At 39.1% G+C, this 144179-nt stretch overlaps 1 protein-coding gene across 1 annotated transcript; it reads right to left on the minus strand.

Moving 5' to 3' along the window:
- Positions 1-17428: 17428 nt before the first annotated feature.
- Positions 17429-116344, minus strand: LOC308661530 (heparan sulfate glucosamine 3-O-sulfotransferase 3A1-like; the record flags this gene model as incomplete). Its single annotated transcript, XM_081316486.1, has 2 exons — positions 17429-18047; positions 115947-116344. 2 exons carry the CDS (start codon positions 116342-116344, stop codon positions 17429-17431), a joined length of 1017 nt encoding a protein of 338 aa, XP_081172612.1.
- Between the last annotated feature and the right edge of the window lie 27835 nt (positions 116345-144179).

Below are 144179 nucleotides of genomic sequence, written 5' to 3' on the forward strand. Positions count from 1 at the left end.
CCAGGAGCCAACAGGATGAATTAAATGGGAAACGATCAATGGACCAAGAAGGAGATGTGGTGGTGGTGGTGGTGGGGTGAAAGCCAATTACTTTGTTTCCTTGTAAGCAGTGAGAGTGTCTCCTTTCAGGGCCCTGACTGAACTCCCAAGCCATCAAGGCCACTGCAAGTGCATTTCCATGTCATGCCCAGTGTAATGGGAAATGACAACTGATGAAAGCTTTTCTTCATGGCCTTCTGACACTGCTGTTTTGTGTCGGCACATGTCAGGGTGAAGTGAGTCTAAACAGAGAGAACAGCAAGCCTGGAGAATGTTTCACTGTCATTGGAATGAGTTGGGAGTGGCGGATGCCATGCCCCCATTTTTCCAAGGGAGTTGGAATGATTGGGTATCCAACTGGCTTGAAAGGGACAATGAAGGCCTTTATATTCCTTCCACAAAAATTGTGTGTGTTCCATGTGAGTACACAGACCTCAGCTTTGCAGCAAACCCAACTTCCCAGTTACCACAATATCTTGTTTGCATTACACTGAAGATCAGTCACTGGAAATTTGTTTGTCATGGAGGGTTTGAAGTGGTGAACATTTCCCACATGAGTTTAGCTGTGATTTATTTTCCTCAACACTTTGCCCAGCTAGTGGCTTGAAACTGTAATCTATCATTAAATAGAATAGAGTGAGCCATATAAATCAAATAAATAACAGGAGGATCAGTTCTCTTCAACACTTCAGGATGTTACATGGATGTTCAGAACTGACACTTGGTCAATTGACACTCAGTCTCAACTGCACAATTTTGATTATTCGAGGGGTGATAATTCATTACCAACCTTAAACTAAGTACTGACACAATACCTATTTGAATGTCTTCGTCCTCTAGAAGTCCAATGAAACACAATACCTCTGTGTTCTACTTCACAAAATGGCAGATATATATTTGTATTTTAAACTGAGTCTCATTTATCTTTGACAAACCTATTCTTCTAACTCCAATATATTATTTAATAATAATCCTGCATTGCTCTAATTTTGCATATTTGTGGGTATATGCTGTAACAACTCCACAAGAGTTGTACAGCTGCTCTTGCTAAGGCCTCCTTGGATGCCTTCCTCAAGTCTGAACAGATGATGATGATAACATTCTTATTTGGTAAACTGCAGGTAACTAGACCACCAAAAAATACCCTAGATGCACAATTAACACAGTGGTAACCTGCAGTGGAGAGATGAACATGGTGTAACAAAAAAGAAAGCATTTTATGTCCCTTTCTAGTCTGATGAATTTACATTCTGCTCTGGTTTCCAATTTATTCTAAGTAGTCTTTCTTTAGGAATAAAATTCATGTCCCATCCTAACTATTCTTCTATACTTCAACTTGAGGACACACTCTCCTGTCATTTGTTTCCTTCATTCAGTTTATTGCAACACCTCCTCTCTATCACAGTTTGACTCACAATTACAGGGTAAAGAAAGGTGACCTATGGTTAGTGTTAGTGTTTGGTTTTGGGTTACAACATAGCAACAGCGTTACTTATACCACCAGGTCGTGCTATACCGGGTCTGATGCGGATTGGGCTATTTTTCGGCGGGAATACCAGGTTCAAATGGATTGGCCAAATGAATTCCTGGCCAAGTATATATAAGGACTCAGGTAACCCCAAATCCCCAGTTCAGTTCCACCCACAATAAAGAGCTGCTATGCTGTACCCTGTGGCCTGGCGTCTTCCATGTGGTCTAGAACCCACTACACAATAGTGGAGACGAGGATGGGATTCTGCTTCTCTCAGAGCTGAAGTCACAAGGGTCGGAGAAAGAGGCATCTTTTCCCAACTCCTTCACCGAAGCAGATTCCACAGGACCGGACACACCATGGCACAGTTCGGCCAAATTCCGGCATTTGACATTCACCATCCCAAGAGATGGGTTTCACACCTGAGCCAGGTCGAGGGGTTCCTACAGGCCAACCGAATCACTGACGACAATCAAGAAGCAGCAGTCCTGACCTGCATGAGCAGGCCAGCGATCCATGATCTGGCCGTCAGCCTGTTCGCGCCAGAAGCGATCGAGACTGTAATATATAAGGACCTCGCAGAGAAGCTAAATGCACATTTCAAACCACGAAAGTCGGAGCTGGCTTGGCGAGGCCAGTTCATACAGCGTTTTCAACAGCCGGGGGAGTCAGCCACTGAATTCATTGCAGCCCTGAGAGAGGCCACTCGCCTGTGCAAATTCAGCAACTTAGAAGAACGTTTTCGTGATCGCCTGGTGTGTGGTCTCTGAGACAAAAAACTACAACAACACCTATACGCCAGACCCAACATCACTCTCCAAGATGCTCAAGATGAGATCTTGGCTAATGAGGCCGCTGCAGGAGCAGTTCACACGACCCATCATTCCCGACCCAGCAGCCCAGGAAGAGCTGTCCATTGCGAGGAATCTGCAAACGGCAAGAGTGGTGAAGCAAGGGAGGAGGCAGAGATTGATGCTGTACATCAAAGACAACTGCGGCGCGACAATCAAGGAAATCAGCGGAACCTAACAACAGCCAGCAAATGCAACAAATGTATTGGCTGCAGTTGCAGAGATTCCGCCCCAAAATGTGCTGGCTGCGGGGGGAATCATGCGAGGGCGGTGTGCAAATTCCAAGCTGCGAAATGTCGGGAATGCAGCAAGATGGGACACATCATAGCCGTTTGCCGGAATCGCTCCCGGGACAGCCTGCATGAACTGTAAACGATGGTCATGTCACTGACAAATATTAAGGCCCCCCAGCACAGCAACACCAATTTTTTTCAGACCAAGAGGGCCGTTTTCCACATGGGAATCAACTGGCTAATCACCCCCAAAATTAAACTAGAGGTCCGTTTGAAAGGTGTACCTTGCAAGATGGAACTTGACTCTGGCTCTGCTGTCTCAATAATTTCTTATGAGACGTTTAAAACTGTTTGCAGCCAGAGCAAGCGGTGGCCTCGACTGAGACCTACCAGTTTAAAGTTAACCGATTTTCAACATGCCCCAGTAAAAATTAGGGGGGAGACTACTCTTTCGGTGGGTTTTAGAGACTTCTCTGGGCACTTGGATGTTGTCGTGGCCGAGGGCCAGAGGACTAGTTTAGTGGGGTTAGATTGGTTTGAGGCTCTGGGCATAGGGATCTCAGGAATCCATAGCACCCAGACCAGAAGCCTCGAATCCGTCTGCAAAACGTTTGCAGACATATTCGATGGAAAATAAGACAGGTACAATGCCCCCCCATTAAATTTAAATTGAACCCAAATGTGCTACCCATGAGAATTAAACCCCGGAGAGTTCCCTTTGCCCTCAAGCACAAGATTGAGAGCGAATTGGATAAGTTAGTAGAGCAGGGGGTGTTAGAACCAGTAGAAGGGGGAGAGTGGGAGACCCCCATTGTCACCCCACTGAAAGCTAATGGGGAAGTGAGAATTTGTGCGGATTATAAGGCTTCGGTAAACCGGGCCCTCAATCTGCACGGTTACCCAGTTCCGACGATCAGCCACATCCTCTCCTCCTTACAGGGCGGCACCATTTTTGTGAAGCTAGACCTCGTGCAGGCGTACCAGCAACTCCCGGTTACCAGGAAGACAGCTGATGCTCACGGTTAACTCTGAAAGCTCCTCTGTGAGTTAACCGTTTACAGTTCGGTGTCTCTGTAGCTCCAGGAATTTTTCAGGGGGTGATGGAGAGGACTCTGAAGGGCATTCTGGGGGTATGCCCTTACTTTGATGATGTCCTCATCACTGGGGATTCAGAAGAAGTACTGGCTGAAAGGTTACAGGCAGTTTTAATTAGGTTTCGTGCTGCAGGACTCAAACTTAAGAAGGACAAATGTCAAATTGGGGTTGCATCCACAGAATTTTTGGGGTTCAGGATCGATGCCAAGGGAATCCATCCCACTGACTCCAAGGTAAGGGCAATAAAAATGGCCCCCACACCAAAGAACAAAGCAGAGTTGCAAGCTTTTCTGGGCTTGCTGAATTTCGATCATGCATTCTTGCCACACAAAGCACCCATTGCTGAGCCTTTACACAGACTATTAGACAAGAAAGCTATTTGGACCTGGACCAGGGTTCATGAAGAGAGTTTTCAAGCTCTTAAAGAACTACTATCCAGTAATTCCACTGTCACTCACTTCATAGAGAAAAAGCCCATCTGCATTGTGTGTGACGCTTCTCTCTATGGAGTGGGTGCAGTTTTGAGTCATTTAGAAGAGAATGGAGAACAAAAACCCATTGCCTATTATTCCAGGACACTGTCAGTGGCTGAGAGGAATTACGCACAAATCAATAAGGAAGCCTTGGCAATAGTGACTGGAGTTAAAAAAATTCCATGATTACTTGTATGGCAGACAATTCACCATATTCACAGACCACAAGCCCTTGTTAGGGTTGTTTATGACAGACAAGCAAACCCCCCAAATCCTATCTCCTAGAATGCTCAGGTGGTCCATATTCCTATCCACATACAACTGTAAACTAGTGCATAAACCAGGAAAGGATATGGGTCACGCTGATGAACTATGTAGGCTACCTCTAACACATGCTGAACCTGATCCAGCGCCTGCAGAACAAATACTGGCTATCCAGGACTTATCCGAATGCCCTTTACACGCAAAGGAAATTGCCACAGAAACAACAGCTGACAGGGTCCTGAGCAGAGTCCTGGCATGCGTGGTCACTGGGTGGCAAGAGAAGAGCCCAGGTCCAGAATTTCAGGCATATTTTATTCAGAGGCATGAGTTGTCTGCCCATAAGGGATGCCTTTTGTGGGGTAGCAGGGTCATCGTTCCTGAGAAACTAAGGGACAGGGTCTTAGATTCATTACATGAAGGGCACCCGGGTATAGTGAGGATGAAGGTATTAGCTAGGAGTTACCTGTGGTGGCCAGGCCTAGACAAGGCCATAGAGGAACAGGTGCACAGTTGCTATGTATGCCAAAGGTCCAGGACTGAACCGCCACGTGCGCCTGTCCACAAATGGGAGGCAACACACACTCCATGGTCCAGGATCCACATTGATTATGCTGGTCCATTCTAGGGTCAACTATTCCTAGTGGTGGTAGATAGCCATTCCAAATGGTTGGAGGTAGTACTAGTCACTAGCATGACCTTGGCCAGGACGATCCAAGTGCTCAGGGGTCTCTTTGCCACACATGGCCTTCCTGATGTGTTGGTCTCAGATAACAGCCCACAATTCACCTCTGTTGAATTCCAGGATTTCATGAAGGCCAACTTGATTAGGCACGTCACATCCGCGCCCTTTCACCTGTTGACCAATGGATTGGCAGAACGCATGGTGAGAACAACAAAAGACGCTTTGAAGTTCATCAGCAGCAGGGACTGGCATCATAGGTTGGCTCAGTTCCTAGTGGCTCAACATTCCACACCTTGCACAGCAACAGGGAAGAGCCCAGCAGAACTGCGTTGGGGCAGATGGCTCATCACCAAGCTGGACAGGCTACACCCCGACAGGGTGGCTGCAGAGACAGTGCAACCAAACCCAACTAGGGAACTAAACACAGGTGAACTGGTCTGGGCCAGGAACTATGGGCCGGGACATGCGTGGATTCTTGGTGTGGTGGTTGACAGAACAGGGCCCTTGTCCTACATTGTAGGGGTGGAGGGGAACCATCAGATCCGACAACACATAGACCAAGTTAGGAGACGGATTCCTGAAAGGCCACTGGAAAAAAATCAACAGGAGGGCCATTCCTCGCAACCAACAGACCAACATGAAAGAACCTGAACTGGCGGAGGACTTCAGGGACCCAGAACTGTTCCTGGAGAGACTGGGTCAGCACAGACAACAACCGCCTCAGGATGTTCAGGACAATCCAGCCGCAGGGTCTGACCAGGGGACGAGTCAACATGAGAAGCCCAACCAAGCCATATCCACTGACCCTGTTGTCCAAGTCAAAGGGGAAACCCTAAGGCGGTCATCATGGGCAAATAGGCCTCCAGCCTATCTGGCTGACTATGTTAGGTCATGAGGGGGCGGAAGGGCACGGTAGAATTGACGTGTAATGGTTAAGTTACTCAATGTATTTTAGTGTGTAGTTGTTGTATGAATCATTATTGTTTGTTCTTAAAAGGGAAGGGGTGTTGTGTATGGTTTTGGGTTACAACATAGCAACAGTGTTACTTATACCACCAGGTGGCACTGTACCGGGACTGATGCAGATTGGGCTATTTTTCGGCAAGAATACCAGGTTCAAATGGATTGGCCAGGTGGCCAAGTATATATAAGGACTTAGGTAACCCCAAATCCCCAGTTCAGTTCCACCCACAATAAAGAGCTGCTATGCTGCTATGCTGTACCCTGTGGCCTGGTGTCTTCCATGCGGTCTAGAACCCACTACACAATAGTGTTAGTGTGGAAACATGTTGCCTAATCTTGTTCAGAATTTGTATTTGGGATCAGTGTAACAGGAAACCTTTGACAGTAGATGGTGAACATCTTTCTTTACAATTTATTATTTGATTAATTATAAAAAAGTTCATGGGTTGATATGTCTTAGGTGTGAGGTTCAGCCTGGCAGGCTCCACTCAATTTGATAGAGTGGCCATTGGTGAGCCATATATTGTCCTTCCTTTTTCTAAACTTTAGGCTGTCATGATCTTTGAAGTAAATACAATTTCAGGACCAAATAAGATGGAAGCAATTGCTGAGACTCAAACAAAAGAAAAAAAGAAAAAAGGCACAAATATACCATTTCACCTTTTTTTTTCTTGTCCTCTCCATTTCTTCCTCTTCCTTTCTTTTACCTTGCTCTCTCTCACTTCAGTTTTCCATCCCCATTTTTTCTTTCTCTTTTATGTAGGCACAGCACACAAACGAAATATTTATACAACAAAACACAGCAAGCATATACTTTAAAATATGCATATAGTGCCTATCAAACAATATATCTTGAAGCAAGGAAAACAAAGTAATAAAGTAATATCAATAAACAATGGAGAGGTTAAGCATGCATTCATGAGCTTTTAAATGCAATTTTCAACATGTGCCTAGAAGGTAGTACCAAATGTAATGTAGGCTTTATTTCTAGAGGAATAATATTTCAAAGAATGGGTGCTGCAAAGAAAATTAACATTTGATTTTTCCCCATTCATGCTTCATCTCCATCTTTTCTTCTTTTTCCTTCTCCTTTTATCTTTCTTCTCTTGCCTGCTTTTCTGGTATAATATTTTCCTCTTCCTCCCATTTCTTCTTGAGCCATTTCCTTAGCTCTTCATTTTATCTCCACCTCATAAAAATCAAAGCCTTGAAATAAGCTTGCATTGTGTATGGTGAATTAACCTTTCTCTTCCACTACTCGGCCCTTTCTCAAACCCTTGCTCAGCAATTACAACTTAGAAAACATTCATGATTAAGCTTAGTTTAAGGCCAAATGATACATTTGGCATGTTGACAATGGTGATGCACAGAGTGTTTTGAAACTGAAACTTTTTCAGCTAAGATACTCCATTTGAAGTTTGAAATGCTCCATTTTGAGTTCAGGCCCTTTTGGATATATTCCAATAGTTCCATTTCACATTCAAAACACCTACTTCTGACCTGATGAGGGAGCTCAAAATATTCTCAGAATGAACAGAACTCAAAAAACATTCTGTGCTCAAAATGCTTTGCATTCAAAATTTGGCATACCTCTGGTTTATAACCTATCATTGATGTTTTTAAAAAGTGGGGACCATGATGGGAACAGCACATAAAAGCAAGCTACATATTCATTTTGACTCAAACTGATAAAGTTGGTCTTGGTTGAGCCAAACCATCCATCCACAAAGCCTTCTCTACACAAAAGAATTGGGAGTTTGTCTAAGCCTGACCAGTATGTTCTGAATACTGAATGGGGCCAAAGAGTCAGAGAAGAAAGAACAGGAATTCTTTTTTAAAAAGATATTACTGAGAAGAGGGAATGAATAGAGAAGGTTAAGGGAGTAGGCAAGATGGTAGGATATGCTGTGGTGAAAGGAGGGGGGGGAGCAAGATTGAAGGCAGAGGAGAGTGTAATATGGATCATCTTTGCTCCACTCACCTCATAAAAAAAATTCCAAGATCCCCTTTGGCTGAGGTTTGGCCCAAACCTGGAGGGAAAAAAAAAATCCAGGATTTGTTTCTTCCAAACCGCGGCCATCCAGAATGGGTTTGGCAGAGCTTTGGGAATATGACATGTTTGCTCTGAGTTAATAAAAAGCAAAACATGTTTTCTACTTCATTCAGACCCATATCTCTTCAGATCCCTTTGGCTTTCCAGGATGCTTTATATCACCCAGCTTAACTTTGGCTTTTCTTCCCCCTGAGCAAAGAGACACAGTTCCAAGGCAATGCACTCCCCATTTTTATTTTTTAAGAATGCTTACATGGCTCAGTTTGGAAAGAAAGGTAATGTGAGAGGTTGGCACTTTATTTGGTGGCAAGCAAATATCACATTATTATTTTATTTGAAAAAAATTATGTGAGGAAATTTTAAAAATCAGATGAGGCTCCCTAAGGAAATTACCAACCTGCCCATTGCTTTTGTTTCTTTGACTAATTGATTGTTTGATTGGTTTGTTTGTTGCCCATCTTTCTTTGATCTGCTAGCTCAGTTCTTTCAGGGTTTACTACCTAGATAGCATACAAGTTGCTTACTTCCAGGGTTTTGTCAAATAAAGAGATGGCTAAAAAAACAAACAAACAGAAAAGGGATGGATAGTTGGTGAATTGTTATGGGCAAGGGCAGAGGAGATCTAAGTTAAGATAGTGCATTAAATGTGATGATGTGCTGGACCACTAACTTTCTCTCAACCCGTATTCTCCTAGGAAAAATGGAGTGCTATTTATAATGTTTTGAACTCCTGGAGGAAAGACAATATGTAAATCTAATGCACTGAAAACAAATAGAAAAGAGAAAAGAGAAAAATGGAGAGAGCTATGCAGTTAATTCTTTTTTCTCAATTGTGCAAACTGCACTGTATTTTATAGACTACCCAATACAAAGAATTTTGCACACAGAACTCTGTCACAAATTTTATGATGCAGAAGTCATTGAAAAACTGCTTGGCCCAGTAGTCTTGTCTGAAGCCCTCTAGCTTGCATATGCATCAAACAGCAAACCCTAAAAGTGTCACAAAACACTTTGTCTACAGATAGCAACTCCACATGCTAGGCAATTTCTCCAACTATTTTTATGGACCTCATTAAACATTGTGTCCATACTCTTTCTCCAAAACAATCTTTACTGTGCTCCCATTTTCTTTCTCCTTTAAGAGCCTGGCTTTCAAGCCAGGAGCTACAGGCATCATCACAACTCTGCACTTTTATGGCGCAAGGGAACTGCCAAGGGAAACAGAAGGGGCTTTATGATAGAAAAATTGCAAAGAAATAAAAAGGTAGAAGGGCGATTCAGGGATTACAAAGCACATAATTTTTGTAAGGTCATTTGGGATTGTTGTACATCTTTTCTCCCTTTAAAAATAATAAAAAAGGTAGAGAATTGTTCCATTTCATTAAACTGATACACTGCCAGTGTTGAAAAACATGAAGTCTTTTGTTAAAAAAAATGGTAATGCCTTCCTTCCTTCCTTCCTTCCTTCCTTCCTTCCTTCCTTCCTTCCTTCCTTCCTTCCTTCCTTCCTTCCTTCCTGTTTTTTTATTCTTGATATCTGCCTGGACTAGTCTTTCCAGTTTCCTTGGCAAGATTTTTTGGAGTAGTTTGCTCTTCCTAGGGCAGAAGGAGAGGGAGAGGGAGGTCCAAAGTTACCCAGACCAGCTTTGTGCATAAGGTGAGATAGATGCCATGGCCTTCCGCTTTCTACTTTGGTGCCTCAACCACTACATCAAGCTGTCTGGCTTTGACCAGGACTAATATAACACTTCTAGAATCATGGTGCAATGGTTAGACTGCCGACTGCCAGGAGTTTGATCCTGACTGGCTCAAGTTGACTCAACCTTTCAGCCTTCCAAAGTCAATAAAATGAAACCCAGATTATTGGGGGCAATATGCTGACTCTATAAGACCACTCAGAAGTGCTGCAAAGCACTGTGATGCAGTATATAAGTTTAAGTGCTATTGCTATTGTCTATGGAGATTCTATTGCTATTGCTATTTTACACACTGGGACCCCTGTCGATACCATCCATTGGATTGTACCAGATCCCAATGATCAAACTGTTAGTCTCCTTAGCAGGCTGAAAATGCAAATGGTAGTGATATTTTCCTGCACCAACAATTTCACTTACAATTCTTACATTTCCATAGTAAGTCAGACTCCAGCTTTATGCCACAGAATGTAGACTAGGATAGGAGCAGCAGTCTGAGAACTGTTGCCCCTCTATGGTATCTGCTTGCAGATCCTAGCTTCTTAGAATGATATGAGGACTTTGTGACATTTAGTCTCACCACTACCTCTTCCTCCCTGTTTGTCCACTTGGAAAAGCATGATGGGTTCCAGCTTCTATAAGAGCTCGTAGGGTAACTTAGCAAATGGCAACTGACCTTTGAGTTTGGAAGTAAGTTAGGATTGGACCCAATTAGTACATAGGTGGGAGAAAATTCACATATTTGAATCCCACCACTGGATACGGACATGCACATCCCTGGAAACCAATATTCTATGTCAAAATAGAAAGCACATCCACTTGCTTTAACTGCTTAAAAGGTATCTGTCTTCAGATGCATAAGCAAATGGGCATCTCTTTTCCATATGAGGATATGTATTTGTGTATACATATATGTAATGTGTATACATTAGCTCTACTGTATATGTCACTGAAAACAAAGAGTTGGGTTTTAAATATGTGACTTTGATATGGATTTTAATGGCAAATGTAGCCAATATGCTTTCTGCCATGGAAGTGTGGAAGCAAGGAAGGAAGGGAGGGAGGGAGGAAGGAAAGAAGGAAGGAAGGAAGGAAGGAAGGAAGGAAGGAAGGAAGGAAGGAAGGAAGGAAGGAAGGAAGGAAGGAAGGAAGGAAGGTTAACCAAGAAAGTAAGAAAGAATAGACTCTGCAAATGATTCATTCTGATAAATCAAGAAATATGGAGGGTGATTTCACTTCAGTCCTTCTTATGGCTCTTAGATCTGGGCTACAAAAATCCAGATGACCATGAGAAGGCAGAAAAGAGATTTAGAAAACTCTCTTTGTAGCAGTACTATAGAAAAGAAGGGAAGAGGGGAGGGAGTAGGAGGGCTGCATTGTAAATGGCTTAATAATATATTTGATTAATAAAGAGTAAGAAACAGTGAATCATGTGATTATCAACATATCTGGCATCTGGAATAACTCAAATAGGTGTACTGTAGCTGCTATCTTTATTTTTCCTTTTCATTTTTGTGTATAACATTTATTCCATTTCAACTTTTTTAGACACCCACAAAGTATTGGTTTTCTCCTCAGGGAGTCCAAAGTGACCATAGTCCAAACATGTATTTGTTTGTTTGTTTAATTATTCTATAGTTTTTCAAGAAACTGAAATGCAAAGCAAAATGTGTAGTCACATTCCTTCCTCTATTATAAAAAGTGTTTACCTCTTTTTGGAAAATTTTAATCAGGGAACATACACTTCCAGCAGTGATAAAACATATATGCTGTCTGGAGAAGGAAGTACCCAATTATTATTATTTTTTAATTCTTCCATGCCTCAAAATAAGTTTTTTTCCATCTCTTCACTGGACTCCATAGCATAAAAAATATGTCTGCAAATTTCATTCAGCTGTGTTTTTTAAAAAAGGTGCCTGACAATTTAAAATGTATTTTGTATAAATGGAATATAGTGTAAAATCTGTCAGTTAGAATCTGGTCATGTATTATCTAGGAGGAATGCAGCGCTTGCGTAATTAACTCTGGGTAGCATTAAAAAAAATCACTTGATCTAGGAATAAATGTAAAAATTCTATTTAAATGATACAATTTTAACATCATACTTGGAGATCCAGGAGTATATTTTCCTAGAATTTAATCCCTGTGTATATGCATACAAATAAATAAATAGACATCTTGTTTTATTTGACTGCACAGAGAACTGGACATCCTGCTGCCAAGTCACTCAGTGGGATTATTGGAACATTTTTGAAGGATGATCATCTGCTTTCCTGGAGCAACAAGGACTGTGGTTCCTAGAAGAGGATATGCTTTGCAAGCAGAAAGTTTTATATAAGACACACACACCCCACACACCAAGAGCTCCTGCTAGTCACAACTGATAATATTAAGGTAAAAGGGCCTGGCTGGATATTCTGACACAATAGAGAGCTTCCTGGTGTGGGAAGTCACCCCGCCCCAGAGAAGGAAATATTAAAAGGGCAGAGTATTATACTTCCTCAAAGGATCTTAAAGAGGCAGAAAAGCATGCCCAGTTTTTCTTAATAGCCCCAAGTCTCCCTCCCCCAAACAGAAACCAGCTCTGTAGAAATGCAGATGTAATAATCCATTCAGGAAGGTTGGAGGACTCCAGCTAGAAGCCTAGGAAGACACCTAAAATCTACATACCCCACCCAAACTCTAAGACAGGACATAATGGGATTAACCCACAGATGCCAAAGGGGCACACTCAGACTCAGGTCAAAGTACATGACACAGGAAATACAAAGCCTCAAACAGGAACAGGAAACAACTCCAAAAAAAAAAGCCCACTCTCTACTACATGTGCTCACTCTCTTTTCTTCCAGAGCCATCTTTCTCTCTGGCTCTCCTCTTCAATAAACTGCAACCTTCTTTCTAAAGCAGTCGCCATGTGGTTTATTCCCAGCTTGGACTGGACCCTGATGAAGACTTTTACCTCAACACTGGGTTTCACTAGATTTGTTATTTATTCCTAGACATATTCACTCTGCATCCTAGACACCAATTGACACACGAGCCTAGGACACATCATCTTTATGGCACAATTAGACAAGACTGCAACAGGACATTTTTTTGAAGGTTTTAACTAATATATATATATGCACAACACTACGGAAGGAAATGTTATTAGGTCGCTTTTTTAAAAAAAGTTATTAAGAACTATAGCTGTGTGATTAACTCAGTCTTTGGAGTTCAAAATGTTTCTTTTTTTTCCAGTTCCTGAATGAGAATGGAAAAGTCTATGATCAGAAAAGCTGTCTATGTTAAACAAATATTAAATTCCTTATTTCTAATATTGCCTTTTTCTAATACTCCTCTTTATAGGAGCTAGAGGCAATTTTAGAAATTAAGGTGATGTTTCAAACTGCTGTTGGTTCTGCATCATGATAACTTCCCATTTATCTCTTTTTGCAAATTATACTGAAAGGTTCTGGAACAAAGGGAAATTGTTCAGTCTAATTGTTGCTTTCTTGCTTTTTGTAATCAGCTTTTGCACCAGAGAAATCTCATACAAGAGTGGGAAACATGTACATGGATGGGATGTACTGAAGGAGGGAATAAGGGAGTGTACAGGAATGATTGATGTCTTCCTTATGATGTAATGACTCTGTTGTCTGATTTACATTGGCTAACTAAGTTTATAAAGCAATGCTACCAACTGTTTAAGGTGTGGCACTTCTGGACGTAACTCTGCCAGCATTCCAGATTTTTGGTCAACCAGCTGCTTAATTTGATCAAACAAAGTGCTGCTTGAACAAGAAGTCTCCGCTTGGGTTATCTGATTAAACTGATATGATATCTCAAGTTCAAGTAAGGGACTGGGACCTTACAATACTAATCTTCAAACATTAAAATAAGGTTGGGTATAGAATGGATTGGCCATCAGATCATTGTTCTGAACCCATTGGTACTCATGGACTCATGGGCTCAGGCTTCTTCTTTTTAAAATTCATATATATAAAAAGACAGAGGCAGAAAAAATGATTTAAACTATAGCTTATATGAAATAGTTCTGATGTGCACCAGGTTTCTTCCTACCTCTTTGCTTCTATGCCACAAAGACGGCAACATTTCTTTGTACCCATAAACTTTATTAAAATGTGCTTCTTCGGCCTTAAATTAGATTTAAAAAGTATTTTGACTCTTACAGAAATAGCATCAAAGTGAGGAAATGAGAGGATTACAATGCAGAGAAATAAAATAAAGTAGCACATACAAAGGAAAGAAATTCCCCCTGCCCCATCAATTAAAAAAAGGCATGGATCTCTCTTTTGGCAGGCTTTAGATAGTTTACCCTATAATGCTGGAAAGAAAAGAAAAAGCAATTATTATCTAAAATAAATAAACTGCATATGATATGTTCTTGAAAAGGAGCTGTAAAATGATACTGCATCTATTTGCATTTATTGTATTGGTTATTCTGAAGAGTATGGAGTTCATTCAGCAGGCCTCTTGACAACCTGACTTGGAATTTTATTTAGTAACGAACTTGTGAGTATATGCTGTATCCTGCTATGGTAAAAAGTAATAGTTTTGGAGTAATGTTCAAAAGCTGCATCCTTTAGCTTTTCTTACATTCAGAAAAAAAGACATTGCAATATCCAGTGGAACAAAGCCCTGATTTAGCCACTACAGAAAAAGCAACAATATAGTTTTGCCATTTACAAATCATTTCTTATCTTTAAGTTGTCTTATGATATAGTTTTAGATAAAGATGACCCTTCAGGCATAAATGTTGGTGAGTGAATGAATGTATTAGCTTTGAGAACATCTTCTAATTCTCTTGCTGCTCCAACAGCTGAATATAATAACTTTATAAAATATATCTTCCATTTTAGAACATTTCAGTTCGATGTCATCTAAGGAGACAAGAACATTGCTCCAAGAAAAAAATATATGTTTTCATCTGGAAATCTTGAGCTAAATCTCAGGAGATTAGAGAGAGGAAATAAACTCACAAGATTTATTCAGATATTACAAAACTGCTCTGCCCCAGCATCTAAAAGGAGAACGGGGATTCATTTGCAATTACAATTTCTGACTCTTACATAGTGAAGTCCTGTGTTTCATCATGACATTAAATTGTTTTGTTGGGATATACTATGCAAGCATGAGAGCTACACATGCTCACTTGATACACATCATTTTTTTAACAAAAGTGAGACACACTTGAAAAAGACAAATTAAGGCTAAGCTAGATGAAGTGGAATATCTGTCGGTCATTTGCTTTCAGAATGTGGTATATGTTCCTTCAGTAATCAAATAAACAAATAGACTAATCTGTGTTTTACTTTGCTGCAAGTTATTTCCATCAACCTTTAAGCTTTTTTAGTTCCAACTATGAGGTGAAAGAAAACAGTCTGGAGCAATAGATTGGTGAGGAATAAGGTGTTGGAGATAGGAATATTTAGCATTTTTCTTCAGCATTTACTTTAGCAGTAAAGTGACAGAAATGGAATAAGATATGTATCAGCCACTGTCACTTCTAGTTTGGCTTTACAAGTGCAACTATGAACCTGACAGAAATATCAAAATATGCATCATTCTATGTGGAAAGGTACAATGGTACAAATAATCACAGAGACAATGAGACAATTAATTATTCTAGATCTGTAATTACTGAAGATTGTCATGTCAGCAAACAATTGTCTAGGATTTGGTATAGAAGTGCCAGACCAATTGCTAATTCGTGGTATTACTTTTGTGGGGTAAATTTTAATTGAGAATAATTTTATTGCTCCAGTTCTTGGGGGGTGAGGGTGGAAGAAGGGAACAGTGGGATGAACCATATTTTAAACAAGTGCTTGTGGTGTGGTGCTTGTAGTGTGGCATACATTCTACGGGACTTGAAAGTTTGAGCCCAGAATAAGCAACATAATAGAGGTTTTGTACACATTGCTGCTGCTAGTGTTTTGTCTTTGTTCCAGTAGGTGATAACTATATTTGGGATGAATCATGATCTCAGAAATACCTAAGACATAAAAGTTGGAGATGCAACAAAATATTCTCCCTTCTTTGTTGGGGCAGCTATAAAATATTTACTCAAGTGTCCTATGGTACAATTTCAGAAAAAGATGAGAGTTGGGCACTCTGAGCTGAGAGAGAAAGCTATCCTGGCTGGTTGGAGGTAGTGACTGATGACCCAATGACCTCTTGAGCTTAAGTGGGAGAGATGACAGGGAAAATGACTTGGCTTTCTTTTTTCCCCTACTGTTGACTCATCAACTCAGCCCATCTGTCACTGAACTGTGGGCAGGGAAATCTGAACCAATATAAGGCTTTATGGAGACAACAGGTGGGTGAGTCGGGGGTGGATGAATAATGCTTTGAAATGCCTTTCAAACTATAATGAAGATATTTTATCTTAATTAGTTTGGATATTGGATCTTCTTTGAGAAAACATCTAGATTTGGGGGGGGGGGGTCACATGTTTGGAAAAGGCCTCACATCACTCTTCAGTAACTGCCTAATGACCCAATCACAAGGGTGTATATTAGCTTTAGTAATACAAACAGAAAACCATCCTTAGTTAGTAGGAAATTAGAATGTTTCAGCAGACCTAAAATGTTATCTGCTGTTTCTGCAGCTTTGAATAAAATCTGGTTTCGTGACAGTCAGAGGCTGCTGTTCTAATGTCCTTATTAAGTCAAATGAGGATCCAGTGCATAAATAATTTTGTAATGTTTACAAAGAATTGAAATGTTTAGGGACTTTTTTTTACCCTGAAACTCATTGAAAACCTCTTTTCACCACTTTAGCAATGCAGAAGTCTAAATCATATGAATTGACCAAGTAGAATAGATCAAATTGGAAAAAATATCTTTCAATCCTGATTATTTGGTTACCAACATGACCAACTAAAGCTATTTTAAAAACAAAAAACAAAACAAACCATCTGGGTACTGATACTAGAATCCACAGACTGAGGCATCAAATTAGTTTATAAAAACTCCAAAAATAACATATTGAAAATAAAAGTCTCTGTCTCTGTGAGGTTTCATAGTCAACAGTTCTATCCATAAGTTAAGTGGCAGTCTTCTGGATTTGTGGAACTGGATATCATAAATCTTGAATAACAAAAGAAGTAAATATATGTTTGCATTAAAACAAAAATATTAATTGGAATCACTAGACTTTAGGACAAATATTAGGTTTCCATCTCTATTGATATGTACAAAAATATATTTTTCCCTTTTAATATGATTAAATTACTATTTTTCCAGCCTTAAGGTAAAGGTAAAGGTTCCCCCGCACATGCGTGCTAGTCGTTTCCGACTCTAGGGGCCGGTGCTCATCTCCGTTTCAAAGCCGAAGAGCCAGCGTTTGTCCGAGGACGTCTCCGTGGTCATGTGGCCGGCATGACTAGACGCCAAAGGCGCACGGAACGCTGTTACCTTCCCACCGTAGTGGTCCCTATTTTTCTACTTGCATTTTTACGTGCTTTCGAACTGCTAGGTGGGCAGAAGCTGGGACGAGTAACAGGCGCTCACTCTGTTACGCGGCACTCGGGATTCGACCCGCCAAACTGCCGACCTTCTGATCGACAAGCTCAGCGTCCTAACCCACTGAGCCACCGCGTTCCAGCCTTAATCCCAGCCAAAGTCATGGCCAGTCATCTGGTAGAACTTCATGTTGAACGGCCGATAGAATTCTCGCAGCCTTTGTACTACTTTCTGGTCAATATTGGGGTGGGTCCGTCCTTTCGTCTTGCCCAGGCAGTGGGGCTTGCTGCTGCCTTCCGCCTTTTTCAAGCACGGGAACCCCTTGGTTTTGTTGAAGTAGAAATGTTTGTCTGTGACGATCCTCTTGAGGCCCAGAAAGTCCTGGACACGGCCTAACTCGCCTGCTGGATCACTGATCAGTCTCTCCCCACTGACAAAAAGGATTTGCCCAAGCGGGAAGTACAGGAGCCAATTTTCCAGATGCTTTGCATAAATGCCAATCTGGATGGCACTCCAGGAGGTATCGATCAAACCCGTAGTCCTGTTTTTGAAGGTCAGGCTCTCAAAGGATGGGATGTCTGGCTTCTTGGAAAGGGTTTGTGTGTAGTCAGAAATGGCTCGGGTGACCGGGTCCCTCACCACCACAATGAGCTTGGTGTCCTTTGACATAGAGGAGATCCGAGCTGGTGCTTCCTTAGTGACAAAGTAGCTGGGCGTCTTCTCCATGGTGATCTGGCCATCGAGTGTTCTTGGCATCAATTCCCTAATGAAAAACAGAAGAGAGAATTTGCAGAGCTGCATATTTGTACTTGCCTATCTTCAGCTCAATCATAGAAAATAATGGAACTCATATATGGGATTTCAGTTATGGGGAAAAATTCTAAACATTTGAGCACCAGGGTTTTTTATTTTTAATGAATAAGATGTCTTTTGTGTTGAGATCAACTCTTAAAGTTGTACATTCGGATGGTCTCTAAGGTTTGATTCCACTTAGATTTTTGAGATCAAGCAAAGTTAGTGAGTGATACAATATCTTATCAACAAATATTGTATCAGACCAAATAATTCATGGAAAGTTGGAACTCCATTTATTAGAATTCCCATTTGTTCTGTAACATGGAAATATTGGTAAATGGCAGACCAATTGGCATCTACGTAGATTAGGCCAGGATCAGAAACACTGAATGACTTCTCTAATTGAATGGGAAATTGAGAATTACATACAAATTCAGCACTCTAGTCATTTCTACATCACATTGGCTAGTTTAAAAATTTGGGAGACCAGGAGGAAGGAGTTTTAAAACATTTAAATGATCTTTGGAGAAAAGTGCATATGAAAATTATTCTAGCTCAAGAGTCTTGTGAGCTATTATTTTCCTATATTTACCACTCAGTTATATAGCACTTTATCAAAAGGTCCCAGCACATTTCAAAACTACTTCAATCTAATATATAATTATGTAGACAATGCCTTTATCTCATCAAACCAGCTTTGATTTCCTAAGTCATGAGGCTAAGCATTGGCAGGACCATTTGTTTAAGAGAAAGATCTACAACTGTCACCTATTAAAAATAAAGCTCACCAAAAAAAAAGTCCACGATAATTTAGTTCCTCCAAATTAGATTTCCCCAGAAAAATTGACAGTAAGATCAGATACAGGCACGTCGAACATTATGTACTCTTATGAATAACAACCATTTACCAAGTAATGCCAAAGTATGGTTATGTTCATGAGTGGATTTACTTGGAAAATTGAACCTTCGAGCTGGTATTTTGGCAGCACAATGACCTTTTCCAGTTTGAATATTCAGTTTGTTGGCAGACTGAAACCACTGATTGTATATTTTTGGGAGCCACTAGGAGTGTTGTGCCACAACCCTGGAGAGATTGACTAATGACCTAGGCATCTTTCATAAACATAAGACTGCATGGACTAGTGGCATCTGGATTTAACTGGGGGAAAAATGCCACTGCAAACTATCAGGGCTACAGAAATATTTTGGCCAGAGCAATTTTGAAATGCCATTTGCCCAAATAAATGGACGTTTGTTGTTATAATGTTTGTAGGCCAGTGGAGGATGCATTGGCTTAATTACTTATTTAAGGAAGACAACTCCTCTAAAGAGGTGTACCTTTTTGGCTGTATCCATTAATTTAGTATTCAGCGTTAAAATCCATGTTCACTTGGCTGTTTTAAGAGTCAACTTAGAATATTAACGCTTGCAATTGAAAACTAGACCAATGTTTCCCATACTGAAAATCATCCCCTATTTGACAAAAGTCTGTCCTACAGGTGCTACTTTCAAGCAATGTAGTGAAATACTTGTATGATGAATGGATTTATACTTAATTACATTATATACAGCTTTCACTATATAATATAATTGTATAAACTTTGACCGTGAATTAAGCACTAAGTGTTCTTTAAATAGTTAGATGTGAGGCCAGCAGGCATCTGAAGCTTCTACATGAGTGTGTGGGAAGCCATGGAGATGACCTTGGAAACACTATCTAGAATCCATTAAACAGGTGCATAAGCATGCTTTGGGCTGAAAACACAGAGAAAGTATTAGAAACAGACTCAAGCTAGCTATCCTCCTGAGTCCCTAGGGTAAAAGAGGAAAGGAGCAGGAAATACAATCACCTGTAAAATTTTGTTACCATGGCCTTCTCAATAAAGTATAGTACTAATTTTCTTGTGAAATCTATTCCCTGATCTGAATGACTTTATAGGGCTGAAAGAGAATCAGTAAAAGCCTTGAGTTGGTCCATCAGTCACATCCAAAGAGCTTGTGGCACTGACACTGGCACTAAAAGATATTGATGATGACTTGATCATCTTCATTCTACAAGGATGGACTTCACGGAAATAGCAAATTTATGTATCTTCCCTATTGATTATGGATTTGTTATCCAGGGCATACAGTATGTATAGTTTAGTTCTGGAATGGGTATTACCCAAGGACCTGCATTCAGCAAGATAGCTATAGCATATACACACAGCTGCATACAATATGGTACCTCCTCTTAACCTAACACCTTTATCATGCTGGGGAGATTTTATTTGTTGTTTTGCAGTGGCTGATGGTGATTTACTGAATGGAAAATTATAGACTTTTTCAGTTTATGAAGAAAAGAGCAGCAGTAGGCAAGCTTGTAAACAGCACAGATTTAGCTTTCCTGTTGATACCCTTGGGCACACTGAACAAAGAGTGCCATATCATAGCATACTGGTGCAGCAGACCCATTTCTGAATGCACTCACAAATGGACATAAAGTGGTTGTTTATTCTGATCTTTAGTTGCCTTAATCTTAACCTAGCCATAATTCTCAGAGGTTGGTTTTTTGCCATTAAGTATGTGCCAGAGTAAACTCCAACACACACACACACAGGCACAGGCACAGGCACAGACACAGACACACCGACACAGACACAGACACACACACACCCACACACACACACACAGAGTCTGGTAGAAGTTGCAGCCTACAGAATGAAACTCAGTTCTCTGTTCAAGTTGCCAAGTTCCAAGAGCTGAGATCTCATTTGTAGAAGCAAAATAAACAGCATGTATAAACCATACTTTCAGATATTAATTTCTACAGTTTTGTTGATTAAAAAGATGTTACTTATGGACTACCTGCAGATGGCCTGTCACTATCAATCCAAAGACATTCTATAGTGACTCATATCCAGATAGGAAATAGGAGCAGAGAAAGTGTATAAATTCACATTTCAAGAAGCACTTTCAGTCACAGCCAATACATGAACTGGAACACAATGATTCTTCAGTTTTCACATTTCTCTGGAAGTCAATAATAATGGGCTCATCTGGTATCCACCACATCATACTGAAGATTGTGGCCTGGATTATTATAAGAATAAGTTAGAAAGTCAAGAAATTAATGAAAGAAAAATAAATAAGTTGTGGGGGAATCAGGCAATAGATCTGAATGAAGGTGGCTTGGCCATGAGGGATGGAGGAATGCATTCAGGGAAATTAAGCTGTAGGTTTCCTTATGAAGGAAAGAGCTATGTAAGAAAGTATGTAAAAAAGGACGAATTGATGTCAACTAGGTTGCTGTAGGTGCATTGAAAAGTAGAAATCCATAACATGTAGGTGATAGCTACATGTTAAGCTGCAGTAAATGTTGGTAATGAGGGAGATGAGTGGGGGCCAAATATCTATTAATGTGGAAAGACGAGGTTTAAAAAAAAACCCTAAAATTTAAACTCTAGAGTTCTGATGCAAATTTATATACATAATTGTTTAATTGTTTGAACTTTGAATTTTAAAAGCTTAAATATATCACTCAAAATATGTAGCAGTCTTTGAATGACTCTTATTTTAGTAATTTTGGTTCTTTCCAGTTTCTTCCGCAAAGTTTCATAAGTATTTTAACTATCTTTTAATATTTATATTAATCTGGTAGACAATTTGAAATATTTACCTCAATAAGTTTGTAAACATTTTTCATAATAATTATTTCCAGGTACTCTAAGGAACTAAAGCAAAATACAAAATCCTAAACTCTGCAAATGTTCTTGGGTAGCTTGGCACTTATAAAAATATGTCAGATTTTTTTTGAATGCATTTATTAATTTACTTCAAAAAAGTCTATTAAAAGAAGTTAAGCAAATTCATTCATCCAATTTTAGAATCTAATTAAGAACAGGTATACCTTCAGATCACAATATGGGTAACACCTGGCATCCTGGGGCTGTCATAGCTCTTCACACTTCAAAAATAAACTTTTTGCAGAAGACAACTGTGTCTTTTTGTATTTCTTATAACCACCCTCTAGAGAAAAGACAGCTAGTCAGTGACAGAATAAGGATTTGTTTTATTTCTTTTATGTGTCAGGTCATGCTCTGGATTTGCTTTTGTCCACTGGAAAGGAGGATGGCATTCCGAAAGTGAGAAAGTTTAGATCTGTTCTCTTGTCATACCAGTTTCACTGCGATTTAGACTTGCAGTGACTATTGTTCTTTGTAGTCCATCTTAAAAGGTTCCAGGGATTTGGGGGGCTAGTATGGCTGGCTTTGGTTGTCCTATGGAATGCAAAAAGGAGCAGGGCATCCACAAGGCAGAGAGAGTTCATTTCCAGAGTATACATCTCACTGGAGGACAATGAAGTAAGATTCTTCCACAGCCCCTTTTTTCTTGACATATATAGTTCAGTCAGCTACAGCTTTATAGAATCAAGGCAACAATTTAATGGTATGGTTATTAGGCTGAGTTATGACATGTGTGACATTATTCCTTGGTATTCTTTGACTAAAAAAATATTTTTGGTTCTTCCAGCTCCCATTTTCTGCCAGGAAACAGAACAGAACACAACAGAACTCTACAGAAAGCAACAAAGCCAGACATCATGTAGTTAGTTAGATGTGGTTTATCAGGAGATGTTTTGCTGTTCAGATGACAGTGTGTTAAATACGAAAGCTGTTTGTTAATCAGAGTTATCAGGGTTGTGGGTTTGTTTTTTGTTTTTTACATATGTGGGCAGGAGGAAATAAAATGAAAACATGTTCCCACCAACAGTGTGAGTCCACAACACTCTAAAAAGGAAGAAAAAGGGGGCGGAGGTGGGCAGGTCTGATGAAAGCAACAATTCACCTTGGATCATGGTTTCCTGGTGCCTTTGTGATTACTTTACAGGCTTTGCTGCCTCCAGAATTTGTTCATTTGTGAGTATTGTACATTTCAAGTAACACACACCAATGCCAAGTTTATACTGTCTATTTAGGAGAAGAAATCAAAGGAATTTTCAGTTGCTAAATAGATAGACAGATGGCTGTCTGGGCAAATATCTGAAGATGACTCCCACAATATTATGATGGCTGGTTGCATATAAACTAAGCATTAGAGAATTCTACATTTCTCTGTGCATGTGTGTGTGTGTGCATTTCCATAGACATGCAGACAAAACCACATAGAACCACAGACATATATAATTGCAGTGCAATTCTATCCTTGTTTAAACATAAACAAATGTCACAGATGTCACATTATTTCATTCAGTGATCTCATTTGAAACTGTATTCTCATTTCAACTTCATGGATAAGGAAAAAAAATCTACGAACTGATCAGATTGGGGCTCTGCACAGTCAAGGTAGAAGAAGGGGAGATCTTCTCATTGATGTCCACCTCACTGAGCTTCTCCTCCACCTTTACAAATTATTTCTACCTAAGTAAACTCTTTATTTTGATGATGATGATGATGATAATAATAATAATAATAATAATAATAATAATAATAATAATAATAATAATAATAATAATAATAATAATAATAATAATAATAAAGTTGGAAGGGACCTAGGAGGCCATCTAGTCCAACCCCCTGCTCAGGCAGGAAACCCTATACCAGGGGTGTCAAACCGCTGGCCCATAGGCCAAAACCATGCCCACCCCATTGCCAGCAATGGGAAAAAAGTCATGACACATCACATGATGTCGCAAGTTTGACACCCATGCCTATACTATTTCAGACAAATGGCTATCCAGTGTCCTTTTAAAAACTTCCAGGGCTGGAACATTCATAGCTTCTGGAGACAGGTTGTTCCACTGGTTAATTGTTCTGTCAGGAAATTTATCCTTAGTTCTAGGTTGCTTCTGTTTTTGATTAGTTTCCATCCGTTGCTTCTTGTCCTGCTTTGGAGAATAGCTTGACTCCCTCTTCTTCATGGCAACCCCTGAGATATTATTATTTTATTTATTTATTTTTTAATCCCATTTATATCCCGCCCTTCTCCGAAGACTCAGGGCGGCTTGCAATCTAAGCACAAATCAATGTGCTTAGCAATAGCCTTCATTCTATGTATATGCCTGCTTATTAGGGCTTTTGCCCCCCCCCAAGCAGCATTATTACAAAGTCAGCTTATTGCCCCCAACAATCTGGGTCCTCATTTTACCTACCTCGGAAGGATGGAAGGCTGAGTCAACCTTGAGCCTGGTGGGATGCGAACCTGCACTAATTGCAGGCAGCTGGTGTTACTTAGGGAGGCATTAGCCCACTGCTCCACCAAGGCTCTTTAGAACACTTCTATCATGTTGCCCCTTGTCCTTCTCTTCATTAAACTAGACATACCCAATTCCAGCAACTGTTCTTTATATGTTTTAGCCTCCAGTCCCTAATCATCTTTGTTACTCTTCTCTGTACTCTTTCTAGAGTCTCAACATCCTTTTTACATTGTGGTGACCAAAACTGGATGCAATATTCCAAGTGCGGCCTTACCAAGGCCACACTTGTATTCCTATTACCTCCCTTTTGGAAGGGGCTAATGGTGCAACAACATCATTAAGGAAAACCCAGGAAAATCAGAAGATAAATCATGCAACCTGGATAGTCTTGCATGCCTTGCATACTACTTATTCCATGCATTGAATTGACTGTAACAAGGCAAATGAAACAAGATTTGAGGTCTCAGGGAAGCAGGGATGTTTAAAGTGTATGATTAAAAAAGAAAGTCAAGTTCACAAATGCATTGGTGAAATGAAAGTTCTATCTGTTTTTTCATGTGCCACACAAACACACACAGATGAAAAAGACTACTGAAGCTTCTATTAAACCATTGCAGTCTCCATCTTGCTTTTTACTGTACTCTACAGACATTTGGGTGGAAAACCTTTGAAACTAAGAAATCCATATTGGGTCAGCCTACAGTTATTATGGTCACTACGACTTATGACATCATTAAGAAAAAAGGGAAGGGCTCTCAGACTACCTATAAGGACATGGTGAGCTAGATACCCATAAAAAAGCAGGGACATTATTATAGGGGAGAACACTGACCAGAGGACAGATCCTGGATGTCAAAATCTCTCCAGACAAAGGAGAGATTGTGGGATTGCCCACAGGTATTCCAAACAGCTCTCCTCATGAACAGACTACAAGAATTGACAGTTTTATGGTTGGCTGGTAAATTGGGTGGCTGGGGCTGAGGAATTTCATGTATGCTCAGAATAGTAATGTGGGTTGTGTGGACATAAAGGGTGGCTAGGCCTCATTTCTTAATTACTTTTTGAATGACTTTTTTATTGGTTTTAAACATTAGCAACCTTTGGAATGACAAGGCTGATGGCATTCACTGGGTGAGTCTCCTTCAATCCTTAACAAAAGAATTTTTAAGTGTAACTTAAAGGATATAGCAAAGTTGGGTAATAAACGACAAAAAGGGTAATTAGTGTGTTATTTTTTGAAAAGTTATAAATGTACTAAGGATGTAGATTGACTTGAAATGGGATTTTCAAATTAATGGAATAAATTCTTCCCATGGGAAAATGGCTGTGTTTTTATTTTTAAGGAAAAAAAAAGAGATGGGATTTTAAAGGTGGACAAGAGGGAGATAAAAGGGAGTAAAGATTAGAATTAAAGAAAAAGAGCACCTATTTGACTTGTTAAATTGACTTGGAGCAAACTATCTTAACATCAAATGTACTAAATTGTGTATTTGTGTATAAGTATAAACAATGACCTCAGATGTTAATTTCAAGAATATCTCCCATCATAGAATGACTCTGTGTAAATGATATTGCAGGAGAGGAACAGGTTCTAATGGATAAGATGGAAAAAGATTTAGACCTGGGTTTAAAATGATAGGCTACAAGAATAATCTGGGAAAATAAATGAAATACTGGATATACAAATGAAACAGGCTGATATTTTAATAATTAAAAGGAAGTGACTTGGATAATTTTCCTATAATGGTAAACAAAGGACATCTGTTAAAGTTTTGAAAGACTTGGTGAAAAGAATAGACATAAAGATTTAGGATATTATTTGAATAGATTAAAGATCAAAATTGTAAAAACAAAAAGAGGGAATATAAAGTGGGTTTATTTGATCAGGGTTAAAATAGTTAACTTTATTCTACAATCATGAAATTGACATTTTCTTTATCATTCCAGACTGAGTGATATGGGTTTAAGGATCTGAGAATTCCTTTTGAGATGAAGGGGTAATATTTATTTTTTGTTATATTGTAATCTTTTCTGTTCTTCTCTATTCTTTCATTTACATTGTTCTTTTTCTTTCTTTTTTCTATTCTGCACTATATTTTTTCTTTCTATTTTATATTTGTTGTAGCTTGTACTACATTTGATCTGTACAACTGTAACATTTAATAAAACTAATTGGAAAAAAATCAGGAAGGCAATGCCAAGGCAATGGTATCCTAGCATTGGTCTTATTAGCAAGCAAGGATCCTCTTCAGATGAATCCCAAATCATTGTTTTAAAGGATCATTTTAAAAAAGGCACTTTCCCTCCACAGGGAAATTTCTGAATCAAAGTAAACAAACCTAAGTTATGGAATTTACAATTATAACCCTGATCCAGAGTTTCCTGAGTATGCCAACTAATATTAGGAAACATTGCAACTACAATCTGTTACTTACTGCATATTTGCTCTATTAATCATAATTAGTAATATTGGTATTAATTTGTTATTAAGTATTAGTATTCATGTATTCATCAACCTTTTTCCAACACTGGCAGCTGGTAAGTTGATTGACAGTAAAAGCAAAATAAAAATATTCACAAATAAAAATGAGAAGGAAAAAAGGAAATACTTTGAGAGGGATTTAGATGAAGCCTAGAATAACCAGCCAATTGTTCTTTTTGAAAGGCACCATTTGCTTTCCAGAATAAACTTGAACCAAATCCGTATCTCTACTCAAACAATTTATGAAAGAAAAAATGTTTCCATTCCATAAGATTTGGGATTAATTGGGAGCGGTGCGAAAGTCCTTTTCTGTATAATAAATTTTGCAGCCTTTTCACCTCTGGTATTTAATGACATTGTGTCTTCCTGTTTGAAAATTTCATACAAACAGTCTACTGTGCATTAAGACAACCATCATTCTATTTGGGAAAAGAAACAGAACTTGATATGATAATTTTTGGCTAGGCTGGGGCAAATGTGGCAATTGCTATGATGAATCCCAAAATGCACAGCAAGGATCTGGACCAAAGTCAAAGTTCCAAAAGCAATAAGACCTAAATCAGGAAATTGTCTCCAGGAAAAGGTTTCTTATGACAACATAGTTTGCTTTTAAGTCTCACTAAAGTCAGTTTGCCACCCTGTAGGAACTGACCACATCTGTTGTCTATGGCCACAATCCACTATGACATTCTAAGCACATTTTGCTGAAAGTTCCGGAAGAAATATAATGGGAGTGTGTGCATAGGAACAGTGCCTTAAAATGATGACTGGGGGAAATTAGTGCCCAATCTTAATCTATTCAAGACTTCAAGAAGCAGTATGGAAACCAACCATTAAAAACAGAGGTTGGTGATCCCAATAAATCTCTCTGGGGGGTGGGGGATTGAGTGAGGTAGTGAATGAACTGTTTTGAAATTGTTTTGATGCAATCAACTGTCGCACGCTGAACAAGTAAAATTAAATATCACTGCTTCTTTGGAAAACCGAATCTCTGCTTTGCGAAGCATTGATTTCAAAAGTCATATCCAATTTTGCAAACAGGGCTGTAAAAAGAAAGCATTTATATCTGGAGTTGCCCCATGTTTACCCTGAAAGAAAATGGCAGAAATAAAATGGAAGGGTGTACACAAGAACACTGCCTTAATGCAGAAATGACTCCCTCTGACCTCTTTGCTCATATATCTCCTCCCCTATTAAGGTCAATGTGGATGTCTTTGCTGGAGCATCCAACAAGCAAGAAGTCACTCCAGTGTTTTTCCATCCCCTGGAAGAAGTTGCAGGTCATGAATTCTGCCTGTTTCTTTAGGCTTCCTCGCAACTCCACAAAATGCCTGTGGTTTTTTAGTCAGGGAGGTTTGAGCGACTTTGTAATCCATTTAGATCTCTCACTTGCTGGGTACTGTTCAACAGTAGTTCTTTAACAGCATTTTTCCCCCCTCAGGTCAGAGTAAAATGCAAACAAGGGCTTGAATTTACATTTGTATTTGCAAACTGGTCCCTGTGTTAGTTCCAGTGACTGGCATGGATTCAGTTGGTATTCCATTAGAGTTCTTCCAGGGGGCACTGAATAACAAAACAACAACAACAACAACAACAAAAAGATGCAGGGGTAAAGGTGTGCAGAGGGACTCCTATTATTCAAAATAGTTTGTCAAAGATCAGAATAAAGAATTGATTTGATCTAATTATTCAGAATGATTGCTAGAAGTGCAAAAAGGACCATGGGTAGACATCATTTAATATAGTCTTCTCCAACCTGGCTACACTTCTGTGCATGGATTTCAACTTCTAAAATTTCCTAGCCAATATGGCTATTGCAGAAAAATGGGGAGTTGGTCTATATTTTGAAATGTGTGCAGGTTGGGAGAGATTTTGACATTCTTTGTATAATTCTCCCCTTTCCCCAATAATCTTTGCTGTGGGATAGAGAGTCCAGTATCCTTGGGGAAGGAGGAGCTTGATCTAAAACTTCTGGAAGCCACCATGATGCTTGCCTCATCTTACACCAACTACATAAACTAATGAATGATACTAAGAAATGGGCTCATACAAGAAATTGTGTAAAGTGAAACAGATGATGGCATCTGTCCTAAGCTACAGGAAGATGTTGTTTATTTGAAAGGCTGCTCTAGGACATTCTCCTAAACAAACAAAAAAAAATCCTATTTGTCCCATTCAACTCTGACTTAAATTTAAAGAACCATAAAAAGAAAAATGCAAGTCTTGGCCCCATTTTTTTAAAGAAATGAATAAACTGCCACCTTATGTACTTGCCTCTTTTATGCAAGGCATCTTATAAGATTTACCTATTGTCAGCAAGTCTTTAGCTCAATCTTTTATTTATTATCAGCAATAAAACTGCGCAGCGTAAGGAATCTGTGCTTGAAGTCTGAAACTGGCTCCGAAGCTCCCTTGATCACATAAAGCCTAGTAGTTTTCTTCGCTCCACTAAGATTTATTTGAGCAATGCCAATACTGCAGTTCTGTGGAACCTGAGGTCAATCTGAATTCCAACTAATGAGAGTGTTTTCCTCACCCCAGCTCCTAAGCTGAAGTCAACCTACCTTCTGAGCTTCAGTGTCCTATTTATTTATTTTATTTTATTTTAATTCCATTTATATCCCGCCCTTCTCCGAAGACTCAGGGCGGCTTACAAGCTTAGCAGTAGCCTTCATTCTATGTATATGCCTGCTTATTAGGGCTTTCACACCCCTCCCAAGCGGCATTATTACAAAGTCAGCTTAATTGCCCCCAACAATCTGGGTCCTCATTTTACCTACCTCGGAAGGATGGAAGGCTGAGTCAACCTTGAGCCTGGTGGGATGCGAACCTGCACTAATTGCAGGCAGCTGGTGTTACTTAAGGAGGCATTAGCCCACTGCTCCACCAAGGCTCATTTGTATGGAATGTATCTCTCTTTTCTCCTAAGCGCCTCCCAATTGTTGCAAGATGCAGCCATGCTTGCAGATACTGAGAAAAGTGCCAAGTTGCAAACATGTCAACACGTGGTCCTATCGTTGTTCTCTGGGACAGGTAAATGCAATCTTGGAGTCCTAGTAGACAATCACTTCAATATGAGCCAGCAGTGTGCTGCAGCTGCCAAAAAAGCCAACACAGTGCTAGGCTGCATTAACAGAGGGATAGAATCAAGATCAAGTGAAGTACTAATACCACTTTACAATGCTTTGGTAAGGCCACACCTGGAATACTGCACCCAGTTTTGGTCACCACGGTGTTAAAAGATGTTGAGACTCTAGAAAGGGTACAGAGAAGAGCAACAAAGATGACTGGGGGACTGGAGGCTAAAACATATAGGGAACGGTTGCTGGAATTGGGTATGTCTAGTTTAATGAAGAGAAGGACTAGTGGTGACATGATAGCAGTGTTCCAATATCTCAGGGGCTGCCACAAAGAAGAGGGAGTCAAGCTATTCTCCAAAGCACCTGAAAGCAGGACAAGAAGCAATGGATGGAAACTAGTCATATTATTATTATTATTATTATTATTATTATTATTATTATTATTATTATTATTATTATTATTATTATTATTATTATTATTATTATTATTAAATGTGTCTTTGCAGTTTCAGGACTCTCACCTTGAGGAGTTGCTCAGTCTCAGTTCCTGTGATTTGGTGGCTTGTTATTAGAATGCAATCAGAAAAAATGACCACAACATAGGTTTAGGTTTAGTCTGGATGAGTCTGGGTGTTAGCAATTTTTTGTTTCTTTCCATTTTGTGCGGAGTAGAAGTGAGACAATGAGTTTGCCAGGCTGACACCTCAAGCTATTCTCCAAAGCACCTGAAAGCAGGACAAGAAGCAATGGATGGAAACTAGTCATATTATTATTATTATTATTATTATTATTATTATTATTATTATTATTATTATTATTATTATTATTATTATTATTATTATTATTATTATTATTATTATTATTATTATTATTATTATTATTATTATTAATGTGTCTTTGCAGTTTCAGGACTCTCACCTTGAGGAGTTGCTCAGTCTCAGTTCCTGTGATTTGGTGGCTTGTTATTAGAATGCAATCAGAAAAAATGACCACAACATAGGTTTAGGTTTAGTCTGGATGAGTCTGGGTGTTAGCAATTTTTTGTTTCTTTCCATTTTGTGCGGAGTAGAAGTGAGACAATGAGTTTGCCAGGCTGACACCTCTGATACTCAGGGGAGAGGGCACTGATTGAATGCCATTCCTTGTGTCTCCAATTTATTAGCTGAAAGAAACATTGATTGGTTCATGATGACCTTGGCATGTTTTCAGTAATCTGAGTTTGGCAAAAGTGAGGATGCTTATGGGTTGGCTTCAAATGTCTTGGGACAGTTTGATGAGCGATCATGGTAGCTTGTTAGCTTAAATGGGAAGAAAGAGTGATAATCAAATCCAGCTTTATCTCTCTCATCTCTATTTTGCCAATAAAACATCTATTTGAGGGCATCGAGTGAATTTAAGAATAGTGCAAAATGTTGGGAAGAAAGCAATTTAAGTTGTTTTTTTCTGAATGAAAAACATAATTGCAGTGAAGTGCCCAATTTATTCTTGACATATCAGTGAGTAATGCTTTCCCCTCTTTTCTAATGAAACCATCTTTGTGTTTGTTCAAGGTTTTGAGCACACATGCTTAGCTGAATCAGAATCAGTCTTTACGTCACATCAACTATGCCTGTCAGAAAAATAATGTCCTTGCTATTATTTAAAAATGGAAGGGTTTGCCTGAACCGACTGCTCAATGTTCTGCCAAAAAGAATAAAAATCAGGCAACAAGAAGAAATGTTTTACAGATAGCTACATTGAACTGTATTCTAACAGTAGTAATCCATCTACTTCTCTACTCAGAAATATGCACTGCCTAATTCAATAGAACTTACTCCTAATTAATTAACTTATTTTATTTATTTAAAATATTGATACAGCTGTCCAGAGGTGATTAGAGGATAGGTGGCTATATAAATATTTTAAATAAATAAAATAAATACTTTACTCCGGGGTAAACATGAGTAGTGTTACCTTAGGAATCATCATTGCTTTTTGGTGCTGTGTTAGCCTTTAGTTCTGAGGAAACTCCTCCATCATATTAAAGTACCTTCTTGTAGTATTTAGACAAATTCTACTTTAGTAGAAAGAGTAAAATTTTCTTCCGAAAGTGGAACAATAGGGTGGCATCAAATATCTGAATGGTCACTTCAGAAGGAAATTTTTATTTTCCTTAGAAATCTGCTGTTGAAAGGCAAATGGTTCAGCCTAGCCCTAAATGCCCAAGGAAGACAGTTATGTGCGGCCACATTACCCTGTTTCAGAAAATAGCAATGAAGCCCTATATGGAAGTGGGCTTCCCACCCTCAATATTCAGTGGGGATCTGCCTTTTTGCAACTTCCCATTATTCCATGACTTGCAGAAATGTGAACATGCTTACTAACACATGAAAATCTTATTTGAACAAACAGTAGTCAAATATTCTAACAAAACTTAAGACAAATAAGAAGTGTGACTCTAGTCTTCTCTCCTGTGGACAGCTAGCTGGAGTCCAATTCAGATCTTTTTTTTACATCACACAGGTTTTTTTGGCTGGCAATCTGAAGAAAATGAGAAATAAGACATTTGGAGGTGTTATTTTCCAACCTTGGCGCCCATTATAGTGACACAGCTCCTGGAGCCATGTGGTTAATATTCTTTTGGTAAAGATGTAACAGAGAAAGGAAGATATTTTTGTTTCCCTTGAGAGACATCAGAGGGAGCATAGGGTGGACTGCCTGTATAGCTTCATCGTGATTTTCTGTTCGGTCACACAGACTTGAATGAGTATCTCAAATACTTGTTCTGGAAAATAAAACTTGACTGATTAAAATCCCTAAGCAAAACATCTTTTTCAGATTCTAAAATCAAACAGATCTAACCACTGATGCTGAAAATCCACTGATGTGGTTGAGGCTGTAGCAGATATTTTTATGGGAGAGGATGCCTCCATTTATTTAAGCAGGTCTCAATATTTATATATCCCATTACATCTGTAGCTTGTGGCATCTGTTTCTATGCTCTGTCTGTCAAGCTGCATCTTATCACAGAAGCACTCCCTTTTTCTACTCTGCGATCTTGCTTCTCCTTTTACCTCACCAATAAGTAACCTGATGCTTATTCTAAGCCCTTTTTAAATTACAAAATAAGGTAGAGGCAAAGCTAGGCAGGCAGGCTGGAAAAGGAAGAAGAAAGGGTGCTATGAGCTGCTAGAGATCTCTGATTAGCATACTCAGTGCAACAGAAGCAAACCTGTTGCACAATACTGGAATGTAAGGACAGTTTTGCCCATTGCCTAGAACAGCAGAAATTCTTATTCATGTGCAGAAAGATACCAATCTTTGGAATGCACAGTCTCTACAATTCTAGAATATCACCTGTAGTGAAGCAAAAGGAAAAGTTTTCCTAATGCATCTTCCCTTCACAAAGAAAGTTCAGAAGGATGGATTGGACGCCTAGGATGGCAAGCAAGGAAATTATGCAGTAAGGCTATCACAAGACACAAGTTCTCAACATTAAAAAGGTAAAGGTAAAGGTTCCCCCGCACATGCGTGCTAGTCGTTTCCGACTCTAGGGGCCGGTGCTCATCTCCGTTTCAAAGCCGAAGAGCCAGCGCTTGTCCAAGGACGTCTCCGTGGTCATGTGGCCGGCATGACTAGACACCAAAGGCTCATGGAACACTGTTACCTTCCCACCGTAGTGGTCCCTATTTTTATTTATCTGTAAATGTTTCTCTGGGTTATCTGCATCTGTCCCCTCAATCTCTGAAGAAAGAGAGTCAAGAATGGGTAAAATAATCCCTCTCTTCTGGAGAAGGTACAAAAGTCATGATCAAAGATAGAAACTGAGCCCAATGTTCTAGCGTATCAAGGTGATGGAATAGTATGTAACCAAAAACATGGAATAGCATGTAACGAAAAACCACCTCTCCTTACTTACTCACCCTTGAGCAGACTTGACATCCATAGACTCATAAGACCCACTTTGCAAATGGATCTCTGGAATATGAGGAGGACAGCAGAATTGAGCTACACTACATTCCTGAGACTCCACCTACTGGGGGTTTAACATCAGGAGACAGCTGCTGCAGCAGTGACTCCCTTCATGCTTTATTATGAAAAACATTATAAAAACACATAAAGGTTGATGAAGCTTTTAAAATACTGTTTTGAAGACAAGGCAGTGTTAGCGCCCAAGAATACTAAGTACCCTGCTAGTTCCTCTTTAGGTCAACGACATTGCCACACTTGTACTGAGAGGGTGAAATCTGAAAGCCAAGCATAATGTGATTTTTTCCCCATTAACTTTAATAAAGCAGGAATACTGTGCTGTAGCTTAGTTGTGCTGCTTTGAAACTCAACCAGCTGCTATTATTCCAAAGGTGACCTTTCTAGTGAAGAAGTGCATCACAATCAGGATGTTCACAGCAAATAAACAATTTTGAACTGCAAACAAATTTCTGGGCTTCCCCCTAGCTAGCATTACAGAGTCTATCAGCTTGGCCTTTACTTTCTAAACAAAAGAAACCAAAGAATCACTGTGTCAATTTTAGAAAGTTGAGATGCTCCAAATGCTGATATTTTCATGTGAAAATGTCATAAATCTATCCTAATAAAGAGCAGTATATACAGCATTATTTAAAAAAATCAGCAGATATAAAACAGAAGTTCCACAGATGTGTATGGTGTTTGCCTGAATGCACCAGGGCTTAAAACCATAAAAAAATATTAAGAGTGTCCTGGTTGAGATTAAGTAGAGTTTATGGACAGTTACAAAAATTTTACTGGTGCCCCAGAAGAAACCTTTTGTGGAATAGCAAGCTCTGGGATTGATTGCTCATGTTCTTATGCCCACACTTTTGGTTTACTGCAAAGAGATCTACTTGGGGCTGCTTCTGAAGAAAATTTGAAAGTTGCAGGAGGTGCAAATTCAGCTGGCTGCTGAAGGGAACTGCTGCAGAATTACAACTGTTTGCAGGGGCTACATTGGTTCTTAGCAGGCTTTCTTATACCACTCAAAGTGTTGGGGATTTTGTGACTTCACCTTTGGAACTGTCTTCTGCAAGCAGAGTCTGCTCATCCTGTACATTTCATCTGGAAGGAATGTTTCTGATCCACTTTCCTCTGGAGATTAGGTGGATGAAGACTAGGAAGAAGACTATGGGAATAGCTTCCAAGTTAGGACATTAGCATTCCCTTCCAAGGTTACGATGTTAATATTTTCTAAGCAGGTATGACCCATGTACTGTAACATTTACCAAATATTTGTAAACATAACCAGAACCACTTATTTTAAAACCTCCTATTATTGCCTTCCTGGTGATTTTATTCATTCAAAGCTCATTCTCAGTTTTTTCATCATGAGTTACAAGAATGTTTTATTTTTTTAATTTTATTTAAATCTTTTAAAATACATTTTTCTCCAGATGTTAGTTATATTTTGTCCATCATAACTTGTATTCTGTGGGACATTCCAGTAAATTTAATCTGGCCAAGAGGCCACTAGCACTGTATAGGAACACTTATGCAGTAGTGTTAGGCACCAGGCTAAGCAATATTATTGTACTATACACTTTTTTGTTATAATCTCTGTGAACTGTGAATATTTACAGCCCCCTCCCTTAGAGATGGGTTGAGCTGAAAGATGCTCCCCAACTTCACTCAGTTTTTTTTTAGAAGTTATTTGAACTATTGTTGTATGATCTAATGAATTTTAAGCAGTAGCACTTAGGTCACACTTGGGCTCAAGCAAAGATTATTCCTCTTGTGAACATCCTCCATGAAGTAGCAAGTCTATATCTCATCTCTTGATGCCTACTCATGAATTGAAACCTCTTCTCTTTTGCATATCGAATAGGGAAACATTTAAGAGAATTCAACCTTGGATATCCCTGGATGTTTAGCATCTTATCCTGAAACCTTCATTTTAAATTCAGGACAACACAATTAGCTATCCCAATGTACAATCTATCAGCCTATTTATTATTAGCACTCTTTTCAACAGACAAATAAATCACTGGAGAGTCAAAGTGACCATCACAAATCAATTTTCCCATATGCCTTTATGAATCACTTTCTATCCTTCCTTGCTCTGGAAAGCACACCAACATCACAAAAGAATTCATCAAGGTATGTTTCATTTAATCTATTTCCCTATTTCCTTAAAACATTTCCTTCCTTCCTTCCTCAAAACAGCAATGTGACTATCACAGACTCATCTAAACACCCTTCTTTCTGGCTTACCCTCTCCAGGTCAGCTATCATGATCTCCAGGAAACTAGTTTCTTTTCTGAGAGCCAGAAGTTCATTGTATCCACATTCCCTCTCCAGATTTCTGCCCCTTCCCATCAGCAGATGTGATTATATTCCATGCAATATAGAGGATAGCTCCCATGCCTATGTATTTCCTGTAATTCAATCACAGGAAAACTTTATTTAGAATAAAATCGACAAGGCTATAAGAGAGTAATTGCTCAAGGGCAGAACTAGAAGCTCAATTGCTTTGATCTGTTAATAACCGACTGTTTAGTTTCTTGCACTAGTCAACATCCGTTTTTCTAACAAACCTTCCAAATTAGGTTGTAGTTATGCCATCAGCAAATTGATTCCCCACCCACCCATCTTGGCACCGGTGATTATAAATGGCTGATTATGCTCCTACAGTGTTATTTGCAGGTCATTCACAATGGTCTTCTTTGTCACCATTACCTCCTGGCTCCTGACCCTTTAAGAAATCTTACTGACTCTTCTGCAGCTACTTTATTTGGGAGAAACAGTCTTTCACTCTCAGTTTTGAATTTTAATATTGAACTAAAACTGCAAAGCATCTGGGGGAAAGCCAATAAACTCCTCAAATTTCCTATTACCAGTCCACCATCCCAAAGTCATCCTCCCAACTTTGCCACATGAGCCAACTAATACAAGCTGGATTGTGTCAACTAAAGTTTTATGTTTTATATGGAAAAGAAAATACAGATAGATATAAAACTATGACACACTCAATGTTTCACTAAGATTTGAAATTATTTGTCTAGCACTATGATTTTCACAGGTAAAATTTATAAATATGGTAGTATACAAATCTGACAGGTAAGAAAACAAAACACTCAAGTTTATTAACTGGAGCGGTTTGCAAAACCAATGAAGCTACAACTTTCTCTTAAAACGGAGGTATAGATTAGTATGCAGAATAAAGGAGCTCTGTTGCTTCTTAATGTTATTAGCTTATCAGTATGCATAACAACTGATTAATGACCCAATCCCTACCCCTAAATAAAGAGCTGGAAAGATAGATATATTTCTCAATCACAGGGTATCCAAAAATAAATCTGCATGGGGCTTCCGGTTTGCGCATGCGGTGCTTCCGGAGTGCAGGAAGGGTCCACTCCCTGCCATCCATTTTCTTTTTTGGAGGACCCTGAAAAGGGTCAAAAATTACCCTGGAGGGGCGAATACCACGATAAGGCCTTCCCTGTGATAGCAGAAGGGCAGCAGCCCTCTGCTTGAATCTGGGACAGCTCCTTTGGCCCAAAGAAGAGACCGGCCATAAAATGGCTGATCATTAGCCGTTCCCTGCCAAAAGCCAAAAGCACTACCTAGCACTAAGAAGCAATCTGGAGGACCTGGGTGAGACTTTATCTTTCTTATTCCCTTAACCATTTTTCTGTGGGACTTTTCTGAAAATTGCCTTCCCCATTCTTTGAAAAAATGGTGAATATTTACTTCGGGAACAAATTTTAAAGCCTTAAAGCCTTAAAAGAAAATTAAATAATTCAGCAAAGAAATTAAGCAATTTTATCTGTATTTACTAAAAAGCTCCTATTTTTAGTGGGGATCTACTACCCTTTTTTCTCTCTAAGCTGTGTATTAAGGGGAAAAAATTGGACTAATGCTACAAAAGTTTTATATTAATTTGGAAAAAAAGTAAAATTTTACATTGCATTCTATATGTTATTGATGACATCTTGTGGCAAAACATGGTACAGCAAGTAAATCTTTTTCCTGTTGTGAGAGCTGACTGAATAACAGAGCTGTACTTGACATTACTTTTAAAGATAAGTGTGGGAACACCTGGCACCAAAAACAACTCTTTTGGAGGTGGATAATCTTTGACTCTTATTAAAATAGCCTCCATGGAAGATTTAGCTGCAAACAACGACGAAATGGATGAATATATCCCACCACTTGATAAACTGATACTGGACATGATCTTGGCAATGACAGAGCAAATTAAAGCCAAACTGCAAGAAAAATCTGACAACTTAAAGCCACCAAATCAAATTCTGACCTTAAATGATGAAATAACAATCCAAAAGCAAATAGAAGAAGTGGAAACTAACACTAAAATAGGAGATTTCAAAGAACAACAAATGCAACCTACAGAGAACCTTAAAGTCCAAATTTCAATGTCAACAACAAAACTTACAACTCAAAAAGCAATAGCACCTGAAGAAAGCAATATTAAGAGTGAAGACACTAAAGGCCTTCAAATATACTATATTGAGAATTCAACTAATCAAATGACAACCATAACACCAGCTACTACTTTCTACGTAATCCAGATGGAATTGGAAGAAGAAAAAGACTCAACTGATTTAATGACAACTATATTTCTTCAATCATCAAAAACTGAATTATTAAAGCAAAACTTCAATGGTTACAAAGGGAACACTTTTTTTTGCAAAACTGACATTTGGATACTCTCCCTGGATTCAAATAAGGGGTATAGGAAGAAAGGGAGATACATTTGAGAATTTAAAGATGCTAAAAGGGAAGCCTGATTGGCACAAAAGGAAGGTAAAAGTTAGATTTTAAAAACTGAACTTTTTTTTTTATTCCTAAAGATAGAGTATAAAAATACCTTTTAATGGATTAAGGGAAATCTCTTAAAAATATAACTGATTTTACATTTAGGTTTTAGATCTGTAAGGGAAAACAAAATTAAGCTTTTAGAATATAATTTTGAACTATATTATAGAATTTGGAATGATATATCAAAAGATAGTATGTTAACAATTGGTGTATGGTTAAGATGACTTATAGAATATATTAGTTGTAATGATATAGATGGAAACTCATCTTATATTTAATTTTTAAAAGAAAGTTATTAGAATTGATATATATCATAGAATTTGGAAAGATATAATATAAGATATTTTGATATAAGTGGTAAATTGTTAATAAATAGATTATATTGGTAAAAATAAGAATGTTTTGAAATGAATAATGTAAGTTTTGTAGACAGGATAATTACTTTTTGTTGAAAGAGGGAAATGTGGTTCACCCAAAACTAAGCTTTCTCTCATTTAGTATAGGCTACTTTAGATTACTTCATTGCATTTAGGTAAAACCTAAAAAACAGGATATTGATATGTATTAGTGAAAATATATTGAAAATTCTTTTAATGACTAGGTCACAATTAGAAACGTATTAATTTGATTAATTTGACTCTGTTATAATTAAAGGGAAGTGGAGAGGGAATTTTTGTTGATGTAACCTGAACTATGTACAAATAACCTATTATTTGATATTGTTCACTTTTGATTACCCAACCTCCGTATTGCTTCACAAATATTTGAATGTAAATAGTATAAAATTAATAAAACTTATAATAAATAAATAAATAAATCTGCATGGAGCCTCCATATGGCTTTACATGGGGATACCCTTGAAAACTATCTGGAAGCTTCAGCTGGTACAGAATGAGGCCACATGGGCAATTCTGGGTGCTAAAAGAATGGTGTATGTGACACCTCAGCTGCACTCGGTACTAGTCTGCTTCCAGGTCCAGTTCAAGGTGTTAGTTATGACCTTTAAGGCCATACATGGCATGGGGCCAGGTTACCTATAGAACCGTCTTCATACCTTTACATCAGCCCTTCCCACCTGATCAGGCAAGGAACATATGCTGAAGACCCTTGTCAGCTAAAGAACTCGGACTGGTGGGGTGTAGGAAGAGAGCCTTCTCTGCCATTGCCCCTGCCCTATGGAAGATTCCTCTCTCCCAGATGTGAGGCAGACCCTCAGTGGCCTTCTGGAAAGGAGTAAAAACATGGCTCAGTTGCCTTGTGTCAGGTGAAGAGAAGAGCACACATTCATGGGCCTGGCTACTGCCTTAAAAATCCTCCTCCCACCATCTTTTAACTTTTTTAAAAAACATTGCTTGCCTCTTTGAAAGTTTATATAGTGTTTTTATGTTTTTCCTATTTTACTGCATAGAATCCATCTGTGAGGGAGATGGCTGGCTTTAAATTTTGATAGATAATAAATAAATCTTGATTCCAATGAAGTTCAGGATAGTTTGCTGGCTTCAGTATAAGATAATAATAATGTCTTAGCGGTCATTGTGTTTTATGAATTTCTGACTTTTACCAGAGATGATAAGGATGGGAAGGAAATTTCTTCCAGAACCTGAAAACTTTAGATTTTTGCACTGGAAAAGGTGGAGGAAACTGGGGTAATATTTATGTCATTATTATCAAGCCATCACTATTTTATTTATCATCAGACCAATTTATCATCACCTATACCACAATTAGGTATGGTTTAGTATTTAATTTAGGTGATTTACAGATTTGGACAATTCTCCAGTAATAGGAGAATGTTCCTCCACTGCTGGAGAAATGCTGCAGATTTCATTAGCCTCATTTCTGCTGGAAATATTATTAGTCCTTGCATACTTTAAAGTTCATCTCCACAAAGAAGTTAGTTGCTCAAATTGCCCATCCTTTAGGTAGATGCAGCCTACTCAATCACTGGAAACAATTGGCACTGTTTGTAAATCATAATATTATCACAATATATCAAAGCAAATTTTATCTCATCTGAAAAAGTATATGATTTAGTAAATGAATTGTGCAGAAACAGCTAAGTTGTCTACTATTCGTTGCAAAAAAAGCTGCAGAGGAAGGAAATTACCAAGGGAAATTATATATACAACTTTTTGGCAGGACATTAAGATTGCTACATTAGGGAAAGTGGGAATATAGTTTGTGATGGTTGCTAATGCAAATTTAGGAGTCGATAGCTTTGTGAAAATACTTCAATCTTGAAAATTTCTTTAACAAATGGCTATGACATAGTCCTTTCCCTAGCACTACTGCTTGTCTTGCGATATAAATGTGTATGCCACAATTAACATGAAGTATATCTCTTTTATAACTGAGTAACAAAACCTAGCGCTAATATAAAACCTAGGCCTATATTTTTTTATACAATAGCTATACCTTATTTTCTCGGTACACATTGTTTTGGTGTATAATATCCTTTTATTCTATGTGCCTTCTATATGCATTCTTCTATTTGGCTACACAAATGGCTCAAAAGGGAGACATTAAAAGACCGAGGAATGTGGATTACAAGCAACAGATGACACTTCTTAGAATCCACTAGCTGGCTAAAAATCATGATTTCTGTCAAGACCAGAAAAAAAGCCTTTTTTCCCCCTCAATGAGCAAGTTACATACCAAAACAAGATGAAAAGGTATAAGGCCAGAAGGAAGCATAAAAATCCAAGCCTTATTGTTAGAATCAGCACAGATACTATGCATAATATAAAATATGGTGATCAAATGTTGAGATTCTCTTTAGAACCTCCCAACTTTATTTTATCTATGTGGCCTGGATTAGTGTAATAGCAATAGCCCACAAACACACAGCCACACTCCACCAGGATTTATACAGAACCAAGATACCAAAGGATTAAAGAAACAATGTAATCTACAAAATCAACTGTAACAATTGCAACCAATTTTATGTGGAACAAACAACATGCCAATTAAAAACCAGAATCCAAAAACACCAGCTGGTAATCAAATGCCACGATCCCAAATCCTTAATCTCTACACACAACGACACCAAACAGCACCAGTTTAATTGGAGCAACCCTAAAATCATCGGCCACGCTACCCACTGCCACGTTCGTGAGTTCATTGAAGCCTGGCACTCCACAACCAATTCTTTCAACAGACACATTTACCTACAACCAGCCTACAATCCTCTCAGAATCCAAATCAAGCACACAGCCAGCCAGAGATAGCCCTGACTCTCAACCAACCCACACAAGCCCCCACAACCAGCACTTCACCTCTCAATGATCCTGACCTGATGTAACCTTCCCATCACAAGACCCATCACTAGACTCTCACTGATGACTCACACTTCACCCATCACAAGACTCATTATAAGACCCTCACTTGACACACCCACACCTGATCCTTCACAAGACCTACTGACTACATGAAGCCCTTATAAACAGAAGAACATTGACAATGACATCCTCTAAACTCCCCTGAAGATATTACCTAGCCTAGAAATGAAACTTTCGGAAATTAACCTACAAGCTCTGAGTAAAGCAGTTCTGTTTTCTCCCTACTGCCTGTTACGTCCTTGCCATCTTCTCTCTTTAGTGGATCAGTTGTTTCCTTGACCTTTGTTGATGTTGTTGTTGTTGTTATATGTTGAAAGAAACTTTTTATTATTATTATCTCTGGCTTTTGTTGCAAGTCTTTCTTCATTCTGAGCCTTTGCTTTCCCGACTTCATCTTTGCAGATTCTGGCTATCTGCTGATAATCAGCCTTAGTTATATGTCCCTCTTTCCATTTTTGGTATTTATCCTTTTTGTCTTTTAGTTTATCAAAGTGATCTTTGTGCAACCATGCTGGTTTCTTCTTGGATTTCTTGTTTTTCTTTTTCAGTGGTATTGTGTTGGACTTCTTGAGTTGTTTTCCCCTTTTGGATTTTTATCCAGGGAATTTTTCATAGACTCTCTCAGGTTTGTTAAAATCAACTCTTTTAAAGTTTAAGATAAGACACTGGTTGGATTATATTCTATTGCTTGTGTTTGCATTATATTGAATTCCAATATGAGATTGTCACTCTCACCCAAAGTTCCGGCAACTTCAACTCCCTCTATCACTTCTCAATCAGTAAGAATTAGGTCCAGTATAGCTTTTTCTCCAGTTCCCTTCTGTAACTTTTGGATGACAAAGTTGTCAGCTAAGTTGGTTAGGAATCTGTTTGATTTCCCCTTTGTTGCAGAGTTTGTCTCCCAGTTGATATCAGGGTAGTTAAAGTCTCTAATTACTACTGTGGTATGTTTCCTACACACATTTGTTAATTGATTAGAAAAAGAGTTCATTTATTTCTTCTGCTTGATTGGATGGCTTATAGTATATACCTATAGCAGGGTCATTCTTCTTTTTTTTCCTTTTATATTAACCCATATGGATTCTAGGAGGTTTTCATCTTTGGTTTTGTGTATTTCTGTAGAGATGTAGTGATCTTTTATATATAATGCAACTCTACCTCCTCTTTTGTTAGATATGTTTCTTTTGAATAGTTTGTATCCTTCCATCAGTACATTCCAGTCATGAATTTCATCCCACCAAGTTTCAGTAATGGCAACTACATCATATCTGCCTTCATGTTCACCCTGTTTGTTCCCTCAACTTTGAGCATTAGAGTATAGGCATTTGAATCCTTCATGGGTTTGGGATATGTTTCTTATATCTCCTATTTTGTAACTGGGATTTCCATCCTTCCCATCACTCTATACTTCATTATGTTTTTTCTTTTATATTTCTTCTTTCTCTTTACTCCCTACCTCCTTATCTGATTGGTTATATAGTCATTTTTGCTTGGAATTAGGTTCTAAAGGTCATGAAAATTGGCCCCGCTTTCCCCTCAATTTTAGTTTAAAGCCCTTTTGATAAGATGAGCCAGTTGTTTTTGGACTATATTCTGTCTAGTTCTTGTGAAGTACAGTCCATCCCTTGGCAGTAGCCCTTCATGTAGGTAAGTGCAAACCATGGTCTAGGAAGATAAAGTTCTGTTGATGACATCAATTTTTTTAAGCCAGTAGTTTGTTTCTAAAATCCTTTGCTCCCTCATTGGATATTGGAAGTATAGATGAAAACATCACTTGTGCTCCTAATTCTTTAACTTTCTTCCCTAGCTGTTCATAATGTCTTGTTATTGTTTTCAGATTCATTGTTGTGTCATTGGTCCCCATGTGTAGGAGAAGAAAGGGGTAGTAATCTGTGGGGTTGATTATTTCAGTAAGGTACTCAGTTACATCTTTGATTTTTGCTTCAGGGAGACAATACACCTCCCTTAGATTGATTGTCTGGTCTGCAGACTATAGTTTCTGTTCCCCTAAGAACTGAATCTGCTATCATCAATATTCACCCTTTTTTTCTTAGGGAAGTCTGGTATATTTTCTTCCTATTTCAGGAATGCTAGATTGTGCCTCTTTTTTTTATAAACTGTTGATGAATACTCTTTTGTGGGTGTCTTCCAAGGGGAGGCTATGAAAGCGATTGTTCAGTTTCAGAGGGGCTTCATTGGGGTGGGCTAGGGTAGATAGTAGGGACTTTGCTCTGGGTTGTTGTTTTCTTCTAAACGTGACACAATTTCATTGGTCTTTCTCTTTAGATACATACGTAGACTCATTTTGTATGGAAGCTGTTTGTTCCCTATTGTGTTCAATTTGAGTATATTGGTAATATGTTACCAGACACTGAAGTAAGGGATAAAGATGAAGTTTGTCTTTTTGATATGTGCTTCTATAAAATAGCTTGGTCAGTCTGGTCACTGACTGGGCATGTACAGGATAAAAAAGGTAAAGGTTCCCCTGCACATGCGTGCTAGTCGTTTCCGACTCTAGGGGCCGGTGCTCATCTCCGTTTCAAAGCCAAAGAGCCAGCACTTGTCCGAGGACGTCTCCGTGGTCATGTGGCCGGCATGACTAGACGCCAAAGGCGCACGGAACGCTGTTACCTTCCCACCATAGTGGTCCCTATTTTTCTACTTGCATTTTTACGTGCTTTCGAACTGCTAGGTTGGTCAAAGCTGGGACGAGTAACAGGCACTCACTCTGTTACGCGGCACTCGGGATTTGACCCGCCAAACTGCCGACCTTCTGATCGACAAGCTCAGCGTCCTAACCCACTGAGCCACCGTGTCCCTTATGTACAGGATCGTTAGTGATTGTAGAGCAGCAAGCTCACATTTGAACAGGGTATGTTACTGAAGTTGTCATGATTTGAAAACCAGTATGAATTTGCTCAGCTCAAGTTATTTGATTGTCTTACAAACAGAGCATCATTTCCCCCAAAAAATTCCATTCTTGTTTAGAAAGTAAAGCAGATGTACAGGATACTGCTTTACTTTCTAAACAAGAATGGAATTTTTTGGGGGAAATGATGATCTGTTTGTAAGACAATCAAATAACTTGAGCTGAGCAAATTCATACTGGTTTTCAAATCATGACAACATCAGTAACATACCCTGTTCAAATGTGAGCTTGCTGCTCTACAATCACTAACGATATTGTGTATAAGGGTATCAAAAATAAAGCTAGATATGACTATCTGCTTTTCCTTGCCTATTAACCTGGCATCAATTCCAATATATTTCTGAGTAAATCAGAACTCCTTCTATCTTTTCTTTGCACAAAATTATGTCACCTGTCTATATAAGCTGAAAGCAACTGATACTTTATGATATGAATAGGGAAGAAGAAGAAGAAGAAGAAGAAGAAGAAGAAGAAGAAGAAGAAGAAGAAGAAGAAGAAGAAGAAGAAGAAGAAGAAGAAGAAGAAGAAGAAGAAGAAGAAGAAGAAGAAGAAGAAGAAGAAGAAGAAGAAGAAGAAGAAGAAGAAGAAGAATGAGGAGGAGGAGGAGGAGGAGGAAGGAGAAGAAGGAGAAGGAGAAGAAGGAGGAGAAGAAGGAGGAGGAGGAGGAAGAGGAAGAAGAAGAAGGAGGAGGAGGAGGAGGAGGAGAAGGAGAAGAATGAGGAGGAGGAGGAAGAAGAAGAAGGAGAAGGAGAAGAAGGAGGAGAAGAAGGAGGAGGAGGAGGAGGAGGAAGAGGAAGAAGAAGGAGGAGGAGGAGGAGGAGGAGGAGGAGGACGAGGACGAGGAGGACGAGGAGGAGAAGAAGAATGAGGAGGAGGAGGAGGAGGAGGAGGAAGAAGGAGAAGAAGGAGAAGAAGAAGGAGGAGGAGGAGGAAGAAAAAGAAGAAGGAGGAGGAGGAGGAGGAGGAGAAGAAGAAGAAGAAGAAGAAGAAGAAGAAGAAGAAGAAGAAGAAGAAGAAGAAGAAGAAGAATGAGGAGGAGGAGGAGGAGGAAGAAGAAGAAGGAGAAGGAGAAGAAGGAGGAGAAGAAGGAGGAGGAGGAGGAGGAAGAGGAAGAAGAAGAAGAAGGAGGAGGAGGAGGAGGAGGAGAAGAAGAAGAATGAGGAGGAGGAGGAGGAAGAGGAGGAAGAAGGAGAAGAAGGAGAAGAAGAAGGAGGAGGAGGAGGAGGAAGAAAAAGAAGAAGAAGGAGGAGGAGGAGGAGGAGGAGAAGAAGAAGAAGAAGAAGAAGAAGAAGAAGAAGAAGAAGAAGAAGAAGAAGAAGAAGAAGAAGAAGAAGAAGAAGAAGAAGAAGGCCTTCCTTTGCTGTTTCTTGTTTAATAAATGTGATGTTTTTAGCTTCTGAAATGCTGCCAGTTGGCCTTCGGAGGTGTTGAGTCAAAAGGACCAGCTGGACCATAGGGCAAAGGGTGAAATCAACACAGATCACAGCTAATTGCAAAATGCAAGCCTTCTCCCAATTGTCCTGATAAATTATCAATGCAAGAAGACATTTATTTGTAGGGGACCATGTGAGATGAGAGCTCCAGGCCTAAGAAGGTCTATATTAGAAGGCCTTATCTAATCCTTTTTTTTTGGGGGGAAAGGTGTAATTAGGGAATTAACTCTGGTTAGGGAAGAAGCAAAGTAGCAAAATCCTTCTATAGAATGTCCTACCTATGAATATCTCATATGGAAGAGATTCCGAAAAGCACATCTGCAACTCTCCTGGAGGCTGTCAGTTTCTTAAGTGTTATTGACAAGAGGGATCCCTTTGATGCTATTAGCTGTGCACCTCATTGATTTTCTTTTTTTAAAAAAAACAAGGAAATCATTACAGTTTATACAATCTGAATACTCAAAAGTCTTTAACTCTTTCTAATTTCTATTTCTGCAGTCAGTATTGTGCACTTAGCTTGCAGGACACTAACCTTCCTCCTGAATAATTTTCTGCTCTGAGCTAATCCCTAATAGAAATAAATATTAACAAGAGCAAGACGGTTGCTGCAATAACTTTATACTGGCCTTTCACATACTCAAAAGTAGAGGGGAGCTGGGCTCCCTCTAAGCCATACAACTCCACCCCTTTGTCTGCATAGACATTAGCAGTTTAGGAACTTTACTTCACTATATAGTTCTGTAAGGCCCAAAGCAGATACTGGTTCTTTACTTCTAATGATTTGAGGTATGTTGCCCAAAAGGCGGCTTGTAGTTACTTTAAAACAGCTACTGCTTTTGGATCCTATCTCCAAATGCTTTAGAATACTACTCATCTGGCTCAACTGAAGAACTTAACCAGATTATCTCAACTATCCAGGAGGACAGAACGTAGAATAACAGGGTTAGAAGGAATCTTGGAGGTCTTCTAGTTCAATCTTCTGCTCAAACAGGAGACCTTATACTATTCCTTTATGTATCAGAATATAATAAAGTTGGAAGAGGGGTGTAGGTCATCTAGTCCAACCTCCTGCCCAAGCAGGAGACCCTGCACCATTTCTGACAGATGGCAGTCCAGTCTCTTCTTGAAAGCTTCCAGTGATGAAACTCCTACAACATTTGAAGGCAAACTGTTCCTGGCTGATTGTTCTCACTGTCAGAAATTTCTCCTTATTTCTAGGTTGAATCTCTCCTTGAACAGTTTCTGCCCATCAATCCTTGTCTGGCCTACAAGTGCTTTGGAAAACAGCTGATCCCCTTCTCTCTGTGACAGCCCCTCAAATATTGGAAGACTGCTATCATGTCTTCCCTGGTCCTTCTCTTCACTACACTAGCCATGCCCAGTTTCTGTAGCAGTTCTTCATATGTTTTAGCCTCCAGTCCCCTAATCATCTTTGTTGCTCTTCTCTGCACTTTTTTTTCTAGAGTCTCAATCTTTTTTATAGTGTGCAGACCAAAACTGGTTGCAGTATTCTAGATGTGGTCTTACTAAGGCTTTATAGAGTGGTATTAGTACCTCACATGATCTTGTTTGAATCCCTCTGTTAATGCAATTTAGGTTGCATTGTCTTTTTTGGCTGCCACAGCACATTGTTGGCTCATATTTAATTGAATGTCCACTGCAAGATCCCTCTCACAGTTACTGATATTAAGTTTGGTTTCACCCAGTCTATATGTGTACTTTCGGTTTTTCTTGCCTAAGAAGATAGAATAGAATAGAATAGAATAGAATAGAATAGAATAGAATAGAATAGAATAGAATAGAATAGAATAGAATAGAATAGAATAGAATAGAATAGAATAGAATAGAATAGAATAGAATAGAATCTGGAAGGGACCTTGGAGGTCTTCTAGTCCAGCCCCCTGCTTAGGCAGCAGAACCTATACCATCTCAGACAAGTGACTGTCTAGTCTCTTCTTAAAAATGTCCAGTGATGGAGGCAAGCTGTTATACTGGTTAATTGTCCTCACTGTCAGGAAGTTTCTCCTTAATTCCAGGTTGCTTCTCTCTTTGATCAGTTTCCAACCATTGTTTCTCATCTTTCCGTCTGGTGCTTTGGAGAATAGTTTGACCTCCTCTTCTTTGTGGTAGCCCCTCAAATACTGGAATATTGCTATCATGTCTCCCCTATTTCTTCTTTTCATTAGACTAGCCAAACCCAAGTGCCGCAGCCATTCTTCGTTATGTTTTAGTTTCCAGGCCTTTGATCATCTTAGTTGCTCTTCTCTGAATTTTTTCCAAGCTTTCAACATCTTTTTTGTGATTGGATTAATTTGACACAAGAGAGATTATTAAATCTTGAGGGCCATGACTTGTTATTTGGCTGGCATGCATATTTGTTGTATGATAAGAAGGTAGATAATGTGTTTAAAGTGCATATTTTAAGACAGGCATTGTTGAGAGTTTGGAAGAAGTACAGACATAAGTTAGATTTCAAGATGCCATTGTGGGCAATTCCAAAACACGCAATAGAAAACATAAATGTTGGCTTTAAACATGATGTGACTACGTATAAGGAGATTTTAAGCTTGGAAGGAAACGTCTGGTGTTTAAAGCCGTATAACCTCTTGCGAGATGAGAAGATTGTTCAAACTTGGTTTCAATATATTCAATTACGGGCCAGGTGGAAAGAAGATCAGAAAATTGGCTTTTCAATGACCGATGAAAATTTGATAAAGCAAATTAGAAACCAGGGTCCAGCACATATCAAACGGATATATCTTGCATTGATAGAAATTGACTCAGAAACAGAACTTGTTAAAGATTGTATGATAAAATGGGCCCAGAATATTCGAGAAGTTATTACAATGGACACTTGGGAAAAGATCTGGGTGAGGAACGTAAAATTTACACAAGCTCAAAACCTAAGAGAGAACTTTTATAAAATGTTTTATAGATGGCATTTAGATCCTAAAAAGCTTGCAAGTATGTATCCGAATTATCAGCCAAAATGTTGGAGGTGTGGTAGCGAAGATGCAACATATTTTCATATATGGTGGACCTGCAAAAAGGTTAAGGCTTTTTGGATAAAAATTTGGTGGAATATGCAGAAGATCTTCAAGCAAAGGATAAAGTTTTGTCCGCAATTGTTTTTGTTGGGAATAATTACAGATGCTACTGTTGTGGACACTAAGTTGATGTTGAATTTAATTACAGCAGCAAGACTTTTAATAGGTCAATATTGGAAGAAGGAGGAACTGCCGACTATAGAGGAATGGACACTAAAGGTTTCTGACCTGGCGGAAATGGCAAAGATCTCGGCCTATTTGAAAGATCATTCGCAAGAACGTTATATTATGGAGTGGAAAAAATGGATTGATTATATCCAGAACAAATACGGGACTAAAAAGTTTCATTTAGCATTTGAATAAGTCTTCCTTTCTTTTTTGTTTTTTCCTTCTTTTTATATGTAATATTAGTATTGCTTGTAGTTATCTTATATGAGCCAGAGAGCGATAGATTTAAGAGTTTATTGTTGTTAGCATATGGATGTTTATGATTGTCCTTTGTTTTTATACCTTGTACTTAGCTCTGGGAAGTCGGGGGGGGAGGGGGAAATGGGGGGGAGGGGTAGGGAGGGACAGGTAGGGGTGGGGGGAGGGGGGATTGTCAAAGATAAAATGTATTTTAAAACTTTTCAATAAAAAAAAACCATCTTTTTTGTGATATGGTGACCAAAATTGGCTGCAGTATTCCAGGCGTGGTCTTACTAAGGTTTTATAAAGCAGTACTAATATTTTGTGTGATCTTGATTTTATGCTTCTGTTTATACAAACCAGGACTGTATTAGCTTTTTTGGTGGCTGCTGCACACTGCTGGTTCATAGACAAGTGATTGTCCACTAGGACTCCAAGGTCCCTCTCACAGTTGCTGTTTGTAAGCCAGGTCTTGCTCAATCTGTACTTGTACCTTTGATTTTTCCTGCCTAAATGTAAAACTTTGCTTTTCTGCACATTGAAACTCATTTTGTTTGATAGGGCCCATTGTTCAAGTTTGTCAATTCCAGACAAATGATTGCTAACCTCTTCTTGAAAACCTCCAGTGAAACCTCATTCTGGGCTGTAAATTGCCAGAATCAGGTCAAGTCTCTGATATGCCCTACATGCTTCTATAATGAGCAAGAACTGTCTTCCTTGGCAATGATTTTAGATTATCTTTATACTCAGTGAGGAGGAAGATAAATTTTGAATTGGTGACAACACCACAAATGGACCTTTCTAGAACATTTTGCTATTCTAAGCAAACTTTACAAATAGTCACAATTTGTATAGGTCATTATATACTTCATTCAAAAAGAAGAAGTCAGATAAGGTAGCAAAATATGTAGAAATATGATGGGACAGTCTGAACATAGTGGTTGGCATCTGGTGTTTTTTGCTTATTTGTTATTTTGTTTCTTACCTTATCTGTTTTTTTGGGGGGTGTTGTTTTTTGAATTGTACTGTGGTTGTTGTTGTTTTTTTTTGGGGGGGGGAGTGTTAGACTATGAGCCCCTCAGAGTCATTTACTGCTAAGCTTGTAAGCCACCCTGAGTCTTCGGAGAAGGGCGGGATATAAATGTAATAAAAATAAAATAAAATAAAAATAAATAAGCATCTAAACTGAATAAATTAAATGGAATTCCCCAGCCTAGATTAATCCTAAACATTCACTAAAAATCTGCTTAGACTAACTTCAGTGCTTAAGATGCCACAATCTGATAGGTACTCAAGATTACCTTGCTCATCCCTGGTGGTGATGGAAAGTTCTTGTAAATAAAGCAGTGGCCATCACAGAATGCTTACTTAGTGCTGCCCTTGCAGCTCCCAAATTAGAAGAGATTTCTCAATTCCCAGGTGAGCCCTACTTAAATTAATCTAAGTTGGGCTCTTCTCCCCTCAACTCTGACTCTTCTTAATGAAAATTGACACACAACAACCTTTCGTTCCGAAACATCTCTAGGGACTGTCCACTCTGTTTGTTTCAGTCAGGACTTGATTGCAAAGAAAGCGCTTCCCGCTGCCAGAAGTATTAGCTCCTGTGCTAGGCAGTTTTTCCTGCAGTCTTCTCTTTGTTCCTGTGCTGAGGAGGTGCAACAAGAAAACAAAATGGGACAAAAGTGCTGCCTCATTGTTTGTCCTACAACTTTAATGAGCTCCTGTTTTAGGCTAGCAAATTACCTGACCTTACAACATTGTGGCTGTATGCTTTGTGTGTTTGTGTGTGTGTGTGTGTGTGTGTGGCGGGGGTCGGAGTGGTAAAAGGGAGGTGCAAGGGAGTAGCTAACAAGTACATCTGGTCATGTTTCTTTTACAGGAAGGGTCAGAGATTTTGGCCTTTCTTATTTGTCTAGAACTATAAGAAGCAGTTCACTGAGTTTGAGAATTTTTTTTAAGTTTGCACTAGCTTTTTAATGTATTTTTGGCACTTATTTATTTATTTATGATCGTATGCTGCTTCCCGCTTGACTAACTCTAAGCCGCTTATCCTCCCAACTACAGTAACAAAGCCAAGCCAATGTTAACCAATAGTCTTACTGAAGGAGGGAACTCAAGTCATATTGGCCTGCCAAAGACTTGGAAAAGCCAAGTTTTAATGGCTTTCTTGAATCTTAATAGGGTAGTGACAGTCTAAGTTTGAGAGGAATGCCATTTGAAAGCAGGGAGGGCAGAGAAAGCACAGAACCATCCTTGTGGACAAAGTGTGGATTTAAAGAACTGCCTTCTGCCAGAACAGGGATTCAAAGGGAGCCCTTCATTCTAAATCTAACTGGATGATTCATTTTTCTTGCCATGCACACCTATACATAACCTGAAGTAGACTGTTGTCTACTATATGTGGGTATGTGCATAACTCTGCATTTATTTATTTTTGTCATCTTTATGTAGTGTATATTGGAGGTGGTGACCCTTTGAGAGCTGTATGCAATGAAATTTCATTTTAATTTCATTTTTAATGTATGCCGATAAGTATACATTCAAAGTAACAATAAATATATTCTATTCTATTATTCTATTCTATTCTATGAGCAGCAATCACTGGTGAAAAGCAGGCCCCAAGAAATCCAGCTGGGTATCTCCAAAGACAGGAAAAATTGCAAGAAAAACATGCATTATTATACACAGGTTTTGCAAAAAAATATATATAGTCATAACGCCTTCTTGGAAATTACAATGAAAACAATAACAAAGATGTGAGATGGGTCCTCTATGATGACAACATACAAGGAAGTGAATGAGCTGAAGAAAACAGTCATATAGACCAATTCATTTACTGAAGATATTCACAACAATATTAGATGAAGAAATGAGGACGTTTGTGCCCTAAATTATACACATAAATCAGACTGGTGATATTCCATAAATAAACCACAGTTTTATTATAAATCCACAAGAATCCATCATTATTAAGAAAATGGAAAGTAGATGTAAATCTTCCTGGAAGTGGAAAAAGCTTTTGATAATTTGGAATGGATTTTTCTTACAGCCAGTCTTAAACAAAATTAATCCTAGAGAAAAATAAAAAAACTGGGTGGAGAATAGATACCAAGGGCAAAGAGCAAAGAGTATGGAATACTCTCTGCAATTCAATAAGCAAAGGGAAAAGACAAGGTCCCTACTCTGTTATTTATTGTTTGTTATTCCCCTAAATATTTTGACCCAGTAAGGTCCAAAATGAAAACAACAAATCAAGCTGATAATTAGGATCAAAATTCAAAGAGAGGAACACAATCTGAAATGCTATGCAGACAATGTAGCACTAACAATTATGAACCACAAACCGTTCATTTCAGTTAATGAAAGTAATCAAGGGTTTTGGTTGCTTTTCTGGGTACAAAATCAACATAAGGGAAACACAGACAAGCCAAAATAATTTGGGTTTTGAAAAAAAAAAGAGGAATTGCTTAATACATAATAATGAAAATTACTCAAATAGAAATGAGCAATAATCAAAGAAGTTTCAAGCAGAATATAAAAATGTTTAAGTAATAGTTACTGGTTGGAGGAAAAAAGAAGAGGAAAAAAGGGAAAGAATAAAAAGAGATGAGGCTACTTGAATGCTATTTTGTTGTAACATCTTTTATGTGACTATATAAATAATATTAACAAAAAAATTGATAAAAACATAGATGCTTTCATGAGTTTGTCTTAACACTAGGCATTTTTTTCCTGATGCTTTTGGAGACTGATCAAAACATGGCAGTTGGACAAGTCTGATATTTTGGTTTTAGAGAAGCTGTTTAGGATTTTCTTTGTTTGTTTTTGGTGGGGGGAGAGATTTTAAGGCTAATTAACTTCCTAATTTATTCTTGTTTCTTGGCTATGCTCATGTTTACTTATTTGATGGGCTTTCCATACTTGGGAGAAGTTTAATTATGAGGATTTTTGGAAATGTTAACTGTGTATACTTTTTTGAAGAATTAGAGGTGATTGGCATGGATACGGTGCTTCCCACTTCCTCGCATAAATTCATTTTATTTGATGGGTATGTTGGTGACCCTGCATTTAAAGGAAAAGAGGAAGATCAGCAATATATTTCCACTGGCAGAAATATTCCCATGAGTAATGTGTTGGGAAGAGATTCTCTGTGCTTTTTCAAGTCTTCCCCTGTGCTATCCAAATATGCTCTGGATAAACCCCCTTTGGAGAGGATTTTAGGAGTTTGTTGGGAAAGGAAGTGCAAATCCAATTATGCAAGCAAACATCCTCTTGTACAATGTAGAAAATCACTCCATCTGTTCCTTTGGGTGAACAGATGCACCTGTTCTGGTATCAGTACAACGCCTAGACCAACAAACATTTTGCAATGTTTCTCACCTCTCTCTAAGAATAAGATGATCATGCATAAGCCATTTTTTTAAATTTTTAGATACATTTAAAAAATGAAAATAAAACATAAATAAAACAAGGGATTAGATCCAATGATTGAGCCAGCTAATGGCTGGATTCCAAGTTGAAAGCAGTTTATTTGGAAATAAATATGAGGATCAATGTATAAGATACACTATATAAAAAAGTGAAATATAGACTTTTAGAAATTATGAAAAATTAGCCCTTGATTTCTGCTGGAAAATTTGGTGAGAAAAAAAGTTTGGGGTAATGATATGCCTAGTGTAGCTTAAAAAGAAAAGTGGAGTTTAGTTCTTAAGATGTTTTATCTGTAAATGATTTTGTGAAGATTTTGTTGGTTACACAAAGCTTCCTACAAATAGTAAACCTTACTTTGCCCTATAAGGCTTCTGATCCAGCAAAGGAACCCTGTCAAAATGAAAAGTGTGTGTGTGTATGTGTGTGTGTGTGCATGTGTGTGTGTGCATGCATGCCTGTGTGTGTTCCTTCTTGTGCAATCCTCTTTGTCTTTAAGGAAACTTCAACACAATGTTGTAGATCCTTCCAGAAGAAAAGGTCCTGGGGATCATAAAGGTAGAAGAAACTGGCAAAGATCACATCTGGTGCCCTCACTGGCAAAATAAAACCTGGATCCAACTTGCTGAATTGAAAGCACAAATTACTTCTAATAAATAATAATACAGAATGTCAAAACATTCCTCTATGTCCTTGTATTATTATTTTTTAAAAACTAAAACAGAACAAGACAAAGGAAGAACAGACTGAACTACCCGACAGATATTACAAGGGGAAAGCATTGTCAACACCAACAAATCTCAGTTTGGAAGTTTTCATTAAACCTCAGGAACATTTGGGGACTGAACTGCTTCTAAAGTGCACAAGGAGAGAGCAATAAGGGAACAATACACTGTGGTATCAAATATGATTGGTGCCATTTTCCTTCTAGGGTTGATGGATTGAAACTTTTATTCTTGAGAAAATAATACTTTTAAAAAAATAACTGTCCTGGAGATGATAAAAGCAACATCATCGTGCCATTGTTTATTTGGCAATGTAATAAAAAATGCATGTCCGAATATAGATTAAGCAAATTATTATTATTATTATAAAACTTTTATTCATAAAACATGAAACTCAGTCAACTGAACACTCAAATTATTGTTATTGTTATTGTTATTGTTATTGTTGTTGTTGTTGTTGTTGTTGTTGTTATTATTATTATTATTATTATTATTATTATTATTATTATTATTATTAATATTATTGAAGGTTCAAATACTGTTTATTATGTGAAATGCCTTTGTCTTGGCTCAATTTCTGATAAATTACTTCCAGCTTCATTACTTTATAATATATCTCCCATGACATTTAATTATACTTACTCCAAACACATTAAACCAATCAGTTTGAACAGGCTCTTATTAATATGCAAATTTTAGCTTCTGAAAACCCATGAATTTGTGAAAAAAATCTCCTTAGGTTTTAATTATGTCCATTCAGGAAGTTGGTCTGTTCAATCAGACAGTTTCCTATTCAACAAGCTTTAGGAATCAGCACTTGAGTAACTGTTTCTGTGATCGGATGTGTCAGGAGCATTCGCATTACAAAGTTGGGGCTGCAAAGAACAGGACAGATGGGCATCTATGGAGGAGAAAGGAAGACAAGTGTTGAAAAAGGCATGATGGCTTGATTACCCAAATGCCACAACTTATATTTTTAGGTAAGACTTCCAGACAAAAAGACAAAATGCTGGATTTATACCATGTCACCAAATACGTAGTTTTTGCTGTAAATGCTGTGGAGGGAAGGGAGGGGGAAAGAGGAGAGGAGTGGAGAGGAGAGGAGAGGAGAGGAGAGGAGAGGAGAGGAGAGGAGAGGAGAGGAGAGGAGAGGAGAGGAGAGGAGAGGAGGAGCAAATAAAAAATGACTTGGAATAAAAGTCATATACAGATGTCCTCAATTTATGACCACAATTGAGCCCCAAATTTCTGTTGCTAAGTGAGACAGCTGTTAAGTGAGTTTTGCCCCATTTTATGACTTTTCTTGCCACCGTTATTAAATGAATTGTGTGGTTGTTAAGTTAGTAACATGGTGGTTAAGTGAATCTTGAACCCCATTGACTTTACTTGTCAGAAGGTTGCAAAAGGTGATGACATGAGTGCAGGATAACGCAACCATCAAAAATATGAGTCAGCTATCAAGCATCTGAATTTTGATTGCGTGACTGTGGGGATGGTGCAACTGTCCTAAGTGTGAAAAACCAGTCATAACTCACTTTTTTCAAACCATTGTAACTTTGAAAGGTCACTAAACAAACTAATTATAAGAAGAGGACTACTTTGCTACAGAAACTGACCAAGATGACAGAGGAGGGGAGAGGAGAGGAGAGGAGGATTAAATAAAAAATGGCTTGGAATAAAAGTCATATACAGCCTTGCTACTTCTCTTGGTTTAGGAAACACATTACTGGCATTCAGCCATATTTATTTTCTTTTAGTTAAAACAAAACTAGTTAGGTACTGTCTCTCTCTTTTCTTCTTTTCTTTTCTTTTCTTTTCTTATTTATTTATTTTATTATTTTATTTTATTTATTATTTATTTATTTTATTTTATTCTTTTATTTTATTCTTTTATTTAGTTTATATTTTTGGTTCCTTTGAGTCAACGTTGATTTCTGGCGATAAACATCTGCAGTTCTTTTGATAAGATTTTCTAAAATGGTATCTTAACTGCTACATGAAACTGGTTCTCTAATGATGAATTGTAGTCCAGTAGCTCCACTCTATATAATAATAATAATAATAATAATAATAATAATAATAATAATAATAATAATAATAATAATAATAATAATAATAATAATAATAGGTTGGAAGGAACCTTGGAGGTCATCTAGTCCAAACCCCTGCTAAGGCAGGAAACCCTATACCATTTCAGACAAATGACTGTCCAGTCTCTTCTTAAAAACTTCCAGTGTTGGAGCATTCACCACTTCTGGAGGCAGGTTGTTCCACTGATTAATTGTTCTAACTGTCAGGAAATTTCTCCTTAGTTCTAGGTTGCTTCTCTCCTTGACTAGTTTCCATCCATTGCTTCTTGTCCTGCTCTCAGGTGCTCTGGAGAACAGCCTGGCTCCCTCTTCTTTGTGGCAGCCCCTGAGATATTGGAACACTGCTATCATGTCACCCCTCACCCTTCTCTTCATTAAACTACACATACCCAATTCCAGCAACCGTTCCCTATATGTTTTAGCCTCCAGTCCCCCAATCATCTTTGTTACTCTTCTCTGTACCCTTTCTAGAGTCTCAACATCTTTTTTACATCGTGGTAACCAAAACTGGATGCAGTATTCCAGGTGTGGCCTTACCAAGGGATTGTAAAGTGGTATTAGTACTTCACGTGATCTTGATTCTATCCCTCTGTTAATGCAGCCTAGCACTGTGTTGGCTTTTTTGGCAGCTGCAGCACACTGCTGGCTCATATTTAAGTGATTGTCCACTAGGACTCCGAGATCCCTCTCACAGTTACTACTATCGAGCAAGGTACCACCTATACTATACCTGTGCATTTGATTTTTCCTGCCTAAATGCAGAATCTTCCTTTTTGACAATTGAATTTCATTTTGTTAGATAGTGCCCAGTGTTCGAGTCTGTCCAGATCCTCCTGTATCTTAAGCCTATCTTCTGGAGTATTGGCTATTCCTGCCAGCTTGGTGTCATCTGCAAATTTCATGAGTTCCCCATCTATCCCCTCATCCAAATCGTTGATGAAGATGTTGAAGAGCACTGGGCCCAGAACAGAGCCCTAGGGCACCCCACTACACACTTCCTTCCATGTAGATGCAGTTCCATAGAGGACCACACGCTGAGTACGGCCTGTCAGCCAGCTATGAATCCATCTGGTGGTGATGCTATCTAACCCACATTTTTCTATCTTATCAAGTAGTAGGTTGTGATCTACTTTATCAAATGCCTTACTGAAATCCAAGTAAATTATATCTACAGCATTCTTCTGGTCCACTAGTTTTGTCACTTGGTCAAAGAATACAATAAGGTTTGTCTGGCACGATCTGTTTTTGACAAACCCATGTTGGCTTTTAGTGATAACTTTGTTGGCATCAAGGTGTTCACTGATTTGTTGTTTGATTATCTTTTCCAGAATCTTCCCAGGTATTGAGGTCAGGCTGATAGGTCTGTAGTTTTCTGGATCTATTTTTTTCCATTTTTTGAATATGGGAACTACATCAGCTCTCTTCCAGTCCTCTGGTAGTTCCCCAGTGCTCCAGGATCTTTGAAAAATATAGTTCAGTGGTTCTGAGATCACGTCTGCCAGTTCCTTGAGAACCTTGGGGTGTAATCCATCTGGTCCTGGTGATTTGAACTCGTCTAGGCTGGACAGGTGCTCACTTACCATTTTCTTGCCTATCTTAACTTGCGTTTCTATTCTGTTTTTTATGGCACTGGTTTTGGTAGGTTGGACTGTTTTTTCCCTTTGTGTAAAGACAGATGCAAAAAACGAGTTAAATAGTTCTGCTTTCTCCCTGTTGCTAGTCACCTTCTTACCACTTTCCCCTACTAATGGACCAATCATTTCCTTAACTTTTTTCTTGTTTCTTATATGTTGAAAGAAGCTTTTTTTGTTATTTTTGACTTTGGTCGCAAGCCTTAGTTCATTTTGAGCCTTAGCTTCCCTCACTTCATCTTTGCAGGCACGGGCTGTTTGCTGATATTCTGTCTTAGTTATGTGCCCCTCTTTCCACTTCTTATACTTGTCCTTTTTACCTTTCAGTTTATCAGAAAGTTCTTTATGCAGCCATGTTGGTTTCTTTTGAAAGCTGTTATTTTTCTTCTTTGTTGGTATTGTGCTAGACTGGGCCTTTATTATCTCACTTTTCAAAATTTCCCAAGCTTCTTGAGTTGTTTTCCCCTTTAGGATTCTCATCCATGGAATTCTTCCCAAGCTCTCTCTAAGTTTATTGAAATTAGCTCTTTTAAAGTCCAAGATTCTAGTTTGGCTGTATTCTATTGCTTGTGCTTCCATAATGTTGAATTCCAATATTGCATGATCACTTCCCCCCAAGGTTCCTGTGGCTTTGACACTTTCTATCATTTCATCTCTGTTAGTGAGAATTAAATCCAATATGGCTAATCCCCTAGTTCCCTTCTCTACTTTTTGGGAGAGAAAGTTGTCTGCTAGGTTTGTCAGGAATCTGTTAGATCTTCCACTTGGTGCAGAATTTGTCTCCCAGTTGATATCAGGGTAATTAAAGTCCCCCATTACTATTGTAATGCGCTTCCTACATACCTTAGTTAACTGACTAGCAAAAAGTTCATCTATTTCCTCTGTTTGGTTGGGCGGCCTATAGTATACACCTATGGCAATGTCATTTTTTCCCCTTTTCTATTGACCCAAATACATTCAAGTTTACAGTTTTCATCATTGTTGTGCTCTATTTCTGTAGAGATAAAGTTATTTCTTATATATAGAGCAACTCCACCTCCTCTTTTGTTTAGTCTATTTCTTTTAAATAATTTAAATCCCTCTAGCTGTGTGTTCCATTTGTGGGTTTCGTCCCACCATGTTTCTGTAATGGCAACAATATCATATCCGCCCTCATTTACCTGAATTTCTAGTTCACCCTGCTTACTGTTCATACTCTGCGCATTGGCGTACAGACATTTGAGTCCTTTATGACTGACCCTGTGTTTACTTGCGACATAACTTGTGTGGTGCCTAAGTTCCCCTATTTTCTTAGATTGCCAGGGACAGTGATGTTCTGTATCAATTAACTCACTGTCCCCGTTGTTTAGTTTAAATATTCCTTCAGAAAAGCTGTGAATTTATTGCCAAGTAACTCAGTCCCTTTCTTGGATGGATGCAGACCATCTCTTTTGTACATTTTTTCATTGGACCAGCTACAGACATTGTGACTAATATAACCAAAGCCTTCTCCTTTACACCACTCCTTTAGCCACATATTAAATTCTGCTATACACTGGCCTTTTCCATTTTGCTCCTTATACACAGGTAAGACCTCTGAAAATGTGAGCCTACAGCCTGTTTTGCTGAGTTCCTGCCCCAAGCTCTGGAAATCATTCTGCAGAGAGAGTACATCATTTTGGGACAGATCGTTAGTGCCAAGATGTACAATGGTATCCACATCACAGTCTTTGCTGGCATTGTTAACTATTTTGAAAATACGCTTCTTGTTCCTACTGGCAGTAGCACCTGGAAGACACCTGACCTCTTTTGAAACCTCTGTATCCTTTCCTAAATTAACATCCCTTATAATTGAGTCACCAACCAGAAGGTGGCTTCTCTTTTTGGGTACCTTTCTTTTCTTGCATGACTGATGTGTAATACCTGATTCACACTTCTCCCTGTCAGAAACAAGCTCATCTCGGACCATGGTCCCCTGCTTATTTGAGTTATCACAATTACCTTGACCTGTTTCCTTAATGTCCCTGTTAAGGTCAGCAAGGGCACTGTATCTGTTATGCAGGGACACAGCTAGAGCTTTGGGTTTATGGTTCACAGCTCTCACCCTGCCAGATCCCACAAGCTAAACATCTTTGGTTAATAATGCCTTTAGTTAGTGAGACCTGTGAGAACAATCTGTGGGATGATGTCTACTGTGGATGTCTACTTTGTTCCTGGAAAATAGTTCTTCTGTCTTCATGGGATTTGTTTCTATATAAGATTGTGTGCATCTACTATTTTCCAGAATAAAGCTTCACTAAACAAAAAGGAACTTACTTTTGAGTGAGACCCACTCCTTTGCTCACTGAATTCTCAGTGTGCTCAGTGGAATGGTCTTCTTATGTACAGGTAGTCCTTGACTTACAACCATTTGTTTAGTGATCATTCAAAGTTACAACATCAATGAAAAAAGTGACTTATGACTGTTTTTCACACTTTACAACCATTGCACGTGGTAGCAGGAGCAAAACCAGCTTGGCAACTGGTTCATATTTATGACGGTTGCAATGCCCCAGAGTCATGTCATCACCTTTTATCAAGTTTGACAAGCAAAGTTCAATGGAGAAATCAGATTCACTTTACAACTGTATTACTAAACACCTGCAGTGATTCACTTAACAACTGTGGCAAGAAGGCTTCTGGTTTGCGTGCGCAGCACTTTCGGACATGCAGGAAGAGGTCTCTCCCTGCCGTCTGATCCTTCTTCATTGGAGGACCCTGAAAACGGTCGAAAGTCACCCTGGAGGGGCGACCACCGCAAGGAGGCCCTCCCTGTGATTGTAGAAGGGTGGCAGCCCTCTGCTTGAATCTGGAGCAGCTCCTTTGGCCATCTAGCACAACAAAGCAATCTGGAGGATCTAGGTGAGACCTTACCTTTCTTACCCCCCTGTTTACCTTCCTGTGGGACTTTTCTGAAAATTTCCTCCCCGTTTTTTGAAAAAAATGGCATTGGTATACTTAGAGATTAACATTTCAAGCCTTAAAGCATTGAAGAAAAAAAAACTGATTAAGCAAAGAAATTAAGCAATCTTCCTTCTACTTATTAAAAAGCTTCTATTTTTGGTGGGGATCTACTACCCTATTTTCTGTTTAAGATGTGAATTGAGGAAAAAAGAATGGACTAATTATACAAAAGCTTTATATTAATTTGGGGAAAAAAGAACTTTTTTGGCTAAACTTGGAATAGTAAGTAAACCTTATGCCTATTGTGAGAGCTGACTGAATAACAGAGCTGTCCTTGGCACTATCTTTAAAGATAAGTATGGGAACACCTGGCACTGAAAACAACTTTTAGGAACATTGGAGGTGGAAAATTATTGACTCCTATTAAAATAGCCTCCATGGAAGACTTAGCTGTAAACACCAACGAAATGGATGACTATATCCCACCACTTAATTACAAACTGATATTGAACACAATCTTGGCAATAACTGAGCAAATTAAAGCCAAACTGCATGATAAACCTGACAACTCAAAGCCACCAAATCAAACTTTGACCTTAAATGATGAACTGACAACCCAAAATCAAATAGTAGAATTGGAAACTAACATCAAAATAGGAGACTTCAAAAAGCAACAAATGCAGCCTACAGAGAATCTTGAAATCCAAACTCTAATTCCAACTACAAAACTTACAACTCAAAAAACAACAATACCCGATGAAAGTAATATTAAGAGTGAAGATATCAAAGGCCTTCAAATAAAGTACGTTGAGGATTCAGCTAATCAAACGATAACAACATCAGCTACTACTTTCTACCTAAGCCACATGGAAATGGATGAAGAAAAAGACCAGACTAAATTAATGACAATTATATTACATCAAACATTAAAAACTGAGCTATTAAAGCAATATTTCAATTACTATAAAGGGGACACCTGTTTTGCAAAACTGTCTTTTGGATGGTCTCCTCGGATCCAAATAGGAGGTGGAGGAAGAAAGGGAGACACATTTAAGAATTTAAAGGCACTAAGATGGAAGCCTGATTGGTACAAAAGGAAGGTGAGAGTTAGATTTAAAAAATTAGATTTGTCTCTTTCTTGGGATTTGTAAGGACAGAGCTTAAAATATCTCTTTTGATGGACTAAGGGGATTATATATATATAGATCTTTAAAGGAAAACAAAATTAAGCTTCTAGAACAGACATGTCAAACTCGTGACATCACATGACGTCGTGCGATGTGTTGGAACTTTTTTCCATTGCTGGCAATGGGATGGGTGCAGTTTCTCCATGATGCTCCAGCCCGCGGGCCAGCAGTTTGACACCTCTGTTCTAGAAGATACTTTTGAACTATATTAGAGAATCTAGAATTTTATATACAAAAGATAGTATTTTAATAATTGTTGAACGGTTAAGACAAAAAATATCTTTCTAATAATTGGTGATTTGTTAAGACTTTAATGGTAAAACATAAGAATGTTTTGTAATGAACAATGTAAGCTTTGTAGACAAGAAAATTATTTTTTATTGAAATAGGGAATTGTGGGTTACCCAAAAATTAAGCTTTATTTCGTATATTATAGGCTACTTTAGAATATTCTATTGCAATTAGATAAAATTTAAAAACAGGATATTGATATGTATTAGTAAAAATATATTGAAAATTTTGTTAATTGACTAGGTTACAACTAGAAATGTATTAACTTGACTATGTGATAACTAAGGGAATCAGAGAGGGAATCCCTGTTGATGCAACCTGAACTATTTACAACTTGTTATTTGTTATTTTGACTAGCCAACCACTGTATTGCTTCACAAATACATGTATATGTAAATATTAAAAAATCAATAAAACTTTATATATAAAAAAACAACTGTAGCAAGACAGGTTGGAAAATGGAGCAAAACTCAATTAACAACTCTCTCACTTAAAAGAAATGTTGGGGTCGATTGTGATCAAAAGTAGAGGAGCAGCTGTATAGGACAAGCCCTGGTTTGTGCAAGGAAAAACCCGTAAGTACATTCCTATGACATGAGGGTCATCTTAACCACAGTCCAGAATGTCCATGATTCCTCCCCTCCGCTAATTTGAATATCTCCATATCATCTCTCTGTATTTTCTTTTCTAGAGGCTGTACCATGTCAAGCCCAAAGCATTAAAGTTTTTTTTAATTGAATTAAATCAGTGATAAACTCATAATTCAACCCAGGAGAGCTTTGGTTTATTTCCTAAACTCAAGTGTCATTTTTGTTCTCTATATAGTAGCGTCAGGGGGAAAAAAATAAATGAAGCTTTTTATTTTATATTCTAATCAGTATATTTCTGCATCCTTGAGACTCAGCATTTCCAAACATATAACTATTTTTCCTCTTGCCATTTACCTCTTAAAACTTCAAATTCCAGCTCATCCATTAACGGCTGTACAAACCTTTCAGTCCCTGGAAATGTGCTCATAATTTGAGATTTATTTAGTTTAATTTCAGATATACCCACTGGACCCAGATTATTTGCCTTCTGCTACTGTGAATAAAAGAAGTTTAGGCTCAAGTGTGTTTTTGTGCTGAGGGGAGTAACCAGAAAATGGGAGCAGGAAGTACAATACTGCAGCCAATGGCACATAAAGAATATTTATGTGTATATTTGTAAACATACTAGTTCTTTCCTCCAGTGTCTAAATCCAAAGTCCTACACATTCAACCTCCATTTGGTTGATCTCAGCCTCTTCCCATCACACTAATTTGTGTGCCAAATTCTCAAGGAAAGATTTTTTTTAATTCCCATTTGTAATAATTTGAAACCCCCTTTTATTTACTCATTAAAATAATGTGATTGTTTAAGCATAGCTATTTAAAAACATTTATTACCCAAACCAATTAGCAATTGTCACATTGAATGTGCTACATTAATTTTTCAATAATGAAAATTAAATGAATACGAAAAAATCAAACTCAACAAGTTTTCATTTTTGGGGTGGAGGGGTTATTATTATGATTTTAGGTAATCTATGCAGGTGCTACATCTGTAAATTGAAATATCTCTCTCGGAAAGCCCCCCCCCCTTCTTCAAAAGAAAAACAAAGCAAAAAATCATATACTGTAGGTGGAAGAAGTGCAAAAAGGGAGGCATAAAAGGCTCCCATAATAAAGCACAGCTGGAAGGGATAGTGTGAGTGTCAGGTCAGGTTGGATACACTGCAGCCTATAGAGTTAATAGAGCAAAGAGATATAACAGAAACTTACCAAGATGCCAGAGAGGAGAGGAGAGGAGAGGAGAGGAGAGGAGAGGAGAGGAGAGGAGAGGAGAGGAGAGGAGAGGAGTGGAGTGGAGTGGAGTGCTGGAGGCAACGAAATTATAGCTTTCATTGAGACAGTGGCTGATAGAGGAAGGGAAACAGAAGAGATCATTAGACAAGGGGACAAGTAGCTTGTTGCAGATTCCTTTTTCTAACCCAGTAGTTCCCACCAATGGACTAAACAGATTATTGGGTGCCTATCAGGCAGGTTGTGCTGGTAAATTCCAGGTCTGTACAGAAAAACCACATCCATCCAGTTTTGGATGAATGCACAGTCCTGTATTACTGAAATCTAGTTTGGCAAAGATAGGAAAGTTATCCCAGATTTTTGCAATGTCAAAAATGGAGAGGGGGGGATTGCTATGCTCATTTCTGAGCCTTTGAAAGTGACTAGTACCATTGCACTAGAGATGATTGTTTGCAACCATCTATATGTGCAACTGGGCTATTGGAAGAAAAAACATTGCAAAGCTCCTATTGGAATTTCCCATTCTTTTGGTACCGAGGAATTTCAATCTTCATGTCTTAAGTGTTTGTGTGAATTTACCAGTCACCATGATGTATCTTAGGTAATATCAGTTCCAACCTCCAATACATATGCAGTCATCTAGCTGCTCTGGTCTTTAGTTTACAGGAGATTAAATTTGAAAACAATGATGATGATGATAATGGAAGGGACCTTGGAGGTCATCTAGTCCAACCCCCTGCTCAGGCAGGAAACCCTATACCATTTCAGGCAAATGGCTGTCCAGTCTCTTCTTAAAAACTTCCAGTGTTGGAGCATTCACAGCTTCTGGAGGCAGGTTGTTCCACTGGTTAATTGTTTTAACTGTCAGGAAGTTTCTCCTTAGTTCTAGGTTTCTTCTCTCCTTGGTTAGTTTCCATCTGTTACTTCTTGTCCTGCTTTCAGGTGCTTTGGAGAATAGCTTGACTCCTTCTTCTTTGTGGCAACCCCTGAGATATTGGAACACTGCTATCATGTCACCCCTAGTTCTTCTCTTCATTAAACTACACATACCCAATTCCAGCAACCGTTCCTTAAATGTTTTAGCCTCCAGTCCCCTAATCATCTTTGTTGCTCTTCTCTGTACTCTTTCTAGAGTCTCAACATCTTTTTTACATCGTGGTGACCAAAACTGGATGCAGTATTTCAAGTGTGGCCTTACCAAGGCATTGTAAAGTGGTATTAACACTTCCGTGATCTTGATTCTATCCCTCTCTTAATGCAGCCTAGCACTGTGTTGACTTTTTTGGCAGCTGCAGCACACTTCTGAGTCATATTTAAATGAAAGACAATGACCACAGTCCTTTCCTATTGTCAGTTCACATTTTTGGTCAGGTTGTAGATTTATATATTTTATTTATTAATCAAATTTATATAGCTGCCTATCTCTCTCCAAAGGAAACCTGCAGATTGTATGCATCTTGAACTTCTGCAAGGGTGAACTTGTTAAGATGGTTTGTTCTAGGCATCTTAAGGCTGCAGAGGATTGTTGATGATTTGATAGACAGGTTGCCATTCACCTGGGCATAGTAAATTTCTGGTTCTATAAGGATAGAACATAGTAAATTTCTGGTTCTATAAGGATAGAACATAGTAAATTTCTGGTTCTATAAGGATAGAACATAGTAAATTTCTGGTTCTATAAGGATAGAACATAGTAAATTTCTGGTTCTATAAGGATAGAACATAGTAAATTTCTGGTTCTATAAGGATAGAACATAGTAAATTTCTGGTTCTATAAGGATAGAACTAAAAGGCTAGAAAAGAGATTTCCTTTGAAGTTTTTTTCACTAGCGGATACTGGTTGGCTCCCAAGTATTCAATGAAGAGTAAAGCAAGTAAAATTATACCTAGAGGAATGGTGGTCAAAGACTTTTAGTAAATGTGATGGCATCCAGGTCCACAGATGTTCCCAGATCCACAGATTTCCCAGTGGTTTTGTTTATGGTCCCCTTTGGGAGAACCAGAGTAATGAAATGCCTGGAGGCTGATGTGATCCATACTCAATCTTGCTTTTTCAGGTGACTAGAATCAAGGAGTGGGCATGTAGGTAGATTACAAAGGTAGTCAATCCCTCTTGAAGGTGGAGTTTCAAAGAGGCAGTAGTGTATCTCTCTTGGAGAAGCTGGGATTTATAGGCACCATTTTATGGTTACTCTACTCTTCCCTGAGCATGGTTCGAGTAAGAGTTAGGGTTGAGGGTTAGTGCTACATAATAGATTCTATCTTTTGTATGGGAAGGAAAATCTCAATCTGTGCTTTGTTCTGAAAGGAGTCCAATCTGCTATCAGTTTGTTTTGTATTACCTCACTCTCACAGCTACACCAGTTGCTAGAACAATTCCAAGTACTGCTTATTATTTATAAAGTTCTATATGGTGCAGCACAGATTAGATTAGAGACTGCCTTACTTGAAATTATTCTGCACCCCATAAGTGCAACAAGAGAGAACTTGTTTAAGTTCCCTTGACTGCAAGTCCTAAAAGGGACATGAGTTAAAAACAAAAAAAGCAAAACCAACAGCCCTTGTCTGCTGTTGCCCTGCCATTATCCAGAATCCCCAGAAATCAGGGCTGATGGTTTCCTCTCCTTTTTCAGTGGGTGTTTGATCTGAGCTGATGGGAAGCCATGTCTAACTATGTTATGTTGGCCTGAAGGTGCCCAGTTCTTCTATATATTGTTATTTTATCCTTTTATTATTAACCACCCTTCGTGTCAAAGGGATCTTATCTCATGCAGTGATTGTTTCACTGTCTTCTTCCACCTTCTGCTTAATGTGTTGAGCTGCAAAGCAAAGAATGCTAATTGATGAACACACACACACATGTCTATTGCATGCCTGCAATAAGTGTACTTGCCCAAAGATTACAGGGGAAGGGGGAGTGCATTACAAAGATTAACTATGTGCAGAACAACAATGTTATTTAGGTAGCTGGAGGCTTTTCATGTTTCCCTTTCTTTATCCCTCCCTGCCCCCCCCCCAAAAAAAGGTACTAAAACGTTGGCCATTCTAGTCTGCATTATTTTTCACCAAGGCATATAAATCACTTCAGAAACTCTTATTATCTTATTTTCCCTCTGTTTTCTTCTTGTCTATTTTGAGAAAAATTAATGCATTTGTCTCTGCAAAGGAATGAGGTGGGGTCGGGTGGAGGCTGAGGGGACAGAATTGCCTCTATAATTCAGTTTTAAAAACAAGCCCCGCTGGCTGGTGGAGGGGCCTCCTCTTAGGCAACTCATTTTTCATGCAAGTAATTGAAGCTTTTCCTTCGATTTTTTTCCTCCGGGTGCTAAAGACAACTGGGGCCTTCCTGGAATTTGGAGATATCTTCCACAGAGGTAAATGTAACACTGATCTCAAGCACCAAGTGGCTCACAAAGAATTCTTCAATGTGTCCTGAAAGGATCCAAATGATGATTTCTAACCAGGCTTTGGAGAAATTTAAATAAGATTCTTCAAAGAATGCAGTATTGTAGAGGAAAGATGCCAGCACAAAATAATAATAATAATAATAATAATAATAATAATAATAATAATAATAATAATAATAATAATAATAATAATAATAATAATAATAATAATAATGATGATGATGATGATGATGATGTTCTCAATGGTGAAAGACTGAGAGAGGTTAATATCAAGAGAGGAATATTTCAAGGAGATTCATTATCACTACTACTATTTGTTACTGTGGCCTTACTAGGAAATGCTTCCATCCTGCGACAATATCTGTAATACCATCAAACATCCACATCTGCCTATCCCAGGTCCTTGGTAAGGACTCGATAGGTAGACAAAAATGCCAAATCCAATCTGAACATTGGGCTGACTGTGTGATGATCAATAATAATAATGTCAATGGTGAAAGACTGGGAGAGGTTTATATCAAGAGAGGAATATTTCAAGGAGATTCATTATCACCACCACTATTTGTTACTGCACTGTTTCCTCTGTCAACAATACTGAATAACTCAGGACATGGCTATCAAACATCAAAAACATCTGCCAGACTACACCACTTCCTTTACATGGATGATCTGAAGCTGTATGGAAAAACATCATCTGAAATAGATTCACTGCTGAACACTGTCCGTATATATAGCCAAGATATTGCAATGGAGTTTGGCTTGGACAAATGAGCCACACTTACTCTCAAACAAGGAAAAATAGTGAAAACTGAAGGAATAAAGATGCTCCACGAAAATAACATTAAAAGTCTGGATAAGGAAGATTACTACAAATACTTGGGTATCCTTCAAGCTGACAACATCAAGCACATTAAAGTCAAGAAAAGGATTAGAGGTGAATACATCAAAAGAGTGAAGAAGATCTTAAAGTCCAAACTCAATGGAGGAAATATTGTGAAGGCAATCAACACCTGGGCAATTCCAGTCATTAGATACACAGCTGGAATAGTGGACTGGACTCAAGCAATACTAAAAACAATGGATAGGAAAAAACAATGACAATGAATCATGCCCTTCATCCACGCAGTGACATTGATAGACTCTATCTACCAAGGCAAATAGGTGGATGTGGAATGCTGCAAGTGCATCAGATGGTTGAAGAAGAAAAAATGGCTTTGGAAGAATATCTGAAGGACAATGATGAAGATGTACTGAAATTAATATATCAGGAAGGCTTACTGGCTACTGGAGAGACCAAACTGGCCTAGAAGAAAGACCAAATGAAGAACAGAATAGAGGCATGGGAAGACAAAGCACTACATGGCCAGTACATTAAAAAAAATAGCTGGGAAAGCAGGTAATAACAAGACCTGGCAATGGCTAAGAGCAGGAAAGTTGAAGAAAGAGACTGAGGGATTAATTCTGGCAGCACAAGACCAAGCCTTAAGGACAAATGCATACAAAGTCAAAATTGAGAAGACAGCAACAGACAGTAAGTGCCGCCTATGCAAAGAAGCTGAAGAAACATTGGACCACCTGGTAAGCTGCTGCAAGAAGATCGCACAGACTGACTACAAGCAGCGGCATGACAAAGTAGCAACAATGGTGCATTGGAAGATCTGCAAGAAATATCATTTGCCAGTAAGCAAGAACTGGTGGGATCATAAAATCCAGTCTGAACATCTGGCTGACTGTGCGATGATGATGATGATGATGATGATGATGATGATGATGATGATTATTATCAAAAAATATCATTTGCCTGCAAGCAAGAACTGATGGGACCATAAAATAGAGAAAGTCATAGAAAATGAAAAAGTTAAATTGCTCTGGGACTTCAGAATTCAAACAGACAAGCACCTGCAACATAACACCCCGGACTTAACAATTGTCAATAAGAAAGACAAAAAAGACTGGATAGTGGACGTGGCAGTGCCTGGAGACAGCAGAAGAGACGAGAAATAACTGGAGAAGATAACAAAATACAAAGACCTACAAATAGAAATAGAAAGACTGTGGCAAAGACAAGCAAGGATAGTACCAATAGTAATAGGCGCCTTGAGTACAATCCCAAAACAACTGGAGCACCACTTGAACACCATTGGCATTGACAAATTCACCAGCAGTCAACTGCAAAAGGCAACTTTACTTGGAACAGCTTCCATCCTGTGGATGATATCTGTAACACCATCAAACATCCAGATCTGTCTATCTCAAGTCCTTGGTAAGTATTCAATAGGTAGACAAAAATGCCAAAGCCAGTCTGAACATCTGGCTGACTGTGTAATAACAATAATAATAATAACAACAACAGTAATAGCAGGGCTTTTTTTTCTCTCACACATAATGCTGATAAAGAGTCCTGGAGACGCAATGGTTAGAATGCAGTACTGCAGGCTAATTCTGCTGAGTGCTGGCTCTTAACAGTTTGGCAGTTCGAATATCCCCAGCTCAAGGTTGACTCAGCCTTCCATCCTTTTGAGGTCAATAAAATGAGGACCCAGATTGTTGGGGGCAATAGGCTGACTCTGCAAACCACTCAGAGAGGGCTGTAAAGCACTATGGCGTGATATATAATAAGTCTAAGTATTATTGCTCTTGCTATAAAGTTTGAATAACTTCATTTATTTTTCATAGGGGGTGAGACAAAGAGACTACCTCCAGATGCAAAATTAATCCAAATCTCTATCAATGTACCTAAATCCACATTTAAAAAGGGAGAGAGAAAAAATAGAGCCAAGTGTCATGTTTTCCCAGTGAATGATTTTTTACAGAAGTAAAAGTTTCAAAAGTGTGTGGTGATCCTGCCACATTTCTCTTATGTACTGTGCCAAGAGGTTCTGGATAGGGTTTGGGTTTCCTCTATGGTTCTATGAAGATGGCATGGAAGCCGCAGATTATTATTAGTCATCTTTCATCCATTTTTATTTTTTAAAAGTGATTCAGAGCATTTGCTTTGCGGCTCCTCTGACTGTTTAGACCACCCAAAACTAAGTTTTCTTCCTCTTCTTCCTTCTCCTCCAAAATATAACTTTAACTGCACTGTTTATTGCCAGATATTTGTCATTGGTTCCCTCAGTCTCAAACATATTTATAGCACATGAGACCCCCTTAGAGAATATCATTATTCTCAAATATGACTTCTTTATAGACTCTTGTATACTATACATTCTACTATTGTAAAGGGGAAAACATTCTTTATTTATACTACAGCTTCTGAATTTGGGCTACAAATATCAGCCCCATTCATATTCCTGAAGTCATTCTTCATACCTCTGTTCCTGTTATTTCACCTTTGTATGCCCATGTTTGTGTCTGTATATTTATTTATTTATTTAAGCCATGCAAAGGGACACCTTAAACCCAGACTCATGGAATCCTGTGTTTTCAGAATGCCGCAGTGCAAAGCCACACAAATGACACCAGTGCATTTCTCAACTGCACATGTAATTGCAGTGGGGCAGTGGGGTAATGCCTCCTTAAGTAACACCAGCTGCCTGCAATTATTGCAGGTTCGCATCCCACCAGGCTCAAGGTTGACTCAGCCTTCCATCCTTCCGAGGTAGGTAAAATGAGGACCCAGATTGTTGGGGGCAATAAGATGACTTTGTAATAATGCCGCTTTTGGGGGGGGGGGCGAAAGCCCTAATAAGCAGGCATATACATAGAATGAAGGCTATTGCTAAGCACATTTGATTTGTGCTTAGATTGTAAGCCGCCCTGAGTCTTCGGAGAAGGGCGGGATATAAATGGGATTAAAATAAATAAATAATAAATAAATAAATAAATATTACACAAATGTTTGAATTAAAAATGCACTCATTAAGAGTAGCATGAACACAAAAATGCATTGGGGATACTACTTGCTGACAGGTTAGGAAGCATGGATGCTGAGTGCATATGTTACAAGCATTCACAAAAATGCATATGAATTTTTGGAATGATCTAAACTGGTGTGGTAACTAGACTAATCAGAACTTGGTTGCTGATAAAATGAGAATGTGAATGAATTGAAATGGTTAGATTCACTCATCCCAAATAACAGGTGACACGGAAGAGCTACATACATTTTCCTCCATTAAGGATAGATAGATAGATAGATAGATAGATAGATAGATAGATAGATAGATAGATAGATAGATGGATGGATGGATGGATGGATGGATGGATGGATGGATGGATGGATGGATGGATGGATGGACGGACGGACGGACGGACGGATGGACGGACAGACAGACAGACAGACAGACATGGATTCCTTAAAACTTAGAAAATATGACTTCCTTAAAACCTAGATTTTTAAAAAAACAAAAATCAAAACAAATTGGTTGATGTGAAGTAAATTTGCTCTTTTCTTAAAGAATTCTCTCTCCAATTATGTGGGGGGGAAGGGGGATAGAATTGCAGGAAATTGTGTCCTTTTTCCCCCATAGGGGAATATTTTGCAAAGTTTGCTGCTGGGATCTCCTCCCTTGTTCCAAGTGTCAACAAACTGCAAATATCCTCCCTTCCATCTCAACTAAGCCACCAGCCCAACACAATAAAACCTGGCCAAGTGTATTATTTAGGAACCCATGGTGCATGTGATGCCGCACAGTCCCTCATTTGATTAATGAACCAATTGTGGCAGGGTATTCTGTGCTCAGCACTTTATCCCTGACCCAAAGCAGGCAAATCCCATCAGGGCATTCTTTCTCCCTGTCCCTCCTGTCTCAACCTTGTCATGTAATTGTTTATCAGAAGATGAATGTACACAATAATCCAGGGCAAGGAGAGCTGATGTATGTGGTGTTAATGAATGAAATAATCAGGTGGGCAATAATAACTAGGACGTGACTTGGCAGAGAGGACCTAACAGGGCATTAGCATTCTGCAGCCACTCTGCCTTTATCTCCTGAGCCTGATGTCTGACAACCACCATGGGTTAGCCCATGAATAAAATACAGACCGATGCTCAGACATAATTAAACTGCCAATGTGGATGTACCTAAATGAACTTGATATCTTAATGACATAAGATAGCAGGTGAGTAATGAAGGCCAGGGGAAAGAGATGTGCATAATGAATGAAAGCACCAGGCCTTTGTGGGAAGGCTCACCCTTAAGGGGACATTTCTCTTACACGCACACAAAAAAGGCTCCTTAGCACCTTCATGTTCTCCAAGCATGACTTGTAAGTCAACTCTGCATGTTGGTTTCTAATGTTCAGTTAAGGAGTACAGTTTGTTTTTCAGACAGAGGCAAAAAAAGCGCTCTGCTCTCAAAAAAAAATAGAGTATGGAAGCCAGTTCTTTTCACACGACTATTTTCTCATTTTAGGAATACATCACTGCTGTTCAAGAAGATCTAAATCCAGTAGCCTCAAGTTAACTTGAGGTCAGAGAAGCAAAATACTTTGGAACAATAACATTTTTTAGTCACCAAGCAAAATACTTTGAAACAACAAACATTTTTATATGATAGGGCAGAGGATTCATCCTTATTCATCTATCCAGCAAAAATCAACGAATGTAGGTTATCAGGTTCTTTGCCACTGGGCCCTGTGCAAAGGAACCACACCATGTTTCATCAAAATTGGATTACATCAGATGAGCTCAAACTACATATTCAATATAAGTGTGGAAGGATAATTGAAGAAGTTTTGATGATGCAAGTCCTTCCCCCACTGTAGTAATTCATCTTCCACAGAAATTGCTAGATGATTGAATGTAATTGTGTGAATGAATTCGCTTGGCATCCTAACCTATCACTTTTGTTTGTTCAAAGCACCTCATGTTATCTCAGGAACATTTGCAATGTTATTTCAGGAGCATCTGCAATTGCCTGGCAACCATGCCTCAAGCACTGGGAAACCCAGTCTACCATTTGCAAAGGCTGGGAAGCAGCATTAGCACATTTGTGCCTTCAACGACAGCAATGGGCAAACCAACACCTGAAGCCATACTCACCTTCCTGCAAACGACAGATCCTAAACTTTTCGGTCCAATCTTTTGGTTCTGGCAGGAGGACTTAAGTTGCAGAACACAGTTAATATTATGAGAACAGGAAAGTCTGAAGTTAATTTTTAATAGCTGCAGTAGTATGCTCTACTGGAGCATCCTAGATATTGGGGTCTATATATCAGGTTATATTATGCATTTAGCTTTGTAGTGGTTCCCAGGACCAAGTTTTATGTTAGTATCCTAGCTTGAACATCCTCCTTCCACTGGTAATCTCTGTGGTTCAGAGCATTGGAATCGAGGTATGGGTCCCAAACCCTCTGGGTGAAGCTGAAAAATGCCTGTTGATGGAAATTCTGCTGGAAATGGGGATAAATGTAAGATATTGTTTCTCTCAAAATGAAGTGAGAGAAGTCAGCAAGCCCAGGCTAGACAACCCATTATTAACAATATTGTGTACAATATTTGTACACAATGCCAAGACAAAGACAAACAAACTACCGCATGGCTTAATGTTACGTATGATACAGGCAGCAGACTTTTCTTGCCATTCTGCATTACTGAATCCTTCTTTGCCCCAGCCATCTGCTTCTCTGAGTCAGCCTCTCTCTTTTCTACCAGAGCATCAATCCAGAGATGCTATCAAGCCCGCTGCTCTTTTCCCCAGGAGAGCTTGAGGCACAGACTTTGTTTTTCGAATTACCCTGTGTTTTTGTTCCACCAGCAAACAGCCACTGGAGTTAAGAGGCTTATTTACCATTTTGGCATCTATTTACCTAAGCTTTGCTAGCTTATTTAGGGTACTGTGTCTACAAATAGAGCTGGATTTACTCATCCCCAGCAGGTGTGCTCTACTTCAATAGGCCAATCTAATGAACAATTAGGCACTCTGCAGTGATAATGCTAGGCAGAGCCACAGAGCCCTAGCACAGCCCTGGGAGGTAACAAACAGCATGTATTTATCCCACATCTACGACTGTTTTCAATACCATGGTAGTGTGGGAGGCTGTAGAAATGCCTAACCACAACACACTGCTCCTTTACTATTGGAATAATTGTTCTGCCTCCTATCAGGTCTGGAGAAGGGATACTTTACATGATTGGCTTAACAATGTTCAGTGAATCTACTCACTGGGCTCTGTAAATCATGATTTATAGCTGAAGGTGTGACAGTGTAGCTAACTATAGTTTATGCCAGAAAACATATTTTTAAAAAAAAATCATAAAAGACTTTTTTTTTAAAAAAGGACAATCGGATATCAGTTTCCTCATTATTTATTTATTTGCATTCTGCCTTTACTATTCTTACAAATCAATTTATTATTCTTACAAATCCTACAGATAAGGGGTTGTGTGAAGGATTGGTGGGGTGGGACATTTTGGTCAGTGGTACGTACGAGCCTGTGGGACACACTTTTTAAGCAAAGATGTTGTTCCAGAGATCTGGCCATATATTGATTAGAATATAGTTTAGAAATGCACACCCTTTGATCTGAACCTCTTCTCTCTTCCTAAAGGGAGGCAGTTATGCATTTCTGTCAGGACACAATCACTGGGACACAAGCTTTGAGCATGACAACTTTAATTCCCAGGCTTCAGACAGCAGCCATCAACCTGGAGGCTGTGAATAGCTATCCACCCCTGCTGTATTCTTCGATTACAGCCCATTTAGAGCTTTGCTCTGAACCTTGACTTCAGAGAAGCTAATGGAAGGATTTGTGTGCTGCCCTGCCTGGAAGGTAATTGGCAGTTGTTGCTCTAATGCTTCTAGTTTTAGTAGCAAATGAGCAGCGTACAGTAAATATCGGTATTTCTAAAGCAATAATAATGAGAAATTAAAGCCCGCACCACAGGAGTGAGGAATTTACAAGTTGGGAAAGACGGAATCATAGTAAGGTTGGCATTTGATAGCAGCATGCCCATGACTCCTGCTGATATCTCTGCAATACATTTAAATGAAAAAAGTTTTGCGCATACGTAAGTTACCAGCTCAATATGAATCAGCTTTCTGTATAATAGGTGGATTGCCTGGGTAACCCAGAAATAGCCATGAAACCAGCATGCCAAATCTGCATGGCTGCACAAGCATTCTGCTGTCGAACAGAGGCAAGAAGCATTTAATGCTAAATGTGAAAAAAGCTATCTTCATATATATTCAACTACAAATCTTGTTGAAAGGCGAAGTTTTGGTGAGTAGGATTCTGGAAACATAGTGTTCCAACATTAGAAGCACAAAAGGCATTGACAAAGAGGAGTGATAAAAGTCAAGGACTTCCTGACTTGGAAAACACAAAGAGGCATTTTTGTTGACATAAAGCTATCGGGGAATAAAAGTAGGTATTGTTTACCCCAGTAATTATTTCTGCCAGATAACATAGCACAGTCAAAAGAGAACATTTCAAGTAAATCTAAAATACAGTAAAAGCCAGGTAAAGTTATATGCTCCTTCTAATGACAGTCTGTAAAACTGGCTGAGGACTGGCTGTTGTACAGAGTGTGAATTGTGTTACCAGCCAACTGGCTCCTTGCCTTTTTATTTCTTTACCACCTGCCCATTGTCTCTTCACCTTTTTTACCTTTGGAAACCATGTCTCTCAACTAGATCCTTAGTGTTCCTCTCTTCCACCTGGCTTTAAGGACCACTTTTAAACAAAACAAAACATAGCTAATCCTTCCACAAAGACTTTCCTGTTCCCTCTATGCTTTCTCTCAAACCTGCCTATTTTTTCCCTTTCACAAATGGATGCACTCCCTTTATTCTCATACCCCTGTCTATTCCTTCCTGAATTTTTCACATGTATTACCAATTTTAGTATTTAAATTAAATATTAAATTAAGTATTAAATTTTTGGTACAATCCAGAAGCCCAGCCATTGCCTCACCACTACAAGGAAGGAATTTATATTTCGCATTATATACAGTACATACTGTATGTTCTTGACTGAACTCAGCAATCTTAAAACAATCTTGTAAGGTAACAGAATAGAATAACAGAATAAAGAAGGTAGGTAGTCCCATTCCCAGACCCAGTATCATCTACATCTCTGATTGTACAAAGTAGAAATATACAAAATATACATGAGGCCACTGCTTATACCATATACCAAAATTACTAAATCTCAATGAAAACATGTGAGAATCCAGGCACAAGAGTTGAATTTCAAGGGAAGGCCAGGTCCTTTTTCTCGAGTTTCATGTATACCATCTCTCTGTGGTATATACAGCACATTGGTGAAACCACTCTCTGGTTAGACAAAATAAGTCTAATTTCCTATTTTGTATCTTTATTAAAGAATCCAGAAAAGAGGACTCATAAATAAGAGCTAGCAGCTATTTCAAATAAGACAGGAATAAAGATCCTGATAACTAAATCTAACCAGAACTCTTAAACTCATGATATTTACAAAGAGTTTCCCCAAGACTTCACAGCAGCCTTTACTCATCTTCAACAGCTTGAAAGCAAAGCTAAATTCACTAAACATGATTTTTAAAAGGATAGAAGCAAATCTGAAGAAGATAATATCAGACTGATCATTAACATCTTAAATAATCTAATCCTATCTTATTTGTTTCCTATCTTATTTGTTTAAACCAGGAATGTCAAATTGGCAGCCAACAGGCCAGATGTGTTATGAGCAGGCCACACTCATCCCAGCTCCACAAAGGCAAAAAACGTTGTGATATGTCACGATACATCACGTGATGCGATCGAGTTTGACACCTGTGGTTTAAACTATACAGTAGGAATATTAGCCTGGAATGGAGATTCAGCTAAGTTTCCTTCTGAGCATGCTCTTTGTTTAGCAGTACAGTCTCAGGGAAGGGAAATCTGGATTTGTCACAACATCACAGCAGGCAGAGCTACTTAGCCACTTAACAGTAGATGTCAAACAGAGAGCCCCATAGAATCAAGCTGGGATTGCATAGATGATTCCTTGAATTGTTAATAGGCTTAAAGTAACCATGCAGTCAATTTATTGGGTCTGTGGCTAATATAGCTTCCATTTTTCATAACCCACAAAAGATCAAGAAGCTCACAAATGAGCAAGGAGTATTCTTAAATAGCAAATTAAGGCTGAAACTATCTCCCACTATTTCCTTAGATGCCTTTCAAAAAGTGTCTGCAGTTGCAGGATTAGCGTTTGGTTTACTTTTGATATCAATTGACATTTTTACAGCAATTTGCCTTCTACATAGATTGCATAGTTTTCATAATTTTATTTTAAAGGCAGCTTTGAAAAAAAACCTATTGGTAGCATTCTGGTTTCATAATGTCTGGGCATCTGGCTTCAGTTTTTGTTATTTGAACTTTGTTGTTTGAAGATGAAGAAATACGATGATGTAGAATCCCTTTTCCTGTCCAAGAATGACAATTATGTTTTAATGAATGAAGGCCACAACCGCTTTGCTCACTTTACTACCACCAGCGAAATGTTTATTTTTCTCCCTCTGTTTCAATGCTTATATGTCCTTTCAACGGAGAGGTATGCAACATGGCAAGGATGACTGCTTCCCATTCTCTACCATTAGTGTTTCTGTGATTGCATACAATTCCCTGCTCTTGTGATTTTGTACCTTGGTTTTAGATTTTAACCATCCATCTAATCGACAGCTGTGTAATAAAAGGGCTGATGTCATAATTTCAGGGCCAGCTAGATTTGGGTATAAAGTGAGGGAAGTATTAACAAAAATATGATCCAGATGTAGTCATACAAAAATGCTCATTAAAGTCGAGCTGGTGATATATTTGAGCAGCATTTTGGTTTAGTGCCATTGATATGTCCCTGGAGCCAACGTGGAACCTCATCCAGCCTTATCAGGGCTCCCACTGTCAATCACAAGCTCTTAACTAATCTTCCAGATCTCTGCCAATTATATTTGACCTCTACATTCCATTTAGCTGTTTATACAAAGTTTTTCAGTAAACCCTGATAAATTTATCAATCAACACAATTTTAATTAATTCACATCTTAGAAAACACACTTAACCAAGATTAGCCACATAGAAATGCAAAAGGTAACCATGCTTTCCAAAACCATTTCAAACATGACGTTATATTTTAGCTATTTGTGGCTAAACCGATGCTTACACTATATCACACTACAATACATTGCTGTATCGTGCCTACTGTAGTTCTACCAATTAAAAAGGATTGTGAGTTGTAGAGGAGGAAAAAGGATAGAATGAACAAAGAGAGAATGACATCACTGAAAACTTCTGCAAAATTCCATGTTTGAGGCAGGAAGCACCACATATATACCATAGCATTGCAATAACAAATGTAATCAATTTTCAATAATTTTAAATGCATAGTTTGACTCATTTTTCAGTTCAAATGGTTGTAATTAGGAGGTTAAGAGCATACAGATACTCAAGGGAGAGGAAGAGCAAAGTTTCATGTATCAAGATAAATTATTTCTTCCTTCCAGGAGCTGTCTTATACCACTATAAGCATAGTGGTAATCATAATCACACATATTTCTTTTGTAGAAGAAGCCCAGCTCTAGTCAAAAAAGAATGGAACACAGGCTTCTTTTGGAATTCGATCTAGCTGCCACTGACAGCAAACTTGCTGAAGAAGAAGGGCACAGGGATATATCCAGGAATGACTCTGAAAACAGTTAAGTAAAGAGAATGATAGAATGAAGTATCCTATTCCAAATGAGCATGACCTAACCAGAAGACAATTAGCCATAGCCTGACCAAAGTGGTCATCCATTCTTCTCTCCTTAGAAGGTGCAGGAAATGTTCTCCAGAAACACAGCAGGACTCAAAAAATCTTTTGCCCATTTAGGACAACGGAATGTATTCGGTCAGACGCAAGGTATCGTGTCACCAAGCACGGCTGTGCAAAAAGGCCCAGGAGGAGGGAAAAAAAGAGGAATTTGATCCAATTCCTGACATTATAGCCCTGCCCTGCCTCCTGTCATCTCTCTTACATCCTGGGATTGAATGGCTCTATAAAAATGTCCAGTGTGAAAGGCATCCTGAAAAGAAACCCAATCCTGATGTGAGACCTTAAGATACTCAAAACTTTCTTTGACTTCTATTTCCTCCTCATTTCATCCTCCCATAACTCCCCATGGGCACGATCTTAAGATTTATGGACAGAAGTTCAAATCTTTTGCACTGATGGAAAAGTACTAAGGGGGGAAAAAGGGAGCCAAACACAGAGGGAAAAAAAAAACATGGTACACTTAAGACCCCAGTTCCAACTCTCCTTGTTTACAGTTCCTACTGCTACTATTTCTTTTCTAAAAGGGACAAATATTGCAACAGAAATAGCAAAATAATAATAATGAAAAAAACAAGAACAGTAAGAATAAAATTGAAATGGGAATAAGAATAATAAGGCATCCATTGGCAATCAAAGCTATGGAAAATAAATTTCATTATATGACATAATCTTTTCATGCAGTCCTCCATTTAAATTAGATGCAGTTTGTGAGTCTATGCCGGAATCAAACAGAAAGAAGTAATAACAAATTGGTACAAATATTCAAATGTTCTGGGGCGATTTACATGACCAAACCAGTGTGATGCATGTACATTTCCAATGCAGTAAACAGAAATGGCATGATTATTGTGTTCCTGCGATGCTGATTCAAACCATTTTCCCCACAGCTTTCTAATACGGCTGAAAGTAAGAATATGCCATGTTCAGAGGACAATGTAAATTAGCTATTAACTTCTATTAACAATTCAGGGATGGGGGCAGGTGGGTGGTAATCCCTAATGTACCGTGTCCAGCTGACCAAACATATGGTTATTTGAGCTGTTATGCATGATTATGCCTTCTATCCCTCACCTTGCCTTTGGTTTCCTCAGCTTTTTGTCAGAAATTCATCTGTGTGTGCATTGGTCCAAACTGAGAGACAGCAAATAATGGAGCTGAGCCAAGCCAATTAGGAGAAAAAGGAAACCCAGAAGAATAGCCTAATATAGGGATTCCCAACCCGCAGGTCCTGGCCTACTACCAGGCCTTGGCCCGTTTGGAACCGGGCCACAGAAGCAGCGGGTGAGCGCATGCACACGCACGCTCACCTGCTTTCACGTGTAACCACTCTCTCTCCCTCCCTCTTCCCCCCGCCCAATCTACAAAGCTGGAAACTTTGGTGATCTCTGGCCTAGTAGCTTCCCTATGTTAGTGGCTACCCAGACTGAAGGATTGAGCACCATGAGAGATGCATGACTAGCTTTTCCAAGAGCAATTGATTCTCAAGACCAGAAAGACTTGGCTCCAAGGTGTTAATATCCTCTTTGGAATTTACTTCACATCTTGCTTTCAGTCCATGCCTATACTGATTCAGGAAGGAAACTGATTATCTGGACCCATACCAATCGGGTTTCAGGCCCGGGTACAGCACGGAGACGGCATTGGTCGCACTGGTGAATGATCTCTGGCGGGCTCGGGACAGGGGATGTTCCTCTGTCCTAGTCCTTTTAGATCTCTCAGCGGCTTTCGATACCATCGACCATGGTATCCTAGTGCGGCGTCTCAGTGGGTTGGGAGTGGGAGGCACCGTTTCACGGTGGTTCTCCTTCTACGTCCTGGGCCGCTCGCAGTCGGTGTTGACGGGAGGGCAGAGGTCCGCCCCGAGGTCTCTGGTTTGTGGAGTCCCTCAGGGGTCAGTCCTCTCTCCCCTCCTGTTCAACATCTACATGAAACCGCTGGGCGAGCTCATTCGTGGTTTCGGGGTGGGGTATCATCAGTACACTGACGATACCCAACTTTTTCTTTCCACCCCGAACCAACCCAGTGATGCACTCGACGTGATGTCTCATTGCCTGGAAGTGGTCCGGGTTTGGATGGGGAGAAACAGGCTTCGACTCAATCCTGCCAAGACTGAGTGGCTGTGCATATCGGCATCTCAGATAAACCAGGTTGTTCCACCACTAATGATGGGGGGTGAGGTGTTACCCCCTGTCGATAGGGCTCGCACCTTGGGCATCCTCTTGGATTCACAGCTCAATTTTGAAGATCATATAGGAGCCATGACCAGGGGGGCTTTTGCCCAGCTTCGTCTGGTGCACCAGTTGCGGCCCTATCTGGACCAAGATGCCCTACGCACAGTCACCCATGTGCTTGTAACTTCCCGGCTAGACTACTGCAACGCTCTCTACATGGGGCTGCCCTTGAGGACCACTCGGAGGCTTCAGCTGGTGCAGAATGCAGCTGCGCGAGTTGTTATGGGAGTTTCCCGATACTCCCATGTAACACCTCTTCTCCGTGAGCTGCATTGGCTTCCGGTTGCCCTCCGGGTGAGATTCAAGGTGCTGGTAATGATCTATAAAGCTCTAAATGGCTTGGGTCCGGATTATCTAAGGGAACACCTGCTGCCGGCATCAACTTCCCATCGTCCTGTGTACTCCCACAGGGAGCGCCTTCTTAGGGTACCGCCGGTTAAGGAATGCCAGCGGGTTATCCCCAGGGGAAGGGCGTTCTCTGTGGGCGTGCCGGCCCTTTGGAACCAGCTTCCCACGGAGCTTAGGACCGCCCCCGACCTTCGCTCATTTCGTAGGGACTTGAAAACTTGGTTTTTTGAGTTGTCTGGCCCAGACTGAGGGGTTTTAATTTTTAATTAATGGGGTTTTAGTTAAGTTCAGGGATTAATTTAATCTTAGTTTTAATTGTTTTTAATTGTATATGATGTATTTTAACTTTTAATTTTCCCTGTGAACCGCCCTGAGTCCTACGGGAATAGGGCGGTATATAAATTTAAATATAAATATAAATAAATAAATAAATAATTCACAAGAACTGCTCATAGCCTTCTGTTGGCCAACTCCTGCTCTCTTACAGTTCTTGCTAAAATTCTTTACAACTATTCTAGTAATTAGGCCAAGTTGTGCATTTTTATAACATTACACAATTCTCCTAATGTATTCTCATCACAGGAGTGCTACATTGAGAAATCACACAAACAGTAAGGGCAACAGCTCATTATTGCAAAGTTTCATCTTCTGTCAGTGGTCCTCCCTTCTCCAGATGGGTAATTAAATCATTGCATTTTTTTCCCCTCAGATTTTTGCCCAAAGTGTAATGCATTTTTTTTCTGAATTTCACAGGGTTTTTTAAAGCTTCTTAAATATCATCACCATTAACTTATAACAGAAAATATCAACAAATGATGAATTTAACATAACTCCTTCAAATTTTATTATAGGTCCTCAAGACTTTGAGCAGCCATTTTTGAAAGTATTTTATCATATTTATCAATTATCACATTTATCATAATTATGAACTTATGTTCTTTATAAGGATTTATATTCCCTATATTAGGGAATAACTGCAGCCCTTGATAACTCTTTTTTTGTTGTTGTTCTTAAGCTCATCAGCACTCTTATTCTTGAGACTATAGCTGTATTCAACTCAGATAAATATTTATCTTTACAGTTAAGATAGGCATGCTATTTCATCTAATAATTTCTTTGAATGAGAATATGACTGCAATCTATACTCCATGTTCAACGTGAACCTTTTCTTATTAAGCCCCAAAACTTTCACTTTCAACATCAGCATGAAACATCTGCTTGTGATCTATCAAGGCATTCCTGAACCAAGCTGGAGAATTTTTCACACATCAACACAAAGCCATTTCTCAGTTTTATCCTGGCTTGCCTACCTACAACAGACAGAGATGTAGGACTATGTGATCTTAGATAGGTGGATATATTTGATAAGCAAAGCAGTACGCTTCCTTTTTCATATTTGACTGGATTTATTTATTTGTTTTTTGTCACAATTAGCAACCGCTCAGCTCCTTCACAGAGCTGAAAGGTAGAAAAAGCCAATGATTTTTTTTTAATAGAAAAGCAGGAATAAGTGGATTGTTAATGTTCTCACCTCTACCTCCAAACTGGCCAAGATTAAAGCTACTATATTGCACAGATGCAGAGGAAGAAGGCCATATGGATATGAGTCAGAAACTGGGCAATTAGTTTGCCTGCCATATAGCTTCTAATGTTTGCAATTAGGACATCAATGGTCAGATCGCTGCAGTGTGTAGGGACAGAAAAAGAGAGAAAGCCCTGAAATTGCTGCACAGTGTAACAGCTGAGTGATGTGAGGCACACACTTCCTGCTTTATCCTAGGTAGAAGATCTAGTGAAATCCATATAGAAGCTGCAGAGCAGACATTACATGAAAACAGGTATCCCAAGGGCCCTTATAAAGTGGGGCCACAGGAGAGGCAGGTTTGTGAGCCATCCCATCCACAATACTCAATGAACTCATCATCAGTTGCTTTGGCAACTGGCAAGGCTTCTTCTAACTTGGGCATTTGGACTCATGAAATTGTGAAACCTGTCAGATTGAAGTTCTGCTAACAGATTAGGAATACCAGGATAAAGCTCCTTCCCACTTGCATTCCTTCAGCTGTACAATGGCTTCAAAGTTACTAATGAGAGGACAGAGTACAGGAAACATCACTAGACTGTTGTTGTTTTTTTAAAAAAGCCATTATCTATATTTAAAAAGCAAGCCAGTAATCTTTTCTGATTGGAGAGCTGTCTAGCTAGCTCATTCATGAAAATTGTTCAAAGGAGAGTTTTACGTTCTAGATAAGTCCACCACATGCACACGTATACTGACAATCAGCCTTTTGCAACTGTCCTATGTTAAATTGTGCACTATCAATCTTCAGATTGAAACTCCAAAAAAATTGTTGTCCTCTCAAGTTCTAATATAGTAGGAGAGAAAGATCCTTTCCCCCTCTTTGTATTGGCAAACTACAACTTCCAGCAGCTATTGGCAAACTACAAGTTCCAGTGGGCTATTGGACGGGGAGGCTAGGAGTTGTAGTTCAGTAACAACTGGAAAGTTACTGGCTCACACTCCCCTCTATATAGGATATCTTCTGAGATTGGGCCACACTGCACAAATGGGGTGGGTCCAATGTTCCTTTTTTTGCTGATCAAAATTGTAGATAGCATAAGGGTAAGTCTACCCATAACAATTGGCAGAGGTTCTCAAATTCTGTCAACTTAGAGGGCAATCACTTTTTTAAAAAATCACAATTGATCGGACTTCCACAGATAAAAAAAGGAGCACTGGCAAAACTCACTCTGGACTTTGCTTTGCACTCTATGCAGGCTGGGCTGCAGGTTTAGTCAGGGGGAAAAAACAAACAAACCAGGACTGAGTTTTGACAGCACTCTTGTTTTGCAAGCAAATGGTCCATCAGTACTCAATCTGGAATTTGCTTCCCATTTTGTCTTGCAAATCTATAGTGATTGACTGTGATATTGTAAATTTGAGTACCGCTGCAATATGCAAATTAAAATTGTGTATATATTTAAGAAATCATTTTAACATGTAATGCACATTCAATTGTAATTATTAAGTAATGGCACATTTATTTCTTGCCAGCTTTAATCCTAATGCATTAATTAGTTTTATTTAGGGAGGTGGCTATTGCACAAATTCATGTATCGTTTTAGGGGGTTATGGTCCAAAATCTTAGAAGTCCTGCAATAGTCCGAGCTAAGAGATCCTTTTGGTTTTGTGGACCAACAATTGCCATAGTATGTTTTATAATCAATCCGTTACATTACATTGAATGAACTTAGATATAAATTCAGGTTTAAGGCATAGAATATTTTGTGAACTCAGCCATCCTGTATCTCAGAAAGATTGTTGGGCAATTCTGCTGTAAAGCTACATCCTCTTCCTTTTGGCCCAGGTTCCAAGAGATATTTGGGGCTGGTTAAGATGCTAGAAAGACAAATACAAAATGAGACATCTATAATAAAGAATGAAGTTCAATTGATAGGTTTTGGTGAAGGCTCTATCACACCTGGGGACATGGCATGGAGTTTTCTCTGTTGTTGGTATTTGGGGGAGAGGGGGATCTAAAATTGCATCCTTTGTTTTTTCCACTTCAGAACCACAGTTCTATTTTTTTTTAACCAAAAGATTGCAACAACAAAAAAATAGTTGTTTGGGGCCATAGGTTGCCCACGCATGTCATCAACTCCTGTACAGGAAGCTTTGCAGACAAATATGGTGCATAGTCACTTGGAACATACAGCTAAATTTTGGAGCTAATTGAAGTGAGGTGTATACAAGAAACTGCATCATAAGGGTAACTAGAAAATTTCAGCCACGCATCCATTACTTGCTATTTATTTTTTAATCCTAGAGCAGAAGGCAGTATTTCTGAGCCCTTTTCAGAATTTGATTTCCCAAGCTTCAGAACTAACTGAATTCAAATTCAGTTACAGCCGACTCCACAAAGTAAATATCAGATCAGAACTAAATAAATTTAATGTCTGAAATCGATCTAAACAGAAGGTAGTCTCCACTGTAGCAGCATGCTCAGGATTTCTACTTTACTAGTAATTTATCTTGCAGCAAGGAATTATCCTGATAAATTGTGATAGGCAGATCTGAGATGTAACTGCACCTGTTCAGTTTTCAGAAGTGTGCAGGAATCATTCCACCACCAGACCAGAAGGAAAAATGGTAGGGCCAATAGTGAAACTAGACTAAGTCCAGAGAGTATTTGGGGCAGTGGAAAAACATCTATGGCTTTAGTACCTCATATAAAGAACAACATCTGAAACTTAGCCTTCCCTAACATGACAGCTTCCAGATATGTTGATACTACAATTGTGTCCACTGTGGGCCCACCCTATCGGAAGTGCACCAGTTTAGAGAAGGCTGATTAGAGCCATTCAAGTCCAAGCCAGCATCTTCATTGCTGCACTGATTTCCTTAAATCTACGTCTGGGTTACAATATACATACTTGATCTGCCCAATACTTGTCCCAGGACAGCTGGTAGCTCTCACTTTCCTTAGGCTTTTCAAACACTAAAGTCATATGGATTGTTGTTTGCTACCTCCCCCTGCTCAATGGTCTGTGTAAGAGAGACCCCATTGACATTTTGACTCTGTTATTGTAAGGATTAAAGGGGATAATGGGCCATTACTCAACTGCTCAGGAGAGTCAGGGAGGCACCTAATGACAAACATCTCTGGAGATGCAGGTCACCAAGGGGCACACTGCCACTCTCCATAGTCCCAAATTACTCTGTCAACTTCTTCCCAAAGGTATTGGCTCAGGAACTATCACACTGGGCATGATGTTTGCAATAAAGTAAGTAGGCTGAACATTCAGCTTTATAGCACAAGCCCTGAAAGCAGTGATTAGTTGTGAAGGCAAATACCTTCACGTCTTGTAAATCTTGTCATTAGATATTAGCTATCATAGCCAGAGAGGATGTAGTGAAAGTTTAGGAAAGCAGCTTTGAGATAGCAGAACTGACGGTCTTTGATGTTGCCAAGGACTGCAGCAATGATGGCTGCTCCAGTTTGGCCAGTGCTGGCAAGCAGTAATGGCAATGGTGATCTGGGTATGCCAATCCTCTGGGCTGGGGGGTTTTAAAACACCCATCTTAAATGGCAGTGGGAATGGGAGCAGATTAATGGTCTTGGATGAAAATTGACCTGCATCCTGCAACTGCTATGTAATTGATCCCATAGGAATGTGAACAATGCTCAATATTACTATATTTTGTCAAGCAGCCTCTGACCCCAGTCACATCTGCTCCTTTGGGCCAATGGCTCTTTTGACCAAACATGTTCCCCCAGTGCTCAATAGAGATTCTGGATTACTGCAATATCTATTAGTATCCAATGGTGTGAGCTATAAATATCTCGGTTATATTGTCCCTTGAGAAGTAGGATTTTCTTTGGTGATGTTTGTTTGTTTTTCTTTTCTAAGCTTATTTCTCTCTAGTAAACTTCTTCTACATTCTGGGCCCTCACAATTAAGTACAAGCCATGAGTAAACACACAAACATTCCTACAGCCAGTTAGTTATACAGTATACCTGCAGCTTGTTGCACCCATTTCTCTGTTAGAGAAATCTAAATCAGTATTTCTGATCAATCCAAATCAATTATGAACTCCACCTCAGTCCCTAAAACCAGACACAGAAAAACATCAGCAGGACAAAGAAATACAACATCTTAAAAACACAAGCAAGCATTCCTTCTTAAAAATTCAGCTCAAATTAATGAAGAGTTCTCTGTCCTTCTGTGAAAAAAAGAACTACGTGGGTACAGATTTAGCTGCAAGATCTCTGGCTGTTCAATTTTCTTGCCATCGCAGTCATGTGTCATCAAAGGCCATGAGCCTTCAACTCTCTCAAATGGTCATTGATGGCATCCTGAAGTTCATCGAGCATTCCTCAGGCTAATTCCTAGCTCTCAGCTCTGTGAGGAAGAGGAATTAAGAACAAAGAACAATGGTGGGATTCAGCCGGTTCGTACCAGTTCGGCAGAACCGGTAGCTAATTTTTTGTTGCCCAGGCCCAGAATGGACTTCCAGAAGCAGCATCCACACAGAAAACTGGTTGTTCACATATCTGAATCCCACCGCTGACTAAGAACTAAAGAGAAATTTCCTGACAGTTAGAAAAATTAATCAGAGGAACAACCTGCCTCCCAGAAGTTGTGAATGTTTCAACACTGGAAGTTTTAAAGAAAAGATTGGTCAACTATTTGTCTGAAATGGCACAGGGTTTCCTGCCTGAGCTGGCATTGGACTAGAAGACTTCCAAGGTCCCTTCCAACTCTTGTTATTCTGTTATTCTACCTGCTTTGGTATTCTGTCCCATGCCACTCTTTTCACAATTTCCCTAGTTCAGAAGGTAAGGACTGAAATTTGGCTACCACTGGGCTAGATCCCAACTGCCCTTTTGCAGTCTTAGAACAAGGACATACTTTAAGCAAAGAAGGGAAAGAGAGGGAAAGAGAATACTTGTGGCAATTACAGTGTTCGGTTCATGGAAATGGATAGCCTTATCTGAGCTGGGATGTAACCAAAATACTGGGATTATATCTCTTTTCCTTTTTTTCTTTCTTTCTCTCTTTCCAAGGATTCACTACTAAATCTCCACCTGCTCACCCATAGTGTCCTTCCAAAATCAATACCTATGAGGGCAGTTCAGCTCAATTAATCTAGGAGTCTCCTAAACTTTCCAAATTGACTCAACATATTAAGATGGAGCATAAGTTCCTCAGATGCTGAAAGTATTTGAACTATATAGTCTGACTCCTATTACCCTTGCACTTATCACACACACAAACACACACATACACAAACACATTTTAGAATATTTTTTCCCAGAAATACACGTAACATATATTGTAAACCTGCAGAAGACTCCTGTCTGATTTACTTGAATGCATTTTCTGACAGTGAGAACAATCAACCAATGGAACAGATTACCTTCAGAAGTTGGGGGAGCTTCATCACTGGAAGCTTTCAAGAAGAAACTAGACTGCCATCTGTCAGAAATGGTGTAGGTCGCCTCCTTGGGTCAGGGGTTGGACTAGATGACCCTTCTGACTCTTATTCTATACTATTCTATTTATTTATTATGGCCACCACTCTCTAAAAGTCACTCTTGATGGCAAAAAGATAAAAACTAAATCACAATGCCTAGCATAACAAGTACCAAATGTAGGGCCCTTATGCAAGAAATTGCACTAACAAGATACACCGGGATTCACATCTGAGCTCCATTAGCACCACAGTCTAAGTAAATAGCTATATTTCCATGATCTTCTGGAAGGCTATCAGGATTAGGGTCATCCATATCTCAGGGTTGAGACTGTTCCACAAAACATGACAAACATGACAAGGACCAACTAAGCAATGCTGCTTCACTGAGGGGACCTGGAACATGCCAACACTGCCCAATCTGATGGGATGGGCATAAACCATTAAAGAGAGGCAGTCCCACAAGTAACCTGGTCCTACGTTATATAGGGTTTTAAACCATCAACTTGAATTGCACTCAGAAGCCTAATGGAAACCAGAGAACAAGTGAAGTTCCTGTGCCAGTGTCCAACTATATGAATGGTGAGAGGTCCTTTTGAATCTTACAACAAAGCATGAGAAAGAAGTGGCAGAGTTGTTAGGAGAAGGAGCTTGCATCCTAATAATTTATGTTCCTTTATCCTTCTTATACATAACATCTGAACAGTTCCACAGAACTCCAAAATACCTAAACTGTTTATTCAAGTGTGGATTTAGAGTGCAACCTAAATCACTCACAAACTGTCATTGTGTGCATAGCAAACTCCCTTATATTGAGCAAGACCACAGGACAGTATTATTGATTCTTGAAAAACCTGGAGATTTTCAGTGCAGATTATATTTGGGACAGATGCAGACACTGCCAAACATAATTCTTAGTGATTCTACCTGCAAAGCCTATGGTCTCACCCTTAAATCTATAGCATTTTCCTTAGCAACACAAAATAGAAGAAATATTCTCTTAAATTATTATATTCGTTATCAGGAATTCTGAAGGATAAAAGAAGTGATAGCAAGAATTCTTTAGCAAAATCTAGGCTGGAAAAATCATTAGATGTCAGCAAAGAGTTAAGATTTTTCAGACTGCCTGCTCTGGTAGCCTTACAAATAATGCCAACAATGTTTGCAAAGTCACAACGACTTACTATAAGCCATGTTGGCCCAGTGGTTAGAATGCAGTACTGCAGGCTACTTCTGCTGACTGCTGGCTGCCAGCAGTTTGGAAGTTCGATTCTCACCGGCTCAAGGCTGACTCAACCTTCTATCTTTCCGAGGTCAGTAAAATGAAGACCCAGATAGTTGGGGGCAACATACTGACTCTGTAAACTGCTCAGAGATGGCTGTAAAGCACTGTGAAGTGGTATATAAGTCGAAGTGCTATTGCTAAGTGCTATTGCTATTCCCTCTACCTTTTATTTTTTTACGAAAACGTGCTTGAGGTACTGTAATTTTTCAGACTCCGTGTGGGCTTTCCCTTGAAATGTGAAAATGAGCAGTTAAAGCCCAGGAGCTTTATCAGAGTAGAAAGACTCAGTGCTGGCCTTAAACAGCTCCATGCCTGAAGTGAAAAGTCAAAATGACATCCCCCTCCTCTGCTCATTTTCAAAAACAGATATACTGGCACAGGGATGATGAATGCAAGCAAAAAAACCAAAACAAAACAAAACAAAAAACCCACCCCAGTCCTTACAACTGCTGCAAATGTTGCCTGCAGGCACTATTTTATTTTACTTTTGACAAGCCAGACCTTGTGAAGGCTGCGGATCTTTACCCACAGGGAGTTCCATTTAAAGAGCAACTCCCAAATCACCCTTGGGGAGCTGTGTAGAAGCACAGAAAACTTCAAAAAGACCCAGGGTGTGGGTGTGTGGATAAATTTGATACTAATGGTCACAATAAAAAAATGTCTCTGATATAAAAAGGTGAAGGAAGGAGCAGTTCCTTGATTGCTGGAAGGTCTCTGACGCGTTCCATCGGTGGTATCATAGTTTCCCTTTTCCCAATTATGTTGCAATTGCCAACTGACTCTGGGACTTCCAGAGTGAGCATTTCACAAGAGAATGATACCACTTTGTAAAACTGTTATTAAAGTGGCTGAATCTTAAGAACCGAGCTTTTACAGTGTGTGGCAAAGAGATAAGGGTATTTCAATTACTCTAATGCCTCTCAAGATTTCGATGTTGCTACCTGCTGGTGCAATTTGTGAAATAATGGACTATAATTCAGTCATTCAACTAGAGTAGTTAAACTCCACAAACTCTACAGGTTCAACTTCTTTTTCTTTTATGCAAGTATGGGATGCACACAGGCCTGGAGGCTCTTTTCCCTCCCATGGTTATGGGGAAGGGAACACTGGGAAGAGATTAGTTTATTGTTCCTTATTGCTTGATGGTTCTCTGACAGCTATACTCCTAAAAACATATAAATGTCCTTTTGCTCACACCCTCTTAGTATGTGAAGGCCTCTGCAAATACAGGTAGTCCCTCAAGTTACAACCACAATTGAACCCAACATTTCTGTTGCTAAGCAAGACATGTGTTAAGTGAGTTTTACCCCGTTTTATTATTTTTCTTGCCATAGTTGTGAATAGGTTAGTAACACAACAGTAACACTGCAGTGGATAGGTTAGTAACACAATTGGTAACTGAATCTGACCTCCTTTGCTTGTCAGAAGGTTGCAAAGGGTGATCATAGGGCCAGGGGTGGGATTCAAATACGTGAACAAGTTCTCTGTGTGGATGCCACTTCCGGAAGTCCATTCTGGGCCTGGACAACAAAAAAATTAGCTACCGGTTCTGCCAAAGTGGTGCAAACTGGCTGAATCCCACCACTGCATAGGACCCTGGGACATTGCAAGCCAGTGTCATAAATATGAGCCAGTTGCCAGTTTTGTCTGACTTTTGAACATGTGACCGCAGGGATGCTGCAATGACCATAAGTGTGTAAAAACAGTCATAAGTCACTTTTTTCAGTGCCATTGTAACTTTGAATGGTCATTAAACAAATGATTGTAAGTCAAGGGCTACCTGAGTGTAAATGATTTCTGTATTGAAGGTCCCAGATGAGATCCCTGGCAACTTCAGGTAGGCTAGGTAGAAGGTTTCCCATGGCAGAAATACTGGAAACGCATTGACAGCATAGATAAGGCTGAATTCAATGGGGTGGATTTGTATGGTCTCACTTTCCCCCTTGTTCTGTTATGATGCCCACTGTAACTATTTCTAGGGAATTTTAGAGCTTTAAATGCAATAAACATGAAATATGTGTACATACTTTCAGAATTCCTTGTGATAAGAATGTACAGTATTATCACACTGATTTACAATAATGCCAAAAGAGGAGGTGTTTTTTTTTAATGAAGTGCTTTCCCCCAACTATGGTTTACTGGTACAATGTTCATTTGAATGGCCCAAGTGTACATTTTATTTTATTTTACTTCAAATAAAACAAAATGGTACAGAATAACAATTCACGCAGGTCAGAATTTTTCAGATTGGTGATACATTAGTTAGAAGACTTTTAACATTAGTTATTTCAGGTCAGATTGCAAAGCATATCGTATTCTGATTTTTTTTATACAGTATGTATGTTGTAATGATGACATGTAGGTTTCTGGGTAAGAGACCAAGTGAGGAGAAGAAACTGAAACTTCCTTATTTTGAACAGCACAACCCCATACAATTGCACGGTTTTCCAAAATATTCAAATGCTTAGTGAGTCAATTCCAAACAGATTTTGAATACATAAAGCAACCACCCCAAGGTTTATTTATCTCTGAATAGCACCTTCATAATTGAAGAGCACCAGCATTTATTTATTCAGAAGTGGGTTTTGTTTTTGCTTTTTATCTCAGATTGACTTGTAAACTCTAGCAGGATTTACAGTGTGCTGGATTTTTTTATTTTTATCTCTCCCCCCCAGCCCCCCAAGCATATGCACTAGATGGCACTCAACTTCACTGGGCAGAATGACAAAGTCCCAAGAACCTAACTTCGGAGTAGGGATTACTATGGAGATGACAGCACCAGGGGTCACTAAGGTCCCAGTCAACCAAGTCCTGTTCTCACATGATAAGGATCCCTTTCAACAGGATTTTCCAGCCAAGCTCATGGCTTTTAACATTGATCCATGTCTGCAAGGCAGCCACCTCTCAAATGTAGAAGTTCATATATGGTTTTTCAAGTTGTAAAAATACTAATGGCCTCAGGGGAACCCCTTCTTATGAGTCAGAAATTAGTTTATTAGTTTAGTTTAATTTAATTTGTATACCGCCCTTCTCCCGAAGGACTCAGGGCGGTGAACAGGGCAATACATAATAAAAACCAGGATACAAAAATTAAAAAGTAATTAAACTACAATGCCCGTAATAAATTAATACATATTAAAAATTAAAACTGATTATAAAACCCAGCCCCAACCCATCAGACCAGGCCAGCTTGATCAAAAAGAAAGGTTTTGAGATCACGCCGAAAGGAGCGAAGGTCGGGGGCCGTTCGGAGCTCAACCGGCAAGCGGTTCCAAAGGTCTGGCGAAATGATATGGAAATAAACAAACGGGCAAAGGAAAAGAAGAGATGACAGCCATGGAAATTCTGGGTTAACTAATGTCAAATGAAGAAGGAGATGCCAGATAATATCTTGATTATGGAGCTCTAAACCCATCAGCAAACTAGAAAGCTTCCCTTGATTGGCCAAGGAATGTTTATTCCACATAGAACAAAAAAGTGAGTGATGGGTGCACTAACAATATGTTAAGACTCAGTAGCTTATGCAATATTGACTATCTAATTGGTTAGTCAATATGGAATTAGCAATAAAGGAAGTCCTCACTTAACATTGGTAACTGGGACTGGAATTTCAAGCAATGCAATACTACTCTAACTACACATGACCATGCTGCTTAATGACAGCAGTTCTGGCACTCCTGAGTATGGTTGTTGAGCAAATTAATGTAGTCATTAAGCAAAGACATCACGTGGCCATTATTTACAATCTCCTGTCAGCTTCCCTTTGCTTGTTGGAAGTTAGCACTCAAGGTCACAAAAGGCAAACGTGACTGCAGGAATACTGCAACTGTCATAAATATGAAGACTGGTCATAAGTATCCTTGTTCAGTACCATTGTAACTTTGAATGGCTGATGACTGGTTGTTGAGGAATTTAGCCATGCACTTTGGGATGAACACCCTTCAAATGGTGCAGGAGAATGAACAGATTTCCAGAAAAATTGCAGATTACAGGAACTTCAGTTTGAGATGCAGACAACACAGACACATCCCCAACAGCCTGTGCCTGTGTTCAACAGTGAAGGGACACAGGGCAGAAAATATCCTGCAGAAAGCACAGCTCCATAACACAGTCCTTTCAGCAGTTCCAGGAAGGCTCCACACCCATTTGCACTGCTCAGGTGACCTTGGGGACACATATAAACCTCCAACTGGCCTCAACGACTCTCTAAAAGAATGCAAGTGACCAGCTGTCTACAAAGAATATAAATCCTTCCATTCCCTGCCATCCAGTCAGAGCTGAAGAAGCTTCTTGGAGAGTGAAGCGAAATGTCTTCGAAGAAAAACAAGAAAGGCCAGTTGCCTCTTGAAAAAGCACCTTGGGACTTCGATCCGGTCTTCTTTTACACTAGTCTTGTTGATACTGAGAACCAACAGTGATGTGAGAGTCAGTTTAAAATATCTTGAGGTTTCCTACTGTAAAAAGCTGATTTTTTTTTTAACTTTCATCTGAAATTGGAACAATTACCAGATTTCTGACATGATAGAAAAATAATTCACCCTATTCTGTGCTGTAACAAAAACCACTATTATACTATAAATAAATTATATGTGTAAATACATGATAAGACACCCAGATATTCAGAGGCCCCCAAACACTGAACACTAATGTTTTGTACTGGAATCTGACCTCCTGTTACCTTCTCCATTTTATTCCCAGATGTCACATTCATCTGAGCTGGGACCTCCTTTCATTCCTGCCATAAACTAATTAAGTGACTTCTAAAGATGTATTATGTAGCAGTCTCAGAATTATTCCCTCACAGTTACCTTGCAGCTGCAGCAAGTCCTGGTTACAGTCTGATTTGAAGGATACTACCATCTCAGCCGCCGGTCTGTGAAAAGCCCGACCCCTGCAAACACAGGTCACAGTTCAAAAGCTCATCAAGGAGCCGACAGCTGCTTTTAAAGGATGCTGTGGTTTGAAATCAGGGCTATTGGCAAAGAGTTCACCATCTGGCTGAAGGAAGGGATCTCAGGTGCATAAGCAGATCCTCTTCTGGAAGATACTAGCATAAACTCAGTTGGGAGAAAGCAGCATTTCTAATACCATTTGCCAGAATTCAGCAACTGCATCTGACAAATTCTGTGCAGGGATATTTGGATGTAAAGATATTTAGATCAAGCACAAGAAGCTTTGCACACAGATTTTCTGTTTGTATTTTACACACGCACACACACACACACACACACACAGAGCAAATTGGGGGGGGGAAATAATACAAATGGGAAAAACATAAAAAGTCCTCTTGGATTAAACCAATTGTTTAAAATATTTATTAAGCATATTTTAAATAAATTAATTTAAGGGAAGCTAATTATACTCCCTGGAGGAAAAATGAGTGGATAAAAAAAATCATCTATCCAAGCAAACGGATTTTTTTAAAAAAGTCAGTCTGAGTGGAAAATCCAAGATTTGACTGAATGCAGAATTTCAACTGAATCTGGAGCATAAAAAGTATGATAAGACTATTAGGATAGTAAGTACACAAGTTCAAAACCAGTTTCTGATTTGTATCAAGAGGCTAAGGAGAATAATTAGATGATGATAAACATTCAAAGATTCCTTAAGGCAGTCACACCAGTCTGGTCTCACCAGATTGAATGATCCTATGTCATAAGCCTTACTACCCAGAATTCATGGAAATTGATCCAAAGCATCCTGAGAGCATCATATTAACTTTCTCAAGTATTAAGATTACAATGTGGACCACTTAGTCTCCCTTCCACTCAATGCAATCCATGTGCAAATGAACCAACCACATCCCTTTCTTAATAATGCAATGCACATTATCATTTCCTTCTGAGGCACATCAAATACTATCTCACATTACTATTGTTTCACCCAAAGCAGTAATGCCTATAATTGTGGTCTTCAGGATATGATTCCTGCCAAATCCTGCCAGCTACAGGCTGAGAATTTTAATTTTAATTTTAATTGTGTTTTTTTTACTTTTTCAGGGACTGTTGTAATTATTTTTAATTGTTTTTAACTTTTGTATTTCCTGTTTTAAATACCCTGTAAACCGCCCTGAGTCCTGCGGGAAAGGGCGGTATATAAATCCAATTAAATAAATAAATAAATAAATAAATAAATAAATAAATAAATAAATAAATAAATAAATAAATAAATAAATACAGTATGTATGACCAACAACAATGTCCAAAATTTTAAGTCCCATCTCAATTTTCCACATAAGTAAGAGCTTGAAGTATCATGGATGGGGGGCACACACACAGAAAACAATATTCCACAGCTGCCTCCAGCTGCTGGAATAGGCTTCCCTCCCAGTCCTTTTAAGAAACCAAGAACTTTACTTTGGCTTAGATTCAGAATAACAACAAAATACAATGACAGAGTTGGAAGAGACCTTGGAAATCTTCTGGACCAATCCCTTGCTCAAACAGGAGACCTATGCCGTTTCAAATGGCTGTCCAGTCTCTTTTTCAAAGCTTCCAGTAATGGAACACCCACAACTTCTGAGGAGCAAGCTCTTCCACTCATTTATTATTTTCACTGTCAGGAAATTTCTCTTTAGTTCTAGGTTGCTCCTCTCCTTAGTTCAGCCTCCTCTCCTGGCTGGAGAATTCTGGTAGTTGAAATCCACAAGTCATAAAAGGGCCAAGTTTGAAGACCCCTACCTTAGTTAGTTTCCAACCATTGCTTCTTTTCTTCCTTTCTCGTGCTTTGGAAAATAGGTTGACCCTCTCTTCTTGGTAGGAGCCCCTCAAATATTGGAGCACCGCTATCATGTCACCCCTAGTCCTCTTCATTAGACTAGACATACATACAATTCCTGCAACCATTTTTCATATTTTCTTCATATTCTTTCCATCCCAGTTTTATGAGTGGACAAATTGGTATTTATAGCACAAAATTCCCAGGTTCAACACCTCAAGAAATGCAATCATTAATCCCACACAGAGTTTCAGATGAAAGCAGTGCACCCAACCATTTTTCAACTGTTCACATTGCCTTTAAGCTGGAGGCATTTGTTGCTTTAGTAAATAGTGGCAGCTTTAAAAAAAGAAAGGCAAAATGTACATACCTGTATGCAAAATAGATATTATGGTTTGACTGACAGGATCGTGGAATTCTAGTAAGCAAGCCAGTCCATGGCTGGTTCAACAAAGGAACAGAAACAAAGCAATTCCTTTTGCTCTAATATGCTTTCTTGAGACAATTCCTCTACCCACCAGCACCAGAGTACTGTGTTGTTCTCATGCACTTTAACACAACCTGAATAAGATTTTCTCATTCTTTCCCCCTCCAGGTTTTATACCAAGTCACACTACATGTACAAAAAGGGTTGGGGAAGGCTTCACCTGCTACTGAACTCTGTCTGCTCAACAGACTCCTTAAGCGGTTCCTCAATTTTTTTAATCAATGAGGCCATTGTGAATTGCCTCCCTCCCCCTTTCCCTCTGGCCAACTCCCTTGTGAATCTGGGAACTCACAGCCATGAAACCAAGAAAGCTGCTGCAGGCCTTCACATTCCCTCTAATATTCAGTCCACGTGGAACTGTCCTTAGAGGTGCTGCAGCTCCTAAATCACAAGTCAGGGATTTAAAGAAGTGTATTTGTAAGTGATCTGCCTTATTTTAAGAGGGACCAGAGACTTTTTTTCCCCCTTGAGTCAACATGTTACATTTCTTATCCTGATCCGTAAGCAAATAAAGAGGCTTTAATTGACTCATAGGCAGAGTTGCTGGAATGGCAGCAATTTTACTACAGTTGTTGCTGCTGAAAAGAGTTTAATCATACTGACTTAGTCTTTGCCCCAGTGTTACTATAATCTTCCATTGAAAAAGAAACATGGAGATCTTCCTGGGCTTTTTTTTTCCTTTTCTTTTTCCTTTTCTTAAAAAAAAAACTTACCGTACTTCATCTTTCCTTATTGTACTAGCTATCGTTCCTAATCTGCTTAAAACTGTAGGGGTCGCTGTTGTCTTCTTCTGTTAATTAAACGGAAAAGCGAACTAGAGGCTGATGTTAAAGACTGCTGTCTTCTAATTGCATATTCCTAACACGGGGTTCTGCTAATATATTTTAACATAAATATGCACAGACTACATCAGTATAGTTTAATTGTGCTGAGCCTCATTACAAATGGGTCTTTTGTGCTGACTATCAGAGAGTTTGGAAAGACACACAGACAATAAGCCAGAAGTTTAGGTCGGCTAGCTAGAGTACGTTCGGGCAGAGTGGGTGTGCTTCAGGTTCCTTCAATTAAACATTGTCATCTTGCAGGACAGAGGAAATGGGCCTTCTCTGTTGCTGCCCCCCCCCCTCAACCTCTGGAACAGCATCCTGTCCCACGAGATACATAAGGGCCCTAATTTCCTGGTATTCCAGAAAGTCCTTAAAAGCTGTCTCTGTTCACAAGCCTGCAGTTAGTATGTTTGTGAGGCTCCTGTTATGTTTTATTGTCAGTGTTGTTGTTCATGTGGACTGTCACATTTTCTATTATGTTTTAACTGTTTGAATTATGTAATTGAATTTGCTGCCAAGAGTCTATTGGAGGGAGCAGCCATAATACATTTAATTCATCATTATCATCATCATCATTCCAAAAAGTATACCAAAGAAAATGGGGTTGATCTCCTCCACATTTAACATTTTTGTTTAAGAGGTATTTCTAGCTTTTATCATGGAAGTTATAATTCTGATATTTCCTTTCCTTTGTACTGTTAAAAATATCAAATTACTCCAAACATAACAGTGTTTATATTTTGAAGAAGGGGGGAAAACCCCACATTTTGTAATTCCAATCCTCAAAATGTATTGCAGAAGACACTTGAAAAATATTGATAAATTAAGATTTCCTCCAGAAAACCTGAATTTCCATTCCCTAAAACCTTCAAAAAGAAGTTTGAAATTGATCTACAGTCATCTCATGAACCTCAAAATGTAGTCAACACTCAAGTTCTCCTGGTATTCATTATCTTTCTCTTTCATCTAATCAACAGCAAAAAAATACTCATCCTAGCTTGGGATGTAACCTTGGGAGATATCATCAATGGTTAAGTAACAGAAATCCTACCCCATAACTAAAGGGCATGGAACAAATTGCTAATTGCTTCCTCCATGTTTCCAAACTATGTATTTGTGAGTGTGCAGATTTGCAGAAACCAAAGATAAAACTTTGAGTGTTATACAAAGGAAGATTGAGTACTGTGTAACAAATGTAAGAAGTGCACTGAAATTTCCAGTCACTTCCTAGTCGCTAAGCTGCTATGCCTCTTTGAATTTAAAAGCCCCTCTAAGTTGTGGAAGTAACATTGTAACATACTGGCAACCTTGTAAGCAGATGTTCTTCCCAGTTGTTGTTGTTAGTTGCGAAGTCGTGTCCATCGTGACCCTATGGACAACGTTCCTCCAGGCCTTCCTGTCCTCTACCATCTTCTGGAGTCCATTTAAGCTCACGCCTACTGCTTCAGTAACTCCATCCAGCCACCTCATTCTCTGTCGTCCCCTTCTTCTATTGCCCTCAATCTTTCCCAGCATTAGGCTCTTCTCCAGTGAGTCCTTCCTTCTCATTAGGTGGCCAAAGTATTTGAGTTTTAGCTTCAGGATCTGGCCTTCTAAAGAGCAGTCAGGATTGATCTCCTCTAGGACTGACCGGTTTGATCGCCTTGCAGTCCAAGGGACTCACAGGAGTCTTCTCCAGCACCATAGTAGTTGTTACTATAAATAGATGTTACTATAGCAGCTACACTGGGGAACTGGAAGACAAACTCTGATCATCTACCAAAAGGTACCAGCTCCAGGAACAGATGAAGGCAAATACAGGTAATCCTTGACTTACAACAGTTCATTTAGTGACCATCAAAAGTTACAATGGCACTGAAAAAAAGTAACTTATGACCGTTTTTCACACTTACAACATTGCAGCATCCCCATGGTCATGTGATCAAAATTCAAAACTTGGCGACTCATATTTACGACAGTTGCAGTGTCCCAGAGTCATGTGAAACCAGATTCACTTAACAAACCATGTCATTAATTTAACAACTGTACTGATCATTTAACTGTGGCAAGAAAGGTCATAAAATGGGGCAAAATTCATTTAACAAATGTCTCACTTAGCCACAGAAGTTTTGGGCTCAATTATTAAAGGCCTATCTATAAGGAAAATGGATAGAAGGCATATATATACTGTACACACAACTCAAGAGCATGCAGAAACTCAATTATCCACAAGATATATTTTTCTAAAAAAAAGGAAAGAATTGTATTTTGAGAGAGAAAAAAGTCTTTTAAAAAATAGGTTGATAGTTGATGATGAAGTGCTCCATGTCTAAAGCTGATATTTCAGCACTAAGCAAAAAAAAAATGAACGGTTCTCCAGATGGTCAGAATGAACCCTGCAAAAAGCTCATACACAGGACAGAATTTCAGAACTGTTTTCCTGCCCTGTAAACCGCCCTGAGTCCTTCGGGAATAGGGCGGTATAGAAAACTAATTAAATAAATAAATAATGTCTACAGACTAACACGGTGGAGGACGCTGCCTCTGATACTGAAGAATACATAATCAATATGACTGATGGCCACCAATATGTGTGTCCACTCTGGATTTGTTTAAATCCTTTCAAACTGATCCAGGTTGATTAGCAAACACTACATTTTGTGTATGGGCATTCAACAAAGCTTGCAGTTTAACTCTGGATACACCTGTGTGTCCAGAATTTCCCAGCATCAGAATTCTGAGTTCTTTCATGAATTCTGCTAAGCAAAGGCTTTGATGCGTGGCTGGTTCTGATTGTTATTTTTTATTATTTATTTATTTTAATTCCATTTATATCCCGCCCTTCTCCGAAGACTCAGGGCGGCTTACAAGCTTAGCAGTAGCCTTCATTCTATATATATGCCTGCTTATTAGGGCTTTCACACACACCCCAAGCGGCATTATTACAAAGTCAGCTTAATTGCCCCCAACAATCTGGGTCCTCATTTTACCTACCTTGGAAGGATGGAAGGCTGAGTCAACCTTGAGCCTGGTGGGATGCGAACCTGCACTAATTGCAGGCAGCTGGTGTTACTTAAGGAGGCATTAGCCCACTGCTCCACCAAGGCTCTTTTGTCAAATAGATTAACTAATTTTGCTAAATGTAGAGTAGAACTGCTTATTTCATTCAACCTCTTTATAATCCCATCAAGGTCAATCCAGAATTTACTAAGGACATGTCCATCTCAGATTCACATCCACTGAAATGGTAGTCTCCCAACTTATCTACTTATTCCCAAAAAAAAACCAAAAAGAAATCATGAAGCTCAAATCATAGGTTTTTTTTCATATATTTCTTCACATTCCAGTCATTGTGTTGCTGAAGAGAGGTACGTTCTTGCACACTAGGTCCCTGAAAAATAATTGTATAAAAAAAATAGCTGACTCTCCAATTCCCAGGAATCTAATTGATAAAACATTAGCAGATGTATGTTCTCATACCGAGGTTTCAGGAACAGCATTTTAGAAGACAAGTGGCATCACAGTGATCCATACCCCATCGGACACGATAGGTGGTTATTCCATAGAGACACCTGTTTACATGTAACAAATACCGTCCCCGCTGAGATCAATATCCAATCTGTAGACAAGCTAAGCTAGGGGCAGGTTACAACATAGTTGAAATAATCAAGCCAAATTTTGCCAATCTTTTAGCTAGGTCTCAGGTGTCAGAGAACCTACCATGGGCAGGTTTTTTTCTATGACCCATTCCTGACTCTGGTGACTTCATGGATGAGTTATTGCAGTTTTCATGGCAAGATTTATAGAAGTAGTTTGCCCTGTCTTCTTCCTAGGGCTGAGAGAGAGAGAGATAGTCACCCAGCTGGCTTTCATGGAACTCTAAACTCACAGTCTCTTGCTTTCTAGCCTATATCTTAACTACTTCAACTAATTGGCTCTCATATTTGTACCAACAACCAACCAACAAGATCATGATCAAAAGCAGAACTTAAAAAGAAACCTGAATGATGAATAAACGAATGTTTAATCAAGAAATCAATGCTCTTGAAAAACACATTTCCCAATGCACTTTCAAATACAGCCAAAAGCCAGCCTTCACATTTTGTTCCTCTTGTACTACAACCTGAAAAGGAGCCATATGAAGTATGTACATTCCTGATGGGTAGTGGTGTTGGTAATGAATTATATCACATTGTCACACAACATCTTCTCTCAAGATAAGCTCTTATAGCCTATGTTAAAAAAAGAATGGAGGTATGTACTCTTAACAGCAGGCTTATTGTCTGAGTTTCCTTTTATTGTACGATGGGTACAGTGAAACTGCCCTCACATTGAAATGTTTTTTTCAAGATAAATACATTTATCAAAAAATTGTGAAAACTTCAAAAATTATTATTTACTAAATGTGTATTTGCTTCTGCATTCTCCGCTGGCACATTTCTGAGGCTGCACACTGTACAAAAGTATTTCCTCTGTAAGATATTGCATTAATGGCAATGAAATACTCTATATGCTATGTTTCTTTAGGATCACAAGATAAGCGATTTCACTGGATAGCTGCCAGAAATTATGTCCATGCAGGGTCTCCAGATTCAGGTGTTAATTTTCCAAGTCTAGAAAAAATACTTAAAAATACACGTGAAAAACCTCAGACCTTTAAATGTTTCATTTTTTGATCCTCTTTCAAAGCGTGTAAAATAGGATAACTGCACAGTTAAGAAAATATCCTTCCACAGACAGTCTCAGGTTTCAGGAGTAAAAAGGTTTTATTCTCTAAAAACCATCTATATATCACAGCCTCTGTAGGATTAAAAGGACTTAAATTGACATCCAGTCATATGCCATTCTCCCATTTTTCACTGCAGGAAACTTCTTTTAGCTAGGTGATTATATCTGCAATCACATTGAATTTGATAGTCCAATGGTGAAGTCCCATTGGACCCAAGATACCAACTTCAGAGAAAAAAGATACACTGCTCCCCATAATTTACTTTATTCTTGCCTCCATCATTATACATTCTATAACAAAAGTTTAGAGAAAACTGAATATGAAAAAAAGAAAACTAATAGTGATTATTTATCAGTATGCTCACTATCATTTTCTTGTTATTTCCCAAATGTTGCCCAATTTCTAAAATCCAGTTTGGGCTACATTTGTTTACATTGGTATTGGAGAAGGACATTTATATACATTTTTGCACACATTTTTTCTTAATCCACACTTCACTGTGTGCACTTTTTCTGAGTTTTCCATCTAATGAAATGTGTTCGTGTGCATACTTTAATATAATTACTCTAGTTCAGTAAGGACCTTTTTCAATACTCACATTATTCTATATATTTATGAAACACGAAGAATTCTGAAAAATACATTTCAGCATGCACATGTTTTGGGTTGACTTATCATATGGTAAATGCAAATTGGATATATTTCTAAGGGGAAAAACAATTGTCACCCGTTTTCACTTGGACATACATTCCACCAAGTTTGATTCCCATAGCTGGTAATCATACAACTGCAACCTAAATATTCCTGTCCTGACCCTCTAATGTGAAAGATTTCTGATGATAACATGGACCTTTCATTGCTAAATGTATACTGATCCCAGCTCGGGAGCCCTTTTGTTTTACTCCTGTCTGCTTGATGGGAAACAAACCATTTTTGCCATGCAACAAAGACAAATTGCTTGCTGAGCCAACAAGCTATTTTCATATTAACTTGCCAGAGGATACAACTTTATTAACTTCAAATGACAGAAGCACGTGGGAGAAGCATCTGCAAATTGCAAATAAGGCAATTACCCTATGGCTTTCTTGTTTATTTCCTCACTGTGGCTTCTTCTTTTTTTTTCTGAGGAATGAAAAATGGAGCCCATTAAAAATATTTGATTGGATTTGATTAAAGTTATCTTCTCAGGTAACTTCTATACCCAAAAGCCTTATTTTTTTAAAAAAACAAAACTCTCCCATTCTGAAATTGCTTTGTTTAAATCAATGAGCGGATTGGTCATGACTGAAGACTTGCTGGAACCCCAGCTGCAGAAAATGGAAAGAACAGTCCTTTTCAGGAGAACTACTAAGTGAGGAGTCAGTAGAGGAACACTATGCCAGTGGAATGGCAGAAAGAGGGCTCAGATTTTTTTTTTATTTTATTGTTTCAAGAGCTAGGAAACCTCTCAGAGGTGGAATGAGAGGAAGATCTTTCCAAAAGAAGTATTTTCCATCTCTTTATTTCTGCAGCCCTGTTTTCTCAGTGTCTTGTAATGGGGGATTGAGACCTGAACATTGGCTCAATTCTTTTGGTCTTCCACTCCATGATAACCAATTGCACATGTGCAATCTAGCTGTTACCTCATGATCTTTTATTTTTGTTGTAAATTCCATTCACAGACTTTTTAATAATAATAATAAAATAATAATAATAATAATAATAATAATAATAATAATAATAATAATAATAATAATAATAATAATAATAATAAAATAATAATAATAATAATAATAATAATAATAATAATAATAATAATAATAATAATAATAATAATAATAATAATAATAATAGAAGATCAATGGCACAATGGAAGACAGTTGCAGGTCAATGGTGAAAGACTGGGAGAGGTTAATATCAAGAGAGGAATATTTCAAGGAGATTCATTATCACCACTACTATTTACTATTTCCTCTGTCAACAATACTGAATAACTCAGGACATGGCAAACAAACATCAAAAACATCTGCCAGACTATCCCACCTCCCTTACATGGATGATCTGAAGCTGTATGGAAAAACATAATCTGAAATAGAATTGATGCTGAACACTGTCCGTATATATAGCCAAGATATTGCAATGGAGTTTGGCTTGGACAAATGTGCCACACTTACTCTCAAACAAGGAAAAATAGTAAAAACTGAAGGAGGTAAGATGCTCCACAAAAATAACATTAAGAGTCTGGATGAGGAAGATTACTACAAATACTTGGGTATCCTTCAAGCTGACAACATCAAGCACACTGAAGTCAAGAAAAAGATTAGAGGTAAATGCATCAAGAGAGTGAAGATCTTAAAGTCCAAACTCAATGGAGGAAATATCGTGAAGGCAATCAACACCTGGGCAATTCCAGTCATTAGATACACAGCTAGAATAGTGGACTGGACTCAAGCAGAACTAAAAGCAATGGATAGGAAGACCAGAAAAATAATGACAATGAATCATGCCCTTCATCCATGCAGTGACATTGACAGACTCTATCTACCAAGGCAAATAGGTGGACGTGGAATGCTGCAAGTGCATCAGATGGTTGAAGAAATAAAAATGGCTTTGGAAGAACATCTGAAGGACAATGATGAAGATGCACTGAAATTAATATATCAGGAAGGCTTACTGAATACTGGAGAGACCAAACTAGCCTACAAGAAAGACCAAATGAAGAACAGAATAGAGGCATGAGAAGACAAAGCACTACATGGCCAGTACATTAAAAAAAATAGCTGGGAAAGCAGGTAATAACAAGACCTGGCAATGGCTAAGAGCAGGAAAGTTGAAGAAAGAGATCGAGGGACTAATTCTGGCTGCACAAGAGCAAGCCTTAAGGACAAATGCATACAAAGTCAAAATTGAGAAGACAGCAACAGACAGTAAGTGCCGCCTATGCAAAGAAGCTTAAGAAACAGTGGACCACCTGGTAAGCTGCTGCAAGAAGATCTCACAGACTGACTACAAGCAGCGGCATGACAAAGTAGCAACAATGGTGCATTTGGAAGATCTGCAAAAAATATCATTTGCCTGTAAGCAAAAATTGGTGGGATCATAAAATAGAGAAAGTAATAGAAAATGATAAAGTTAAACTGCTCTGGGACTTCAGAATTCAAACAGACAAGCACCTGCAGCATAACACCCCGGACTTAACAATTGTCAATAAGAAAGCTAAAAAAGTCTGGATAGTGGATGTGGCAGTGCCTGGAGACAGCAGAACAGATGAGAAAGAACTGGAGAAGATAACAAAATACAAAGACCTACAAATAGAAATAGAAAGACTTTTGTGGCAAAGGCAAACAAAGGTAGTACCAATAATAATAGGCGTCTTGGGTGCAATCCCAAAACAACTGGAGCACCACTTGAACACCACTGGCATTGACAAATTTGCCATTAGTCAATTGCAAAAGGCGGCCTTAGTAGGAACTGATTCCATCCTGCGACAATATCTGTAATACCATCAAACATTCACATCTGCCTATCCCAGGTCCTTGGTAAGGACTCGATAGGTAGACAAAAATGCCAAATCCAGTCTGAACATCTGGCTGTGTGATGATCAAAAACAACAACAACAACAACAACAACAACAACAACAACAAAAACAACAACAACAACAATAATAATAATAATAATAATAATAATAATGCAGTTGGAAGGGAGCTTGGAGATCTTCTAGTCCAACCCCTGCTCAGGCAGGAAACCCTATACCATTTCAGATAAATGGTTGTCCAGTCTCTTAAAAACTTCCAATGTTGGAGCATTCACAACTTCTGGGAAATTCTTCTACTGAGTTCGGTCCCATGTTGTATATTTTCTATGTAAGCCAGGACGGAGGCCCATCTCATGACCATGATGGAATAATCTGATGGGGGGAGGAAGGGCTGAAGTAGAATGACATACTGTATCACTTTCTTTTCCAGTGTTCCTAGGAAGAATGCAGCTGACCTATACAACAGGTCCATGGCACATATATTCCAGGTTTTCAGTGTCACAAAATGGATCTGGGAATGGGCACATGCGCTGCTGGGCAGGGCACATTTGGCATGTGTAAGTAGACCTAAGTGGGGTCAGTATGGGAGCAAGTTGCAGCAGGTGGAAGCATTTAGATGATCATGACTTATCTCAAAAACAAGCAAAACCTTCAGATTTAATCCCAGAAGTGTAGAATAGATTAGGCAATTGAAAAAAAAATCCCTGAAAACAGCAATGGCTACTGTTTCTGTGTTGTTCCCAAGAGAACTATTTGGATATCACTTGGTCTCAATGAGAGAATATTTATATTTTTGTATACCCAGGAAGTTGAGTATTGACTCCTTTCCTCAAAGAGTCAGGTCCATGCATATAAAACATGAGCAATCCCTTCCAATTAGTGCTCCTTTGCTATGCTCCTGGATTCTATGGCTATGTTATTGGGGAAGACAGATGAAAGTCCTAGGACAGGGGTGTCAAACTGCTGGCCCACGGGCTGGTTACATCATGCAGAGACCATGCCCACCCCAGCTTCGGCAATGCAAAAAAAAAAAGTCACAATACGTTGCGACACATCACGTAACGCGGCGAGTTTGACACCCATGTCCTAGGATATCTAACGTGGTACGGTAATTAGGCTCCTGCTCTTTGGACTTTGCAAGGTGTGCTGAAGATTTGGGAACCGTCTCTCTTTATTCTCCAGTGTGATTTTTAAAGAGAACATGGGGATGTTCTTCCTGGGTGGAGTCAGAGTTCTACATCTTCTGTTCTGAGTCCAGAGAACCACCAGGGATTGCTTTTATCAGGGACATTTATGGCAGATTTGCTAGTCCATCCCACCATGGTTTCTTGTCAAAACAACATTTTCATCAATGGGCTATGGGGTATCCTGTCCAAGTATCCTCCCTGCTGAGTTACATGGATCTCAAAACTTATTGGCCAGCCTATCCAGTATTAATGTTTTGCTAAAAACAGAACAAATAAGAGGTATGAATGTTTTAAGAGAGGCTTCTGTGCTCTCGGAGTGGGAGTACTAAAGTTGTTGATGGTTATGTACCTGGGTGTAGAGTGGAAGCAAAGCAGAAAACTAGGACATACACTCTGTAATCAGTTTGCTGGCAGTTCCAGTGTAGACAGTGATGGAGATGTGGTTAATATCTCCAGAAACACTGAAAGCATGAATATGTTTTTCCTAGAAGTCATCACTTTTCCTCCCAAGCAGAGTATGGATTTAAATTGGCAGCCAGCATTAACACTTCAGCTCTAAAGTAATCCTCGATCTGCTCTGGTAAACCCATCATTGTGAACCTGTGAATCAAAGTAGCTTTAAGTATTTTGTCAAAATAAGCTATATCAGAAAGAATGCATTTGCTGAGATTGCATTACACTGTGACACAGTGATTTCTTTAATTAAAGGATTACTGCATTAATAAACACAATTGTCTGAGTTTATATTACATGCCAAATGGTAAACTAGGGTTTGCTCACTGTGGCTGGCTCAAAATGAATTGTGAATTGGTTAACCATGGTTTACTGAACACATTTGTATTAGTTGTATTCATACACTACACTAAGCCAATATCAAATCAACTACCTTATGTCTTACCATGATATGTGAGCCAGATCAGAGCACAACAAAAATATCAGCCGTCAGAGAGGGAGACTGTTATCCAAATTTTCCCCCCAAAATGTTCAAAAACAAAATCAAGAAAACATTTTGAGCTATTATGTTCATACAATTCTATAAAACACTACAAAGGATAATGCTGTGCAGGTGATGGGAGAATGAGTACATCCAGACTACTTGGCATTATTCATTATTGGCTGCATTCACATATGTTACTAAGCCAACATTTCCGCCTGCTGTGAACACCTCCATTGTTTCCACTTGGCTTCTCCCAAGAAGCTCCTTCTGTGGTTTGTTTAGCATGCCATCAAAAGAAGAAAGACTGCAGTGTTACTTCCTAACAAGCTTGTTAGGAGAAGAACAAGCCAGAAGATGTTAAGCAAACCTTGGAAAGTACTTCTAACACAGTTTGTTTAGCCACTCCCCCTTATAGGAGGAGCCCCTGAGTGACAAACCAGTTGCTTAGTCATGGTAAGTCAGAGTTCTTTGTGTGTAAGATTTCATTTAATCACAGTGTTTTGAATCAATTATCAGTGACCAGGAAAGCAGTCTAATAATTTGCAGGTAATATGTTTAAGCTGCATGGTGATGTTCCTAAGGACAAGGCAAATTAATCAAGCTCTCACTCTGTTAGTAATTTTTTTTTAAAAGTAGTATTCAAATCACTTGTGCCTATTTTAAAAAAAACCCTGGGGGAAAACATTTTCTACTACTATCAAAATATTGATTCAAAGCATTCTCTTTTGGCTCAGCATAAACATGTGCCTAGTTTACACTACTCTCTGCCCTCAGAATACGGATGGAAAATGTGTGTGTCCATTCCCAGGCAAGTCTAGCAACCTAGATACTATGCCAGTCTGTTCTAGCTCAGGACCATCTAGATGTGGTTCCAGATGTTGAAACTAGAACTCCCAGAATTTGAGAATACAACTCTCTGTCAGCAAGGCTGTTAACTCTTCTGTACTATATTATGCCAGCTTTCCTAACATGTAATTACTAGGAAGTACAAGGCAATTGACATTTAGGACAAGAATCTTTTCAACACACATACACACACACCATAATAGCAAGTTTAGGGTAACTACAGATCACCACCAGATCATTCCTATCAAAATTTACCTTGTCAGTGTCTATACTGGACAATGCATAGAGATAATGGCCTTAAGTTATAGTTATCCAGATTTATTTTAATACAAGGAAAAACATTGGCAGGAACATTAGCAAAACACTGGGACTGTCTACCAGTCCTAGGTCATTCTTTTCTGCAAATTGCAAGGGGTTGGATTACCTGGCTTTGTTGTCCCTTCCAGCCCCATAATTGTCCCTTCTAGCCCCATGATTCTATGATTGTACTTCCCAAGTGCAGTCCTGGCTTTTGCGAGTCGACTAACAGGGCAGTGTAAAAGGTGGATTGCAGCCTTTTCCCTGTATCCTATTTTCTTGAACACAAAGCCAGCCCTAGCATAGTGATTGCAAACAGCAAGGTGCTCTGACTTTAGCCCAGAACAGGAAGAGTTAAGGAGTAAGGATGTACCAAATGAGAAAGCACCTGCTGCCACTTTAGGAATTAACATTAGTCTTTGCAGCTCAGGAGTTGGAGCCAGACATTGATCAGCTCAGCTGCAGGAAAGCTGCTGAAAACTAACACCACTGTGGGTACACAGGAACACAATGTGGATGCCTACGAGGACAACCTGTGGAGTAAAGTGGAGTGGAGTGCTCATAAGTTGCTGCTTCAGCTTGCAGAGCGAAGTTCTGTCTGAACAATCTTAATGAGAAATAGGAAATGGAGACAGGGCTATCCATCATTTTTTTTCCCCAGTGGGATTGCAACACTTCTACAATTGTACCCTACAAACACCCATTCCCAATTATAATACTTTTATTCAGACACAAAATATTGACACTTGAGTGAATAGAAATTGAAATAAGGAAGAACTACTGGAGAGTGATAAAGCAAGTCTTTTACACACAGGAATTCCCAAGTTTCACACACATACACACACACATTTGTTCAGATATATTTGTGTGTGTGTGTGTGTGTGTGTGTGTGTGTGTGTGTGTGAGAGAGAGAGAGAGAGAGAGAGAGAGAGAGAGAGAGAGAGAGAGAGAGAGAGAGAGAGCTTTCCATAGAAGGCTGGGAAAATTGATAGCTGGACTCTTTTTAGTTAAAGAAGAGGAGCCAGGACTGAGTTAACTAGACCAATAGACAGACTCTTTATAAACAGTTTCCTAGGCTCTTAAAGACATCTGGCTCTTCGTAAAATGAACATCTGACTCCACTATCAATTATTGATTGAAAACCATATGTCCCAACCCAAGGAAAGTTAATAGTGTTTGGTTTTTACTGAGACAATTGATTAATTTAAATTTTACTGATTTCAATTAAATTCTCTAAACTGCGCTTTACAATCCTTAGAAAGATAGTTTGGAAAGTAGCAGAAATTTTCTGCAAAAGTTTATTTTACTGTTACTCTGAGTATCTTAAGAGAGCAAATAGCACTGCTGAAATATTTACAAGAGAAGAAAGGCGTTTAATTGCACTAATTTCTTACCATCTGTCCAAATGTTGTCCAAAGCAGGGGAGGGGGTGAGGGAGATCAGGCACATATACTTGAAATGATAAATTAATTTTTACACTTACAGTTTTTAAAAATCAGCAAGCCTTACTTTGGATTTTTAAATCTAGGAGTAAAAGTCAAATCATATAAAACTTTTCTATTCCGCTAATAGGAAGGAAGGAAGGAAGGAAGGAAGGAAGGAAGGAAGGAAGGAAGGAAGGAGAAGGAAAGAAGGAAGGAGTCACTAACAACAGTATCTTTCTTGCAGAGCAGGGCTTTTCAAAGTGGTACGGGCACCACCTGTGGTACATTGGCACCTGGCAGGTGGTACATGACCATCCTAGAAAAGTGGTAGCAGCGGGGGGATGAGCTGAACTGGTGGCAGCACCGCACAAGCCTGAACGAGAGATGGCTGGAGCTGCAGGGCTGTCAGGGCTCACCGAAAGCCCCCAAATCAGCGCTTCTTCAGAGCTGTCAGGGCTCAGTGGAAGTGCCAGGATCAGCACCAGGCTCCAGCTGGAGCTCGGCACTGATCCTGGCGCTTCTGCTGAGCCCAGAAGAAGCACCGATCAGCTGGAATGTTGCAGCATCTCCAGGGTCTTGTGATTTACATTCAGATGCTTGGCAACTAATTCATATTTATGATGGTTACAGTGTCCCAGGGTCATGTGAAGGGACCAAAACTTGCTGCAGCCACCCAGCAGATGGGGGAGATAATAACCAAACACCCCCCACCCCACCCCCTCTGCCAATCCTCAACAGAAATGCTCACAACAATGAAAACCTCGGACAGGAGGAAGAGCTCTGCCAGGCGGGCAGGCAGGTGTCTTGCTCGGCTGTGGCTTGGGGGGCACTTTTTTCAGTGCCATTGTAATTTTGAACAGTCACTAAGCAAACTGTTATAAGTTGAGGACTACCTGTACTTCATCACTTTTTTCCTTTTTTTTTTTTTTGGTCATCAAGTTTTTGACACCTTGCTAGGCGACTGGTGGTACTTGGATATTGCCATATCCTAAAAGTGGTACAATGGGCGAAAAGGTTGAAAAGTCACATAGCCTTGGTGGAGCAGTGGGCTGATGCCTCCTTAAGTAACACCAGCTGCCTGCAATTAGTGCAGGTTCGCATCCCACCAGGCTCAAGGTTGACTCAGCCTTCCATCCCTCCGAGGTAGGTAAAATGAGGACCCAGATTGTTGGGGGCAATAAGCTGACTTTGTAAAAATGCCGCTTGGGGTGTGTGTGAAAGCCCTAACAAGCAGGCATATACATAGAATGAAGGCTACTGCTAAGCTTGTAAGCCGCCCTGAGTCTTCGGAGAAGGGCGGGATATAAATGTAATAAAAAAAATGTAATCCACATTTTAGCTGACTGCATGATTCAGAAAATTGGTCTAATTGAGCAAACTATGGGTAATTTGTGCGATGTGAATCTAGCTGCTGATGATGTAAAATCAGATTTCTATATTGCCTGCCTCTCAAAATGTAAACATATATGGACAAATATTGGTTCATTAGAATACACATCCAAATTAAAAGCATCTCTCTTCAATCTCCTCCCAAGTACTAAGTCATTTCATACAGGCACTCACTATATTGTTGGTGAAAACTTCCTGCACTGAAATATTTGTTTAGTACCTATCTCTTTTTCTGCCTGTTCCCTTCTCATCCCAATGGAGACCTTGATTAATTATTTTTGTTGTTCATGCTCACACACCTCTTCTTTACCTCTGAAGATAAGGATGAAGACACCTTGGGACAGATACAGTGCAAGGTTACTTCCAATGCTGATGCTGAAAAAAGTCAGATATGAACAGGGTTGATGGCTTGTGGGGGCGGGGAAAGTAGATTCATGGAAGGAATGTAGTTTACTTAAGGATTTATTTACTGGAATGGACAAGTCTGCAGGTCAATTTAATTTGTCTGCAGTATTTATACAAGATGATCAGAGTAGGTGAAAGAGCCAAGCTGACAATCTGAAACCAGTTGGACCACTTCAGCTGGTAAAACTTATATATTGGAATCTATACAGTTTGTTCAAGGAGTTTGTGGAGCCATGGGTTTTTTTTATTAGTGCTACCAGCTCTGTGCCCCAAAGTCCAAATCTCCAGTAAAGGGCAAGATATAGATAGATAGATAGATAGATAGATAGATAGATAGATAGATAGATAGATAGATAGCAGACAGACAGACAGACAGATACACCGCCCTGAGTCCTCTAGGAGAAGGGCGGTATATAAATCATATATATATATATATATATATATATATATATATATATATATATATATATATATATATATATATATATATATATATATATATATAAAGGTAAAGGTAAAGGTTCCCCCGCACATGCGTGCTAGTCGTTTCCGACTCTAGGGGCCGGTGCTCATCTCCGTTTCAAAGCCGAAGAGCCAGCGTATGTACCGCCCTTTCCCGAAGGACTCAGGGCAGTTTACAGGGCATTTAAAACAACCAATACAAAAGTTAAAAACAAATTAAAAAAGATTAAATCATCCCTAGAATTAAAACCCCAGTTAAAAAATTCTCAGCCTGGGCCGGAGAGCTCAAAGAGCCAGGTTTTCAGGTCCCGGCGAAATGTGCGGAGGTCGGGGGCAGTCCTAAGCTCCACGGGCAGCTGGTTCCAGAGGGCAGGCGCACCCACAGAGAAGGCCCTTCCCCTGGGTGTTATCCGCCGACAGTCTTTTATCGGCGGCACCCTGAGAAGACCCTCCCTGTGGGAGCGCACAGGACGAAGGGAGCTTGATGCTGGCAGCAGGTGTTCCCTCAGATATCCTGGACCCAAGCCATTCAGGGCTTTATAGGTCATCACCAGCATATATATATATATATAAAACCTCCCATCCCTCTTTAATACCATCTCATGATTAGATTATTATAGCCCAGGTTTGGTAGCCCTAATATCAAGAACTAGTTTTGGAAGATATTTGGAGTGGCGTGTGCGTGTTTGTGTGTGCAGGGAATGCCATACTGGGCACAAGAATGAACTAAGAGCCATGGGTTGAAGAGTTCACAGACAGGGATGAGGGTGGTATTTGGGGTTGGAGAAAGTAAGTTCTAAACATGCTCTTACCTCTTAATTCATTCAACAGAATAAAATAAATAAACTCTGCCTACAGCTTCTTTCTCTTCCTGTAGAATATCATGGACCAAATAGCAGGCTTGACATGAGGGTTTGGGATAAATGTTGCAGACAATTTCCTCTTCTAATATTTTATAAAGGAGGTTGCTAGATAGGAAGACGAAGGTGAGTTTAAGAATGGGTCCCAGGACATTACAGCGGTAGGGGGAGGGCTACTGCTTAAGGGGAGGGGGGGCAGAGGACAAGCGGACAAAGAGAACTGAGGGAGTTGAATTTAAGGGAAGAAGTAATGAAGTTATATGTGTGGGGTTTTTTTGTGGGGAGGGGTTAGAAATCAAGGTCCCCAGGTGGACCTTAATGATTGGGATGATTTCTTATCTACTTGATAAGAATAAGAGATAAGAGATCATCCCAATGCAGAGGCTGCCCTGGAACTATAGGAAAGAAAGGATTACAGACTTAATAACCCTAGAAGGAAAAAGGAGGTGGTGAGTATGTAAAATACGAGGGAGTGGGATTTGCTAGGACCGAGTTGTAAAAGGCAGTTTTCTACTGGATTACTTGAGAATACACCCTGTAAGAATCCCAAAGACATATACACAAACCCAAGATATTTAGAGATCCAGATGCCCTTTTCTCCCTGAATACCAAGCTTATTTCAACGCAGGAACACATACCTACATTTCTGAACGAGACCAAAGATAACTTTGCACGTGCTCAGAAACAATCGCACTTCCCATCACTTCACCCCTTGGTTCCCTCTCAGCCTGCTCGGTTTCGCCTACCAAGAAGCCAACAATGCCCGGGATGCACACGTTTAGTGTGGATATTCATCGGACAGAGCTGAAGAGAATTCCTCCCAGATGCGGATCCTGGCTTCTTCTCTCTACTGGATGTGTGAGGCTGGCTGTCAACGAAGCTCTAAATTTAGAGCTGGGCAACTCGGAAAAGCAAAAGGGAGGCCGCCGCTGGTTTCCCAGCGAGTTTTCCAAGCTATCCCAACCACCCAGGGAAGGAGAGGAAGGGAAGCCCGGGCGCCCTTCGTGCCGCGCCCGGCACACCCAAGGAGGCTGGGAGCCCTGCCCTGCTGGCGCCATTCGTGAGCAGCCGGAGCCACGTACGTACCGGTACCAGGCGAGTCCCCGGCCGTAGTTCCGATCGAAGAAGTGCGGCTCGGCGCCGGCCGCCCTCACATCCGGATGCACCCGCAGAAACTCGAGCAGCGCTCGGGTGCCGCCCTTCTTCACGCCGATGATCACCGCTTGCGGCAGCCGCTTGTTGCCTTCTCCCGCCGGCTGGGCTTGCAGTAAGGGATCCCGGGGCGTGCCAGCCGCCTCTTCGCCTTGAGCGACGGGAATCGGGGCCGGATCCCGGGTGAGGACGCGCGCTGCCCCGGCTAGGCAATAGCTGGCGTAGAGAGACATGAGCACGGAGCCCAGCACCAGCAGCAGCTTCCGCAAGGCGCGGCGGGGCAGGGGCTCGGGGCCAGAGGAAGAGACGGGGGGCGTCCCTCCCCGGGCCATGCTAGGCGGGCCCCCGCGCCGGGGCCATCGCCCCCTCCTCTCAGCCGCTTTGCGCTCGGCGGGGAGCGGACAGCCCCATGGACGGGCGATCTGGAGCCGGAGCCGCCGCCGTGAGGATGGCGAGGAGAGCTGGGGTGGCCCCTTCCTCCCAACCGGGGGAGTTCACGGGCGCCTCATTCCGGCGCGCTGGCGGCAAGCCGCGGGCTTCTGCTCCGACGGCGAAAAGGGCCGAAGGGAAAGGGGAGGGGAAGGCTGCCTTGCGGGGATTAAGCCAGGGCCTGGCAGCGACGGGAGCATCGCGCTCCAGCTGCGGGGGCCTGGGAGGGTCTCGGCAGGGTCGAGTTGGCAGCCTGGATACTAAGCCAAGCTAGCCAGAAGCAACGCAACTCAGCGGTGGAAAAATTGGCGGCCGCCTTCCGAGCGGCTCTCCTGCTCTGCTGGATTCGCAGCCAGGCAGAGGAGATCCTGGGAAGTTAAGAAGCTGCTGGATCCGGAGAAGCCGGCGGAACGCGGAACTTCAGTACCTGGGCGAGGATCTTCAGCTGACACATCTCCCCCCTTCTCCGGACCAGCCAGGCGGAGATCTGGGCTGCCGGGATGATCTCTACATTCTTGAAACGCCAGTCCAGGGTGGGATGGGACCGAGTACAGGTTTGGTACTCCGTCTCCAAGGTCCCCAAGGCTGGCGGGACTTTCTGGATTTCGGTGGAAGGGAAAAGACGGAAGACAGATGGAAAGACTCGACGGCGGTCGGTTCCAGGAAGCCAGCAGAAGCTGCCCGCTCTCCCAAAAGAGGCTCTTCTGCAAAGGAGTGCGGCGGGAGGATGTCCTCACCTTGCGCGAACGGCTGGACAGGCGGACGGGAAGTCCTTCTTAGCAAAGCGCTCGCCTGTCACCTTCCCGGTGGGATTCTCTCTTCCCGGCTGCTCCGGCGGCTGCCACACGTGGAGCTCTCGATTGTAGCTCAAACTTCTCCGAATGGCAAACTCGGTCCCCCCACCCACCGGGTTGTTAACGACGTGCCCAGAAACCAATAAGAGCTTGAGAAAAGAGAGAGAGGCGGATCTGCCTTTCAGAGGGGATTCTGAATAGAGGCGGGGGCAGAACTAATGAGGACACGCCCCTTCGCCCGGTTCCGGAGTGGCTGCTTTGGCGGTTCAGGACTAGGGAGGTTTCGCTACGGTTGAATGTCACTTGTGTGAAGATCTCTGGATCTTCTTGTGCAGTCTCACAAAAAAAACTTGCTCAGGGTTATTATGCCCTCTGAGCATACATCTATCCACACCGCTTCCCATCTCTGGAATCGGATTCACCCTCAAAGATGCGGAGCACCCAGTATTTTAGCCCGTTAATACCGGGTGCTCCACATTTTTGACGGGGAGTCCGATTTCAAAGATGAGAAGCGGTGTGGGTGACGGCTTGGGATAAAACTGGTTCTGAGTCTGATGCTGTTCCGGCAAACTGTTTAGAAGAAGCGGTGGAGCAAGCAAAGCCTGGCCGGGGGTGGGGTGGGGGGTGGGGGGTGGAGCTGCCTAGTTAGTGGACTCATGTGAGTGGAACCGTCTTTGAGGTTGACTAAATGCAGTGAGGAGGAAAGAGGGTTGTTGTTTCCCCCCCCTCCCCGGCCCTTCTGGGGGTTGCTGAGAAGAGAATTCTTCACTCCCAGCTTGCTAGACAGGAGTGCAATCTGTTAAAATTACCCTGATCTACCCACATCTAGTAAAGGTCCTCCTTTAAAGTTGGCCACTTGTGGGAACGTATGGAGAGTCAAGGGAAATTTAAGTCTGCCGTCTTTAAATAAAGACAAATGAAACCAGTGAGAAATGAACACAACAAACCTGAATCTTTAAACAAAGTGTACAGCACAGTTAAACAGCAAAGTAACCACAAATATTTAGAATCAAAGCAGTGCCCACAATCTATAGAAAGAACCTTTAAAAAAAACAAACCTTGTTTTTCCAGATTAGGATTATACTTCCAAGCAGGGGTCCTGTCACTTTAACATTTTGTGTGGTAGCAGATGCTGGTAAGTCAATAGGAAAAGCTTTCTGCATCTTGGCCAAATGCCTATCATAGAACAGCCCAGCCAGAAAGACAAAATAGCAATGGGCACTTCAACAGAGTTTGCACTGCAGATGGAAGCAGATGCTTGTGTAAACAGTGACACAAAACATCTCACACATTTTCCCCCAAAGTGGTGTTGTTCTTCAAGCTGAAAATAAAATTTTGCAAGTAAAATGTAGAATCACTTTGTTGAGGTTAAAAAAAACCTTAAGCGAATCTATACATATTCATAGATTTACATTTTGCTTTGACTTCTGGAGTGTTTTACAATGTAAGCTTCTCTCAATCATATATTCATATATATAAAATCACAATATTTTCACAAAGCAGTTCATTGTAGATTCCCTGCACATTCCAGGATTTCATTCTTAATCCCTGCAATAGACTAGCATTTATTAGAGCTGACACCATTTCTTAATCTTTTCTCCAAGAATCTTTTGCATAAATTGGTCAGATCCAAAAGAATTATAGGATTATATTTGTAAAAACCTGTAAAAACACAGACAAATCGTTGCACCTATAAGGCAGTTCCTATACCAGTACATGCTTGCTCATACACTCAGTCTTTAGATTTTTCTCATTGTTCAACTATTCTTCTTGGAGACTGGATGATCTATTACATTTAACTGCATTTTAGATTCAAACTAAGTGTATCAAAGCCTACAAGAAGGTTACTTGAAATGGTTCTAATAATTTCTGGAATTGTAGGCAAATGATGTTTATGAAACTTGTTACCCCAGATTATATTTTTCTCCAAAAGTCTGCATTCAGCTTCAGTTTCTCAACATTTGAGGGGCTGCCACAAAGAAGAGGGGGTCAAACTATTCTCCAAAGCACCAGAGGGCAAGACAAGAAACAAGGCTTGGAAACTGACCAAAAAGAGAAGCAACCTGAAATTAAGGAAAAACATCCTCGCAGTGAGGAGAATTAACCAGTGGAACAGCTTGCCTCCAGAAATCATGGCTGCTCCATCACTGGAGATTTTTAAGAAGAGGCTATACTGTCACTTGTCTGAAATGGTATAAGTTCTCCTGCTCGAGCAGGGGGCTGGACTAGAAGACCTCCTAGGTCCCTTCCAGCTTCTATTCTATTCTATTCTATTCTATTCTATTCTATTCTATTCTATTCTATTCTATTCTATTCTATTCTATTATTCTATTCTATTCTATTCTATTCTATTCTATTCTATTCTATTCTATTCTATTCTATTCTATTCTATTCTATTCTATTCTATTATTCTTTTCTATTCTATTCTATTATTCTATTCTACTATTCTATTATATTCTATTATTCTATTCTATTCTATTCTATTCTATTATTCTATTCTATTCTATTCTATTCTATTCTATTCTATTCTATTCTATTCTATTCTATTCTATTCTATTATTCTATTCTATTCTATTCTATTCTATTCTATTCTATTCTATTCTATTCTATTCTATTCTATTCTATTATTCTATTCTATTCTATTCTATTCTATTATTCTATTCTATTCTATTCTATTCTATTATTCTATTCTATTCTATTATTCTATTCTATTCTATTCTATTCTATTCTATTCTATTCTATTCTATTCTATTCTATTCTATTCTATTCTATTCTATTCTATTCTATTCTATTCTATTCTATTATTCTATTCTATTCTATTCTATTCTATTCTATTATTCTATTCTATTCTATTCTATTCTATTATTCTATTCTATTCTATTATTCTATTCTATTCTATTCAGTTTCAGTTTCAGTTTCAGTTTCAGCTTCTACACTGTACACATCAAGTATCACCTCAGCTTCCCGGTGGTCTCCTTGAAAGGAGTACCAGAAAGAGCAGTGATACAGTGCTCTAAACCTTTTTTGCAATCTTCCACTCCAATGCCACTGTGGTTCACACAATTGTTAAATACCATGAAGGACAAGAAAGAATTCTCTGTGACATCCTCATCTCATCCTGAAGAACTTTTTGCCCTTAGGCCAATGAAACCAACAGAACAGCCCAAGCTCAGGTCCGTCCTTTTTCCTGAAGCTCTACCTCTTAGCCCAACTTGCTGTCCCTCAAAAGAGAAAGAGCCATTCTTATTTCCATTCAGCATCTGATATCAAAGTAGAATTTTCCTCTGACCTGCAAGTCTTTTAAATAGCCTCAGTTGTTGTCAAAAGAGGCTATTTGAATGCTTCATTGCTGCACAGGGAGCAATTTTTGAGAGGTTTTTTTTCATTCTTTCTTTCTTTTTACTGCTCAGAAGGGAAAGGCTAAACATCCTTTCTCTGTCAAAGTGACTCTCAGCTCTGCAATATATCAGGATCAGAAAGGGCAGAAATAGGGGCAAACCTTGCTGTATATACTGCAATAGTCAATTTATTAATTCTTTTCCCCAGAACATATTTTGCTTTTCAGGTCCTAAAGAAACAGATGGAAACAGGTTTTTAGCTTTTGTTAAAGTTTTGGCTATGGGTGAAATTGTATTTGGACATTGCCCAAAGCATCTGAAGGCAAGACAAGAAGCAATGGATGGAAACTAATCAAGGACAGAACTAACCTAGAACTAAAGAAAAATTTTCTGACAATTAGAACAATTAATCAATGAAAAGATTTACCTCCAGAAGTTGTGGGTACTCCAACACTGGAGCTTTTAAAGAAAAGATTGGACAACCATTTGTCTGAAATGACATTGGGTTGTCTGCTTGAGCAGGAGGTTGGACTAGAAGACCTCCAAGGTCCCTTCCAAATCTGTTATGTTACTATTCTGTTATTGTTATATGGGACTTACTGTTCTTCTATGCTGCAGCTAAGAAATCCTTGTCAAAAGCTTTAACTCTGCAATGTTAAATTTGGGATTGCATCTATGTTCTTTTTTCCCATTGGAGTGGATGGGACGATTGGCTTTTATCCATCGGCATGCGTTTTTCTTTGTTGTTTCATATCCGGAAGCATTCTGCCGCTCAGTTCACTGAACTTGCCATTTGTAGCATATAGCCAATTGTGCTTCAGTTAAAAAGAAAAAGAAAGAAAGAAAGAAAAGAAACCAGAGTGGCTTTTGTGGCTTACCAGCATCCCAAAGTATTTTATACTGTTTTGACTTTATGCATTTGCCCTATGCCGCACTCTACTTAGACCCCTCAGTTCATGCAAAGTTTCACAGGTATTGAGAAATCAGAAGTCCATGTTTCATGAAAGGCATAAATACACATGTGCTTCTTCCCCCCCCACCCCCCAGATGGCTTTGTAAAGTCTGACCTTCACTCTTCAGAAAGCAAGAAAGTAAATGCCATTTTGTGATTTCTTTTTGTATTGGATTTCTGCTTGGATATAATTAAACAATAAAAAATTAAAAATAAAATAAAAAGTAAAACAATGTTTCAAATACAAAAAAGAGAGATTTCAGTTCTTACAACTAAATAGTAATTTGGATGATCAAGGCTCTTGTCTGTAGCACTTATATGCTTTTTGAATTGAAATTAAAAGTAAAATACTGTTGTGCAGGAGTCTGGGAATTGAAATATTGTTTCAAATCAAGATTCAGGCATAAACCACTTACATACCTTTTGGAAAATAAAATGCTTCCAAGAGTGGATAGTTAAATGAGAATTTGACAATGGAAATGATATGTTATAGGTAGAACTCTTGACTTCAGTCCTCTGCAACCTACCACCCAAATCCCAAACTACTACTTCTACTATAAAACTATAAATCCCAAACTGCTACTTCTATAAACTATACATATCTATAAATATCCTGAGTATACCTATCAATATGTAATCTGTTTCCTTCTTTCTCCCCCTAAGGGCCTTACCCACATTCTTTTTCACATGTGCAGGCTAAGCCACAGCAGGATGTGACAATGTTCTTACATGTGGGAATAGTGGTTTCATAGTGGAAGTACTGAGTAGATGATGTCACACAATTATGCAGCTACCATGGTGACAATCTGGATGAGAACAAGCTGCAAGGTCAGAGAATGGTCTTATGCTATCCTCCAGAATCTGGAATTATTTGGAACACATTTTGCAGAGGGATGGCCAATCTAGAAACATGATAGTGTTGACCAGATCCAGACAATTTAGCATATAGGGGTGTGCTCTTAAAAACAACAGCACCCATGTCTGTCTATATCAGGCATGTCAAACTCACGATGTCATGTGACATCGTGTGACGTATCATGACTTTTTCCCCATTGCCGGCAATGGGGCGGGTGCGGTTTCAGCGTGGCACATCCGGCCCACGGGACAGCAGTTTGACATGCCTGGTCTATATGTATTCAATTGAAATGGCCACCCATCTCATCTGAATGACTCTGGGTGGCTCATAGCAATTAAAAATAAATAAATAAATAAAAATAAGTTCAAACAGATATATAACAGATAAAACCATCATATATACATATGTATGCTTCACATTTTATGCCCAGAGTTGTTCCTTGTTCAGGACCAAAATAGCTCCTCCACCCCTGTTGTAGGTCAACATTCAGGCGAAGGAATAGCAATCTCCTTCCATTTTATTTTCTGACTTTGATTCTGGTCATACAACCATTGAATCAAGAAGTTTGAAAGAACCAGGGTAAATATTTGTTGCAGTTTTGATGGTTACCTGACGAAATCTCCAGTTGGTTAGAAAGTTGATTTGAATTGTCAAGTTGAATCAGGTTTCTCTGAATTAATTCCGGACACATGTAGAAATTAGTATTTTAAATTAAATTTTAATTAAATCATAACACTTTCCCAAGTGAAATTAATAAGTCATTTAATAAAACTGCTGCTCCTGAATAAAGCAATTTTAATCTGATTTTGCCTGATTCACAGAGACCTGCCATTTGGGCCCCTGGGTCTGATCAGTGCAAGATTGTCTTGAAAGCATCCCCTATAGATGGATGTCCAACTCCTGCTTGATCGTATCAGTGAAAAGATGTTCACTCTCTCACTTGTTCAGTGGTTCTGCTACTGAATTGCTCTTCCTACGATGATGGATTAGAAGTCCCATTTCAACTAAAGGAGACCGGAAATATGCCAAAGTCGGTAGTATCGAGCGTTGCTGTATACTACTGTAGCAGAACCATCTGAGAACCTGATTTTAATTAAAGCCAAACTGAAGTTAATCTCGTTTAGGAACACAACATTTATGTTGGGGTGAGTACAATACTTGGTTTTTAGTAATTTGTATAGACTACCAAATTTCCTAAAGTGGGAATGGTCAGGAAAACTTTTAGTGAAAATGAAATAAATATAAATAGTATGAAACCTGCACATGGATTTAATAACAGTGTTAGAATTAAAGTTTAAGAGCAGCTTTTGTAGAAACTTTGAGGATGATACTGAAGGCTTGCTCAGAGGGCAAGATTTGTTGGGGTGTGGCCTCAGCTTCCTAATCTCTATAATTCATACACTTCATGGAAAATTTGGAGTCAAAATCCCCCCCAAGAGCCAAAATATTCAACTTTGTATGGTTTAGTGCAGGGGTCTTCAAACTTGGCCCTTTTATGACTTGTGGACTTCAACTCCCAGAATTCCTCAGCCAGGCATGCTAGCTGAGGAATTCTGGGAGTTGAAGTCCACAAATCATAAAAGGGCCACATTTGAAGACCCCTGGTTTAGTGTAATCTCCAAAGAAGACATTTGCCACTATCCTTGACTCCTCAGATCATTTCGGGCACTTTTTATCAACTAGAAAGATTATGGGGCAAATTCAGCTGTGGTTGTAGTCACTCACCTCTCCAAGACCATTCTTTTATAAAGTGAATTTTAACTGAAAGGGAAGCACTGATTAACACAGGCAATGCTGCATGAGAATTAAACTGATATCTCCATATTTGTATAATGTATTCTTCTAATTATGGAATTCACTAATTATTTTGAGAATTTGGGATTTTCCCATGCAAAAATTCTGTATTGCTTTCTCTTGCACACTTCACTGACTGACCCACTATTAACCCAATGGATTGCACAGCTACAAGTTGTTTTAAACTCTGTGTGAAGTTCTATTAAACTGAACTATTTGTACTTGGTGCCCCCTTTATTAAAAATCAATATACTGAATCTGTTTAACCCAAAGGTAGTTTATCATTTTGGCAGCTTTTTCCCAAATGGAGGACACCAGTTTAGGCTTTGCATATGGGTTTGGAATATTTAGAAGAGCCAAATCCCTGGACACCACAAAACCAGAGGCAAAAATGAGATATTCAATTTATTGCGCTCATTGCACTGATTATTTTGCTCAGAAGAGAGCATTGCTACAGAAATGGTAAAGCACCATGATCCTTATTCCTCCTCCTACAATGCAAGGGGACCTTTAGGCAAAAAAAAAACCTGCACAAAAGGGCTGGATGCTTACATATTCCTCTGTAAACTGCAAGGCTTTCTGACTGCAATAGTTGGTCAATTTGGGTAACTAAAATCTGGATGGAAAATTCACTTTTCAGCTTCAGAATGCTCCAACCAGCATGCTGGCTTGGGAACTCTGAAGGTTGAAATCCCCACAGCTTCTAGCTGCCAAGGTTTAGAAGCACTGCCCTAGAGGTTAAAAGTGAAATTTGGTGAGAGGGCACTTAGGCTAACACTTCCTTACAACCAGTTACAAGGTCAAAAGCCAAAGGCAGTCACCTCTATTGGGAAAAAAAACACAGAAGAAAACATGGCATTGTTTTCATGCCGCAGTAAAAAGGGAAAGAAACTGACATTACAGAGGGGGGGGAGGAAAGGGGGAGATTGATCAGCAAGAGGCTATCTGACACATTAATGTTTATGCAACAAAAGCTCCTTTGCCATTCAAACTAAATGGGAACAACAGCAGCAAATAAGAAGATCCAATGGCCACACAATACACAAAAGTCTACAGCAAAGGAGTCAGTGAAAATTCATATCCACCTTTTACAATGGACAGTTTCCTGAACATTTCTGCTTCAAATCTAGCAGGAGATTCAATTTTTCCCCCTCCCCTTCTTTCAGAGATGAAATAGGCTCTCTTGACTGTGCTAAAAGAATATAGTTCATATTACTGCAGCTGTCTAAAGTCAATTCAAGAAGTTTGGACTGCAGGAGTAGGAAGCAGCTTCCTAAATCTTTCTCCTTTGCATCCTGGTAGTGCATCTATTCATATTCTCAGGTGCTAAAGGAAAACAGATCACCTCATCCCCCCCCCAAAAAAAATCAGATTCAAAACCTCATTACTAATTACGCCCCAGAGGTTGTCTGGTGTTATTTCTAGCACATGTGAGGAGGTTCTAGAGGTGAAACAAAACTTGAAGAGACACCTTTGGAAACTGACTGTACAATGTAGCTGATTCAGATGTAAATGTGAGCTCTACCAAGATCAGGTGGGTGACCTTGCTAAAATTTCTCCTTCTGTGAAAAGATTAAATCACTCTACTAGTGCTTCCTCCAATCTAAAATAAGAGACGTGATTTTGTTCTAGGCTGGACAAGCAATGCTTAGAGCTTTCTTTTTGAGAAAATATTTGGTATGATTGGCAGATTGTACTATATGTAGAAATGAAAACAATGAAAGGGAAAAAAAGCATTTAAAGGGACTGATCAGTTGTCACATGGAGGAATATTTATTTATTTATTTATTTATTTTATTTTATTTTAATTCCATTTATATCTCGCCCTTCTCCGAAGACTCAGGGCGGCTTACAAACTTAGCAGTTTATCAGAATTATCAGAATCCTGCTTCACAGCCACTGAAGTTCTACCACAGCAGAGTCCTTTAGGAATCCAAAATACATTTATTGCATTATAAGAAAGAAAAGATAAAGGGATTGCTTTACATACACTAGAAATGTTGATGAAACTTTTCCTAATTTATACCAGATAATTGTTGGAAACCCTTGGTGGAGCCTTGGTGGAGCAGTGGGCTAATGCCTCCTTAAGTAACACCAGCTGCCTGCAATTAGTGCAGGTTCGCATCCCACCAGGCTCAAGGTTGACTCAGCCTTCCATCCTTCCGAGGTTGGTAAAATGAGGACCCAGATTGTTGGGGGCAATTAAGCTGACTTTGTAATAATGCCGCTTGGGGTGTGTGTGAAAGCCCTAATAAGCAGGCATATACATAGAATGAAGGCTATTGCTAAACACATTGATTTGTGCTTAGATTGTAAGCCGCCCTGAGTCTTCGGAGAAGGACGGGATATAAATGGGATTAAAAAAAACCATTTTGATTATTAATTTGTCTAGCTATGGAGGCTGTGGAGATTTTTAAGGATGAGCTTAGATAGTTACTTTCTGTGGATAGTTAAAATGATTTTTCTGTACTTTTGGAGACTATTAGTTTATTATTACACTTATATGCTGCTCATTTCACTCTGAAAAGTTACTCTGGGTAGCTTCTTGATAATTAGACTAGACTAGATGATGCTCATCATTACTTATAACAAAAGTTCTATGATTTTGTGAAAGTGATGAATGATGAGAAAGAATGGCAAGATAAAAAGGGCTGTGATTTTTTCAGTTTCACTTACAGTCTGTTAACCCCTTTCAGTGACATCATCTAGATTCCTGAGGCATCTACAGTAGGTTCTGCAAGCCCCTGTTTCCTCAGACTGATCTTCAGCCTCACATCCTTAACTGCCCCCATCACACTACATAATACACCAACACCAACACATCTAAGGGTAGGATTAAAATGGACAGCTGGGTGGGAATACTGCTGGCATGACAAAAAAGATGGAAGAAGATAAACATAATTAGATTATTAATTTTCCACGCAGTAAAATGAAACTGTATGATACTTAATGAATGATTGTTAAGATGGGAAAAGACTACAATAAACTAGTACTTCTAAAAGTGTATTGACTTAAAACAAAAGAAAAAAACTGCAGGAAGGGAGAAAAATAAACAACCAGGAAGTTTAGATCAGGGCTTTTCAACCTTTTCACCCATTGTACCACTTGTAGGATATGACAACATCCAAGTACCACCAAGTCGCCTAGCAATGTGTCAAAAACTTGATGACCAAAAAACAAAAAGGAAAAAAGTGATGAAGTACAGGGAGTTCTCGACTTACAACTGTTCACTTAGTGACTGTTTGAAGTTACAGTGGCACTGACAGCTGAGCAAGACACTTGCCTGCCTGCCTGCCCAGCAGTGCTCTTCCTCCTGTCCAAGGTTTTCATTGTTGTGAGCATTTCTGTTGAGGATTGGCAGCGGGGGTGGGGTGGGGTGGTGTTTGGTTTTTATTTCCCCCGTCTGGTGGGTGGTTGCAGCAGGTTTTGGCCACATCACATGACCCTTGGACACTGTGACCATCATAAATATGAATTAGTTGCCAAGCATATGAATATAAATAAATCACAAGACCCTAGAGATGCTGCAACATTCCAGCTGGCCGGCACTTCTTTTGGGCTCAGAAGCGCCAGTATCAGTGCCGAGCTCCAGCTGGAGCTCGGCGCTGATCCTGGTGCTTCCACTGAGCCCTGACAGCCCCGAAAAAGCACTGATCCTGGTGCTTCCGCTGAGCCCTGACAGCCCTGAAAAAGCGCTGATCTTGGCGCTTCCGCTGAGCCCTGACAGCCCTGCAGCTCCAGCCATCTCTCGCTCAGGCTTCTGCGGTGCTGCCACCGGTTCAGCTCATTCCCCTCCCCCACTACCACTTTTCTAGGATGGTCACGTACCACCTGCCAGGTGCCAATGTACCACAGGTGGTACCCGTACCACTGGTTGAAAAGCCCTGGTTTAGATAAATAAACCATTTTAAGGAGAGTTTAAAAAAAACAGTAGCAAGAGTTCAAGCACCATTACATACAGAAGCCACACATTGGAGGGAGAAGCTAGGCAACTGGGATGATTGCAACAAAAAATAATATTTATTTATTCAATTTCTATGGCTTCCCATATCAGTCAAGACTTTGACTCCGAATATATAATTCCATTGTTTGACCCTCCATGTTCTCACTATCTATGAAAAAGATTACAAATGAGATGATCGTCTCAAGGATTCCTCTAATTTAGGCAGATCTATCTGTCAATCATTGTATCTAATATTTTTATTTCCAACCAAAATATTTTTTCATTTTTTTTTTAAATGCTATGTCAGGGTGAAAGAGAGCATGTATTTGGATACTAGTCTCTAGAGAACAAAACAACAGAGGCCCATCATATCCACATCCTGTTTAAGAAGCTACAAATGGCAACCAAATTAAAAAAAAACAACAACCACAAGTTTCTAGATAACTCTAATCTTCTTAACTTCCTTCTTCCCTTACAACTGTACTGAGAGAAAAAGAAAGCTGGGAGAACAGATTTCAAAGGTTTGGATATGTAGGGAAGAATTTAATAATTCCCATACATCTGTCCATTTTACTTTCTACATTTGGAATGATGAGGATAAAGATAATTTCACTATCACTGAAATTGGGCAAATATCTAGATAAGTAAGAGAAAATTGGAATATTACTTTTGACTGAAGACTCCTGATTTGGAGCTGATTCTTAGAAGTTCAAATCCTCTCCTAAATTGCTTATATAGAGATTTTTCATTCAAAAGTAGAATACACACCAGAATTCTTGTGTTCTTACTTTAACTTTGACTTACAAAAAAGTCAAAAAAGGGAAAAAAATAGATCCAGGAAACTACAGACCTATCAGCCTGACCTCAATACCTGGGAAGATTCTGGAATAGATAATCAAACAACAAATCAGCGAACACCTTGATGTGAACAAAGTTATCACTAAAAGCCAACATGGGTTTGTAAAAAACAGATCATGCCAGACAAATCTTATTGCATTCTTTGACCAAGTGACAAAACTAGTGGACCAGAGGAATGCTGTAGATATAATTTACTTGGACTTCAGTAAGGCATTTGATAAAGTAGATCACAACCTACTACTTGATAAGATAGAAAAATGTGGGTTAGATAGCATCACCACCAGATGGATTCGTAGCTGGCTGACAGGCCATACTCAGCGTGTGGTCCTCAATGGAACTGCATCTACATGGAAGGAAGTGTGTAGTGGGGTGCCCCAGGGCTCTGTTCTGGGCCCAGTGCTCTTCAACATCTTCATCAACGATTTGGATGAGGGGATAGATGGGGAATTCCTCAAATTTGCAGACGACACCAAGCTGGCAGGAATAGCCAATACTCCAGAAGATAGGCTTAAAATACAGGAGGATCTGGACAGACTCGAACACTGGGCACTATCTAACAAAATGAAATTCAATTGTGAAAAAAGTAAGGTTCTACATTTAGGCAGGAAAAATCAAATGCACAGGTATAGTATAGGTGGTACCTTGCTCAATAGTAGTAACTGTGAGAGAGATCTCAGAGTCCTAGTGGACAATCACTTAAATATGAGCCAGCAGTGTGCTGCAGCTGCCAAAAAAGCCAACACAGTGCTGGGCTGCATTAACAGAGGGATAGAATCAAGATCACGTGAAGTACTAATACCACTTTACAATCCCTTGGTAAGGCCACACTTGGAATACTGCATCCAGTTTTGGTCACCACGATGTAACAAAAATGTCAAGACTCTAGAAAGAGTACAGAGAAGAGCAACAAAGATGATTGGGGGACTGGAGACTAAAACATATAGGGAACGGTTGCTGGAATTGGGTATGTGTAGTTTAACAAAGAGAAGGGTGAGGGGTGACATGATAGCAGTGTTCCAATATCTCAGGGGCCGCCACAAAGAAGAGGGAGTCAAGCTATTCTCCAAAGCACCTGAAAGCAGGACAAGAAGCAATGGATGGAAACTAGTCAAGGAGAGAAGCAACCTGACAGTTAGAACAATTAATCAGTGGAACAACCTGCCTCGAGAAGTTGTGAATACTCCAACACTGGAAGTTTGTAAGAAGAGATTGGACAACTATTTGTCTGAAATGCTATATGGTTTTGTGCCCAAGCAAGGAGATGGACTAAAAGACCTCCAGGGTCCCATTATTATTATTATTATTATTATTATTATTATTATTATTATTATTATTATTATTATTATTATTATTATTATTATTATTATTATTATTATTATTATTATTATTATTATTATTATTATTTATTATTATTGTTGTTGTTGTTATTGTTATTGTTATTGTTTTGTTGTTGTTATTAATCTTTTTAATTAATCTTACTAATCAGAACTTGGAAAATATGTTCCTGGGACACTTCCAGTTCTGGTTGCTAGCAGAAACCAGGCAATGGCTTAACAGGCCTACTTAGTTGTTACATAGTTTCTTTTGTTATATTTTATTTTGACATAGACCTGCAACATAATTGATGAATATTCTGAAATAAAATAAAAAGAATACTAATCTCTCTGGGCTTTAAATATGAGAGACTGAGCCAGATTTGACATTTTCAGATGCTGCTGAGCAGTTTTCTCTGCAGTTTCATTCTGTTGACTTCTTCCCGGTTCTCAAATTACCGAGAAAAAGGACTAAAGGAACTAATGAAGCTCCACATACTACCAGTTTAATTTTTGATAGCCTTTGAAAATTGGTAGATAAGGGAAATCACAAATATATATATACATATGGAGACATTAGATCTCTGGTAGCTCCATCCTGTTATCTGTAAACTACTTCTCTTTCAAATAAAATGTTTAAAAAAGCCAAATCATTCCACTTGATGTATCTTGTAAAAAAGATTTAGCCGTGCTGTTTTTCTGGCCTTATCTCTCTTTTCATTCCAATGTTTGTTTGTAGAGGAGACTTCATTTTATAGCTTTTCTTTACAGGAATCAATTTTTTTGAACCATTTGTTCATGTTATATAGTGGCTCATGATTCAGAAATACAGCTAAATTTTCTGTCATGTGTGTGAGCTTCCACAATTCAAGAATTTCTTCCCGTTAAAGACATGGTCCCCTGATCTTTACATCAATAGCATCACCATGCACTTTAGCAAGATTTATCAAGGGGAAAAAAATTACCTATCATGGATCACAAAGGACTTTGAATCGTATTCAGGTTTTCTTTTCTTGTTATTTTATTTATTCACATTCAGGTGCTGCTGTCTGGGTGGAGGATGGTTACCAGATGGTTTTTATTCTTTCTTCAATGCCAGCCAGTTGGAACACATTACCCTTTTTGTTTCCCAGTGAGACTATGAAATGCAGAACTTTATTATTTGCCATAAAAATTCCAAGGTAAAGCCCAACTATCTTTCCACTATCAACCTCATACTGTACTTCAAAAACTCAGGCCACAAATAATGAAGGCATTTTGTCCTGAGCGGTTGATTTTTCTTTTAATAAGGATATTTTTTGAGCTCCAAATAACAAAACAAAACAAAATAAACATTGTACTATCTAATGCCAAACAGCAAATGGTCTGCATCCACCTTTCCCAATTAAGAAAACTGACCCAGTTATTTTAGGATATGAAGCAGAAAATTCCCTTTCTCTGATAGAAAAAAAATGCAATGGTCAGAAAAAGCTTTCATAGCACTTTGCTAAGTAAGACTTTCATCTCCTTCTGCCTTATGGTAGGACTAGTCCTGTCCATTTTGATTTTAACTGAAATTTGTATGCATCCCACAAAAACAGGATGTCTTTCAGATCTGGTTACAAGTTTGATTGCCTTACTTTGGGTAAACAACAGATTTTTCTCTAGCATAGGGGAGAGGTCACCAGCCCTTTGGGCATCAGGGACCGGTTCCGTGGAGAGAGGTTTTTCCATGGACTAGAGGGGTATGGTTTTCTCTACTGCCTGCATCCTGCGGATGGGGCTTTGCTTGTTTGCATGGCCCGGTTGCTGGCATGCTGTGGCCTGGTGCCAGTCCACAGACCAGGAGTTGGGAACCTCTGGCATAGAGGGCCTAGGCCCTAGGCTGCATTGCAAAGCTGCCATTAATCCTTTTATATGTGATATTCAACTCAGAGTGTCATTGAGTGTGCATTCCAGTTGCCATCATCCATGCACAAGAAGGATGTATTAATACATGATGTCACTAGCTATATCCCAATCACTAGCAAGTCTTCAACAATGAAAATATGCTGAAGTGTTAATTTATTTCCACATCAGTTTTCATTTTTCATTTCTTTGTTTTTTTTTTCTTTCTGGTGATACTCTACATTCTAGGGCCCCTGGAACCCTATAAGCATTTCATTGGGCTAATGCCTCCTTAAGTAACACCAGCTGCCTGCAATTATTGCAGGTTCGCATCCCACCAGGCTCAAGGTTGACTCAGCCTTCCAGGTAAAATGAGGACCCAGGTTGTTGGGGGCAATAAGCTGACTTTGTAATAATGCCGCTTGGGGGGGGGGAAAGCCCTAATAAGCAGGCATATACATAAAATGAAGGCTATTGCTAAGCACATTGATTTGTGCTTAGATTGTAAGCTGCCCTGAGTCTTCGGAGAAGGGCGGGATATAAATGGGATTAAAATAAAATAAAAATAAATAAATAAAATATCATGGTGGCTGTAAAGTGGATCTTCTTTTTGACTCTTCCCTAAATATTTTGTCTCCAGTATACATTGGGGTTCACATAAGCATGCTAGTAGCATCTTTTCATTTTTTTAATGTCTCACACTCAATTCTGTCAGCACTGCAGGATCTAGTTGGAGTCAGTTACCGGGACCAGAGATTTTGTCTTCCAAACTTTAAGACTCATGCTGGAGCCCATCCTTAGGGAACTTCTCTCTCTGTGTGTATAGCAAACATAGAAATGAAAGTTCCCTGAGAATGGGCTCCAGCACAAGTCTGAATGCTTGGAAGACTAAATCTCTGGTGCCAGTGACCGACTCAGATTGGATCCTACATTATCCTGGAACATTGCCTTCATTCTGTCAGCATTCAACAACCCAGGTTTGGTACACGGTTCATATTATTGTGTTGTACAATTAGATCTTGTAATATATTTTTATGCTGTTAGCCATTTTCAATTCTTTATATTAAAAATGAAACTGTGTGTTCCAAGGTACAATTGGAGCTGAGATCAGTGAGAACAAAGGGCATTGGAATCAGCTAACTGTGGAACTCCGGATGGCCCCCAACCTTCGCTCGTTTCGCCGGGACCTAAAAACTTGGCTATTCGAGCTTGCCGGCCTGGACTGAGGGTTTTTGGGTTAAGGTTTTAATTTTTAATTATTTTGGGGCTATTTAATTTTATTTTATTTTAACCTGTATATATTGTATTGTTTTAATTTGCCCTGTAAACCGCCCTGAGTCCCTCGGGAAAAGGGCGGTATATAAATCGAAATAAATGAATAAATAAATAAATTGATGTTGGACTGTGTCATTTCATTCCATGCATTCTTTGAAAATAGTGGAAAATATCTGAAGAAGATTTGAAGTGTAATACAGATTCATATCAATCCTGTTTTTTTAAAAGGGCTACTTTAAGATTAGTTTGGCTCCCTGGGCCATCCTTTCTGTTTCTTGAGCATTCCATTCCACGTTAAGCATCTGTGTTTGGCTTCTGGCCAATTATTTTTCTATCTCCTGGTGCAATTTCTCATAACAAGTCAACACCAAGAATTTATGGTGCTAATAAACTAATGCACCAAACAAGAAAATCACTCCCTCTGACATATAAACCAGGAAGATTTATAGTCTAATATCCTGAATGTTTCCAGTGTCATCTAAAGACTATGTTTCTTTTACATATAACTTGACACTTTCCTAGACCAACAACCTTGTCATTAAAGTGCCCAGTTTCTAATTATGAAGGCATAATTCCAAGAATTTGGAAATCAATCAGAATAAAGAAAGAAAATGGCACAGTATATTCTTGTTATACCAGGCTTGCTTGATATTGGGTGCTATCCAACAGAATAGTATATCTATTATGCATTCCCACTTAAATTAATGGATTCTCTTGATTCTTGCTTATCTTCCCATTTGTTTCATTGATGGAAGAAAGTTGTAATGAATTGTGACCAAAGAATATGAAAAGATCTCACCCAAGCCATAAAGAGCAGTCAATGAAGATCTCACACATATGGACCTTTACCATACTTAGTAACAAATCTTTGGGATTAAGTGATTGCCCTCTATTTCATCTTTAAAAAATAATAATAAAAGCTTTATGTACTGCTTAACAACCTCTCCAAATAATAAAAGCAAAATACAACAAAATTGTACTTTGAGAAAGCAAGGTTATCTTGATAGCAGTAAGAACATATTATTCAACATTCTTTCTACCAGGTACTTAAGACAATTAAATTCCCAAGTTTTTTTTTATGAATGCTGATGCTCCTCATATCATTTGCCATTTGCTTGATTAGAATGGTGCTCCTGCTACAAAACCCTTTGTAAATCAAGTTCTTAAAGGAATTTTTTTCAAGCCCTGCACATTTGTGAAACTTCTGCCATTATATTCCTTGCCTCTATCGCTTTCAATAACATAAAGCTTTTCTAGCTTAGAAAATGAGAAGGAAAAAAGTAAAACATAAGCACATATTCCGAAGTTAAAATAAAATTCAAATCATAGCTTTGTTTGGAGAATGGTGTACTTTTGATCTCTATAATTTGCATTAGGGTGTTCACATACAGTAGTAGATGAATCCTGCTTTGAATTTCTACTCCCCTTCCCCCCCCCACCCCATACACACGCACTTGTGATTTAAAAACCAGAAACCAACACAGGCAAGAATTCATTTAGAGACCGTTCAAAGTTACAACAGCACTGAAAAATGACTTCTGACCATTTTTCACACTTATGACTTTTGCAGCATCTCCCTAGTTGTGTGATCAAAATTTGGCCACTTGGCAATTTTATTTAAGACAGTTGCAGTGTCCTGTGGGTGGTGGTGGTCATGTGATCCCCTTTTGCAAACTTCTTACAAGCAAAGCCAATGGAGAAGCCAGATTCACTTAACAACCATGCTATTAACTTAACAGTTACAGTGATTCACTTAACAACTGTGGCAAGAAAGCTCATAAAATGAGGCAAAACTCACTTAACAAACATCTCACTTAGCAACTGACAAGCCAAAGCTTGTCAGTTGTGGTCATAAGTCAAGGACTACCTGTATAGTCCATACTTAAGTAAGTAGATGAAGTATAATTATGGGATAATAAGAATGTTCTCTTCTAATCCAACTCCTATTAATTAACAACAATCAAGATATTAATTAGGTTGGACATCACAGCGGAACAGGTGCAGGAAGATGGGGCTTTATTTTTCGCGTTCGATTTCGCCCCACTGGGGACCCTGAAAAGGGTCGAATGTCGCCCCATAGAGGCATCAAGCAAGGAGAGGACCCTCGTTGATCGTGGGAGAGTGGTGGCCCTTCTGCTTGATCTGAGGAAGCCCTCCAAACTGGTGGGTGAAAGACTGGCTACATTTGTGTAGCCAATCAGAAGCTGCTGACAACGGAAGACAATAAGCACCAACAAGCAACCTTTCAGCAACGTGAAGAAAACTAGGTGAGACTCTATCTTCTCTTTATGACTTCTTCCTGAAAAAAATTCCCAAAGCATCCTCCCTGATGAGAGAGGGAAGGGGAATTTCCACCTCATTTCCTCAGGAAAACAAAAGCGTCAAACTAGTTACTTGGGGGAAACGGAGAAAATTACAAGTTTAATTTGGAATTAATACACATATATGGCTTTCAAATTTGGGGACTAAAAGTGCTTTGGAGACTTTTTTTAAAAAAAAAAGATTTGAAAAGCTTGTAATTTAACTTTGGATTTTAAAAGCTGGAAAATGTCACTTATGTCATCTAGTGGCAAGTTATGGCACTACAATTTGTTATGCCTAAAAGAAACTTGGCTTGAAGCCCAGATTTAGATAATACTCTTGTCCTTGGAAACTTTCACTTTTGAAGACTGCAGCTGTGAAAAGGGGAAAAAACCCTTTGGGGCTGCATATCAGTGTGGACAGAGACGATGAACTACTTTGAAACTGGCCTGCCTGAACTATGAATATAAATATTAACTGACTTTCAGAGCTGTGGAACTATTTCCCTGCAGGAGAAACACCCATCATTGCTTGAGATGATGGAATATTTTGGATTACAAATTTTTGATTGACAAACAATTTTTATTTTAAAGACCACCTACAAAAAATGAAATGGATGTCCCATACTCAGCTTTAAATGGTAAAAAAACCATCTCTAACACCTGTCTCCAAAGTCTTCAGTTTGATATACTACCAAGAAAATATGGATAAAGATCAGAAAGAAATTCTCTCCATGTTAAAATCAATACAAGAGACTATTGCTTTAGCTCATGATGAGATTAGAAATAACACAAAGGAGATAAAAGAACAATTTTCTAATCTAAATTTACAAACTCAGAACATGACTACAAAGAAGAAATTAGCAACCTAGAAAATAGAAGGAAAACTAGAGGAAGCAGATCCAAAGATGGAGGACCTAAAGGAAGGAACTAACCAACAGATTCGGACAACTAAATAACTAGAAGATGGAACGATAATATCAGAAATGGAAAAGACATCGTACCAATCAAGAATTCAGAACACATTTGAGGAAAAGGAAGAAGAACTGATTGAATGGAAGCTAGAGCTGTTAGGAGAACTGTGGGGAATTGGAGGCTGTTTAATGAATATCAGTGGGTTCATTCTTCCAAAAATACTTTAATCAAATGGTCTTTTGTAGTCCAAACAATATACACAAAAACAGAGGAAAAATTACTTGATGATTCAAATGTATTGACTTGGAAAGTTAATTGGCAAAAGAAAAAAGCTAGAGTAAGACTGAAGAAAATAGAGGTTTTAACCCATTAGGTGGGATATTATATTATTAACTAGATGTTTGAATAAGGTGGAGAATAGATAATTGCTAGAAATAGAAATATCAAAACTAGAAAGATAAGATTTGTAATTAGAATATTAGATTTTGGTATGAGAAAGGAAACAGGAAATGCTAAGAAGTTTGAATAAGAGAAGCTTTACCCAAATATAACTTACTTTGAAATTATAAACAACAGAGACATTTTGAACACTGATGGGAAATTAAAATTAAAATTAATACTGATTGAACATATAGATATTAAGTGCAAATACAATTAAGATATGTTTTGGTTAAAAAAGTTGTCTAAAACTGACATTATTGATATTATGAGAAAAATGTAACAAAGATGTTGATATTCAATTGTATATTTATTAATAACAATATGAATTGTATTTGCCTAGTGTGGCAAAACAAGTACTCCTGGAAGAAGAGAGGAAACATTTGATGGTGTAATATTGCATCTAGACTGAAGAAGTTAATATATACCACTGAGTTACTAATGGACCGAGACAACACTTTGTCTATTAAGTATTTGACTGTAAAACTAGAAAATTAATAAAATATTTATTTAAAAAGATAGTAATTAGGTTAGTTTTTTGTGCATTCTGTTATTTATGTCACTGTTCACTGCCCTGAGTCCTTAGGGAGAAGGGCGGTATACAAATAAATAAATAAATAAATAAATAAATAAATAAATAAATAAATAAATAAATAAATAAATAAATAAATAAATAAATAGTTGTTATAATTATTGTTAGGGATTGTTGTGCAGAGGTCTCCTTGTGCTACCAAGAAGTTGCACAGACAAGGAAGGGTGCTGAGAGCAGTAAGAGTCACACAGTAACCACAAGAATACACTGAGTTGTGAAAACAAAAAGTATTTTGCTTTTGAGGTGGTGTAAAAAACAAAAATGCACGGTCAAAAAGAAAACAGTCCAGGTCATACACAATAGTAACAGTCCAAGGAGTATTCCAAACACAAAAGTCTTCTTACCAGTCCAGAGGTCAATACACAGTTCGGGTTTATCACAGTAGTAAACCAACAGTACAGCAAAACAGTAATAGTAGAGCGAGCAGTGAATTCAGAGAGAAAGAAGCTAGTTCCTAGCTCCCTTATATGGCCATGAGAACACTTACACACCCATTGGCCAATTAACATCTTAAAGTCACAACATCATGGTTTATATATTTTCAACCCAACTATGTAGGCTATCACCATATGCCTAACAATCATATTAATATATGTATTATAAAATTTTATGTACATTGCTTTTGGAAGCCAAATCAATTCTCTCTCTTCTGAAGAAGGGAAACAAACAGCTTTTACCCTGTACACCGCCCTGAGTCCTTTGGGAGAAGGGCAGTATAAAAATTTAATAAATATAAATATAATATAAATATATAAAAAGATTAAAGAAAAATAAGCTGTGGCAGAAGAAACTCCCATTTACTTTTTATTTTTGAAAATAAAGCTAAGTGACCATGAAAGTTAAGTACATCCTGAAATGGCACACAGAAGAAATGTTTGGTTTCTGAATGCACATTCACTGTACACTTTTCTCACAACAGATGCACAACCTTGAGAGAAAATGTAATTAGCTGTTTTCAATGTTAACAAGCACTCATTTATTGTCTTTAACATCTGGAAAGAAATTGTGTCACTTTAAATTGGCTCAATGTACGTTTATAATTGCCAATAGTTATTATAATTAAACCTATAACTATATTTTGATATGAGTTAACCAATAGAATGAGAAAACAATTTGGTTTATTCTTAAGCCATCTTACCTTTATAGCTATTTTACGCATTCCAGGACTGTGCAAAATAGCTAAAAATTAATTTTAATTAAATTTGTCTTGTTCTACATTCTCATAATCGTCATTTTTGCTGCTGAGAACTGTATGAACTTTGCTTCTAACGATTATTTGTCCTTTTGCCTATGACTTTGCAACCCACCTTCCAAATCGCTGGTTTCAAACGTCCTGCTCATGAACCTTCTGGATGAAAGATGTACTGGAGCAATCTTCACCATGAACCCTTCCTCTGCCATCTCTTAGCATCTGATGTATGACTCCATATTTCTTAGACATCTGAACTGTGATGAGAATCCTCAAGACACAGTAGCCTCTTTCGTGTTCATTTTGGCATGATTATCTTGTTAAGCCCAACTGTAAGTGTTGTGACAGTGAACATTCAAAAGTATTTTTTCTTGGCATTTTTTTTTTTTGGGGGGGGGGTTGGTTTTGTTTTGTTTTTCCTGATTGCAGCCTGGGCAGAGAAATCCATTCTTCATCTGGAATGCTCTGACACTAGGATTCTTCAACAGTTCCCAGGAAGGAAGAATTTAAGGCCAAGAAGACATCTGCTTCTCCTGATCTTCTTCCTGAGGTGATTTATTAAGCTGTTTCTCTCACACTGCATATAATGGGGGAAAAAGTATTTGGATCAATTTCTCCAAGTGCAGGATGAGATGGGGCGGAAGGGATTTATTGGATCTGCTGCTCCCTGCCTCCTGTTTCCATTCTAGCTTTTGGAAGGATTTAATGACCCTAACAAGAACCTACCACAGGAACGGAGGGGAAGAGGAAGAATTTAATATTGACTTTCCCCTCTGACACCATTTTTTCCTCTGATCTTAAGAAATGAAAAGCCCACCAATTCTTTGACTCTTGAGACAACCGCTGTTATTGGTGTTATTTCAATACTTTACTTCCTACATTAATCATCTTCCTTCTCTTATTTCTTTGTATGAAACTGTTTTGCAAAAAAAGAAAAAGTAAGAAGTTTTGTTTTCCTTTTCTAATGACTTTGAATTCCTTTTTGCAAAAAAATTGGACTTTCTATATGTTAGAAAAAATATAGGTAAAATTGCATTTCTCTTCTTTCTCCCAGAAAATGGCAGACAAAATCTTCTGTCTGGTATACGTTTAGCACTGGATTGTTTTTATTATTCTGTTGCATTTTATTTGTTCTATGCCAGGGGTGTCAAACTGCCAGCCCACGGGCCGGAGCGTCACGGAGAAACCACGCCCATCCCATTTTTGGCAATGGGAAAAAGTTCCAATACATCGCGCGACGTCACGTGACATTGCGAGTTTGACATGCCTGTTCTATGCTGTTTAAAACATGTTAAATGCTGTATATCTATCTATCTATCTATCTATCTATCTATCTATCTATCTATCTATCTATATCAGCGTACATTCTAATCATGATATTTATAATTTTTCCTAAGGCAAAGGGTATGTATGAGACCCAGACTGTGTAATGGTGAAGGTGCTGGCCTAGAAAATATGAGATTAGTCCTGCCTTAAGTGTGACAGCCATCTGAATAACTTTGGACCAATTATTCTCTCTTAGCTTAGTCTATCTCACAGGGTTGTTGTGGGAAAAATAGGAGGAGAAATATTATATCTGTTTGCTGCCTTGAGTTAGTTATAAAAGCAATAAATATGGGAAATAAAAAATATAACAAATAAATTTCAAAAATGGATGACTCGCTACGTATAAGGGAAAGAAAACAGAGCAAAATGGGATCTTTGTTTGTTTCTCTGTCTCAAAACTTGGAAACCTCCTCTCTCCCCCCTCAGCCCCCAAGGCAATGAGATTTCCTGATCACTGCCAATAGAGAAAACACACATGTCACAATTAAATGGTCTTTTCAAGGGACTGGGTGTCTGCTGCAGCCAGTAGTTCAACAGTTTAAGGCAACAAAATGTCGATGCAATTTCACGCCTGATTTGCATATGCAGCATCCATGACTTTGTGTTCAATTGGTTGATTTGTGCAGGCAATTGCACACTGGAATGTTTTGAAAATCTGGCCCTTATTGCTTCACAAAATAAAATCACAATAATCATAATGTGTCTGTATGGATGGGCAAGCATTTAGCTGAATGACTGGGTAGCAAATGATTTCTCCAGCTATTCCCAGTCTTCCATATCACAAGATTTGCTTTCCCATCTTTCCACTTTCTAGCTTCCTGCTTTTACCCCCTTCTTAAAAGTGCGCATTCTCACATTATCTCATCAGAGATTAGAAGCACCTATCTTGCACTTCTTCAACTGCACATATTTTTACAACAGTGATTACAGTTGCAATTCTTAACACATTTAGTTGAGACAGCCAGATCTAGTAAATTCAGTGGGTCTTTTCAGTAGGCATGCATAGATGTATAGAGATGCCTAGACAATAAGAAACATTTCAGACAAACATTAGTATTATGCAGGAGCCATAGCTCGTGCTATTATTTTAAAATATGTTCCTAAAATAATTTCAAGTTCTTGTTTTCCATTTCCAGTTTTATAATTTTAATTTTATAAGTCTCATCAGGAAACCTGTTTCATTTAACCAAAACAATTGAAGGCATTGGAAGAGTATCACTTAAATTGCCTTGTATATTTTATGTCCCCTTCATGGATTACTGCCTTGTAGTGGCAAAGGGGCTTGTGTAATTCGGTGAAGCTATAAGCTATGCTGTGCAGGGCCACCCAAGACGGACAGGTCATAGCAGAGAGTTCTGACAAAACGTGATCCACTGGAGAAGGAAATGGCAACCCACTCCAGTATCTTTGCCATGAAAACCCTATGGACAGTACCAAAAGGCAAAACGATATGACACTGGAGGATGAGCCCCTCAGGTCGGAAGGCGTCCAATATGCTACTGGGGAAGAGCAGGGGGCTAGTACTAGTAGCACCAGAAAGAATGAAGCGACTGGGCCAAAGCCAAAAGGACGCTCAGCTGTGGATGTGTCTGGTGGTGAAAGGAAAGTCCGATGCTGTAAAGATTTTTTCTCCATAGGAACCTGGAATGTAAGATCCATGAATCAAGGAAAGCTGGACGTGGTCAAACAAGAGACGACAAGACTGAACATCGACATCTTAGGTATCAGCGAACTAAAATGGACAGGAATGGGTGAATTTAATTCAGATGGTATACTATTAATTCAGGTATACTACTGCGGGCAAGAATCCCTCAGAAGAAATGGAGTAGCCTTCATAGTCAATAAAAGAGTAGGAAAAGCAATACTGGGATACAATCCTCAAAATGACAGAATGATCTCAGTTCGAATCCAAGGCATACCATTCAATATCACAGTAGTCCAAGTCTATGTCCCAACCACTGGTGCTGAAGAGGATGAAATTGACCGGTTCTATGAAGCCCTACAGCACCTTATAGAACTAACACCCAAAAATGATGTCCTTATCATCATGGGGGATTGGAATGCTAAAGTAGGAAGCCAAAAGATAACCGGAATAACAGGCAAGTTTGGCCTTGGAGTACAAAATGAAGCAGGGCACAGGCTGATAGAATTTTGTCAAGAAAATACAATGGTCATAGCAAACACTCTTTTCCAACAACCCAAGAGACAGCTCTACATATGGACATCACCAGACGGTCAACACAGAAATCAGATCGACTATGTGCTCTGCAGCCAAAGATGGAGAAGCTCTATACAGTCAGTAAAAACAAGACCAGGAGCTGACTGTGGCTCAGACCATGAGCTTCTCATTGCAAAGTTTAGGCTTAAACAGAAGAAAGTAGGGAAAAGCACTAGGCCATTCAGGTATGAATTAAATCATATCCCTGTTGAATATACAGTAGAGGTGACAAATAGATTTAAGGAATTAGATCTGATAGACAGAGTGCCTGAAGAACTATGGACAGAGGTTCGCAACATTGTACAACAGGTAGCGACCAAAACCATCCCAAAGAAAAAGAAATGCAAGAAAGCAAAATGGCTGTCTGAGGAAGCTTTGCAAATAGCTGAGGAAATGAGGGAAGTGAAAGGCAAGGGAGAAAAAGAAAGATATGCCCAAATGAATGCAGAATTCCAGAGAATAGTTAGAAGAGATAAGAATGCCTTCTTAAATGAACAGTGCAAAGAAATAGAAGAAAACAATAGAATAGGGAGGACCAGAGATCTTTTCAAGAAAATTGGAGAGATGAAGGGAACGTTTCATGAAGAAATGGGCATGATAATGGACCAAAATGGCAGGGACCTAACAGAGGCAGGAGAGATTAAGAAGAGGTGGCAAAATTACACAGAGGAACTATACAAGAATGAGCTTAATGTCCCTGATAATCACAATGAGGTGGTCACTGACCTTGAGCCAGACATCCTAGAATGTGAAGTGAAGTGGGCCTTAGAAAAGCTGAGCAACAACAAAGCTAGTGGAGGTCACAGTATTCCAGCTGAGCTATTCAAAATCTTAAAAGATGATGCAGTAAAAGTGCTACACTCAATTTGCCAGCAAATTTGGAAAACTCAACAGTGGTCACAGGATTGGAAAAGATCAATTTACATTCCAATTCCAAAGAAAGGCAGTGCCAAAGAATGTTCAAACTATCGCACCATTGCACTCATTTCTCATGCTAGTAAAGTTATGCTTAAAATCCTACAAGCTAGACTCCAGCAGTATATGGATCGAGAACTACCAGAAGTACAGGCAGGATTTCGAAGAGGCAGAGGAACTAGAGATCAAATTGCTAACATACGCTGGATCATGGAGAAAGCTAGGGAGTTCCAGAAAAACATCTACTTCTGCTTCATTGACTATGCTAAAGCCTTTGATTGTGTGGATCATAACAAACTGTGGCAAGTTCTTAAAGAGATGGGCGTACCAGACCATCTTATTTGTCTCTTGAGAAACCTATATGTGGGCCAAGAAGCAACAGTGAGAACTGGACACGGAAGCACTGATTGGTTCAAAATTGGGAAAGGAGTCCGGCAAGGCTGTATACTGTCACCTTGCCTATTTAACTTATATGCAGAGCACATCATGAGAAAGGCAGGGCTAGATGAATCAAAAATTGGAATTAAGATTGCCGGAAGAAATATCAACAACCTAAGATATGCAGATGATACCACTCTAATGGCAGAAAGTGAAGAAGAACTAAAGAGCCTCTTGTTGCGAGTGAAGAAGGAGAGTGCAAAACTTGGGTTGAAACTTAACATTAAGAAAACCAAGATCATGGCATCTGGCCCTCTCAATTCCTGGCAAATAGATGGGGAAGAAATGGAGGTAGTGACAGATTTCCTGGGCTCCAAGATCACCACAGACGCAGACTGCAGCCAAGAAATTAAATGCGCTTGCTCCTGGGGAGGAAAGCCATGGCAAATCTAGACAGCACACTAAAATGCAGAGACAT

The sequence above is a fragment of the Vipera berus genome, assembly GCF_964194415.1.
Source record: "Vipera berus genome assembly, chromosome: 2".
In the NCBI taxonomy this organism is placed as follows: domain Eukaryota; kingdom Metazoa; phylum Chordata; class Lepidosauria; order Squamata; family Viperidae; genus Vipera; species Vipera berus.